At 43.0% G+C, this 144,179-nt stretch overlaps 5 protein-coding genes, 1 long non-coding RNA gene and 2 pseudogenes across 8 annotated transcripts in view; 4 read left to right on the top strand and 4 right to left on the bottom strand.

The window, feature by feature from the left end:
• The window catches only part of snx17 (sorting nexin 17), a 32,631-nt gene extending 20,753 nt beyond the window's left edge, over positions 1–11,878 (bottom strand). Inside the window, exons 1-3 of the mRNA XM_083642539.1 lie at positions 11,129–11,878; positions 6,299–6,373; positions 4,091–4,208 (exon numbers count right to left, since the gene is read on the bottom strand). Coding sequence (XP_083498665.1) covers positions 4,091–4,208; positions 6,299–6,373; positions 11,129–11,188 — 253 coding nt within the window. The 5' untranslated portion in view covers positions 11,189–11,878. The remainder of the gene's footprint in view (positions 1–4,090; positions 4,209–6,298; positions 6,374–11,128) is intronic.
• A 927-nt stretch (positions 11,879–12,805) lies between these two features.
• atraid (all-trans retinoic acid-induced differentiation factor) lies at positions 12,806–18,117 on the top strand (the record flags this gene model as incomplete). Its single annotated transcript, XM_083643141.1, has 7 exons — positions 12,806–12,898; positions 13,062–13,201; positions 14,345–14,413; positions 15,188–15,259; positions 16,332–16,453; positions 17,019–17,119; positions 17,215–18,117. The coding sequence occupies 7 exons, from the start codon at positions 12,806–12,808 to the stop codon at positions 17,317–17,319; spliced, it is 702 nt and encodes a 233-aa protein (XP_083499267.1). The 3' UTR covers positions 17,320–18,117.
• Positions 18,118–18,744: 627 nt separating this feature from the next.
• Positions 18,745–25,316, bottom strand: eif2b4 (eukaryotic translation initiation factor 2B, subunit 4 delta). The gene is made up of 13 exons (XM_083643768.1): positions 25,272–25,316; positions 24,688–24,725; positions 24,381–24,558; positions 23,582–23,857; positions 23,387–23,469; positions 22,562–22,653; positions 22,266–22,380; positions 21,704–21,780; positions 21,445–21,547; positions 21,142–21,269; positions 20,774–20,951; positions 20,089–20,269; positions 18,745–19,223 (listed from the first exon to the last, which is right to left on the bottom strand). Exons 1-13 carry the CDS (start codon positions 25,291–25,293, stop codon positions 19,024–19,026), a joined length of 1,671 nt encoding a protein of 556 aa, XP_083499894.1. The 5' UTR covers positions 25,294–25,316; the 3' UTR covers positions 18,745–19,023.
• A 14,955-nt stretch (positions 25,317–40,271) lies between these two features.
• Positions 40,272–49,785, top strand: nme6 (NME/NM23 nucleoside diphosphate kinase 6). The gene is made up of 6 exons (XM_083643792.1): positions 40,272–40,509; positions 40,747–40,842; positions 46,509–46,611; positions 47,225–47,264; positions 48,553–48,713; positions 49,205–49,785. Exons 2-6 carry the CDS (start codon positions 40,750–40,752, stop codon positions 49,354–49,356), a joined length of 549 nt encoding a protein of 182 aa, XP_083499918.1. The 5' UTR covers positions 40,272–40,509; positions 40,747–40,749; the 3' UTR covers positions 49,357–49,785.
• Positions 49,786–50,761: 976 nt separating this feature from the next.
• baalcb (BAALC binder of MAP3K1 and KLF4 b) lies at positions 50,762–100,630 on the bottom strand. Its single transcript, XM_083643418.1, has 5 exons — positions 98,536–100,630; positions 53,677–53,919; positions 53,174–53,389; positions 51,983–52,188; positions 50,762–51,006 (listed from the first exon to the last, which is right to left on the bottom strand). The coding sequence occupies exons 3-5, from the start codon at positions 53,355–53,357 to the stop codon at positions 50,839–50,841; spliced, it is 558 nt and encodes a 185-aa protein (XP_083499544.1). The 5' UTR covers positions 53,358–53,389; positions 53,677–53,919; positions 98,536–100,630; the 3' UTR covers positions 50,762–50,838.
• On the bottom strand, positions 65,122–66,723 carry LOC310781875 (parafibromin pseudogene; annotated as a pseudogene). Its single transcript has one exon. The product of its transcript is annotated as a parafibromin pseudogene (transcript).
• On the top strand, positions 97,260–98,538 carry LOC310782692 (4-galactosyl-N-acetylglucosaminide 3-alpha-L-fucosyltransferase 9 pseudogene; annotated as a pseudogene). The gene has a single exon. The product of its transcript is annotated as a 4-galactosyl-N-acetylglucosaminide 3-alpha-L-fucosyltransferase 9 pseudogene (transcript).
• A 5,717-nt stretch (positions 100,631–106,347) lies between the features above and the next one.
• Positions 106,348–112,224, top strand: LOC310781927. Its single transcript, XR_014552991.1, has 6 exons — positions 106,348–106,519; positions 108,690–108,776; positions 108,887–108,915; positions 109,686–109,766; positions 111,032–111,107; positions 111,297–112,224. It is a non-coding gene; the product is annotated as an uncharacterized lncRNA (long non-coding RNA).
• Positions 112,225–144,179: the final 31,955 nt, after the last annotated feature.

The raw sequence follows: 144,179 nt of genomic DNA, 5'->3' as shown, positions 1-144,179 counted from the left end.
CCAGAGTTCACCCTTGACCCTTTTGGACAACTTTGGGCAACAGCATAGAGCCTCCTCAGCCAGGATATGAACCTCCCAGCCTGGAGCCTCCTCAGCCAGGATATGAACCTCCCAGCCTGGAGCCTCCTCAGCCAGGATATGAACCTCCCAGCCTGGAGCCTCCTCAGCCAGGACATGAACCTCCCAGCCTGGAGCCTCCTCAGCCAGGACATGAACCTCCCAGCCTGGAGCCTCCTCTGCCAGGACATGAACCTCCCAGCCTGGAGCCTCCTCTGCCAGGACATGAACCTCCCAGCCTGGAGCCTCCTCAGCCAGGATATGAACCTCCCATTGGGCCTTGGACATGATGCAGAGTTGCAAAAGAAGAAACCCTTCGAAAACATCACGAGGCACGTGTGCAGAAAACAGACGTGGAAGTGGCTCATTAGATACTACAAAGCCATACAACTCTTAACTCATAGCAGGGAGAGCATGGAGAATGTCTCATTTCAGGTGCGTCCGCTTTGGCTTGGTGAGACACTGAAGAGAGAGAGCAGCAGTCCCTGAGTGAGACACTGAAGAGAGAGAGCAGCAGTCCCTGAGTGAGACACTGAAGAGAGAGAGCAGCAGTCCCTGAGTGAGACACTGAAGAGAGAGAGCAGCAGTCCCTGAGTGAGACACTGAAGAGAGAGCAGCAGTCCCTGAGTGAGACACTGAAGAGAGAGAGCAGTCCCTGAGTGAGACACTGAAGAAGAGAGAGCAGTCCCTGAGTGAGACACTGAAGAGAGAGAGCAGCAGTCCCTGAGTGAGACACTGAAGAAGAGAGAGCAGTCCCTGAGTGAGACACTGAAGAAGGAAAGCAGTCCTGAGTGAGACACTGAAGAGAGAGAGCAGTCCCTGAGTGAGACAGTGAAGAGAGAGCAGTCTCTGCGTGAGACACTGAAGAGAGAGCAGCAGTCCCTGAGTGAGACACTGAAGAGAGAGAGCAGTCCCTGAGTGAGACACTGAAAAGAGAGAGCAGTCCCTGAGTGAGACAGTGAAGAGAGAGCAGCAGTCCCTGAGTGAGACACTGAAAAGAGAGAGCAGTCCCTGAGTGAGACACTGAAGAGAGAGAGCAGTCCCTGAGTGAGACACTGAAGAAGGAAAGCAGTCCTTGAGTGAGACACTGAAGAGAGAGAGCAGTCCCTGAGTGAGACACTGAAAAGAGAGAGCAGTCCCTGAGTGAGACAGTGAAGAGAGAGCAGCAGTCCCTGAGTGAGACACTGAAGAAGAAGAGAGAGCAGTCCCTGAGTGAGACACTGAAGAGAGAGAGCAGTCCCTGAGTGAGACAGTGAAGAGAGAGCAGCAGTCCCTGAGTGAGACACTGAAAAGAGAGAGCAGTCCCTGAGTGAGACACTGAAGAGAGAGAGCAGTCCCTGAGTGAGACACTGAAGAAGGAAAGCAGTCCTTGAGTGAGACACTGAAGAGAGAGAGCAGTCCCTGAGTGAGACACTGAAAAGAGAGAGCAGTCCCTGAGTGAGACAGTGAAGAGAGAGCAGCAGTCCCTGAGTGAGACACTGAAGAAGAAGAGAGAGCAGTCCCTGAGTGAGACACTGAAGAGAGAGAGCAGTCCCTGAGTGAGACAGTGAAGAGAGAGCAGCAGTCCCTGAGTCAGACACTGAAGAAGAAGAGAGAGCAGTCCCTGAGTGAGACACTGAAGAAGAAGAGAGAGCAGTCCCTGAGTGAGACGCTGATGAGAGAGAGCAGTCACTGAGTGAGACACTGAAGAGAGAGAGTAGCAGTCCCTGAGTGAGACACTGAAGAGAGAGAGAGCAGCAGTCCCTGAGTGAGACAGTGAAGAGAGAGCAGCAGTCCCTGAGTGAGACGCTGATGAGAGAGCAGCAGTCCCTGAGTGAGACACTGAAGAGAGAGAGCAGTGCCTGAGTGAGACACTGAAGAGAGAGAGCAGTGCCTGAGTGAGACACTGAAGAGAGAGAGCAGTGCCTGAGTGAGACACTGAAGAGAGAGAGCAGTGCCTGAGTGAGACACTGAAGAGAGAGAGCAGTGCCTGAGTGAGACACTGAAGAGAGAGAGCAGCAGTCCCTGAGTGAGACACTGAAGAGAGAGAGCAGTCCCTGAGTGAGACACTGAAGAGAGAGAGCAGCAGTCCCTGAGTGAGACACTGAAGAGAGAGAGCAGCAGTCCCTGAGTGAGACACTGAAGAGAGAGAGCAGCAGTCCCTGAGTGAGACACTGAAGAGAGAGAGCAGCAGTCCCTGAGTGAGACACTGAAGAGAGAGAGAGCAGTCCCTGAGTGAGACACTGAAGAGAGAGCAGCAGTGCCTGAGTGAGACACTGAAGAGAGAGCAGCAGTCCCTGAGTGAGACACTGAAGAGAGAGAGCAGTGCCTGAGTGAGACACTGAAGAGAGAGAGCAGTGCCTGAGTGAGACACTGAAGAGAGAGAGCAGTGCCTGAGTGAGACACTGAAGAGAGAGAGCAGTGCCTGAGTGAGACACTGAAGAGAGAGAGCAGCAGTCCCTGAGTGAGACACTGAAGAGAGAGAGCAGCAGTCCCTGAGTGAGACACTGAAGAGAGAGAGCAGTCCCTGAGTGAGACACTGAAGAGAGAGAGCAGCAGTCCCTGAGTGAGACACTGAAGAGAGAGAGCAGCAGTCCCTGAGTGAGACACTGAAGAGAGAGAGCAGCAGTCCCTGAGTGAGACACTGAAGAGAGAGAGCAGCAGTCCCTGAGTGAGACACTGAAGAGAGAGAGAGCAGTCCCTGAGTGAGACACTGAAGAGAGAGCAGCAGTGCCTGAGTGAGACACTGAAGAGAGAGCAGCAGTCCCTGAGTGAGACACTGAAGAGAGAGAGCAGTCCCTGAGTGAGACACTGAAGAGAGAGCAGTGCCTGAGTGAGACACTGAAGAGAGAGAGAGCAGCAGTCCCTGAGTGAGACACTGAAGAGAGAGCAGCAGTCCCTGAGTGAGACACTGAAGAGAGAGCAGTGCCTGAGTGAGACACTGAAGAGAGAGAGAGCAGCAGTCCCTGAGTGAGACACTGAAGAGAGAGAGCAGTGCCTGAGTGAGACGCTGATGAGAGAGCAGCAGTCCCTGAGTGAGACACTGAAGAGAGAGAAGCAGTCCCTGAGTGAGACACTGAAGAGAGAGCAGCAGTCCCTGAGTGAGACTCTGAAGAGAGAGAGAGCAGCAGTCCCTGAGTGAGACACTGAAGAGAGAGAGCAGTCCCTGAGTGAGACTCTGAAGAGAGAGAGAGCAGCAGTCCCTGAGTGAGACTCTGAAGAGAGAGAGAGCAGCAGTCCCTGAGTGAGACACTGAAGAGAGAGAGCAGCAGTCCCTGAGTGAGACGCTGATGAGAGAGAGCAGTGCCTGAGTGAGACACTGAAGAGAGAGAGCAGTGCCTGAGTGAGACGCTGATGACAGAGCAGCAGTCCCTGAGTGAGACACTGAAGAGAGAGAAGCAGTCCCTGAGTGAGACACTGAAGAGAGAGAGCAGTGCCTGAGTGAGACACTGAAGAGAGAGAGAGCAGCAGTCCCTGAGTGAGACACTGAAGAGAGAGAGCAGTGCCTGAGTGAGACGCTGATGAGAGAGCAGCAGTCCCTGAGTGAGACACTGAAGAGAGAGCAGCAGTCCCTGAGTGAGACACTGAAGAGAGAGAGCAGCAGTCCCTGAGTGAGACACTGAAGAGAGAGAGAGCAGCAGTCCCTGAGTGAGACACTGAAGAGAGAGAGCAGTGCCTGAGTGAGACACTGAAGAGAGAGAGCAGTGCCTGAGTGAGACACTGAAGAGAGAGAGAGAGCAGACACCAAGCCAAGTCATTCTTAGGGTTGTTGTGGAGAACTTTCCAGCTCAAGTTTTGGCTGGAATTTTGCACTGTTAGAAGGACACAGTCTTGTTTTTTGTCTTAGTTGTTTTTCTTGTACTAAACAAAACACAAGGCGAGGGGGGGGGGGGTGTTCAGGGTTAAGCATCTGAATACCACTGCAGTTCAGAGGAGAGAAATGTAAATTCCATCTCAGAATTTCAACACGGTCAAAAACAAGCAGCACGCAGCTGGAGTTGAAAGGAAAGGCAACACAAGCCATGAGTGAGACCATTCAGCATAAAGAACTTACCAGCCTGCATGTACTTCTCCAGCTGCTCTCGCCTCTGCTCCACCTCAGCAGGCGTCAGCGTGAAGATCTTCTTTGGGGGGAAGGCGGGCACCACATTATTGCCGTACTCTTTCTTTATCTGTTGGTAGAAAGGGAAACGTGAAATTGGGTGTATTTGTAAAACCTCCAAAACACTGTATTTTTCCTCTATCTGATTACAGTAAGCGTCTCCACAACACATTACCTGCGTTATACACGAACAGGCTCTTGAATTAAAGTGTCGTGTGAATCCACTTTTCTCAGAGGTGCATTCATGCCATTTAAGATGAATCACAGGTTTATTTTAAGCTGCGCTTTCAGCGAGGAGCCGGTGGAGTTTCCATGCGTAACACACGGACACATCTGGAACGCTGAACGTCTCGTCATTCCAACTAGACTTTGTCTTCCAGCCTCCTTGACTCATTCATTCCCCCGTTGAAATTCATTTTCTCTCATTAGAAAGATTGGCAGCTGTGAAGCACGGACGTTTCAAAGTAAAGCCGAAAATCATCTCGAACCGGACATGGCGTAATGTGTCATCGTGACCTGTAGGGGCGCTACTGGCAGCAAGAGGGGCGCACATCCCGAAACGTCTCAGGAGGGAATTCTTTTGGCCTCACGAGGCTACTTGCGCAACGTTTCCTTGTGACAGAGAACACTCTAGAACCCGACACACATGTGATGAAGCCAGGCCACGCTGCCCATCTTGGAGGGAGTGAGGTGATTCTCAGCCCCGCAACATCATGAACATGCCGCTCTTTGGTATTTCTAATGCGTCAGCGCCAGCATCGGTCACGCATACAAATCAGCTCGTATAGCCACAGACACATAGTGCGTGTTCCAGAAGCATCCGAGTCTCCTCAAGCCCCCCAAAAAGCTGTCGGCTCACGCAGCTTCTCCTTCGACTGGCCCTTAGCAGAACTCTCCCATTCCCCAGTGACTTTCCACAGAGCCTGTGAATCTGGCGGGAGATTTACAAATCCTTCAAAAAAGATTTAAAAAAATACAAAACAGAGACCATTAACGTTAAAATGTTGTCAGCAATAACCCAGTGTTGTTCAGGCCATGCATATGCCACAGGAAGCCCTGTGGGGTTGGTTGGAGCTGTGAACAGAGTGTGTCTTCCCCACACACACACACCCTGTTGCCAGGCAACGGCAGCTGTCAAGACGGATAACAGGCGAGGACACAGATATTAAAGGTTGCCCTTTTCCTTCCTTATTGATTCATATATGACCGCAGGAGACCGGCCACTTCTGCGACGACGATGTTTTGTGTCGGCGCTTGCATTTCAACGAGTTCAGGGGCAAGGCAAAACGAGTTCAAGGTCAAGGCAAAACAAGTTTACTTGTATAGCACGTTTCATACGCGGCAATTCAAAGTGCTTTTACATCAATTGGATAAAAAGAAAAGAGCATAGTTTCAAGGTAAAAATATAAGATGAAAAAGGTCACAGTGCAAAATGATTCGCCTATTTTGACTTTGCCAGTGAATTCATATGCATGCATTAGATCTTAATTGATGCGCTATTGTGGCGACCGAGCAATCTGAAGACCTTGCGATTCACAACACCTAGCTTACAATCAATGCATCCCTCACTCATGGTCTCTCCAATAGTAGAGATATATACTTTGGTTATATACTTTGATTTGATTAATTTTCTCCTTCTGCAGTAAAAATAAGAAGACAAAAATCAGACGCGCTGGATGCCAGATAATTTCAACGGCTAATAATAGCTCCAACAATTTGCAGAGGCTGCGTGCGAGGTTCCAGTGAGGCAGAGAACAGAAAACACTAAGGCAACTTCAAGGCTTTTCCCACAGCAGAACGTTCTCAGCTAAAGTTCCCTTTCCCAGCAGGTGAAGTCAGAGAAAACAGAAAGGCCAAGAACATTCCTTCCATGTCACCCACCCCCTCCAACCTCCTCGACAACACCGGCCATTTAACACACATCGGCCTGAACTCGGGGAGGAGTAGGAGTCTTCAAACCGTGATTCCACCATGATTCAAAGTGACAGGAGTGCAATGGCGTATTGAGCGGACGGTCGGGACAAGGATAAGTGGAAGGTCGCGTTGAGGAGGGGATGTTGTGACATTTAAACGCGGTGTTCAGTGTGCCGGACATTACAGAGCGATCAGCACACTGGACCACCGCAAGCTGACAGCACTGCTTACGTGTTGATGCCTCACCTGTTCATGGAGGCCGAGGAGTTGACTGTAGCGCACCCGACAGTGCAGGACGCCATTGACGTGGATGTTGTAGGCCTGTGGGAGAGAGAGAGAGGGGGGAGGGGGGGGTGTTTGAGACCAATTTTGAAGAGAAAAGTTCCTTCTGTGCCAAGAGACTCTCTAAAGCAGTGGTTCTCTAACTTTTTCAGGTCAAGGACCCCTAAAGTTTAATTGACACAAATTAGACCACGGACCCCCATTTGAGAAGATTTTGTCACGGGGTCCCCCATTTGATATGATTTTTGCTTTTAGATGTTTTATTATAGAAAGTGTATGAAACCCATGACCAGAAATATCTATAGATTCTGTCATTGTGTTACTTATGGATGGAATCTAATGTGAAAATAAATTATTCACCTTTTTGCTGGGGACCCCCTGGAACGCCCGTCAAGGAACCCCGGGGGGTCACCCCCAGACACCACTGCTCTAAAGGTCTGAAATAACACAGAGACTGAACCTCAAAGGCCCGTATCGATCTGTTTGCAAAAGCTTGTAGGTGGAGGAGCAGCAAACACAAAACAATCAGGTTGAAATATCACCTTCTGCTAATTCAATCTCAAACTATTTCAGTGTACAAATAAAGCCCCTTGATAAAAGACAGTAAAACAAAATCTATGTCTCCATCCTGGCCCTAGAGCACAAGTTTCACTTCTGATTTGCGACACCTCCTCCTGGAAACCAAATCGATGTGCATCCTCGTCCTCGTCTCGCTGCTGCGTGTCGGCTCACTCCATCTTTGTTTTCATTAGGACGAGCGAAACAAATGAAGTGTGGATCGGATCCAAAACCCTTCTGCCTTCCAGTGGAACGCTTTCTCCCGAAGGGGATTCATTACAGAAGCCAATCAAAACAGCTGATGGTGGCGTTAATGCATGGGGGCAGGGCTAATGAATACAGGAAGTTAATGCATGGGGGCAGGGCTAATGAATACAGGAAGTGAGGAAGTGAGGATCATCACACGGGGAGTCATCTTTCATTCTTTCCCCTGTGACTCCGCGTGTTTGTTTTGACAGGAGCGATCTACTGGCGGCTACTCCACAAAACCACCGTTTGGAATCGACACGCCAAATACGTGCCTGCAGGCACATTTACACACCAATCATGGAGAGTAGGCTAGAGAGGGGGGGGGGTGTCAAATGCCTCATTAAAAACGTCTTGAAATGTTTTGGATCATACCAAAACCACACGAAAAACAAAAGTCACACGTTATAAATTTGCCCTGAGGGAAATTCTCCTTCAAGTCTGAGTGCAGGCTCCCCTTCCAAACAGATAAAACTGTTCTCGAACTGGCAAGAATCCACAGTTTTGCTCCAATATACTTCCAGTCGTCTCAGTAAACCATGACACCACCCTGCCTCCCTGAACACTCACACGGTCATCATCCATGGTGTGAGGGAAATGCTCTCATATAAACAATTGCACAACACAGCTCAAAAACATTGGCACTTATGCATAATGTTGACTATACACACAATATATCCAACGGTCTAAAACGGTCAAAGGTTATAGGCCTATATTTTGTTTAAAAAGCATTGACTTGATTCTCAGTTCTTGAAAACAGAATATGAAAATGATCACTAAAGGAGTATTTTTTTTATGATTGGAAGTTTGGAACGGCCTAGCCTATCATATAAATACTGCTGAGAGAGGCTTATCATAATTGAGCCATTTTGTCTTTGACAAAAAATATATGCTCCTTCATTTGCTCAAAGGAACCAGCTTCCACACACGCACGCGCGCACACACGCTCACACACACACACACACACACACACACACACACACACACACACATGAATAGCTTTGGGCAGGGATGAGCTGAAGTGATAGGAGACAACGCTTCCTGTTTTGAGTGTCAAAGCGCTGTCAGCACTTTTTTTTTTAATGTTCTGCTGCGTCTGTTCTCAATCTCGGTGAATATTTATAGTCAACAACACGCTGGGTCATCTGTCCAAACAAAACGAGTTTTGATGACCCCTGACCTCACCGTTGCATGTGGTCGTACGTAGCATTGTTGACCCAGGCGGGACATCAACAGTATAAATTGTCGGAGGGGAGGGGGGGGGGCTGTGTATGTAGGCAGGATTCAGGCAGGAAGGAAGAATGAGTACGCACTATGCCCTGCAGAATGTCTCGGCTGTGTGAGAAGACAAAATAAAAGTGCGATAAATGTTTTGTGAAATGGAAGCAGAACATTTAGGGGCAATTTTAGGAAAGGAAAACATTTGCTTGAATGAATAACCACTGCCCTCTTCACAATATACTAAGTAAAATGAATAGGGTGAAATCGCTTGACGATGTCATTTTTCAAGTTTATGCAATTCTATATACGATGAGTGCTACTGCTTGCTCATGTACGCACAGTTGAATCCATAAGTGGATTCCTTACATTTCTGTCAAATGAAATATATTTGCACATCGTCAGACACGGGTTGATGCATGCAACCACATGCAGTATAGCATAATTGAGTGTAATTTACATCCGTAAAAAAAAAAAAAAAAAAAAAAAAAAAAAAATATTAAATATAAATGAAGCGAACCTGTTCCTACCATAATAATCAGAGCTCAACTATCAAGCCTTAACCTCAAGTCTCCTCAGCCAAAGTTAATGAGTCACCGTCAATTACAGACGCACCAAAGTGCCTCTCTCCTCACACACACACACACACACACACACGATTCTGTAACTGCCACAAAACTAGGGAAGTATATATATGTATATAGAAATGTTTTTGTATGCATGCACCGGAATAGCTGCATGTCAAAATAAATAAATAGATAATGCAGCCGTTGTTATTCTAAAAACCCCTGTGCAAACTCGGCACATTCTGTGGCCTACTGGTTCCAAGGTACACAGCCCCTCTCTCAGCATTATAATCAAGCAAGGTGTCTTCCTGTGTAGGCTGGCTACAGTAAGGTCATAATATAGTGACAGTCACAGGACTGCCCTCTGCTAAGCTCCCACTGCAGTACGGGCTGGAGCTGGGCCCTGCCAGGTAGAAGAGAGCCGCGGATGGCGGGGGAAGGCTAGTGAAATGCCATAATTACAATATTGACATTTCAACAGTAAGAGGACATTTTGTAGGAAAAGGATATAAACAATTTCCATTTGATTTGACCAATCATTGTGGGACTCCTGCAAAAAAAACGCACGCCATATTTTCTTTGCTACTGCTGCAGAGAAAGTCGATATCTATGCTCATATCCAAGATTAATCTTGTACTTCTTGGGGCAGCTGGCAAATTGAACAGAACACTCTCACACACACACGCACACGCACACGCAGACACACACACAGGAACTCAAATATCAGCAGGCTTCTTCTAAGGATGTCCTGGGACACATGTGATCGGGATAATAATAATAATTCAAAACTACAATGAGTTGAGTTAAGTATCATGAATGGATCTGACTGACATCAACAGGTACAAGCCTACGCAGCAGTCACACAAATTGATACACTTGTCTAAATCCAAAAGTCGTAGACGGGAATAACATGTTCCTAAAGTGCTAGTAGTAGTACTTCTCTCCGAGTGTGTGTGTGAAGAAACGTTGAGTATCCATAACACTTCACCGTGGTCGTCCTTGAGCAACCTGCATGAATCATTCTCACGTGCAGTTCAGCCAATGTGTCAAGTCAACATACTTTGGCTACTGGAACGCGCTGCACACCAGATTTGAGCGGAGGCAGCCTGACGACCAAGAGAGATAATCCCCTTATCACTTGGCAAGACACTGCTGTGCACTGTATTCTACATGTGCTGGCAAGACATTATTATTTTACACTGAAAGAACAGTTTGTTTGGGAAAGGGTCTGACTCTGAATATGGTTTCCAAATAGTTTGCAATAGTTTGCCCCTGGGGGGGGGGGGGGGGTGCAATATCATAGCTGGTAAACCTCAAATCTCAGAAAGGATTTAAACTGCTGACTCAAATCCTGAATAAACAAAAGGGACTTTGTTGTGCCTGAGGTCAGGAATCACTTTCACTGAGTCTGGCCCACAGGCAGTACAGTTTAGTGAGGTGGGGAGATGCTCTGCTTTGACAGCAACGGAATGCATCTCAAAGTCACTTCAAATGTCCCTTAACTGCATCAGCAACATTTGGGGGCCAAGTTCGGCCAACATTAACATTTAGTTTCTGTTTCCTGTTAGATAAAGTCAAATGTAAGGTTTAATGGGTAGCCTACATACCAACAAAATGCCACTAACTGATGGGGATTACAATCCTGTTAATGTTTTAAAATTGCCTTGAATTAGCCTAAATAACCTGAAGTTATTTTGAACAATCTAAGCAGGGATGTAGGTTTAGTGGAAGGTAAACCCACTTTTACTGAATTTTCCTACCCTTTATTCTGTGAATAGAGTTTATTCACCTTTTTATAGTGACATAAATCTTTATGAGCTCATTTTATAGCATAACGTATATAATAGTAATAAGAAGTATCAAACTAATGGAAATGGTTTGGGTTTAGGTTCTTTTTAGTAGGAAAAGGCAAAACAAATCTGAAAATGTAACAGATTTTTGTTTATGTTGATGGTTATGACTGACCGAGGTCATAATAACCTACATGTTTTATTCACCACTATCCTACATCGCTGTTTATAATATATTATCAGATCATCTATTTGTTTCTCAGACCCACGTACCAGCCTCCGTTTGATAACAACGTCACCTGATAACAAACTTTCTGCTACATCTGCATTTGACAGACCTGTTAGTAGCAGCAGAAACAACAACGTTACAAAGTAACAGCACATGAAGCAAAAAAAAGACAATTCGTCATGCTCACCACATAGGTTGCTCCATTTTCTCCCGAACGAACCTCCGTTTCGGGTATGGAAAAATGCATTTTAGGTCAAAAATACAGACTGCTGCCGGGGGCGACAAGTCTTTTAAAACCGCTGCTTTGCGATGGAAAAGGCACCACAAATTCGCACAAAGTCCACTGCAGTGACTGTCGGCGGAGGCTACAGAGGAGGCGGCTCTCATAAGGTTCATCCACTGGTTCGTAAGTCCGAGGGGGAAAGTGGTGCCAGGCTGTGGGAGTCCAATGACGACTTATCTATCTGACCAGCAACTCCTGTACCAACTAACATTCACATCAAACTTCTCCCACGTCAGTGTTAAACTTTTCTCACTGCCGATCCCGCAGCAGCAGCCATGTTGCAAGTGTAAAGTAATTACACCTTCATTGCTGGCGTAAAAATGTCTTGTTTCTCCCGCTTGTAAATGACTCGTGCTGAGTTACAACCACTCGCTGCAGAAAAGGGCTAAACGATGCAGATAATTCCGTTCACTTGCGTCCCAGATGAAGTTTCGGGATCAAAACAAGGTGCAGCAAACCCCCCAGCGTCGCAGACCCGATGGTATAAACGGAATATGAGGGGGCACAATTGAAAATGTGTTGTTTTGCGTGTTTCCCCGTTTCCTACAGATGCTAAATAACAATCTTTGCGGCCATGGAGCAACCACGCAAGTAAAAAATGTGATACAAATCGAAGAAAAGCGGATACAACAGTGTCGTCAAGCCATTATGTGCTCAACCTGTATCTGGTGGCCCATCAAGAGAGAAAGAGGCAGGCATTGCAACAATTCTTCGGTCCAAACCATCTCTTTTTCAAGCAGGGGTGGCCGTCTCTTTGTATGTTGGGAAATGTGGAGATCTTGGCATAACTTCGGCACAGTTTCCGAACTTTATAGATAACATACTCTAAAATAATCAAAACAAAAGATAATTTTGGATAATTTTGCTCTACATTTGTTTATTTTGACTCCTCTAACTCGACGTCCCCACCTTAGTGATGGTTCAACCCAGAGTGACAGAGAGAGCGCAGTCAAAATTCATAAGCACAGTGGCAGTGAAGAACTGTTACTAGCATGGATGTATATTAAAATGTACATCAGAATCAGAAAACTTTATTGATACCCGAGGGGAAATTGAGTCATGCTACAGTTGCTCACACTCAGGTAGGGGAAAATATAAACATAAAATCAATAAAATAAAAGTACGGTAGCCATATAAAATAAAGTGTCACAAATATGTACATAATACATATAATCTTGTACATAATCTCAATTTAACATGCTATTAATTAGGGACAGCTACAACGCATCATCGCTTCTATGCGTAAATTCAGCGCAGAAATAGGCGGTTGAATCAGTGGGTTGAACGCATATGCTTTGGCTGCGTTCAATGGTAATGGTTCGCTTTTGTCCACATCCTGCTGGAAATATGGGGCCATTAGGAAACAAACAAACTAGACTAGGAAAGTCAAATGGCGATCTTTAGCTACAGTTTTAGTACAAGCTAAGACGATGGCATTTTCAGATTAATATAAACAAGCAGGCCAAGGTTAAACATGCCCAAAGAGCGAGGCTGCGCTGCCTGATGGAAAAGTGTTGGGATTAGTCGTGCTTCGTGTCACGTGACGTCCTACAGTAGGTCATATGACTTCAGTCGACGAAAATGAGAGCTGGGTGCTGCCAGCTGAAGCCAGCAGTGGTTATATTCATCTTTAATGTATGCTTTTACGCGAGTTACCAACTGACTGAGCTGCAGGTAAGGGTGCGATTAAGCAATAGAACAATTATATAGCGGGGGGAAATAAGTGCTATTACGTATCATTCCATAGCGGCGTGTTTTGTTGGACAATAATACAGTAGGCTGAAGTGAAGGAAACGTTGGGAACATTCCTAAGCGCTTGTTTGGTTTCTCACACCAGGTATGTAGCCTCTGTAACGGGACGGTCCCCAGCGGCTCCGCGGTGGGCCGGTTCTGTAACTCATCCGCAGGTCGGACAGACGGCCGCTGCTGCCTCAGGAACGACAACACGAGCACACCGGAGCCTGAAGACATCATCGGGTATGGATGTTGATGCCAGTTGCCTTCGGGTGCTGTCAGAAATGTAGGAATTAAGACACATGCGAATTTAAACGACCCAACAAAGTCGTGTTGCATAGATATGAGCCATGTCAACAAATGATTGTAGGTCAGGGGTTTTCAAAATCCGCTCAATTCCTGGACCCTGGGATTATGATAATTTGACCCCATGATAAAACACTCAACAACTGAGGCAAGCCTGATATTGCTGTTTGACACATTTAAGACTACACAAAATTATTGTCTGAAGGTATTTATTTGTTCCGACTCTAGGAAAGTGGGAAAAACTGTCAAATTCCCCAAAACACTGTATCTCTGAACTATCTCTTTAACCAAAATCACACACATTTAGGCTATTCTATGAGATCTCCTTTTAATAACTACTTTATTATTTTGTCCACTTCCATTCACTGAGCCTTCCCTGAAACTGCTTGGAGCTCCCCTGGGGAGGCCCACCTCCCACTTTGAAAACCTCTGGCCTAGGGGATGAATTAAACATGATCTATTCTAGTAAATGTGTTAAAACATTGATTGTATGCTTGATGTGAATTTTCTCCTCTACTTTCTGCTTCTGCAGAACAAGTGTCTCTGTTACAGGGAACATTTTGTTATTTTGTCGGACCAAAAAGTATTTACGAACTTTGAGGTCAGAAGTACGAGTTTATGAGGAGCACTGAAAGGCATCACGTGTGTTGCAGTCCAATATTCTTTTCCGGATCACATTTTCTATTCATAAATTATATATAATAATAAATACAAAGTTTGATAACAATTAGGCTGTAAGTGTAGCTACATGTCCATATATAATATCCCATTATGAATGTTATGCCCTGGCAAGGCAAGTTTATTTGTATAGTAGCCTACATTTCATACACAGAGGCAATCCATAGTGCTTTACATGAAATGGATAAAAAGAAAAGAGCATAGAGTGTTACAAGGTAAAATATAAGATCCAAAAGGTCACATAATGTAAAATTATTAACATATTTTTACTTTGTGAATGAATTCATATACATACTTAGAATCTTAAATTATGCACTATTGTGAATGAATTGGAACTGCATAATGTTAAGTATATATTATTAAGGTATTGACACTGTTTGCTTTTTATTTATCTTTATGCAGGTTGGATCTTTCCAATTGTTCATTGGCTCACGTGGAGGATCTTCAGGGAGCATCTACAGCACTAATGATGTGTGTAAATACAGCCTCTTATCCTTTTACACAACTCTGCTGAGAACCTGAGATAATGAAACCCCCTGCAGTGCAGCCTTCAGTGACTAAAGAACAAGAACAATGCTGATCACTACATGTTGATCTTATGAGCCTTCCACTTTTGTGATAGTGGTAGAAAATGCATTCCACAAATCCACACGCACCTCCCGCTCCGTGGAGATCACACCTGGTCATAGAGAGAGTTGTGTTTGGCAAGTCATTGCTACACAAAAAAAAAACATGTCATGGATGAAGGCGATTCTTCCGAATTATCTATATTATTCTTGAAAAGTTTACAGCCTTTGACCCAACTGACAACTGTTGTCTGTCATTGTTGAATGGGAACAAGATTAATTATTTTAATTTGTGGACCCATCAGCAAAATGCTGGTGGGTCCAACCTGTTGCAAACTAGAAAATGTGTTCAGTAGAGCACAGACTTCCATTTCTGACAACACACCACAATGAAGTTATGCACCTTTTGGTAATATGCCACGCCCAACATGAAAAGTTAATCAGTTCTTCCTTGGCCCATAATAACCAACCTTCATACCACATTTTGTACAAAACCGTGCCCAACTATTTCAGGAAATGGATCCCACAAAGTACAGGACCACCAGAACCCTTTCCTCGAGAAGGAATTTGTGACCATGTCTCCGTCATGTTTATTAACATTAACGCTATACAGATTTACAGCCAAATATATATATATTTTTTTTACTTTCGTAACATTTCAGAAACTTTTGTCTTGCAGAGACCTCTCACTCAATCCCATTGTCTTCATCAATGACTCGGTGTTTCAAGGATTTATTGACTTAAATTACATGTAAGTACCGTTATTTTATTTGTGTTACTTAACCCATATTATACCATGGTCTGAGTGAATACTCGATTCTGATTGGCTGCAAGGTGTCCATTAAAAAGTGATATTGTACAGTGATAATGGACACCTAGCTAAATGGTCTGTTCACCGTTCATATCAATGCGCCATAGTTTCATCAGTGTTATCAGGAGAGCAGTTTGAGCTCTATACCCCCGTTAAGGGTTAATATGACAATTTTGGATGTTGAGAAAAAAATTGACTCGGTCAAAGTAAGTATTTAAATCACCCCTGTGTGCTCAGTTTATCAAAAATAACTCTTATTTACAATTTTGATTTTCGTTTCGGAGATTTTTAACCTCGCGTCACCAGGCTCTTCTCGGCGAGAAAGAGAAGATTTCCCTCGTGCACGAGAGAGAGAGAGAGAGAGAGAGAGAGAGAGAGAGAGAGAGAGAGAGAGAGAGAACTCTCTCTGCATTTCACCACATCAGCAGCACACGCAGGGCGCTGCTCTCTCACTCTCACTTCCTGAAAGTCTTCGCTCTTAAATGTTAATATACTTGGCCAATACGTATCTATCATACAAAATAAAGCAAGCTGCCAAACGGTAATGTCTTCATTTAATGTAGAACGCAAAACATCGTTAAACCTGCATTCCTGTAATAAAGTTAACGTTTGAGTCGGCTTTAAAACGGAGCGGGTGGTGGAGGTGGGAGGGACTATTTTATTTTGTGGAAGACTGATTTACAGTATGAATAACAGACATTTAGCCATTTAGATTGCTTTATTTATTACACATGGAAATATAAATGACTGGTCTTATTGTTTTGTTGGCAAGTGACCATGGTATAAGCGGGTTAATGCACTTCGAGGTGTCCATTATCACTTTTTAAGGGACTTCGCGGAGGCAACCGTCCTCGGCTTCGCCTCGGACGGTTCACGCCTCCACGTCGTCCCTTAAAAAGTGATAATGGACACCTCGTCGTACATTAACCCTTACATAACCTCTTTTGGAAATTCAGTTTATTTTATCTGTATGTTTTTTCCGGAATCCTACTCTGTTTCTTTGGCTCTTTAGGATTTTGCCACCAAACATATTTTGTCCAGGGGGCAATGCATCTTGGGAAAAGGTGGAGGTCAAGGAGGGAAATCGTCTTTGTCAAGGCCAAAGGAATGTGTGTAACCAGACTGGACAGTTGTGTAAGTCCCTGCCTGAGATTTCCTATATACAGGATAGGATATATAGTATAGTGCTGAAATGATTGGTCCATCAATTGAGTAGTAGTCGTTGAAAACAAAACAATTAGCAAGTAACAATACTAAACATTTGCTGGTTACAGCTTTACAAATGCTAAGATTTACTTGTTTTTCTCCATTTCACATCATTATAAAATCAGTACTTTGAGGGTTTTTGGCTGCTGGTCAGTCTCAGTAATTTTGATTACTCGAGACGAGCATTTTCCATTATTTTTTTTACATTTTATATTAAACGATTAATCAACCAAATAATTGATACATTGATAATGGAAATAATCATTGCCTGCAGCCCTAATAAAATATCCAGCTGTCCTTTTAATGTTCATTGTTGTGAACTTATCTCTAGTCAATGCCAGTGATTTCTACAATGGAGTTTTTCATTTTGCTTGTTCTATTGCATTCAAAATACGGTGTACAATGTACATATAGAGAAGTCAAACTAAATGATTAGTAATTTAGAGATCTGTTTGGTAGATCTGTTCATCTGACAACTCTTGAAACTCCATAGCCTTAAACTGTCCAGAGAACTCCCTCTGTGCCCCCTATGGCCCCGGCTTATTTGAGTGCACCTGTGAGGACCACTACCACGGATACAAGTGTCTTCGGGAGGTCAGTTCAATAGGAATCATATTGTTTAAAAAATGACACCCATTTAATTACTATAATACATACTGCAGTTACATCGTTGTTTTTGTTGATAACAGGGTGAGTTCCCATCTGCCCAGGTGTTTGGGCCTCTTGGGGCATCCACAGTCCTGATCACCATCCTGCTGTGGGTCACCCAGAGACGCAAGGCCAAATCGGTCTGAGGTTGAACTGCTTCCCCCAGCTTTATTCTTCGAGCACTGCACTGATCTACTGAACTGAAACTGACGCGAAAGGGAAAATGCTGACACAAAGTCTGCGGTGGCCCCACCCCAGGCTTGTTTTAAATGTTTTATGACTGTTTTACCTCTGCAAGGCAGCTATGTTTTATTTAGGGGAAATCTTTAACTGACAGTTTTTTTTACAATACTACCACAGTACAATTTTCCATAAAGAAGGGTATTTGAACAAACATCTAATTATTGTTTTACATTAGTTTTAAAGTTTTAGCATTAATTACCACTATTCCACATCAATCACTGTATGTTTTTACTTGGAGTTGACATAAGATATGAATGAAATTAACAGGATATCTTAAACATAATTTGAGACTCGAGAGATTTGCTTCAGTGTCATAACTGTGCCAAACTCTGTACATTTACGTGATCACTGGGACTTTGTATCTTCAAGTATGTAAGCCATTTGTGTTTTGGGGAAATTTGTGGATTTTGGCAAATCGGAGCAATATTCCATTGCATGTGCAATAACGTGTTTTACTGACGGCAAAAATCAAAAGCCAATTTTAATATATGAATCACAATGTGAACCACTGAGGTTCAAGCATAACAGAGCTTTTATGCCTGTGCTGGGTTTTGTAAAGTTATAATTTCTATTATGAGATTGTTGGATAATGAATTGAATATTAAATATACTGCAATAAATTGTTCAGTTCTGATATCACTTGGTAATATCAGAACTCCAGTATAGTTTCAGTGATGATGTAGTGAAACATTAAACTTTTATCCTCCATATTTAGCAGTATCTGTGTCTTATCTGATGTGTATTTTGTTCATTAGTCACATGTGGTATGGTGGAAGCCGGTCAACTGATGTCTCTTGACATTAAGATTCAGGACTCAATTTCTAACTCAAAACTATAATACAAAGCCTGCCTGTGGAAATGTCACAAATTGACCAAAAAGGAGCCCCTTGTCTTTAGTGGACAGTCTTCATTATGTCAGATGAACAGGTGGCCACAGAGTAAATGTGTATATATTTCAAGTATTTGAATACATCACATAATGCAATATGGCTACAATGTAATTGTGTAACAAGTATAGGCAATACATAATTTCAGACTAAGAACTGCTTTAAAGGATTTCAGACTAAGAACTGCTGTAAAGGAACGAGCAAGATTGTGTGTGAACTACATTTGAACCATTTTTATTCACTTGTGATGAAGATCATTTAAAGTAAAATTTAAGTTAGTTAATATTTAGAGCATGCTGTCAGCCACATCGGAATCCTACTCAATAATGGCAATTAAATGTCTTGTAAAGAAACGGCTTACAACAGTAGCCAATTAAAACATCTTGACCCAATATTAAAGATATAACTCTTACATTACAATACTAATTGTTGGAGTATGGATTTCCACAACTCATTGCCTCACCCCATCAGCCCAGTACACACTATCCTCGAAGTAGCCAATCACAAAACACACATGGACTCTGTTTAAAAAGCATAAGCCATTTCAGATATATATTTATTGCATGCCAAAAGCACAATATGTTGTGTTGTGTGCAAGCATTCGCACACACACACACACACAGATTCCTCCATCTTGACGCAGAGAGACAGCCTCTTGACTCAGAGCAGCTTGGACCAGAGAACTGAACTCTCACTGAAGTGAAATCAACTGGAGAAGATTCACAGGTCTATGTTTTTGACCCGCAACACCACAGGGACCGAGGTGCAGGGGATCATTCCAAGATCTGTGATGACCAGGTCCACAAAATCAGGCGGAGTCACGTCATAGACCAGGTTGAGCAGGCCCAGTGAGGGCACTTCCTGCCAGTGCTCCAGCTGGGTCTTCCCCTTCCGGGTCACAATGAGGTCATCAGGGTCATCTGTCATGGACATGACAAGTCAGTTGAAGACAAATTTATTTCATGTCTATATACCTTGGCTTGTGTGATTCTGATGGAGTTTTATAATGGACACTGATGAAGCCCTACTTGGCAAAATGTTATGAATATCTGAATATATCTCTCTGAATATGAGTCCAGATTTCAGATTTTTCTATTGACATAATTGGTCAACTCGAAGGATCAAAGAGGGGAGGAATGCACACCACACTATTGGAGAGGTGCTGAAACCGGGTGGAAGAGAAGGGTGAAGAAAGGAAGTCACACATGTAGCCACAATGCTAAAATATATTTATTTAATAATAGATTCCCAACGTTTCACACTCTGAAGAAGACTTTTCTCGAAGCATTGGTAATTTATTATTAAAGGAATATATTTTTCCATCGTGGCTACAAGTGTGCTACTTCCTTTCTTCATACAGCAATTGGTCTACTCACCATGGACTATACTGGAGTAATTATGGTATTGCATTACGTTTATAATGGTTGCAATAATTGGATATCAATTAATAGAATTATCTTTGGGGTAAATGGCGTGAACACCAGGAACTGTCTTCTCCTCCACTCATGTACATATTGTATACATTTACTCGATTTGATTGCACTTGCAACGTTGTGATCGTCTTTATCTAGCTTTCCTACTTCTTATCTCTGTATATTGATCTGACCGCTACGCTGCATACAGACACTAAGACAAATTCCTCGTATGTAACTTGCATACTGTGGCAATAAAAGTGATTCTGATTCTCATTCTGAACTAAACCACATCAGTGAAAAACCAGCTGCACAGACACTTTTGGCTTTGTTCAGAACAATTCCAGTGAGCCACTGGGTGTCATTTCCTCACCTAGTTCGTTGGACACAAAGGAATCTGTCTGCACCCTCTCACAGAACTTGTAGGTCTCACAGCACACCAGCACAGGCACATTGAAGGCTTTGGCCACCAGAGCGATTTGGGACGTCCCCACACGGGACATGACGTAACCGTTGGCCAGCAGAGCGTGGGCACCCAGGAACACCTTCGACACCTGTGAGGGCGGAGTTAATGATTAAAGTACACTTACACAAGGACACTTCCAGTGTTGTCAAGTCACTATATATCAAGTCCGAGTCGAGTCTCGAGTCCGCAGTGTCCGAGTCCGAGTCACCAAAGAAGAGTCTGAGCCGAGTCCCCATTACCTGAATCCAAGTCCGGAGTTACTGAACATGAGCGTCAATCCACATGTAGGTGGAATACACATGCCTGCCCTTGCACATATGTAATTGAATTATGTCACGGTATTAATATAGCTATCTATAATTTTGCCAATTAGGGCCTATTACAAAAAAAATAAAAAAATAAATTATCAATTAATGCATGAATGCTCAAGTCCAAGTCGACTCACGAGTCATGAAAATGAGTCCACCGGACACTTCTATGAATAGGATGCTTTGACAGATTCACACAAAACTACTGAATAAAGAATAGAGTCATATTAATGGCCTGCTCTATTCACTAACACTATGATGCATGTATGAATATTTTGCGATACCTCTGGTAGGATGTAGGAGACAGCCGAGATGAGGACGTAGGTGCAGCGGATTCCTCTCTGGACCAGGCGCCTCAGCGCCTCCCTGCCCTCCAGCCTGGGCCTGCTATCCACCACAATCACACGGAACTTCCTGCTCTTCTCGAAGGCCTCACACAGGATGTGGTTGACCAGCGATGAGCTGAGAGGAGGGAGAGAGGGAAGAGGAGAGGAAATAAGAGAAGGTGACGTTAGGCAAAGGGGGTTCAAATCTGGATACATAAGCAGCATATTTCTTCAGCAGTAAAAACAATGCAGAAATGTATATACACTAGCGCGCCGCATGCTTCGCACATGAAGAACTGGCTACATGTCAGATTTGAGTGTCTCACCATCCATAAACTAGAATGACATCTCCATCGCTGATCTTCTCTATGGCGTACTTGGCGATAGCTTTAGAAGCAAGAACGATCTTCTCATCGATGTAGCAGTCTATACAGCTCTGCAGTTTGCTCTTTGCCTAAACAGAGCGAGAGAGAATGCATGAGTTGGGAAGCAATGGACAACCATACTGAAACTCAAGAACAACAGTCTAATGTCAACAACTCATATAAGGTGTATGCAATACAGTATGTGAGCTGCAACACACAAAGTGTTCTGGTTAAACTCAAACTAAAAATAGACGTGAAAATAACCTCTTCTTCTTTGCATTGACTAGGAATATTGGAGATCTCTTTCTTGATGTATTTGATTGCGTTGCCCATGCTGGCTGACAGGGGGCGACATTGATTCAAAAAACTGCAAGAGAAAAACACAAAACAGAAAAGTCAAATTTCAGCTCGTGAGTGTCAAGAGGATATGTAGAAGCAACAACCTCTATGCTCCTCTAGGTCCTATCAAAGCGAACACAGGAGATGATACAGGTCAGGATTAGATGTAAAACATTTTCTGCACCTGATGTAGGGTTTCAGCTTGTGGACCAGGTCTCTAGACAGCTCCTCATTGGGAGGCGTAGTGTAGTCCCTTATTACCTGCACAGAATATGCAGTTGTAGTCCATTAACTTTAAAAGAGTTGGCACAATTTAGTTAATATTTCATCCTCATCGAATTTTAGTGACACCTCATCATCAGTGTAGTAGACATGTGTGGCATTATGCTCACTGTTAAAATCTCGTTTCCCATGTCTTTCCTTGGTTATGAAAAACAGAGGTAACGAGGAAAACATATTTTCTGTTGTTGTAGTCATATTGGAGAGCTAACCAAATTGTTATTGCTTATGGCTATGGTGAGTGTCTCATATTCCCGCTAGCACTGCATGAATATAAGCATTTTCACTGCACTCCGTCGAACCAGTCAAACCACCCAACTGTATAATGTAGAGAAACAAATCAAGCCTTGTTTTTCCTTCTTTCTTTTTCTCTATGTGATATTCTTGGTCAGTCTATACAGGACAGAGGGGACAACAGAGGGTTAAAGCAGTGACGATGAATGGACGCGTGTTCAGTGGGAGTGTACCTGCTTGAAGGCGTGCAGCAGCGCGACAGAGCGAGCGTTGGATCCTGCCACAATGCCCTGTGAATACTGCAGACCCAGCCGCACAACAGCGGGGTGGATCACTGAGGAGGGAATGCTGCCGCAGACAAAACCAGTCAATAATGGATCCACTGGATTACATTAAATAATGTGGGTATAAATGAATATGAAGTAGGATTTCGAAGCACTCTTATCAAGAGAGATCAAGTGATTCTACATGAACAAATACAAGTCTTCTTGGCAGAACACGTGTATATGAAAAGTCATAGTCAGCTTACGTCAGTTGCTGTGTGAGAGGGGCTTTGCGACTGTACTGGTGGAGGTGAGAAAACAGACTGACTTTGTAGCCATAGTCCGACCGGAGTGGGATCTGAAATATAACACATGTTCCAGTGCCATCAGTGCCCAAAGCAGTTCAGAGGTCAAAAGTTCAAAGGTGCAAGAACGGAAGCACCTCCATTGCATTACAGTTGAAGTAGTTGAAGTAAAATTCACCGGACCCTAGGGAAGAACAAGAATAAGAGCCAAAATACTATTTTGACTTGTGATACGCTAAATTCACATCGATTTCAGAGAGGGTTACCTTTGGACACAAATAACTTTTACATGCCATTTTTTTCCTAACTACTAAAACTCCAAATCACCATTCATTTGTTTAAGTAGTAGTATTTGTTAGTAGTGTGGATTACAACCAAAATCCTACACAGCAAACAGCTCTGTGTTGTAGGTAAGCACAGAGCACAGAAAACAGAGGAGACGGGTAATTATCAACTTCTAAAACATCTAAAACACATCAACACTGACAAACCATCCGTGTCTTCATCCCTCTCATAAACGTTGCAGTGACGAAGAGTTGGAGCGCAATGAGAATGATTAAAGAAAAAACACAAACAGCACACGTTTGAGAGGGCCAGACCTTGACGCCTAATACCCGTCTATCAGCGCAGTGCCCTGGCATCTGCAAGAAATGTTAGGTACAATCACATGCAGTGAGGAATGAGCATTGTTATGACATGACTGGTGGTTATACATCAGTAAGACACAGTATTCAGTACGCACTTTGTCATGGTAAAGGGCTGCAATTACAATATAAAGCAACTGACCTGTTGCCTTTCCAACTTCTTGGCCAGTCTCTTTAAAACCTCTGGGTTGTCCACTTGGACATGCTCTGGGAGCCTTTTTACCACTGCAAAGAAATCATGAATAAGACTTTCTCCACAAAAGGTCTATGAGTTCAGTAGGGGTTTCTTTAGGATGAGAAAATGCCCTGCAGCGCCATCTCATGGCTAGCACCGTACCTGGCTGCAGCTCGCTGGGCGCTGCCTTGGCTTTGGCGGGGGCCTGTTTGGAGGCCCTCTCAGCCTCTTGCCGGGCCCTCCTCTCAGCCTTCACCTCTGCTTTGCTCTTAGCGGGCTTGTCTGCCGGGGCAGGAGGTTCTGATGCTTTGCTCTTAGCGGGCTTGTCTGCCGGGGCAGGAGGTTCTGATGCTTTGCTCTTAACAGGCTTGTCTGCCGGGGCAGAAGGCTCTGAGACGGGCACAAGAACCACTGCAGGGGCAGCCGCTGCGAGAGGAGCTGGTGGAGACACGAGGATGGGATTAGAGACAGGAATTATGGACCGCTGATGGAGAGACTAGTGTCTTGAATGAGACCATAGACATGAGTAAAGTTGCATGAAAATGGAGTGTGCAGTTCATCTGAAAATAATTTCCCAGATATATGGCGAGCATCGTAGAATAGGCATGGGATATTTACCATAATATTTACTCATCATCGCCAGAAAGGAACAAATATGGCCAGCAGCAGATTACATGATAATTATTTCTTCTCCTATGGCAAGTAACCATTGGAAAGCTCTCTCCAGCATCTAAACACAACCTACTTATTAGTTTAACAGCCATTGATGGTGCAGCGCCTGATTCAAATTTTAAGTGTCGACTTTTCAAATGTTTGCTTAGAATTATTTGCGCAAAGCTGAATAGAAACGCTGCTAATGTCACCTAACCCAGCAACTAATCTATTCATCAGAAAGTGAAAAATAGATTTATTTCATATGCCTAATGGGTGCTGCATTTTGCACAAACAATAGGTACAGTACCTTTCTGTGTTGGGGTGGGTTGTGTTTCTGGCTGTGAAGCCGGGGCTGAATTGATGGGCTTCTCTGTCTCGCTTTCCAACGAGGCCCTGTCATCTTTTTTCTCTTTGTTTTTCTTCAGCTGCTTCTTCTCTTTCCTCATCCGCTGCTTCTCCTCTTTGGTCAACTCTTTCCCCTCATCCTGGAAGTGGCGCAAGGGAAAAACACAACATTACATGTAGGTCAGGTGTATATCATATAAACATAGCATGTAAACTAGGCTTAAATAACTCTGAATCCTAAAATAAATAAAGAATAAAACGATACTAACCTTTAGACGTGCAACGTCATCTGGCTTCTCAGGTCCATCTGTAAGATGATCACAGGATGCATTTGTCAGTTGAACCGTTGGGTTACTGATTACATCTATAACCTTTAGGTGGTTGTGATTCATTTTGCATAGAGGTAGAATTGCGCGACATGAGCATCTTGTATCCAGCTCTCCGTCCCTCAGTGTTGATAAGGTTATTAGCTCGTTACCACTATGAACTTGCTTCTTTTGCATCATGCTAACTGTGCTGTTTTGAACATTAGTTCGCTACTATCTTATTCCCACAATGTACAGGTAACTACAACTCGACTCCCCGAGTTATTTTATTGGATAATAAACCTAGCTACATGTCTGGCTGATGCAATATCATTCAACAGCAATATCTAACAGTAACTTGGTTGCGATGCTAACGTTAGCTGTAGCTACTGACTAGCACCTGGAAAATTAACTTTAAAGCCAAACCCAAGGAGCTCAACACACACGTTATAAGCGCAATACATCTTGATGCTGTATCAATCACAAAGCAGTGGCATCTAATGGGAAAGGGTTGTAACATTAAGTTGTTATTCAGTCCCAGAACTCACCTGTCACTCCACTGTCAGCCATGTTTACGGTGCAGCTTCACTTCCCTCACTGTGAGAACTAGCGCACACTAAATCTTATGTCGCCCCCTTGTGGGGGGATGTGTTGCTGCTATCTACTGTTTCATGATGCTGCCTTTTTACTTTGAAGGGATTTGATTACATTTATTCATTTACATACATACATAGGCTACATATTTATATACATTTATTCATTTCTTTTCGTCGAATATTTTGACTGTTTTAAATCCAATTCAAATATAAAAATGTATTGTCACTATTGTTAACACAATAGTTTTTTATGTTTGTTTGACTGGTTGGATTAGATAGACTCTCAGACCCAGCTTGAACTACACCAGAAAAAGTAGAGCACGCACATCTAGGTGCAGGACTGACACCGCATTATAGACTTAACCCCCCAGTTTATTTGTTGAGTAGCCTAGTATTGACTTTTCGGTCATGGCGATCTTCATCAGAATGCTTGAACTACAAACATGATGCAACTGCACGTGTCCGATTATTAGCCTACTTGCAACGGGACTACCATACTGAATTTGTCGATTAGAATTATTTGTTGTGTTGTCTGGATATAAGAAATTTGGTCCACTGTGGATAATAGCCTACAGTAAATCGGTGCATGCAGAAAGGAACATCGGGGCATAATTAGGCTACAGCGAACCAAAAACCATAAAAACACATTAATCTACCGCAGGAATTCCACAGCATCACCACGTGAGACTAGCCTACCAGATGTGTGTCGGCCTGCCAGATAGGCATATTTGGCGCTGTCCATGGTTCTGACTGGTGATCGACGATAGATTGGACTGGACGAAAGATTACACCAGAAAACAGCATGAAGAGGGGAGATGCAACAACAACGGTAAGGAAACGCATTTAAACCGAGCGCTTATGTGTCCATTACTATACTATGTTCATCATAATATAGGCTAGGCAAAATTTTGGCCTGAGTAGCCTATTCATTTTTTTAATTGTTATTTTGATGTGCGCTTTTTACCTGGGCATCTGATTGAACTAAGATCTACAGTTCAAGCAGCTTATCAGACTCAGTGTGTGTGTGTGTGTGTGTGTGTGTGTGTGTGTGTGTGTGTGTGTGTGTGTGTGTGTGTGTGTGTGTGTGTGTGTGTGTGTGTGTGTGTGTGTGTGTGTGTGTGTGTGTGTGCGCGCGTGTGTAATCTTATGAATGGAAAAACTGATCAGTGGTTAAATTTGTAGGTCTAACTTATTGTGGATGTTATAATCTTATACATGTAAAGATTAAAGCTGCCAGGGCTCATAACCTCTCCCCTTCATTAAAACTTTTTAAAATTATTATCATTATTTTTGTGTTCTATAGAAACTAATGAGGCACTTTTCATTTCAATGGGCCTCTAAATTTGGTTTTTGAATAACAATTGTAGATCATCAATGTTCAACTGTGCATAACAACAGAATGTTCATGTTGATGGATAGTAGCCATGGCCAAGCAGCAGCAGGCTCACATTCTAAATCTAAAGGGACAGCTCACCCTAAAATCCAAAATACATATTTCTCCTCTCATCTGTGGTGCTATTTATCCACCTAGATCGTTTTGTGTTAGTTGCCTTCTCTCAAATACAATGGCACTGGATGGCACTAGGCTTGTGGTGGTCGAAGTGACAAAAACATACATTTGAAAAACTCAACAGCAATGTCTCTTTCTAAAAATCATGACCCGGTTATTCAAGATAATCCACAAACCTTGTTGTGTGCAGTTTCATGTAGGAACTATTTTCTTTAGACCGAACTACACCCATAGCTACTAGTTAGTTCCTACATGAAACTGCTCACAACTACGGTAGGTCTGTGTTATCTTGGGTAACCGGGTTACCCAACATTATTTCTGGAAAGAGACATTGCTGTTGAGTTTTTCAAATGTACGTTTTTGCCGTTTGGAGCACCACAAGCCGAGTGCCATCCAGTTCCATTGTATTGGAGAAAAGGCAGAAATCTCTACCCCTGATATCTCCCAAACTCAGCAACTCAAACTAAAATGATGTAGATGATAAATAGCACTACATGTAAGAGGAAAAACATGTAATTTTGGATTTTAGGGTGAGCTGTCCCTTTAATGAGAGGAAAGAGTACAATGTGCCACTTCGAATAGACTGAACCCAAAGAGAGAACTGGAGCACATTTTAATTATTCTAATGATCAAAAACAAGAAACAAATCCTAGTTTCACCCACAGTAAAATGAGCTTGCATAGTCAAATGTGACTGTATGTAATAGAGGCTCTTACCATTCTTCCAATTTCTAACTAGCTAGCCTAATGCAAGAATTTTACATAAACAGGAATACAAAAGTAAACACTGTACACTGTCAGTAATACTTTATTCTATTTTCAAGCATACATTGTCATACAGAAACAATCAATAGTGAAGCTGCTAAAGGATACAAAATAAAATGAATTGTCATTTTTATCACTAGACCTACAGCCTCAAAAGCATGCAGCATTAGATCACAACGTCCCTCTGTCTGTCTTTCCCGCCGGCGTCTGCTGCTGACTGAATTCACGACGCAGTAGCTGGTTGAAGGGGACCAAACCTCACAGAAACACCTGACTTGGTTCCGTTTGACCAGCCACAGCAAGGCGTGTTGCTTCAGCTGCGAGAGGGAGAGCGAGAGACAGAGAAGAGAGAGCGAGAGAGAGAGAGAGAGAGGGGGGAGAGGTAGAGCAAAAGAAAGCAGGGAGAGAGTGAGGAGATAGAGAGAGACAGAGTGAGAAGAATAGAGAGGAACAGGACAGTCGCGGACTTCATCCTCAAGCAGCCGTGAGGCCTTCAGGTCCTCTTCTGCCTTACCTGATAAAAGATAGAGAGGAGAGGAAAAATAGGTGAGTCAGTGATCAGAAGTAGATGGGTGAGTGCTACAACATGGAAACAGGTGCCTATTAGAGATGTTACAAAGCAAGCCTATTTACAGGGTTGGGGACCCCCGAGCCATGCAGCCATCTCCCTCCAAAGCCAGCATGTAGGGGCTATAACCTTAACTCTCAATGACAGTTCCTCCACATCCCTGCCCCACTTACCCCCCCTCTCCCACCCCACCCTGACAAACGCCCCTCCGTTTTCAGAGCGCTCTGGGTTGCTATAATGGGTGACAGCTGCGGTGTCTGTCAACCCCCCCCCCCCCCCCCCCCCCTCCCCTTGACTGTCAGCAGTTGGAGCGGGGTGAGGAATTTTCCAAACGGGCTCCCTCCCTGAGACCCGGGTCAGTAATGCTAACTGTACACGTGCCGGAGAAGAACAGGGCTTTCACCTGTTGTTCCCAACCCCCCACTACTCCAACATACAGGCTCACACTCAGACAATAGGCTTATACATTGCTGAATAAAAATCTGCCTTTCAAATCCATAATTCAGTGGTAAGAAATTACAGGACAGGAAAAAACACTCTCTTCATCCCACCGTGTGGCGCTCAAGTCCCCTCGCAACCACACACTTCCTTACATTCCATAACTGGTGTATTCATATGGGGATATAAGGAAGCATGTCGTCACACGGGGCAACAACTGGATCCACTGCTGCGTGCCCGACACAAAGCACCCCTTTCATAGTCGCAGTTGCAGAGTAGCGGGAAGAAGCGGCTTAACAATGGTTAACTGTCTGTGACAGAGAGGGAGAAGGACAGGCCTGAAGACAAATGTGATAGCTGGTGGTTCCATAGACTTAACGGAAATTTTAAGTTTGATCTGAAGGGGGGAGTTTCAAGTTAAATTGAGGTAAAAAAAAAAAAAAAGTTTCTTGGCAAGAAAACTTGGTTAAGAAGAACTTTTCCAAAGCAAACAAAAGAAAAAAGAAAAATAACAAAATTATCCAAAATTCCCAAACTGAAAGCAAAGCAGACTGCAGAGCCGTTTGATGCATTATGCGACCATCATGATGATGATGTGTCTCTCTTGTAACTTCAGACTCCCATGTGTCTAAATAACTCTGTGAGGCAAAGACCGACTCCTAGACAATTGGTGTATTTCCTAAAGGTTGCCATGCCAAGAAATGTATTTATCTATCTATCTATCTATCTATCTATCTATCTATCTATCTATCTATCTATCTATCTATCTATCTATCTATCTATCTATCTATCTATCCCAACAACAGTGTATAAATACTCAACGTGGAACTGTTTCAGGGGCATTGGTAATAGACACCGGTGTTAAAGAGGCATATATTGGAAACAGAATTTGAGTTTGAACGCATTGAAATGGATTTTTACCCACCTTTATGGAATTCTGCTCCATTTGGACCCGTGCCTCCTCTTGCAGTTCCCGTTCACACACTGGTTGAGTTAGTTGGGGTTGAGATCTTCAGCAGTAGGTTCAGCTAGCCTCTCCTATGCTCTCTACCTAGTGATCTCCTCCTTCATAGCCTATATGAAATCCACAGCTGCTTCACACAACCAGCTCCATACCATGTGACCATTACAAAGAGTGACACGTCTACGTTGATTAAAGATTGTTATTGCTCTTCTGAGAGAGTCGCCTCGAGCAACCAAATGTCCTCATCAGCCCTTTCCTGTGTAACACCTCAGCCTTCCCTCACCTGACTGAGGTGTCGTGTTCTGTCGTAAAAACGGAGACGCCATCTAACAACTGGTTTGACACCCGATTTGATTCACATGGTGCTGCAAAATCAAGGAAACCGATTCAGAGAGAGAGAGCAGAGCACACAAGAACAAGGCCTCAAAGTCTATTACAGCACTCAAAGATTTTGGACTCAATAGAAAACCTTATTTCTAGGTCAGTTTGTCTCATGGAATTTTGTCTAGTTGTAAATTAACCGAAATCTGCATTTGACAACCATAAGAAACACTTCATACAAGAAATGGTTGTTCTAAAAGTAGAGGTTTACACGAAAAGCTGTGATCACAATTTAGCATACAATGAATCACCGACTGCTATACAGCACAGACAAAGCTGACAGACCAACCTTACTCCAAGCCCAACTGAAGCCAAGCTCCTCACACTATCTCTCCACCTGAGAACCATCCCTCAACTTCATCGTGCTCTCCTCTCCTCTCTCCACCTCTCCTCCCCTCTCCTCTCCTCTCCTCTGGTGAACCATGCTCCTCCATATCTGGCCCGGTGAGTTGTGCCCAGAACAGGCCTTGCAGATCGGCCTTTTCTATGCCGCCGGGCGCGCCCCCCTCCACAGCGGCCTCCCACCTGTTGGTGTCCTTTAGAAGCCTGGGCCTCTCCTGCGCCTCCTGTCCGGCCCAATCAGAGCCCTGACAGGGGGGAGCCAGCCTGTGAAATCACACCTCTCAGCTGTTCGCACTGGGTTTGAGACACCCTACACCCCTGCCGTTCCTCTGTTCAGCCCCCACCAACCCCCTCTTTTACATTGAATGTCAATGGCTCCTTTTTGAAATAAAGAGAGAGAGAAAGAGAGGGATAGGGCGAGAGAGCACGGGTACAAGGAAACAACTGCAGTACGGCCTGGTTTTATTGGTTGGGGGTACAGTCAGAACAGCAGTTACAGCAGCGCCTCAGTCACAGCTGAAGGCAAGGTTAAATTTCATCCCATTTTGCTTTCTGGGCTTGACTTTAGTTTCATTGGGTCATTCACACTGACAGTTTAGTTAGAAAAAGTTGCTTTCGCTCTCAAAATATTCTACGTTAAGATTTAATCTGTGGTGAGAGCACTTATTTATTGTATTTATTTTTACAGCAAAAAGCCATTTTCACGTGGCTGTCCAGCAGTGATGACATGATGATTTGAAATTTAATTTCTGGGGAGGAATGACCTTTTTTAGGCTGTCACAACATAACTGTCTGTCAATCAATATGTTTGTAAAATATGTATGGATATGTTCACTCTCTACCAAATGTGGTAGATGTTTCAGTCGGTCAACCTCTGTTAGCGGAGCCCAGCCTATGATATGTGAGGAGTGTGAATATACTATATGGGTGTTCTCCTGGCACCATAAAAAAAGGCAATAAATTCTCCATTGGCCACAAGGTGACCATCTTGCCTCTATGACACTTCCAAAACAGTATCAAATGTAAAGTGAGCTTGTGCTGCGGGAAAGGGGAAATCCAAAATGTTTCTAATAAATGTTGCAAGTTGCAACATACAAAATAATTGGAATCTGTCTATTCAATGATAGTTATCAAATACAGCATAGAAAAAAAAATCCAAAACAGGACAGTTTGACTGACTAACTACTTTTTTTAAATTATTATTATTATCATGTCGTGATTATCCATGGCGGAAATTATATATTATCCTCAGTTCCATTATGCCTGTTGTGAAGCATCTGTGTGAGCAAGCAGTGATCAGCGACACAGAGCGGCAGCTCCAGCTGTAGAGGCGAACGGGCCGAGCTCGGGGGTTCATTTTCCTCTGCTGCCAGCACAAGCCGCTCCAGTAAGGTCAACACCTGTGTTCTAAAATCAGCCGCGGGGCTGGGTGCGATAGGAACCCGGGGCCTCATTCACAGAAAGCTCCAGCTCAGAGAGGGGGGCTTATATTGAAACCCAATGCTCTCGCTATTTTGGAGGCACTCACCGTCCACAAATAGCCCCCATCGCATCTTTGTAGCCCCCGATTTTCCTCCACAGGATGTTGTCTAAATTTCGACAGTTGTTCAATATTTCCCGTGGCATCGAGCCAGGGTGTATCACAAATGCAACATTTCCACTCATGCCAGCTATGTGCCAAGGCCTTGCCAGATATATCGGGGTGCTAGGAATATCAAATGTCTTTTGTCGCTGATTAAATTCTTAGTTGCACCGCACCGGACACAATGGTTAACGCACAAATCATAATCCCACTGTTCCTCTTGACGGGGCAGCTGATCATTTCGACCATGCTGTTCCAACAAACAGAGGTGGCAGCCTCTCATCTGATTGTCTGTTTCTGTTTTCATCACATGTGTCATGCAAAAGATCTCCTCTTACTCAGTGACGTTTCTTAACCTGTCCTCTGCTTTATAGTTAGAAATCTGTCTTACTCAGTGACGTTTCTTAACCTGTCCTCTGCTTTAGAGTTAGAAATCTGCAGGTTCAGAATCAGCTTCCTCAAAACACCTGACTTAATGTCATGATGTGTGTGTGTGCGACTGTGCGTGCGCATGTGTTTAAATTATTTAAATTTCATTCCACCACAAACTCATTGAGTCATTCTAAAGAAGAACAATTAGGCCAAAGTGGGAGGAAGACAGGAAAGGAGATCAGCTGTTGAGTGGCATGTTAACTCCAAATTGGGTCAGCGAGGTTATTTTTATCCCGTGTGTTCACATACCGGGGCCCCCGTTTGCTAATCACTTTGTTCCCCTCTGTCATACCCGTTTGCCCCGTTGCCAACGTCCCACTGCTTTTGGGGAGGTCACAGCACACGCTCGTAGCGGGAGGATGGATATAATTTCCCTTGGGACAGCAGGTAGAAGTTAGACTAATCCCAGACCAGTTCCTTCAACAGGGGATAGCGCAGACATTTATGGTATGAAGAACCCGGGCAGCTGACACCAGACCAGGTCTTGCTCTGGACACGGGGCAGATTTCTGCACAGGATGGAATGACCTAACTGTCTTAACCCCTGTTCTGTGGAGGAAACTCCCTGTGGGAGGTGGTCAACCTGCCAGTTAGCCCCCCCCCACCCCCCCCCCCCCCCCATCTCATCCGTTACCATCAGACAAATATCCCCTGTCTGGATGTGTTTTCTAGATTGGCTCGTGACTTTTTAATTATGAGTGATAATAATATATCTTGAGAAGGAAGAGAGCGATGATAATGAGTGGACTGTTGTGTTCACACATAATAATAAGGGGTACGGTGGCGCTCACAGCTAGAAGGTCCTGAGTTCGATTCTCGCCTGGGACACTGTGGGCGCTGGGGTTGTGTTCCCCCCCATACAGTATCTTCAGTGCCTACTGCCCAGGTGGGGTATCTTGTCGTAAGGGCCTTTCTGTGTGGAGTTTGCATGTTCTCCCCGTACCCCCCAGGGGGTTCCTCCGTACATAACCCGCCACTAAAAACATGCAGAAGATCGTCATCCGACCAGTGACGACAACATCTGAAGTTGGTCCCCGGGCGCTGGAAAGAAAAAGCGACCACTGCTCCTGGCCTGCCCCCCTGGAGGAAAGGACAAGCCTGGATGGGTCAAATGCAGAGGACATATTTCACCGGCCACCGTCAGCATGAGTGTGTGTTGTGGCCGCATGCATGTGTTGTAGTGTTCGTGTGACAATAAAGAAATGAAATCGTGTTTTAATCGTGTTTTTAACGTCTCAGTGTATTTGTGCAGAAAGAAATGTGTGACAGATTTGGTGTTTTAGCTCATTGATTGGTTATATATTTGCTGAAGGCCATACAGGCCTACATTAGCAAGCTGACCTATCAAATTTCACCACGGTGCACTGCTCACTCACTAACAAAATAAACGGCAACAGCAACAAATGGCCAAAAAGCAAAAGTGAACAACTGAACATCTTGATCTTACAAGAGCTTCGACAGATACTTTGTAGCATGTTGCTGACTCATTACATGGTCTGACATTAACACCGCTCCCCTGTCCGTCCTTCACGGGCCGCCCCGCGCCAGTTGCCGGGCCTGAGGTTGACACAGCTGCTACAGGGAGCCATGGTCCCGTGTGGTGAAGTGAAGCGATGGAGCAGAAAGGTCAAAGGTCAGCAGCGTTTAGGCTAAAAGAGAGAACAGGTGACGGAGAGGTGAAGGCGGTTCGCTCCCGTGAGCTACGGAGGGGACAAAGGGATTTTGGTAGATGCCCTGTCTGGAGGTCGTTGGATTTGGAGAATGAGGAATCGCTAATTCTGCTCATTCTAGAAACTGCAGATGTTTCAGTTTGGATGCAAGATCACAAATAATTTCATCTCCATTATTTAGAAAAAAACAACAGCAACTCATAAACATTCAAACTACTTCAAAGAGTCTCTCAGCAGTATTTTGTGAGGCCTGGTGGTGACTGTAAAAGAATCAGTATCAGAACAGACTCGTTCTCATCCTGTCACAGCACCGTGGAAAGATCAGGGTAACAGTGACATGTGAAGGCCATGCGCTTAAACAAAAGCTGGTCAACCCTGATTCAAACACCAGTGGCAGGCAAAGGAGACAAAATACCTTTTTTAAATTATTTTCAATGTTACATGAACAGGTGTGGCCATGGCTTTTTGTTTATTACAACAAATAAATACATAATGCAAAGAAATAGAGGGAATTACTATCGTTTGTGTTGCCATTTTGGTTGATTATCCTTCCACTACAATGATAGTGTGAAACGGAATTTCTGGAAATGCCTCGGAAGGTGGCACTCAAATTATGATGTTATAGCCCCCAAGAGGTGTCAGAACAGGAAACTCGTCCCTGACCTGGGACGTCCCACCTAGCTCCCTCTTAACAAACAGCTCAGACATAAAAGGGCTGTAGGTGTTACACGGGGGGGCCGTGTCTCCCTGTAAGTGGTGTCACTGACCCTGTTGTAATGATCAGGCGGCCTCTGAGTGACCGGGTGACAGGTGAACTGCAATGTGGTGGATCAGTGGACACTAGGACAGTGATTCTCAACCGTTTTTTATATCAAGGATGGCTAATTTATAATAGGGACACAGACCTGCATTTGATGACATTTGTGAGCGTCTCTACGACCCAAATCTGAGAATATTTCTAGATTCGATTATTTTGTCCACTACTTGTCTACTCACTGTAGCTACAGATATTGTAACAGTGTGAAACTATGATCAAAATAGTCTTTGGTATACAGTACATCCCCTAAGTGTGTTAACTTCTTGTAAATGAATCAACGGTGAAGTTTAACAATTGATCAATTTGTTGGGGACCACCTGTAACACCCTCAAGGACCCCTGGTAGGCCCTGGACCCCACGTTGAGAACCACACTATGCAGTACAAACCTGGCTCTACTTTTTTCCATTAAAAAAAACTTGCATATAACTGTTATGTTGTGGGTGTCACCTCGAAAGGTTTTCTTTGACTCAGCATGGTTAGACAAGACAGTTCATGTGTGTTTTTTAATATATACACATGGTATAAAACCATTTTAGTTTCACAGGCTAGCAGCATTTTGGAAACAGAATAATCATTATTTAATGCCATTTACAAATCATTTTGATTTGGAATTTGCATGTTCTTTCCATTTACATTAGACACAGACTTCACAAGAGATACACAAGAGATACTGTAATAATTCACAGTATTCACAGTATTCATAGCATACATGCAGTATGAGTAAAAAAAACACACACATTCAGTGATATTTTAAGGGCAGTATTATTTGGACATACACACAATCACATCTTCAGCCATGCTACTAAAATATCATTTGTGTTCATGCTTACATGGTTGACAGCATTACAATTTGCTGCTCATTCATTACTGATATGTGCCTATCAATTACCCTGCTGAGGGATGAACAGTGTAGAAAAGCAATCTCTATGTTAAAGCGTTAAAGACCCTATACTGTATCAGATCCTATCAGACTATACTATTTGTGTACATGGCCACACATCAGTGGTGCCCCCCCCCCCCCCCCCCCAAACATACACCCCTCAAGTGCTTTGAGTGCCTTCAAGCGCTATAAATGCAATCAATTATGATGATACTATTTATATACTATTTAAATACAAAGCCAGTTACTGCATGTGTGTGTGTTGGTCATGTAAACATACATACACAAAGTAAACATAAGCATGCCTTGTACACAAGTAGTGTAATCTTATAAGACCAACAAACACATGAGGCTACAATGTAACCAATACATAGTCCAGAGTTCATGTCTAAAAGTGGCTTATATCAGACACAACACTTGGCATTAATCCTGTCTCATTCAAAGTAACATAATATATATATCTCTCTCACTAATGATCAACCTACACTTTGCACAATACAGTATAACAAAACCCCTTTATCGCTTCACTCAGAAACACCAAAAGATTGTCCAGTATCACAGGAAGGTGGTCTCTCCCTGTTTGCTATGTGACACATATTTCATATGATCCCTCTGCCATGGCTCCTGCTTGGAGGAATGAATGTGAAGTGGCCTATGGACACCCAAGTGCCGGGGGGGTGGGGTGGTGGGGTGGTGTAGTCGGTCAGCTGCCGGGCACCCACCAAAAGGGAATGACAACTGCAGGAGAGCCATGCAGCAGCAGCAGTCAGCAGTAGCAGCAGCGACACCCAGATCAAATCGAGATAGGGTTTATGGTGGGCATCAGAGAGCTGAATCAGCTGCCCAGCTGAGGATGTTTGATGGAAGAGTCAGCATGCGATCAATGACACTCTCTGTTATGTCCAGTATGTCTATACTGTCCCACTGGAGCCTGCTCATTCCTCATGTGTGATACATGTTTTTAGTCAGTTCAGGAAAGCTGCCCGTCTTGCGACTGTATACGTGATGGGTTTCCCAAAAATGAACTAATAAAACATGAATTAATTCATTCATCCATCCATCTATCAGGAGGGAGGGACCAGATTCTGCAGAGATATTAGATGAAGTGCAGTATATTAGATTAAGTGGATATAGAAGAGAGAAACAGAAATAGAAAATAACAGAATAACAGAAACAAGCACCTTAACCCATTGATACCTGATGCAGCATTTGCGTGTATATCGCTCATTTGTGTGCGTATCCCTTTAAGACCGTGAACCGCGTTAACGCGGTTCGCGGTCTGAAAGGGATACACACACAAATGCTGCATCAGGTATCAATGGGTTAAACGAAGTCAACAGTTTGCCACAGCGTCAATCCTCGTTGAAACGCTGTCGTATACAAGTCCTGAACTGAGTGTAGTGAGATATTGGAGCATTCTTTAAGAAGGATGAAGTGGTCTTCAAGAAGTTCTATGAGCGATGAAGGGAGGTGCTACTTGCACTCTGCACTCCACAACTTCCCAGTATTTGACTGGTGTTCATAAAACATGCGTGTTCAGTAAAAGGGCCTCATATTCCTTTACCCTTACAGTACACCACCATGTACTATCATTGACCTACTACTGTAATAACTCCCACAAAATGTCTGCCGTAACCATTGGCATTGCTCAGGGCATTGGTCTTGGATTCAAGAGATTTGTGAATGGCGGCCCTGCCATAAAGACTAGCTTTGTAAAGCTCATGACATTATAAATGGTAAATGGTAAATGGCCTGCATTTATATAGCTCTTTTATCCAAAGCGCTTTACAGTCAGTAGGTACATTCACCCATTCACACACCGATGGCGGCAGGTTACCACGCAGGGTGCTGGCATACCAACGGGAGCAATTTGGGGGTCAGTGTCTTGCCCAGGCAAGGACACTTCGACATGCAGACTGGAGGAGCCGGGAATCTAACCACCGACCTCTTTTATCCAAAGTGATTAGTGGACGACCCGCTCTACCTCCTGAGCTACAGCCGCCCTACATTATAAGTGTTTGTTGAGACTATCACAGAGGTGTCGATACTTTTGAGGCTGACGTTTTATGGCGTTTAGCACTATCCTCTTAAATGTCTATCGCTGTCAGTTAGCTTTGACTTGCGACCACTGTTCGCCAGTGGTTTGTCTGTGTTTGGCACACTAAATAATGTGACCCTTTTTGTGACCTATGTACCTGCAATCTTTGGACAAATTATTTGCTGTTAGCCACATCATCTTTGCTTTGAAAACTCATACAGGTGTATTTGTGAATTGTGTGTAATTGTGTTTTTGTGACTTTGAAGTCCTTTGTCATTTGGGGGTATCTATCTGTTGTTTTCACCACCTCTGGGGTCATAAATCCCACTCCTGGGTTTGATGTAGGCTGTGGGTCGACTCCGTGGTTTCGGAAAAGACAATGGCCTGCTGTCTGAAGCAGGCTCTGAGTCATGGTAGCCACCATTTCTTCATCTTCTAAGCCAGTGGTTCTCAAAATGGGGTCCGGGGCCCCCCAGGGGTCCTTGAGGGGATTCCAGGGGGTCCCCAGCAAAAAGGGAGATCATTTTATTTTCACTATAATTCCATCCATAACACAATGACAGATGGGCATGGGTTTCATACACTTTCTGTAATAAAACATCTAAAAGCAAAGATCGTATCAAATGGTGGTCCGTGGTCAAATTTTTGTCAGTTTAGGGGTCCTCGACGTGAAAAAGTTTGCGAACTACTGTTCTAAGCACCCATGTGTGTTTTGTAGAGCGGTTTGTTTATGACAGTGCAAACAATAATCTACAAGATCAACATCTACAATAAATCATTTTAAATGTACTGTACTTTAAGCCAGCATCACACTGATCCCCCATTCCCCTTCTCTCCTACATCACCCCGTCTCCGAGCCCCATCCCCACCCCCACCATAGATGGGAAAAGTACACACATTATTTACTTATTAAGTAGAAGTACAGTTACTTGTGTAAAAAAAATACTTTGTTAAAAGTAGAAGTACTGATTCAACTTATGTGCTTAAGTATTTCTACCAGCTGTTTCTGTGCAAAGCTAGCTGAAACTCACATCACATTTATAATTAAAAGAATATTAAACTTAAAAGATTCCCCTAAAGACTGTACTTTGATTAATAACTTGTGTGATGTGCTTTTTCCACCAAATTTGCACATAAGCTGGGACAGCGGGAGAGGAGACGAGAGAGACAAACAACGTTACATCGTTTTTGCCTGTTGTGCATTCAAACTAAATTAACTAGCCTGTTTTGAAAATGTCAGGAATAGAAAGTGCGGATATTTGTGTTAAAATGTCGGGAGTAAAAGTGAAAGGTTGTCAGAAAAATTAATGAAATCCTACTTAAGTACAGTAACAAAGTATTTGTACCACCACCTTCCCCCTCCAGTCCTGCCGACACCTCCTCTCGTCCTCTCCATCCCCTCATGGGAGGCAACAGCTGTGGTGTCACCCCGAGTCACATGACATGGGCAGGTGGGAGAAACCTATGGGACAGCCATCCCCTCTTCCCTTCCCCCTATTCTTTCTTTTTATCTGAATGTCACCCCCCCCCCCCCCCAACCACCACCACCACCACCTCACTTCAAGGGTGTGGCATTTTTGTATTGCTGGAATGTGTCCATCAGTGTGTATGGAACTCATACTGTGTATGTCTGATCTCTCACATCGATGAAATTCCACAGACAAAATTCCCTCTTGTTGGAGTCTCTGACTGTAGCTGCTATGCTGTCAGTTACTGAGGAGAGCATTTAGTATTCATAGGATCCAACCATAATCACATACTTTTCTATTCAATGATATCATTGTTTTAGAGATATTTAAGTGTTTTGGGGGTGACATAGCAGATTTGACTTTAATCTTAATTTAATCTCTGCCCTCAGGCTTGGCTCTATGAATGATTGTGGAACAAAGTAGAGTGGAGCATGCTGTTGGAGCTGTCAGCATGTCTCCATTCAAGTCAACACGGAGGGGATAAAACATGATAGATCAACTATGTGGCTTAAGGGGCGGTGTGGCAGGGTGATGGGTGGGTTTACATTACTTTATGGATTATCCCTAGGCTGACTGGTGGGGAACCACTGCGAACCAGCCAGCCCAGGGATGTAAATAAAGTATCACATCATTACTATTAAAGACAGAGGTGATGACATTATGTGCCAAAGGTCTTGAGCTGGACCAAAACCCAAATGTTTATGAGCATGTGGTAAAAAATGAAGAGGTATCTCCCAATAGCAGAGGCCCCAAAATGAAGTCATCAACAGAAGACACAATAGACATTTAATAGACTAACATAAGGTTTGCTTGAGCGTGCCAAACTAAATTTTGCTTATGAACTATAAAACGTAGGCTATATCCCTTCACTCCTGATCTGGCTGGCAAATGATCAACTCTGGCTTATTTTGTGTCTTAGTTACTTTCCACAAATCTAGACTGAACAGTCATAATAACCTGAGGTGGATTTTCTTTTGACTTGGTCTATCACACTCACAGTGGGATTTCAATGGCCATTGGCCACATTTAACGTGGAACTAAAACGTTCCTGTTTTAGTTTCTGGGGACAATATTTATGAACGGACTGACTGACTAACTAGTATTTTTATGTGGAATGAGAGATTCCAACACATCTTGTATACAAATAAATAAATAATGCCTAACTACATTACAGACACATTAACGTTAGTCCGTTAGGCAGTGAGTGACGTACCGTGCCCGTCTTCATACTTCCCATAATATGGCTGCGCTGCTCTCGACTGCGAACTGACCGGGGTCACATTAAATACTTTTACCTACATTATTTATGGAACTGCACTGTCAGTCGCAAGTAAGGTCAGTAGGCTGCCTTTATTTCTTAGATCAATTAGAACAATCTCCATTGTAACATTGTATATCCATGTATCCATCGTTGTTGTATCGTTGTACAATGATTGTATCCATTAGTTGTATCCATTGTAACATATATCTTATTTTGAATGTAGTGTGACAAAAATGGACTTTGACCTTGCGGAAAATCAGCTCCAATACTGTTAACAGCACAGCGTTATTTCTGTTATACTTTCCTTCTAGGCAATGTTATTAACCATTGGCCGTTGGTCCAAAGCGCTGCAGCTCACTCTAGCGGTCATCAAGCCCGATGCGGTTGCCCATCCTGTGATGTTGGAGGTGAGAGCCTTTCCTCTTTCTGCTCATTTACTTACACATTGAATGGGTTAGCTGAAACTAAAGCTAGCACACTCATGCTATTCCTCAATGCATGGATGTTTAATTGTTACTGCTGTAAATGCTTTGTCTGCTTCTTTGGGCTCCAACTTCTGTGTTTTTATTGTAAAGGTTATTTTTGGTGCTCTAAATACTGTAGCGTATCGCTGATACGCCAAAGAACGGAGAGTTGTAGTTGGTACAGGGTCTTTATTCACAGGCTTCGTTAGCTCCTAGCAGCTAGCTTCACACCGCTAGTTCTGCACATAACAACCGGTCTGCTTACCCGCATGGCACTGACTGGCTTCCGCCCCGGCCGCTGGTCACATATATCCCCTCCCCCCTAGGAACACACCCACACACACAGTTCCTAGCTGCGATCCAGACACTTAGGTTGCACATCCATTACAGGTAATACTTGGATTACCTGAACACGTTACATACTCCTCACCCAACAATAAGGTTAACGCCCACGTTAACACCCACAACCCACACATATCCCCCTGTACCAAAACACACCACCACAACATTTTTCCCATCACCACATCAAATTATAATTCCCCAACAACAGTCTTTTCTTTTCAGCACCCCCGTCATAATGTCCAGTTTTCATTAGGTACTCCGTAATGTCTAGTTTTCCATTAGGTACCCCCATAATGTCTAGTTTCCCATTAGGCACTCCATAATGTCTAGTTTTCATTATTTCCTTCTTTTTCACACATTATCCCACTTCAACCACTATTTCCATCCCCCCTTTTAAAGCTTCTGTCCCATCTGAAGCACATTACAGTCAACACATGCACTGCAGTGTAAGTCAGCACGGTCCCCCCTCTGTGCCCCACAGTCCTCACACGCATCGCAGTATCTTCGCACATCCTCCTTTTGTTTGCCCCAGTAGAAATGTCCACGGATGCGGGTGAGTGTCTCTTCGGGCCCAAAATGACTGGAACCAGGGCCCTTGTGTGCCCCCTTAAGCGCCAACTCTCGCAGGTAACCGGGTACAACCGCCTGCCTCCCTTTTACCCCGTGCTCTGTTCTCTCCAACAGCCCGTCTTCATCTAGCCGCAGGTCGGAAAACATGTTCCACAGTCCTTTCGTGGCACCGGAAAACATGTGAGTCTCCTTCACAGGGGGCCGGCGTCCGGCCGCCACCCACGCAAGCACCGGACCGATCTCCGCGTCCTCCGCCTGCCTGCGTTTCCACTCACTCACGTCGACATCCTTGATGGTCGCTCTGTCGTCCTCCAGATCCACATCTGGACAGTCCTCCTCGCCTTCCTCCACCTCCTGCACTCGGCCGTCCTCCCGCCCCCCTTCCCCAGGGGACGGCGTGTTCAGGACAGCAGGGGGAACACAACCGGCCTCGCTCTCCACCTCGGCTTTCCGCACAGCAACCGTGGGGGGCGCAGTGCAGTTTCTGGCTAAGTGCCCAGGCGAACGGCAAGTCCAGCAGAGTCTCACCTGTCCGCCGCCTGCACGTCTCTCTTCTCCCGCTGCCCTCCGGTCCCCGACAGCCTTTTGACACTCTCTAGCCAGGTGTCCAATCTCGCCGCATGCCCAGCAGGCTCCCTGCTGACCATGTCGTTGTCCCGCATACCCGGTCCGTCTCCCGGGACCGCTTCTGCACCACCTCGCCACGTGGCCCGGCTCTCCACATGTCCAACACAGTCTCTTTTGCGGCTCCGCGTGGGGCCCGTGCTCAACTGTGACGCGGTATACAGTGATGTTATTGACGTTTGGTTGCTCCCCTGGAGCGGTGGGAGGGTGACCCATCTGGACTACCGGCCCCCCTGCAAACGTCAGTGTGCTCTTCCCTAGGTCTACTGTGCATTGGTTTAGCGTCAAGTAGTCCTCCCCCAAGATACAGGGCCCCGCCATCTCTACTACCCATACCGGAAAGTTCACTGTCTGTCCCCCCACAGTTATCATCACGGACCCCCTTCCCCTCATCGGCATCAACTCACCGGATACTGTCCTCAGCAGCTGGTCCGCTGGCTGCTCCAGAAGCGCTCCCTCTGGCATCATGTTGTAGTTCACCAGCGTTGCCGTACACCCCGTGTCCACCAGGGCGACACAGGGCTTCCCTTGCAGGCGGACCTGAACATGGCAGCCGTTCATCGTGTGCGGCCCGTTCTGCATGTTGACAGCGCCGGCGATGTCGTCTGCTTCGGGGGAAGGCGACGCCCCCCCTCCCCGTCTGTACCGCTGGGCCCCCTCCAACGGTGACGTGGCCATAGGGAATATGACGTAGGGGGCCCGTCTCGCCCCTCTTAGACGGGCCCCGCGCCGTTTCCCTGGTTCCACGCTCCTCCGCGGCACTCTCTGGCCCGATGCCCGGGGCGTCCACAGGTCCAGCAGCGCATGGCCCCGGGCCCCCTGGCCCCGGTATTGTCTCGTGGGGTGGGCTGCAGGGTCGCGCTTCGGAGCAGTTGTTCTGTTAACTGGCGCACCGACTCAGATAGCTCTTTCACCATGTTGCCTTGCTCTTTCACCATGTTGCCTTGCTCTGCCAAGGCCGTCTTCCACGCTGGCTCTTCTTGTAGCTGGCTCTCCGCTGCCATTCTCACCACTGGGGCGGCCTCCATTATGCCGCTGCTCTTATCCCAGCCTTCTACTGTCTCTATCTCCAGCGCCAACTCCAGCGCTGCTCCCAGTGTTTTTGGATGTCCCAGCGTTACCTTCTGGCTTAGACCCCGTGGCTCGATGGCCTGGACAAAGTAGCTTAGGGCTAACCCATCCAGCGCCTCCGTCGGTAGCTGGCTGTATGCGCGCCGGCTGAGAGTCTCAATGTCTGTTGCCAGTGCACGCAGCGACTCACCCTGCCGTCTGCGTCTGTTACACAGTTCCGCGGCTACGATGGCCTGCTCTTCACATCGTCCGAAGCGTCTCCGCAGGGCCCCCATCACCACATCCAAGTCCTTTGTATCCGCTATTGCCGACACGCACGCCGTAGCCTCGCCCTCGAGGGACATCACGAGATGGCTGGCTCTCTCCCTTCTCGTCCAGCCATTCCATTCTGCAGCCTCCTCAAACTGCTTGCAGTATGCCTCCCACTCGCCTTTACCGTTGTATTTCGGGACGAGCACGTCCTTCCTGGTTCTGCGGACGCCATCCCCCGCCGTCGCGTGCCGTGCTTCAGCCTCGTCACTCCCCGCCTGTCTGCCAGCGGGGCCCGGCTCGGCTCCGCTCTCCTCCCGCCCGAGGTTCTCCCTCATCAGTCTGTATTCCTCCTTCATCCGTCTGTATTCCCCCTTATTCTCCGGATACACCGAGGCTTCACCGGGCCGTGGCACAGCCTCCATGGCTACAGCGGTGTTGTCAACCCGCTCGATCTTCACTCTCACCGGCCTCGGCTCTTCCGCTCTCTCCGCCGCCTCGTTAGCCCGCCTGCTAGCCTCTTTGAGCCGCGGGGTAGCTTCCGTGGCTACGGGGATATCGCCGTTTAGTTCGGATTTTATCATCACAAACCCCAGGCTTGCTGCTGCTATCCCCACCTGGATCTCTGTGGTAGCGGCCGCGTCTACCCCGTCTTCTTTCTCCTCGGGTGCTTGGTAGTCCGCCCCGGCTCTTTCTCTTCCCGCTTCCCGTTTGAGTCTTTGCTTCTCTCTCTTCAGGAACTTGTTAACCATCTTGCCGATTCTGGAGGTAATTCACCGTTTTAAACTTCTGACGCCAATGTAGCGTATCGCTGATACGCCAAAGAACGGAGAGTTGTAGTTGGTACAGGGTCTTTATTCACAGGCTTCGTTAGCTCCTAGCAGCTAGCTTCACACCGCTAGTTCTGCACATAACAACCGGTCTGCTTACCCGCATGGCACTGACTGGCTTCCGCCCCGGCCGCTGGTCACATATATCCCCTCCCCCCTAGGAACACACCCACACACACAGTTCCTAGCTGCGATCCAGACACTTAGGTTGCACATCCATTACAGGTAATACTTGGATTACCTGAACACGTTACAATACGTTCAGCCAGAGAGACCCACTTCCAACTTTTTAGTGTTCACATACTGAAGGGGATGTTCTGATGCATTCAACCTTTTGATACTACTTCAACCCCCCCCCCCCCCTATATATAAATGAAGCACAGTGAATAGTGACATCTGGTGGTCAAAGTGTATTTTTTGGTAGATGAACAAATTTAATTTATATGTCAGTATATATATATATTTTTATTTAGCTCAACAAAATTGTGAAGGAGGATCAGGTTCAGGAGAGTTTGGCTACTGCCATGGCCATCTGGTTAGGATGCAGTATAAGGATTGGCGTCCAGGAAACGTCTTTCAATATGAACAGGGTTTATTTACAGCAAATCTCTTTTAAGATTGAGCATGGGGAACAAACACACATGGTCACATGGTAAGGCTGAAAGACAAACAAACAGGATTAGAAAAACAGAAAATGTAATTAGCCCATATAAAGAAATACAGATAAATAAAGTACTGTTTACTTTGAACTACAATGGACATAATGAACTAAGGAATAAGAACATATGCACGAGTGTAAGGATATACTGTATAACTAAAAGAGAGTAATACATAGGATAAACTTACCAGTGCTGCCTCAGTGCTACTGGAAGGTGTGTGAATGAGACAGAGGGAGCGCAGACTTCAAATAAGGAGTGAGGAGGGGAACTTAATTGACAATCAGTGAGGGAGCCAAAAGATGAACATGACTAATCAGCGAGTAGTAAAGCTAAGGAAATTAGTGAGGCAAAGGAAGTGAACTAGATGAGGAGAGGAAGTGGAAATCTAAGAGGAAAATCGAATCTTTAGAACAAAAATGATCACAAGAAAAAAAACATCATACCTGTCTTTGTGTGTGTTCATCACTGGTGTATACATCATCCACCTTGTCCCCCCCCCCCTCTCCTCTGTCCTCCTCCTGTCTCCTAAGTGCTCTCTCTCTTTCACCTGATTGTCTCACAAGATTGCAAGACAATTTGGTGTCCATGAAATGCATTGTTGTAGGTCAAGCGCCCCACAACAGCTTGAAGTGGCACAAGTTCAAATGGTAGACATGTTTTCTCCAAGCATTAACGTTCCACAAAATCATCGTAAGAGATTTGATTAAATGACCTCCATCTACTCTGACCAATTCGTATTTGTTTATAAGAAAAAGTGCTAAGCATCCATAGTGGCTTGTTATTTGATATAGGCCTGATCCTCTGAAAACACCATTTCATTCAATAGATTTCAACAGCTCACCTTTCTGCCTCGATAAACTCACTCACAAGCCCCAAAGCCTCTCAAACAGATGAAAGTTCTGTGAATCATAAAATATTCCATTAGTGGAAGGTTCCATGAAAGCCTCATAAAGTGAACTTTTTATTTATTAATTTTTTAACGTCTGTCACCTTAATAAATAGTGAAGGAATGCCTCTAGTCTATAAGACCTTTATTAGTATTATCATCTAGTATTCTGCTGTCAGTGTCATCCTTGGCACGCCTGGCACTTAATATCAAAATGTTTACTCCTTTCCTATAAATCTTTTGGAATAAATTTGCACATGGCACCCGCACCCTGTAGGCACATTTGATCTAAACACACCTAGACATAGTTTACTGGTTAACCCGAGCTATAATATTGTACAAGGAGGTAACACAACACAATTTTCTGTTCTTTCACAGGCTCTTCACCAGAGAATCCTGGACAACAACTTTGTCATTGTTAGAAGCAAAGGTCAGGTGTGGAGAAGACGGGACTCTGAGAGGTTTTACGCTGAGCATGCAGGTGTGAAAACATCACTTGTCTGTGCTCATGAAGTTCCCCATGTATTCAAATGAGCAAGGCTATACTGCAGTGGCTCCATCTGACCAAACAGCTGAGTCAGCTGCACGCTTGGCTGATGCGTCACTAATTCCCATGTACGCAGGCTACATAACAAGTGCAGTGCCACCAGTTACTGTTGCCATCCAGAGAGGAATTTCCTGTGAATATGTGAAGTGGTTGCCTATCCATTTTCCAGTTTGTCCAGCAGAACTTGAATCGGACCAGTCAGGAACCAGATAATCCATCCCCTCCTGTGTTCATTGGCATCTGATTCGATCACATTTAGTGATGGTGCAGTCGTTTCTCTTTGATGTTTCTTCCAGAGTCGGACGATGAAGAAGAATTTTCAAATTGTTAAAAGGCTTCACAGGCATGAATGACGTTATGTGTGATACCTTTTGGATCACAAGAGCTGTGTGAGAGGAATACAAGGCTCCCGGTTCTTTTCGGACCTGTCTTACCTCAGCAGTGCTCTCACATTGTAGTTATTGCTTGATCTATTGTCTGTTTCCTCCCTTGGGCTTTAGAGGCATTTTCACGTCAACTGTTTTGCTTTTGCTGCTTGGCTTCTTAGGGCGATTCTTCTATCAAAGACTTGTAGAATTCATGTCAAGGTAAGCTTGAGTTTACACCGACAGTCATGTACAGTTCCCACACGCATGCCAATGTTAGTTAAGTGCATGTGTGTAACTATTGTGCTTTCAGGGTAAGTGCTGTTTCTTTGCTCTGATGTATAGAGAGGCAAAGTGACCGCCTACTTCCTGCTTCAGCACTGTACCAGAGATTTCGTAAAATGCTTATCCAAATAGTTTTACTTGGTCAAACCAAACGGTTCAGCTATATTTAGAATCGGGAGAGACCATAGAACATTTCACTCTGACCAAAACTTAAAAAAACATTATTGCAAAAATATTTTCTTTAAATCTGCAATTTTTTACGTTTTGGTCTGAGTGAAATGATATGCGGTCTCTCCTGTTTCTAAATAAAGGTAAAGGTAAAGTAAAGTCCCACTGATTGTCACACACCTGAGTGTGCGAAATTTGTTCTCCGCATTTGACCCATCCCCTGGGAGAGCGGTGAGCGGCAGCAGTCCCGCGCTCGGGAATCATGGTGATCTAACCTCCCAATTCCAACCCTCTAAATCTCTTTTTATAAGCATTTTACGAAATGTCTATGGGAAAATAAATGGTGGATGAAAATATCTGGTACAGTGCTGAAGCAGGAAGTAGGCGGTCACTTTGGCTCTCTAATGGAAAGGGTTAACTGTTAAATGTAGGGGGGGGGGCTTATCACATACAAGCACATCTCTGTTGATAACACTCTCATTTCATGCTCACCAAGTCACCAAGAAATGTCTATGCATATTCTGAAACATCACTACAATGATCAGTAGACTCGACTGCCATGTTCAGCGCTCGACCCCTGGAGCAATCGTTTGAAGGTCGGCATGCAGCCTACCTATTATCCTGTAGTTTGTACAGGCTCCTCATGCCGAGGACGCCCACTGGGTCGCTAAAGGTTCTTTTAATCACACTGTCATCTTTGTAGAGTCACTGCGGTGAAGCCACGGTTGCTACGGCAACCTTTCCTCGGGTGATCTTATTTTTAGTGGAGATACAAAATGGTTCGTCAGCACGTCCAGCTTGAAGCACCCCGTTTGCCTCGTTCTGTATAATCTGATAGCTGCTGGACATCAACTTCCTTCATAGGGGGTTGCAGAGAAAATAGACTTAACTTTTACCGTTTAGCTCTCTATTTATGCCTAATCATGCATCCAGCATTTCAAACTATAGGTTTGTAACAGACAGAGCAACAGATGGTTTTGCACTTGTGGCATACTGTACTGTACTTCAATATTTAACCATGAATGCTCAGATTTTTATTTCAAACTCTTTCCCCCAGTGGTCCGATGCGGGCGTACATTTTAGCCCGGGAGGATGCCGTACAGCACTGGAGGGAACTGATGGGACCGACCAAAGTGTTCCGGGCCAGATATACCTCTCCTGCCACCATCCGGGCCCAGTATGGACTCACAGACACAAGGAACACTACTCATGGCTCAGGTATGAAGGATCATGGTACCAGAGTAATTATGCAATTCTCATTTAAAGGGGTATTATGTCATGTATTTGTCTTTCAATTTGAACTCTCCTTAAGAATTTATTACACTGAAACACAGTGTACTCATAGGCCAGGATCACAAGCTTAGGGAAAAACTTTGCCACACACTTTGATTTTCCAGGGCAAATTTGTAAAATGAGTATTTGACACATTCCCATAGTAGTGCATGTTAATATCTGCCTTAATAATATTTTGATTAAGTTAAAATCAATCAAGTATTTGCTTTCATTTTACATTCAGTAAGAGTCTGCACTTATTGATTTGATCATGGCCTTAGATGAGTGGTACACAAAAGTGATCTGAAATGACAGCGGTTCAGATTCTCAAGGGTCTGATACAACACAAACACCGATAAAGCTATCTGCTTGTTTTAGTTATACATTTATTAATTTTTTGCCAAATGTTCTTAATAGAATATTTCCATTCTTCTTAGATTCAGCTGAGTCGGCACGCAGAGAGATCAACTTCTTCTTCCCAGAGTTCAGTGTGGAGGAGTGGATGGAGAAGGAGGAGCCATCATTCCGAAGAGGGGAGATAGAATACGACCAGAAAAAGCAGATCCACACACTGTCGACACAAAGCTGACGACGGAGCAGACGTTAGAATCAAAGTGATGGCCAACTGTACACTTACTGATCTAGGACCATCGCTCATCTTAGAGGTCCGTTGCACACAGTAATGCGAGCTGCCAGAGTCGATGTCGCAGGCTGCTACGTGTAAGGAAGATTGATGAGAAACCGCATGCTGTTCTTCACTGTTCTTTTTTTTTTAAAGATGAGTAAATCTGACAGGGGCACATGAGTTTTGTACCCATGCAGTCTCTACACCGTCACAGTTGTTCCCTCAACCAACATGGCACCGCTGTTCATCGATTTTCTTCACTGTATGTAATTTAAAGCAAAAATGACAATATGCTCATTGCTTGTTTGTGTCATCAAAATAGAGCTCTCTTGAACATGTTACTACTTCTATGAAGTGATTTGACCTTGTTTGATTTATTGAAAGTAAAAAATAAATAAATCACAAGACGGATCAGAAATCCAACACTGTATTGTTTTCCAGACATTAAAAAAGGTAAAAATATTAAATGCAAACAACGCATGATGTATGAAGACAGTTTCTACATTATCAACACAAACATAAAAGCAGGCTTTACTCACTATAAATAGTGCAATCAACACAGTCAGATTCAGATTCCTGAGCCATTCAAAGTTAAGCCAGCAGCAACTACATGTACTGTATATATCAAAGTTGACTGACAAAACATGAAATATTTATGTGAATATGTATGGTGTGTAACATTAGTTTTATAGCATCTTAAAATGCTTTCCTAAGATTCCAGTTCACTGATTGAATGAGCCAAATAATAATCGTCTTTCCATGATTTTGAAAGCAGCTGTCAGCGGCTGTCTGATTTGATGTACTATGTATTTACTTTTTTGTCTGATAATAATGCTAAAATGTCCGTCTTTTTCCCCAACCTACATTTTCACATGTAAACGTATCCTATAACACTTTTTTCACCTGTCAACATATAGTAAAACAACATTGCTGTAACAGGCACATAGAAATACCTCATACATACTGTATTAAATACAATAAAGCCTAGTTACCTCCGCCAACGGATTTGCACAAAACTTCGTACACAAGTAGGTCATGGACCAACTTAGAACTGATTAACTTTCCACGCGCACTGTCCAAAAGGGTGTGTCAATGGGCGTGGCCAATCACAAAAAGGCGTCTTAACTTCCAAACGGATCGACGTGACCGCGAAAAGGTTGACGCTCTAGTTCACAATGTTTTTCAGGAAAATGCGCCATGTATCTAACACGACACGAGACACTCTTAACTTGCACAGTTCAAAGTCAGTACAGTACAAAGTCAGGCATCCCTCTTGTGCTTTCTGCACATGCTTGTGGACATAAAGTTAAAAGTCAGTCCATATTTCCCCTGCAATCAAACCTTCAAGTTTTCTCCATTAAACAAAATTAATTCATTAACAGATCAACCAGTGCAGTCATTTCACGGTCGTCATTTATCTTTGGCTCCTACCAATCCTCGTTGTACTTAAGTGTTTTGCCTGGCCACCTGTTTGAGGCTTTCAACGGGTTTCATAACCTCGTAGGTGGTGAGGGACTTCTGCTTGATCTTCCCGCTCTTGTCCACCTGACGAATGCTCTGTGTCACCGTGATGGTCACCTGCTTGGTCGACATTCGATTGTCCTGCCACTTCGTCTGGGGAGGGAGGGAAGTGAAAGAAGGGAGACGAATTGTCTATGGTGAAGTGAGATGTCAGTAGTTTTTGTAACTTGTGGCACAATGCAGTAACTGAAACGAGCACTTGAGCTGCCTCATATCCCGCCATAATTATATATTAAACAGTTATGATAATGAGGCCATTCATCAAGCTAATTCATGTATTTGCAGATCTTTCAGTGTTAGTATACTTGTCTTCCTATAACACATGGGTGGTATTAATTTGAACTCCATATCTTAAAGAATCAAGGAGTTATACTGCTTTCAAGAAAATGTATTTTTTTCTTATTAATATGTGAATTTATGCAGCGATTTGTGGCCAAATCTAATCAGATCATCGACTCTGGGAGAATCTGTGGTGTATGTATGACGTTTCTATCATGTGTTGTTCTTGTTATTGTATTGACAAGAATATGTCTATAGTATAATAAAGACACCACCATGACAACATAAGGTGCTGCATAGAGACACTGCATGAAATAGGCCAGGCGCATCACGGGGGAAAGCTCTCCATTCACTTCCACACACCAGCGTAATTTTCCTTGAATTAAACATAGCTAAAAACTGTAGTGTCGTGGGCTGCGCAGACTGTAAAAAATCGCCAATTAAAGTTTTTTTGTACTCCCGAGCGAGAAGAAAAATGTGGATCTAGCTGTCAAGGAAGTAAGTTGGAGTGTTCATCTTCCATATATATATGATCTTTGTGTGCAACACGTGACAGGAGAAGCCAGGATTGGGGGGGGGGTTGTGTTTCCCCCCGTTTTGGGCGTGGCTTCTGAATGATGACTTGCTCCGCAGTGTCTATACTATGCACCAGAGTGCATATTGACTCTCTCTAGATCTCTATCTACAATTGTGTGAGCTGGCCCCCATTCCCTTTACAGCAGGTGTTTGCAGATGTTGTACAACGAGTAGACTTGTTTGGAGCGATCAAAAGCATCAGGGAGCAACTTACAATCTCCTCGGTGCGTAGGACACTTCTGCGCTGCACTGTGGTGCCAGAGGAGGGTAACACCGCCTCCTGCTGGTGAGGAGAGGCCAGGATTGCAGGGGGGCTGTTGGGTTTCACGTCGTCGTTCAGATTGGCCTCGGACATGGCCGAGCAAACCTTCAGGTACGCCTGAGCCGGAGGAGGTAGACCGTCTTCGAAGAAATCTGGAGCTTGAACAGAAAAAAATGAGCCCTTTTGCAAAGCAACTAAATGACTGTACATCCATGCATGTGCTCAACATGAAAAGTGCTTTAGCGTGAGGGCATACTTGTGTTTGCAGTAGCCTGAAGATATCGCCAGTTTGTAACTCGTAGTAGTGTGTGTTAGCTCGACTCTGCTCGTTAGAATCTTGGAAACTTGCTTTGAAAACAGAGGGAAGTGAATCAATGACCGTCAAAATGAGCCTTCAGTTTGTCCTTGGGGACACCCAATGACATCCTGCGTGACATCATTCCTCTTTACATGTCATCCCGAATCTCAAAATCCATTCACGCCAGTTGGTTTGGCTATAGGAGGTGAGGTCACTGCAGGTGAAACTCAACATGCTCACTGACCCAGTGTGACCGACTGTGACAGGCAAACAGATTGGACGCCCTCTTGGAAACAAAAGTGCTGCATGGTGACTCATTACCATATTTGAGAAACGCACCTTTTTGTGGACAGATGTATTGTCACATAGACCCGTTGTTGCCAAATGCTAATTCATTTGAGCAGGTTCGCATCTGTTTTGTCTCCTCAGAAAGTAGCTTAACCGAATATGCCCTCACAATTAGATCAAGGTTCCTTTTATCGCATCAGCTAAAGGTTGTGTCCGTTGCCATGGGAGCCACTTCCTGTTTAAGCACACTGGCTATTGATGCAGCCTATTCAGCCCGTCCACGATTCATCTGCCACCCACATGATGCACATCAAAGAACCTGTGGCCAGATGTCACACATCCTGCGTTTAATACAAAATTAAGTCACACATGATCACCGGTTACAACGGTTACAAAAATGAGAGAGAGAGAGTGAGCGAGTATATATAATAATAATTGCCATTTTAAATATACCATATTCTATGGTGGGAATCAATTAAGTATTCATTCAACAATTCATTGGTTATTAATTGGTTCAGCCTAGTTCCCGTTACTGATCCATAATTCATTTTTCTCACCGGGGCTGATGGTTTTCTCGGAAGCGAAGCCGCCCTCGGAGGAGTTCTCAGAGGGGATGCTGTGGATGGAGGACAGGGGGACGTCAGTGTCGGTGTTGGCCAGCCACGTGGACTCTGTCTCCTTGGTCCAGCTCTCCAGGTAGCGAGGCTCCAGAGCGTCTGTCCTGCTCCCCCCGCACCCCATGGCTCTGCGCTGACTGAGCCTGGCTGCACTTTCTTCAGGAAGAAAAGAATTGAACGCAGATTGACATTTTGGTTCATTTAAATTATAAGGAACTGTAGTTTGTGATCACATTTGAGATTGAATTGAAAATGTGTTTTTGAGCCAAATGTTTTTCTCTCAGGACAGAAAGAAAACAATAAAGCAGAGCCAGCATGATGGCATACTGCAATTTAAATCATACAAATTGACATTATGTTCTTTTAATCTAGACATTGGAGCAGATATGATGTTCTCATATGACACTAACACAAAATTAAATACCATCCATTTTAATACTTACAAAACATAAGAATCTCTGGTGGCACCGGATTGTGCCACCTTTCACAGCAGTCTGGAAAACTGAGCTTCCTCATAAGATTAGAGTGAACACTTTTACCCCCGAAAGAGCAGCTTGAGGGGTTTCATCTGCATTAACCCAATCATCTTGTTGGTCAAAGATATCATTTTTCTATTGTCCATCAACTCGGTCAAGGAGGCATGCAGCACAGATCCTGAAGCGGGCCAATCAATCGCATTTAGCCACCTATGAAAGGGAGGGAGAGGATAGAGAGAGAGAGAGAGGGAGAGAGAGAGAGAGAGAGAGAGAGAGAGAAGTCATGTTGGTTAGACTAGGGGTTCCCAAACTTTTCCATGCCAAAGCGCCCCAAATAGCATTAGCCTTTGACTGCAGCCCCCTATTTCAAGAAGAAAGAAACCCATTGACAATACTATTGAAAATGTCAAAAGTCACACTGACCTCAGATTTCCTTCATTTTATTATTGTAATAACCTAATAATTACATTTGTAGCTCAAATCCTTTCTCATTTCTTCATATTCAATATTTCTGTTTTCCGTTATGAACATTGTTCCAGACTATTACCCACACACACCAGGGGGAAATAATGAATGTGATGATGTTTTGACTGGCAGGCAATCAGACAGATGGGCATGGCAAATATGATTTTTATGTGGAAGGAAAGGATTAAATTATTTGTTAATACTACACTAAATATAATTATAAAATATAATACAAATATAGGCTATATTATTTATTTATTATACTGTAGTATTAACAAATATATCTGAATAATTTCCTTCCCCATAAAGATGTTGGTTTTTGTGTTTATATTAACCATGTGCTTCAACATGCACTGTTCGATTGTGTAGCTAAATAATTGAAAAAAGAAAACATAAAAAAAACATACTTTGACAACTAGGCTACAATGTACAATCTCCATCATTCAGTGTCATTAATAATCACTAAATTATTGTGAATTAGTGAAAATGTAGGCCTACATTAAAATTTGCACGTTGACATAGATTGCAATAGCTTGAAGCTAGACTGAATGAATTGTTCAGTATTGTTGATTAATAACACGTATCACAACGTAGTCTACACTGTAGGCTACTACAGCCTAATAGATTTTGATACCAAGGGATTATGCAGATCGAAGCACAATCCATGGACACGAATGGTCAAAACAGAGACATTTTCGCAGCTCTCGAACGTTTTTCTCTAATCACTGTAGGCCAGGCGAAAAGATAACATTGATTGCATGAAATAAATTAAATTAAAAGGCTGCGAGGTGTGCATGGCAGAAACGCGAACGACGCCGTTTAAACGGTCGCTGTGTCGGCTAAGTAATGGAGCGAAAGCAACCGCTGCACAGTAAATTATAGACGGTAAATGCTTACTGATGATGGGAATTCCGTTCCCCCTCGCCTCGGTCTTCCTCCTCGCCTCGGAGTCCAAACCATAACACATTGTCAGTGACACTCCTGCATATCTCTAATAGCCTGGACACGTGACCGCACGCTAAATTAGCCTACACCAGAGTGAGAGTCAGTGGGTTTTCTCCGCTTTTCTCATCCATCCTCAGAGAGACGTTACTACGACCGACGGGAGTGAGAAGGAAATGTAAATCACTCACCCACTTGTTTTGGCTCAGGAAAGTGAGGAAAAACATCAATTTATTTATCTATTATCCTGAATTACACATTTTATTTATTCGAAATGTCTTGAAAAGTACGTTTAGGCTACCTCAACGGTTAGGCTAACAGGTAGGCTATAGGTAACAGTATGCAATATAGATGCATGCATACTGTAGGCCACCATGTCCACGAGATGTCATTTTTTTAGGACAATGCACACCTGTGTTACTTTTCACACAAGATATGTCACTAAACAATAACACACAGCATGTATTGTCATGTTGAAAAAGTGTGTTGCACTTGTACCAATACACAGATGTGCTGAAAACAGACTCCACTGAAATGAAGAGCGAACAGCCATAATCCCCTCAAGTGTTTTGAAGACAAGAAATGTGAGTCAAGACAACAATGAGATTTAGGCTACATTTACTTTAGGCATGTTGTTGACGCTCATGACTGTCAATGAGCGACGTAGGGATTTGAACCTGTGATTTATACAGGCCAGTCACTCCCACCACTAGGCCACCTTACCACTCCAATTAGATGTTCACTACTCTGCCCACAAGGGGGCAGTCACAGCCCACTTCTGCTCTTATTTGGTTCTGCTAAAAAATACATGCCAGAAAACAGTAGACATTATTCTTAATTAAAGACAAATACCTTGAAGCCCATGGCACAGTGGTGTGGCCATTCAGTCTTGTAGCACTAATAGGCAATGTTTGGGGGTACCTCAACAACATGGCTAAATGTTTTCATCATAGAAAATGGTCCTACCCCTAAGCCTCCCACCACCCACATTCAAGAGTCAAGATACATTTTAATAGCCATAGTGAGTAATCAGATTACAAATGAGGAATTTGACTAAGCCCCCGTTCACACAGGACGCCGAAGCAACGCTCAACCTAAGCTCTACCTACGCTGAACCCACGAGTTTCATTTAGGCATCCTTGTTAACAGGCGAGGCCGTTCACATCACCACTCTGTCACTCTGAAGCCTCGCCGAAGCCACGCTCACGCCACGCTGAAGCGATCCTTCAGGATTCACGCCTATTTTCCAAGCTTGACGCGTGAAGCCAGGCATGAAGTCAATGGGAGTTATAGGCGGGTTCAAGGCGCGAGAGTAGGCACTGAGAGGAAAAGAGAAGGCTTCTTGTGTGAATGGTTAGCCGTACATTCAGCTTGTGCCTGCTTCAAGCTTCAGTTCTGCTTACGTTCGGCGTCCTGTGTGAACAAGAGCTTAGTGCAAGTATGCAGCACAGCGAACACATCAATACTAGAAGATGGAGCAATAAAGAAAACAACCTCAAATTATAAAGTACAAAGTAAAAAGTATTTTACCAAGGGGGAGGGCCTTAAAGAGTTTATGTCCTGGGTGGGAGGGGTCGGCCATGATTTTCCGAAAACCGCTTAAGCATGCTGGCAGTGTGTAGGTCCTCCTGAAGGGATGGCAGGCTGCACCCAACCACCTTTTCAGCACGGCGGATGATGCGCTGCACTCTGGAGATGTCTATGCAGGCAGCAGCAGCATACCAGATGGTAGGAGGTGAAGATGGACTCGACGGACTAACGTTTCAACACACACAGCATCTTCATAAGAGTCAAAAGCACTCTTGACGAAGACCCTGTGTGCATGGGGCTGCTACATACTGCTAGCCAGTGGTGGAAATGGCCAGGTTTTACTGTGGGAACCCTACTTAGGCAGACACGGTCCACCCGCCCCCCCCCCCCCCCCATTTCCACCACTGCCCCTACCCACCCCTCAGACCCCGACTCTCTATCACCTCTATCCCTATGGCCCCTTTTACCTAGCCCTGCCCCCCTTCCTTGATGGAATGGACGGATGTGAGGTCACAGTGACTTTGAACTTTGACCACCAAAATTTAATCAGTTCATTCTTGAGTCCAAGTGGATGTTTGAACCAAATTTGAAGAAATTATCTCAAGGCGTTCCTGAGATAATATCGCGTTAACAAGCATGGAACGGGCGGTCGTGAGGTCACAGTAACCTTGGACTTTGACCTTTGACCACCAAAATCTAATCAATCCATCCTTGAGTCCAATTGGAGGTTTGACCCAAATTTGAGGAAATTCCCTCAAGGCATTCCTGAGATATCGTGTTAACGAGCATGGGACGGATGTAGGGACATACAGACGGACAACCCGAAAACATAATGCCTCCGGCCATGGCTATCGCCGGCGCAGGCATAAAAACAGGCTCAACAACAGATGGGAACAAAGACGATGTGAAATATAGGCCTAGTCATAGACAATCTAACGGATGGATTACTGTCCCGTGGAACTGTTCAGTTCACCAAGCAGCAGTTGCCTCCTCCAATACACCGCATTTGAATAATTGCTTTGGAAACTTCTCACTTGGCAGCAAAGTGCACATTTATCACCTACCTGTGATGGCTTTGGTCAGCGAGGAGCTTTGATTTCCATACTAAACGGCAGAAACAATAAATCAGAAGCAACACACCTCCATTGTGTTGCATTGTCTGGAGCAACGGAGCATTTGAAAAGTACAAGCCTTTGAAATATTTAATGCCACTTGTGTAAACCAATGTGATTTTTCATGTGCATCCGGATGCATTCACTGTCAATAAAGGAAATGGCAAACAAGAAAAGAAGAATAGAGCTTCACCTGTACGATCAATTCGCTAATTAGCAAGTTTACTAAGCTCGAGTCATCTTCACTGCTACTCACACAAAGGAAATGATTTGTCTGACCTTTAACTTTATAAATACAGAACCCAATTCAATTAGTGAACCTCCCATCAGCGCACATTATGCTACTCACGCTGCTTTCATGAACGCATTAGTGTGTGTGCCAAATCCTGGATCAACCCCTAACTATAATTGATTCAAATATCGGACTTTGAAGTCAAATAGGTGTGCTGGACTTAATGCACAAACACCTCAAAGGACAGGCGCAAGATGGGATCTGTAAATGAGCTTTGTGAAGCACTCCTCGTGCATTTTAGATACAGGTCAGAGGATGGATCGCCTGCTATCAGTAGTGTATCAACTCTGTCCACCTTGGTTCCAACAGGTTTAACACATTTGTGTGGCACTACTTCTTCACTACTGGATAGAATGCAGTAGAGAGGGACAAGAAAGACACAAGTGCTCAAATGAGCGATAGCCAAGTCTGAGCAGGTTTAACACCCATGACACCTTGCTCACTTAACATGCACTCCTGTCTGCCGCACTGCTCACCCTCTCCATTAGGCTATACACATTTGCAAGCTGAAAAGCACTCAGCCGAAAAACGCCGTCACACACACACACACACACACGCGCACACACACACGCACACACACACACACACACACACACACACACGTGCACACGCACGCACGCACACGCACACACACACACACACACACACACACACGTATGTATGGATCATGGATCACAGAGAAGAGGCAGGAATTGAAATTGAATCTGCTGGTCCACTATGAGGAATTAGCAGAGAGATAAGACCCGGCTGGAACCTTGCCCTTCAAATACATATTCAACCGTTCTTCTGTCCGGCAGGGCCTGAGCTGTCTTCCTGAGCCAGGGCCTGAGCTTGGTTCCCCCCCTGTCAGCCAGCTAATGAATCTGGCTTCTTGTAGACAGCCTGGTCAATATGGGGCCGGACAGTTTGATTTGTATGTCCTGCCCCCCTGTCCTATTGGACGACTGGTCAATAGGCCTGTCTTCCCATTACCGTGGCGATTAATGTGGCGTGCTGCCAAACACGACTGCACGGACAGGAGTGAAGGTGGTCGAGCTCTCAGCAGTGTTTCAGGTCTGAACTTCATGACATCAAATGGAAAATTAGCCATAGAACAGGTTTCAGCCTGCAGCAGTCTTCCTCTGAATAGAGAAAAGACAACCGTTAGTATAAAACTGTAACGTTAATAACTCTCTCCAGACTTGAATATTAAATTGAATCCATATGGTTGAATCGCTGTGCTCAGCGCACTAATGTTACCATAACATTACAGAGAGAGATTTGCAGCATGCAATAATGTTTAATGTTAACACGGTAACTTCTGCTACAATGATGTTACAAGGTTACTCCTCTTGTAATATTTGCCAAATGGACATGTTACGTTATGCAATTACATTAGCTAGTAAGATTGCAGGCTCGTAGCAGGCTCGTAAGCAGACTGACAACCACGGTGGTCAGGTCCACCCCTCCCAAGCTCCACCCTTTTGTCCAAATATGACCATATTTGGACAAAAGGGTGGAGCTTCTGGCTCCAAAATGCAGACATGGTGAAGATTAAAATTACCCAGAAATCACCAGGAAAGTGGCTTCAAAACTTGAGTGAGTCCAAAACCAATGGGTGACATCATGTTAGCTTGGGCCATTATACTAGTCCATATACATTCCTAGGCTTGCCAGCTCATCAGTGACATCACAATTGCCCGAGTGACCATCACCGATGACATCATCGAGTGATGTCATAGACATTGTGACCAAAATCATCCCAAATCATGTAAAATCGTCACAAATCTCACAAAGTGGGACCAAAAACGTGACCAAAAACACAGACAGACAGAGCCCACTTTGGCAATTTTATGTATGATGATGATGGTGATGATGATGATGATGATACAGTCTATGGAGTATAAGTAGGACTGGTACTATACTACTTGACTGTGCCAACAATGCCCGAAAGATAGGGACCGGCACACTCCAATCCCGAAGTCAAGCGCAAGAAATTGGCTCGAGCCAGAGAAACTCAGCAGCAAACCACCAAGGACATCGGAGGGAAGAATGGAACTCCAACCATAATGCAGGTGATAAGACGTGGTCTCCCCAGAAGTCGTCTCCTGAGAAGTCTGCTCCAAGCACCTCGTCCCGTCATCCCCTCTGCCCGCCACACTACCTGGATCTTCACCTTCACCCAATTTCAATAGAGCAGAGCCTTCTTTTGGCCGAGGCCGTGGCAGAGGTTTTCTGAAGAAGACCCCCCATGATTGCTTTTCAAACCTATGCTCTAAACAGCCAATAATCCCTGACAGCGACGAGGTCAGTTGGCAGGGGCAACTGGAAAACACTGAGCTGCGTTAAGGATGATGTCATAACCACTGATGCTGTCATGTCATGCCCCACAATCGTCAAGTGATGTCATACCCACTGATGATGTGGATGATGTGACATGAGCTGACATGAGTTTGGTCACAACAAAAAAGTGCGCCCATGGCACATCGTCTCTAGAGTCTCCACCCTAGAAATTGAGCATGCCCAACATGCAATATTTCTATTATTGTTGTAAATCTGGTAAAAAGTGACTTAAAAAAAGTCACATCCTTTTTTTTTAAACGTTTGCAGCTAAATGTGATGAAATGTTGCAGTCGGCACTCTGTGTCGGCAAGGTCTCTCATTCACTGCCTGCTGCAGCTCCTGATTTTGTTGCTACTATGGGAGAGACTTGTTTGACGTTCCCATATCTTGGCTGTTCAAGATCATGTGGGAATTTTTCTTTTGTTTCCTTTAAATGTGCAGGTGCGTACTGTGCGTTAAGCCAAACTGTGTGCTTCAGCTTGCTTCAGTATTCACCTCCCCTGCTTTACTTTAAACAGCTGGTAAAGGTTGATAGCGAATATGCATTCTCTATTGACTTTCAAAGTTTTGCAAGAGCAAAAATAACTATTTTCTGGGAAATTCTGTCAGACGGGACGGGAGTGAATGAGCCAATGTGAGGTAGGGAAGGAGCCAAGTGCAAACTGAATTTCAGTGAGTCAAGCTGTGACTCATAGCACTGGAAAGCTGCTCCCTATCAGAAAGGTTCAGTGTACGTGTCCATTCAGATTCAGATTCACTTTAATAGATTACAAACAAGGAATTTGACTTAGTGCAAGTATGCAGCATAGCGGTCACATCAATAGTGGAAGACAAAAGCAATATCGAAAAACAATCTCAAAATTTGTAATGTCCTTTAATGTGACATATGATGGGGTGGGGCAGTTGGGAAGAAGCTGTCCTTGTGACGAGAGGTTTTGGTTCTGCCAGACCTCGGTCTCCTGCCAAGGGGGAGTGCCTCAAAGAGTTTATGACCTGGGTGGGAGGGGTCGGCCGTGATTTTCCAAGACCACTTCAGCATCCTGGCGGTGTGCAGGTCCTGAAGGGATGGCAGGCTGTATCCGATCACCTTTTCAGCACAGTGGATGATGCGCTGCAATCTGGAGATGTCTTTGAGGGCAGCAGCTGCATACCAGACGGTGATGGAGGAGGTGAGGATGGACTCGACACTGGAGGTGTAGAAGAGCACAGCACCATTGTTGCTTTTGGCACTTTGCATTTCTTCAGATGCTGCAGGAAATTCGCTGATTGGCCCAAATAAAATGAATGCTGCAGTTTTAAAGTAGTGTGTGTGTGTGTGGGGGGGGGGGGAGGGGGGTGGTGTAGCGGTCCATTCCCTCGCCGACCAACCATTTTACTACCGCCATGGACATGGCATCCCTATAGACACAATTGGCCGTGTCTGCGGGTGGGGAGCAGGAATAAGGGTATGTGTCCTGGTCCCTGCACTAGCGCCTCCTCTGGTCGTTCCGGGTGCCCGTTCGGGGCAGAGGGGAACTGGGGGGAATAGCGTGATCCTCCCACGCGTTACGTCCTGCCGGTGAAACTCCTCACTTTCAGGTGAAAAGAAGCGTCTGGCAACTTACTTCACATGTATCCGAGGAGGCATGTGCTAGTCAAACCCTCCCCAGATCGGCAGGACAAAACAGGGGGGGAATCCGGAAAAAAGGAAAAATATATTACGGATACAGAGAGCACATCATGTCCACTTATCCACATTCCATCAGCAAATTGTCGATATTGGAGCTGTTGGCAGGACAGCGAGGGGCTTATCCAGATTGTGCATTGCCTGGAGGTTGCGGTTCAGCTGCATCAATCACATCGCTGGGCCCTTTGTTTTGCTGGCAGGGATGTGGCTTCCCTCAGACTGTACGTGCCAGCGGCCCTCCAGAGGTGGTGTTCTTTCCATCCATCATGGTCTGAGCTAACATGACACCTTCTCATTAGTGCAAAGTGCTCCAAAAGGATACGGCCCAAAAATAAGCAAGTGGGGCTAACACAATAGCATTCACCAGGTAAAGGTGCTCATGATGAACGGATCTTAAGTTCATTAAGTTCTTGGGGAATAAGGAGGCCTTACGCTAATTGTATAGCCAGTTCACTCAGTCGGTGAATTAATAGCTGGTGAATTAATAGCTGTCAAGATTTTCACTTTCTATTCTCAGACTCGTTTTTGCAGACTGTTGATTGAAGCACTGGAACCGTTTAACTGACCTTTCATACAATTATTATGAATTAATCGCATATCTGAAAAGTCAAGCATTTCGTCTGTACTGCAATTAGCCCAAATGGAAGCTGGGGAAAGAAATTGCATAGCACAGCATCATTAACTATGGATATATCTTACTCTCTGTAAAATAGTATTGATTTTGGAATAGGTTAATCAATATAACCTATCATACTGTATCTTGATGATGAATCTAATTTGGAAAAGCCTTATCTCATAACTACAGGGTGTGACCACTGGATAATTCAGACTCTGAATACTCGGTAAGACTTTGTCAAGACTTTGTCAACTGTGCGGGCGTAATTGTGGGCATAATTCTATTATGCCATTGTCTTTTCAACAGAAAAGGACATTCATGTCATTTTTTTCTTCTGTTCTCTATGGTGATGTTGTACTGCATGGTGTAAGACATTTACACCACTGAAGAAGTATCTTCAGTTGATTATACTGTATGTATAAACTTTCAAGATCTGCCTCTAATTGCCATTTATGAAACCTATTACACATGGAAATTAGTTAAGGCTGGCATTATATATATATATTTGCATAATAAGGGCCGTTAGTAAATAGCAAATTAGTAAACCATAAATTGTATGGAACATATGAATATACTTTTTGTGGGCAATATAGTAGTCAGACATGTTGTGGTAACAAGTAGCCAATATTAATACCTAATACTGTAAAAAAGAGAAAAATAAAGAAAATCTAACATTACACAATATACTGTTATTTCACAATATTTAAAAAAAATCCCCTCAAGCATTAGATCTTGATTTACTGACTTTGATATAATAGAAAAATGCTTGTACTAGATTTGACAAGAGGTTGTAGCTGTCACTATTCATGGGCATTTTGAGTAGAGATGTTGCACAGATGCACAGGCACGAGTGTGTAGCATCGGTGGAGTTTGAGTCATATTCTGGGGGAGGGATGTCATGTATAATTCAATGCTGTACACCTCAAAGTAATAAAGTAGTGGTAAAATAGTTCACTTGCAAGTAGACCAGAGGACAGCACATGAAATAGTTACAACCACACTGTGCAGGAGCCAAACTCCAGAGACATCCTCCTATAGATTGTCTGTCAATCTGAAACTGCACATGGGCATTGAGTATTCATAGTATTCCCATGATGTCACAAGCATTTTCCTACCAATATGGCGCTATAATACACACAGCTCATTGGCTGTAGATATTCTAGCTTGTTTGCCTCCATCGAGCCTGCTGTCTGGGTCTGTGTTTACTGTCAATGGTTGTATGCTGCCCTGCGTGCCCCCCCCCCCCCCCCCTCCTCCATGGGAGTGTCTCTGGTCTGGTGGCTCTGCTGCGTTTGCTCTGCGTTTGCTCTGCACTGAAAAGTGCACAGTTTTCAAAGCGTGTTGCCGGCTGAGAATAATGTAACTTTTCAGAAAGACGCTGGTGTCGGCAACTAAATGATATGGAGGGGCTATTGCAGCGGAGACGGAGGGGCTCAATTGTGGCAGCAGATTGACTGCTGTTCACAGGCACAGCTAACGTTATGCTTCATGCATATCGATGCATACCGATGCCGTTTCCGTTTCTATAACGACTTCTCTGTTTTTTTACTCAACTTTCTCTAATCTGGAGAGCACTGTCGCCACCTAATGGGTCGGTAAAATAGGTTATACACATTCAACATCCACCATACTTTCACAGGAGATGGATCTGGCTTTGATCCACGTCCCACCGTCAAAAAACGCAATTGACGACAATCGTCGTCATTGGCACTCTACGTTAGTATTCGAATTGACGACGATTGTCGTCATTGGCACTCAATGAGTTAATAATGCATAATGTATGTGTATTTTTTATTGTTTTTTTCAAGTGTACATTATGCATAATTCAATCATGTATTGCAAGCCAGAATGATTAAACTCAAACTCAAAACTCAAAAACTCATCACGTATGACATCACTGGTGACGTCATCACACCTACACTCTTCGATGACCTGATAGTCGCAATGACATCATCGATGACCTCACAGTTGCAGTGACATCATCGATGACCTCACAGTTGACACTTTGTAGGGAAGTTGTAGCTTCAACACAATTAACACAGCCAGTTCCAAGTGAAATTCAAAATAATTAATTTTACAAGTGGAAAAAACACCTTTCCTTTGCCTCCCTCACCATTTCAGATGTTTTCCAGGCCAGTATGTTGCTTATTATCTCAATTTGTCTCCATAGTAAGTTGCATTTTTGTATAAAACATGGTTTTGGCATATTTAACTAAATGAAAACTTTGAGGAGGGGGAGAGAAAAAATCCACTACGTGTCATCTCCAGTATCCGGAGCAACATAATCCATAGCATCAGTTTCCTTTGATAAGGGTTGGAAGGAGGTGGGAGGGACATGGATTCCACGCTATCACATCCTTCTCCCATCCTTCTGGCCCTCTGTTCAAATGGGGATCTTGATGGAAGAGTTGGAGAGTAGAGGAATTCATCTGCAGGATCGCTGCAGATACGATGCCATGTCTGGGGCTCAGAACCTGAGGTGAGATTTGTGTTTGACCATGTATCTGTCAAGGGTTTCCCAAAAGCGCAGGAAGACAGGCCGGTCCAGGTGGCGTCTATGGTGGCTCAACTCGAGGACGGTCACATCCCATTTCTGCACGTTGGGGTCTGTCTTTGCCTCGTCGTACTTCAGATGAAAAGCTCGAATTTTGGTGAAAATGTCAACTGGGGATCCGCCAGGCAGCAGCCAAGGCCAGCCCTTGAACTGCCAGGCAGGCCCCTGCACAAAAACAGCCACCACACGATCCCAGTCCTGTGGAGCCAGTTTGAGAGGCTGGTCTGTAACGCGGTACGGCACGGTGACGCTCAGTGTCGTCCCCCCAGGCTGGATCTGGTCTTTGCGCCTCTGAAGCAGAACCTCATTGTCCCGCTGGATGCCCTGCTTCTTCTTCTCATCCGAAGTGACAAACTTGAGGTCCTGCAGAAGCTCCTTAGCGTTGAGCATGGTGATGAGGGAGGTGGTGCCGGCCAGGAGGATGATGATGGGAGTCCGCAACCCTTTCTTCTGATTTGTCGGAGGTCTGGCTTGTGAAACTGGCCGAGGGATGACGGGCTGCAGTGCCGGAGTCTGGGCCTTCCTGGCAGACGCTCCTTCCGTCACTGACTTCAGCGTCATGCCGTGGTAGGTGCCCATGGTATCAATCTTGAAGCCCTCTGTTTCATCTTTTCCTTTGAATTGTTCCTGATCGTATCTGTTGTAGGCAGCTAGGATGGGCTGTTTTTTCCTCATGGACGGCTCCACTTGAGTGGCGTTCTGTGCTGGTCTCTGCTCTGGTGCTCGCCCTTCTTCTCTGGCTTTCACTGACTGAAGAATGGCAAAGATGTTTTTGGAGAAGTCCTTTCCGGTGCTCTGGAGAATGGTGGTCCTGGTCCTCCCGACCTTCTCACGGCTGACAATATCCCTGGTGTAATCCACCTCTGCATCCACAAAGCTCCTCTGCTTCAGGGTGATGTCATCATCCAAATTGGTTTTGATGGTGGAACGCTTCTTGGCCATGATCTTGGCCTTGATGGCAGCGATCTTCTCCACCGACATGGCTTCAGACAGTGATCTGATCTGGTCAGTTTGCACACTGCCTTCTTTGTGGCCCTCCAGACGTGCAGCCAGACGCTCCTTGTCCAGACGCACTCGTTCCTCATCCTCAAACCTCGGCTTTTTGGCTTCAGAAGAAACTTCCTCAGCTGCTGCTCTTTTGACTTGTGTTGGTCGTTGCAACCTGATTTCTATAGGGGCGCTTCTGTCAATACTTGTTGAAGTAGAACTCTCGCCATTGAGATATGACAGCAAGCCTTTTCGATCTGGTCTTCTGACAACCGGGATGTTCTCTGTTGCAGCTCTCCGCACATAGGATGGATGAGGCAGATGCACATTGTTGAGCAAGAACAAGATAGAGTCTAGAGTGTAGTAGTACTCTTTGGGCTGAGCCTCTTTTCTAGCTCCCCAAATGATGTAGTTGGTCTTGACATTTTTTGGCCAGGAGAACTCTCCAAATATAACCTCATCTCCTTTAGCGACTATTTCCTTTTTCTGGATGTTGTACTGACGAAGAACACTCAACACGTCCGCCATCTTGACGCATCTTCATGAAGTGTGTATTTGCAAAGCCCCCAATCAACTTCATGTGGACTCACAGGATGCCTAATGTCAATAGTTAGATTTTGACTTTGACCTGTTTCCCTTGAACCAATACTGTATTGTAGCTTCCGCTTATTATGTGCTGGATTATTTAAATCTGAACTGTTGATAGAATCGAGAGAGACCAACTGAAGCCTGGAAGATTGCTTACTTATATCTTGGCAAGTATGACATCACCGATGACATCACCACAGCAATTATGACATCACTTATGACATCACCGATGACCTCATAGTTGCAGTGACATCATCGATGACCTCACACTCGCAGTGACATCATCGATGACCGGTAGTCATCAGCTTGTTAGGTCACGGGTTCGCATCCGGCCCATGGGTGTTCCAATGTGTATGGTCTCATCAGTCAGTATGAGAGGGCCTTTTCTACAGCTAATATGTCCTGTTTGTTCCTTGTTACTGATAGAGAGTTCAATCATCCAATCCCCCAAACAACTCAAAACAATAGAGTCAATACCAACAGGAGGAAACCTTGTTTGACATTGGCACCGCAATTTGACACTTTTGACATTGGTGCTACTACATTTCACCATACTACACATGCGTGCATAATATCCTCCTTATTATCAGTGATGTCATAAATTCACTCACACACACAAGGCTATAGTTCAGTGATGACATCACTGATGATGTCATCAATGATTTCATCAGTGATAATGTCATCAGTGATGTCATACCTAGGCATTGTGACATCATTGTGATATCTGGCAACCGTGCTTGCCCCTCCGGTCACTCCACAATCTCTGCCTACTAGTGGACCCGTGAGTTGTTTTTGGTAAGACAAAAAGGCTGCTTTCAGTGGACCTAACATAGTGATAATGAATGGCAAAGTAAAAGTAAATATTGATAGTGTTGATTTAATTTGCCAGGTCTGATTAGCAGCAGCTTATCCAGCAGGAGTGACATTTTGGCAGAATAATTTCTACTGTTGGTGGAAAGCGCCTGTCATCTGCCATTAGAGCGTAATGAGCCAATGCGATGATCTCATTAATTAACTGCTCTGAGGAATCCTGATATTCTCTCAGGGAGCACTAAGAAGCTCTGAGAGACACTTCAGCAAACATGGACTTACAATCAATGAGCAGTCAAAGAGCTACTTTAGATTCAGTTCTGACAGTTTTATCACAAGATGAATTCGCTTTCTTTTCTTTTTCTTAAATAAAATGTGCAACACTTTATTTCCCTATTCGGTTTTTGATTGTTCATTTGTTCAGTAGTACACTTAAGGTGGTTGCCATATAATGTGGAAAAACTCAAGTCTGCATTTACAGTAGCTGAATATTTAATGTAAGTAAGTAGCTCATTGACTGGCTAACGTGGCTATACATGAAAGTAGCAGATTTTCATTACATTAGGCTATCACAAAAACATGACATTTTCAGATATCAACAATGTGATTGTGAGTGTACCAAAGGAGATGACATACTACTGCAGCCCGTTCAGCTTCTATTCATTCTAGTTGTATAAGTACACAGAATGAGCGGTGTTGCTTGGTTACAGTGGAGAGATCTCGCTGAGCAGCTAAGGACCATCCATGGCCACTTGGCATAACTTGGTACCTAGCAAGTGTGAACATCGAGTCATTTTAATCAGATGTCAATATTGCCAATATTGGTCGATATTAAGTGCCTACATTATTTATCTATCAGGAGCTTTAAAAAAGTGAGTCTTTGGTGAGCGATAAATTCAATCCTAAAACTCTCTTTCGCTCTAGAGACGCCGCACTAACGGTTCCCTATTTCACACAGGCACAGGGTCAATACATTCCAAATGAATCCACATTATAGCGGCAGAAGTGTGTATAACAATAAACCGGAGCAGGCAGTGCAGCAGATGGGACTGTTTCATACTCTGCTGATTCACCGTAAAACAGTGGAACAGTAAACATCCCCAGCTCATAGCCTGATATATGCTTCTCAGAACTCAAAGAGACAGGACAGCCAAGGACTACAGTGAACCTGTTTCCCACTGATTTCTTATGGTTAAGGTGTTCCATTAGCATGCCACAATAGCTGTGTTTACCATGCTCTTGCATTGTTTGATTCATTTACAATAGGCCTATACCACACTTTGGTGCACTTCCTTTTCACAGAGGAATTTTATGGAACAATAAAACTTAAATGATTTCTGACAAACACAAGTCCGAGTAATAATAAAAAACACAAACAAATGTTTAGTTTTTTATGAGAATTGTAAGGTACATGCAAGCAAAGAAATTGGGTTGAGGTGAGAAGTGAGGATATAGACATCAAGATATATATCCACTCCAATATCCACTCATCAAGAAACTGTCAGGGGAAAATCCCCAACATAAATGGGAGCTCGGGCTCTGTCTGTCCCACGGGCTCTGTCTGTCCCACTGTGATTGTCCCACTGTGACATCATCCGTGATGTCATAAATCCCACTGTCACATCATCAGTGACATCATCAGTGATGTCATAAATCCCACTGTGACATCATCAGTGATGTCATAAATCCTACTGTGACATCATCCGTGATGTCATAAATCCCACTGATGTCATAGTCTCATTGGCCACACAGCAGCCGAGTTGCGAGCTGCGAATGCGAGCTGTAGGACCAGCTTGGCGAGCTGCTCAGCGAGCTGCAGGACGGGCGACTAGGAATCGAGCGCGCATAAATGCAATTAGATGCAGAGGTCTGGTGCACCTTGTCTGACTGTATATCACCAGATGAATTGTAAAGGGATTAAAAAGTATCACTACGGGGTAAAGCCTATGTTTCCATTTATGTTTCCCAGCTGAAACATTTAGTTATTGAATAATATCAATAATATTAATATAAAATAATATAATGGAATCATCCATACTACGTTGGTTGTACATATTATGTACAGTAAGTACAGTGGAATGCCTGGAATGCATTTTTTTATTTTTTATTAATAGGTCATCAATCATCATGTGGAGCAACATTTCATCCCTACTCAGAATTTTAACCCCCTAAATTGGCATTTAAGGGGTTAAATGAGGACGCGACCGCGGCTTCAGAGTGGTACATTTGATTTGAGAGTAACTGTAGAAAACAAAGGTGGCGTGCACCCTGACATGTTTTCACTTCCAAACTCCCCTTATCTGATTTAAAAGGCTGCCCTCTTCATTATGTAGCACTTTAGAATCTCTCGTGGTCTGGAGCCCAATGCACTCGTTTTTGCAAGTCAGATTATTGGCGAAAGATTTTATTTTTTTAATGAAAGTGGACTTGATTTTGGCACCACTGAAATGACCTGAAAAATGGACTTCCAAAAACTCAGCCAGCTACCTGCAGAGCTTCACACTCGACATTTATCTGATACGACACGACTGCAGAGTGCAGAGTGACTTGTCAGTCATTTTGGCAACCAGGGTATTGGCCTACGTACGTATTTCACACATGCAAAATCATGTTTCACACGTCAACTACTAACACCTCTAGTCCTAATTTTAATGACGTTGCTAATTGCAGCCAGGTGGTCATATTGATAATTGAGTCTCTATATATTTCATTTGAGGGGATACAGAGAAATATAGCCTTGTCCACACGCGACCTGGCTGTTAAGCTCAAGACTGAGCACAAGGAGGAGTTTGTCCTCCTCCAGAAAGAGATGGCCAACTCCATACACAAGGAGGCCAGTAAGCTGAAGGCCAAGCAGGAGGAGGAGGAGGAGGTCTTCCTCGGAGATGGATGAGATCAAAGAAAAGCTCCACAGGACCCAAGAGCAGGTCATGAAGCAGGCCTGTGAGATGGAGGAGGCACACCACAAAAAGAGTTGAAAAAGCCTGGAGACCACAACGTTCCAGGACCTCAGAGCTGGTGATGGAACTGGACCAAAAAAGAAGGCATTGAGCATATAGGAGGACCTCCTCCAAGAAATGAAGAATCTGTAGCTAGATGTTCCATACAGATAAGGGGCCTTGAGCATCCAGGAGATTCAGATTCAATCAAGACAGAGAGGGAGAAGGAGGCTCTCCTCCAGGAACTGCTATGAAGAAAGAGGCCCTCAACATACAGCAAACAAGCCCCTGCTGTCGCACCATCTGTATTGTTTCATTCCCGTGGAGAATTGTAAGTGGCACTGCAGTCAACAGCAGAGAATTTAAGACAAGTGGACAGAGACAGAGAGGAAATATCAAAGCTGTGTTGGATCTATGTTGATTTATATAGATCTATGTTGATATATATATATATATATATATATATATATATATATATATATGAATAGCTGCTATGAATCCCATGAATGCAGTGCACGTACTCTCACTGTCAGAAGCTCCAAAAGGGGGAGACAAAGGCTCTGCACGACCAAAGTGACACACTCCAGCTTTAAGAAGGAGCCGGCAGGCTGTTAGTGCTGCTCAGAGTAGCACCTTGCTTTGCAATCCACAACAGTACACTCAACCACTTTGGTGAAAAGCCTTGAACATTTTGATACATAAATTACTTAGTAGCTGGCGCACTCCTCCCCTCCCCCCACCACCAAGCAGGTTTAGCCCATTTTCTCTCAACGCACCGCTCACTTGCTGCTGTTTAGGAGCAAGTTTTGTATTTCAGTCCTTCATTTCACTTCGTCATGTCCTGTGCATGCGGAGAGAAGATTTGCCTTCAGTGATCATATCAGACACCAAAAGTACAACAATAATAATAAATAGGGTGAATTTATAGTGTCTCAATTAGGGGAGATGGGATGCTCTTGCCCCCCGATTTGTGATAAAACAGGTATATTTTTACATAAAAGTCCTGGCTAGCGTAGCATTAACCTTGAGTCTGTTCCGCACGGCAGGAGATGATCCCCGAAGCTGAGGTGTTCCAACAGAGGCACAAGTTCGCCTGCTAATTACCAGAGATGCATGAGTCAGTTTCCACTTGGTCGGTGAGGTCTTCACCTCTCCGCCGACTCTGGAGTAACAAAGACGAGGAGGAGGAAGATGGAGACTGGATGGAATATGGAAGATGGATGATCTGTCAAGGCTCAGGGTGTGATTAGTGTGAGGCTGCAACTCAACAAGCAAAGAACGGAGAGGCTGACCTTCAACCCTCACTGAGAACCCAGCTGTCCATCATACCCGGAAAACCACGGGGCGCAGAACTCTCTGGCAGATTCTGATTTCTTGCATTATGCAAAGTATAGCAACACATTGAATCTGACTGCGTGAAACATGGCAATTTGTAAATTGAATTGCTTGAAGTTGATCCTCGCCGCATTTATTTGACAAACTTTTTTCCGTAAAGATTTGGAAGTGGATTACAGTAGATGTGCATCCAGTGAGAGCTATACATTCTGTTGTATTGTGCTGAGAGCTGCTGACTACTGATATATTTTGTTCTGCCTGAGCACAGTGTTACATCTCTCTGGCCTGAGAGTACGCTGCCAGGGTTCATTTAGAACGTTAACAGCAGCCTGACCTTGCATCACGTATTAAAGCCTGGAATTGGAGACTTTCCTAATTGTGTTGTTGGGATCACCAAACACAAAACTGTGTCCTTGTAGCCACTCTTTCACACTCCTCTTAAAAATGTCACATTGCACTAACTCATAAAGACAGATTTCAATTGGCAGGCTATTCCATCTCATTCAAATGATTTCAGTAAGAGCTATCACAGATCTTGGACACTATTTTTCCACACCACTTGGTGGCAACAGTGGCTCATCTTGTTAGGGGATAACTAGAATGCAACTAGAAGCAAATAGCCCAGTAGCCCAACGAGACAGCATCAACTTACTACTATACTTTCTGCCAAATATTTGATCACTGAGCAGCATGACTACTAAGCAGGTGTGGCTGTTAGTGGTCACCTTAAAGGGACAGCTCACCCTAAAATCCAAAATACATATATTTTTCCTCTCACCTGTTAGTGCTATTTATCCACCTAGATCGTTTTGTGTTAGATGCCTGCGTTTTGGAGATATCAGCCCTAGAGATTTCTGCCTTCTCTCAAATACAATGGAACTGGATGGCACTTGGCTTGTGGTGGTCGAAGTGACAAAAACATACATTTGAGAAACTCAACAGCAATGTCTCTTTCCAGAAATCATGACCCGGTTATTCAAGATAATCCACAAACATTGTTGTGTGCAGTTTAATGCTAGGAACTATTTTCTTTAGACCGAACTACACCCACTAGCTACTAGTTAGTTCCTACATGAAACTGCTCACAACTAGGTCTGTGTTATCTTAGGTAACCGCCCTGGGTCATTCTTTCTGGAAAGAGACATTTGCTGTTGAGTTCTTCAAATGTATGTTTTTGCCGTTTTGAGCACCACAAGCCAAGTGCCATCCAGTTCCATTGTATTGGAGAAAAGGCAGAAATCTCTATGCCTGATATCTCCAAAACTCAGCAACTCACACCAAAACGTAAAAAAAAACGTAAAAACATGTAGATGGATAAATAGCACTACATGTAAGAGGAAAAACATGTAATTTTGGATTTTAGGGTGAGCTGTCCCTTTAAAGACTGATCTACAGTTATACAAAATCTAAAACAGTCTAGCTGAGGGATTGATCTAGTGTCAACATACAACCACACTGCAAACTATAAAAATGCTAACTACATTTCCACAATAAAATACATTAATATTTTAAGCATGTAGCTAATACACACTAATTTAAAGGGATTTCATGAATACAGAATACGCCTGATTTTCTATCAGCAGCAATGCAAGGAGCAGGACTCTGAGAGCCACTTTGCCCTGACAATACTCCTGTAATTACAGAAAGACTGTGTAAGGGAGAAGTGCCAGTAACGAAAAGAGAGAGGTTGAATGGATTTTTCTTTAGCTTGCCACTACTGGGCCAAGCGTCTAGAAATAGCCTTTGTGTTGTGACCAGGAGCCATCCTTTTTCTCTCCTTTTCCAAAGGTCTGTTTTGAACTGTGCTTAACTACAAGTATCTGTTGAACTGAAAGCAACTTTTGCAGCCACCTGCGCCAATGATAAGCTTCACTGCAAGACCCTGTTGAACTGACAGGAAAGATTTTGTAGCAACTTCCAGCATGGTTGATTTCGGAACCTTTTCCACTTTTTCTATGAGACTGAATTTGGTGTTTTTGAAGTTCTCGAATTTCTTGAAACGGTAATTGCATTGATATTATGTTAGTTTATGTGATGTGTTTTTTCTGGTTGTTTTTTAGTGAGGTGTATATGGTTTGTGGACATTAATTTTGGAAAATGTCTCTAGCATGGTTATAGGATTTCATAATTATGTTGAGGTACTCCCTTGCGGTTACTGTTTTGTTTTGTTTATGACTGAAAGTAGCCAAATATTTGAACATAAAAATGATTGTTGAAAGATGATTAGATGTTTATTACGGTACAGTACTTGCAGGATAGCCTACACTCGGTCATGATGTCTTTCTCCCTTCCTGTCTGTGGTCCTGCCAGCAGTGACACGGGAGTATTGACCCAAAGAACAGACAACATAGGCTCAAAGGCTCACATTAGAAAATAACCCAGCAGAAATAACCAGCAGACCCAGCAGCTGGGCCATTCATACTCTGGCTGAGCAACTCTCATGGGGCTTGTTAATAATAAGTAGGAAATGTAAAATATAAGTGGGCATAGACCAAAACATGGGAAACGGACCTGGTAGAATATGTCATTGACAGTATACAGCCCCAGGCTATATAAGGCTAAATAAGCCCCAATCCAGACTCCGGCCCCTTTGGTTAAGCTTGATTTGAACAGTTTCAGAGCAGCTCTTATCTGGAGAGAGTCTCCATTTAGATAACCTGGGTTACAACATAACCAACCGTTATCTGACATGTTGACTCCCTCCCTCCTCCTGCATGGGATGACCTCTGTAAGACACACTGCTAGGAAACCAAGCAGACCTCACCCAGCTGCTCCTGCAGGAGCTGCCCTGAAGTGGCAGTTGAGTTTGAATGACTTCACCACCACCAGATTTCACCGAGGCTTAGCGGGCCACACCAGATGCTAATTGGGAAATTTGGCAAGCAAATTCCATTAAAAAAAATTGCATGAAGTGATGTTTACAACCATGTTCAGATTATGACTCATGGCAAAATGACAATAACGATTAGGTAGATAATTGAAGGGTTTATGATATTTTAGTTTTCAGAAATTGAATCACACCTATGTATTATTATTATAATACTACCTACTATTATTATTTATGTGGTCTAATTCATTCTAAAAGGCTCGCCAAGGGGTGATTTCACCATTAGGCATTACCATTCTGTTTATTTGAAACAAAATGCCATACCTTGTTTAACAATTCACTCTCTCAAATTGCCAACAAACTTTCAGAAAAAAAGGCATAAAAAGGGTACAATCGGTGGAAACTTTTAACATGCACTAGCCTCAATTTATTTTTCCCAGCGGAATCACCAAATGATGCCAGTCTGGACTCTGTTTCCACACAACTGGCCGATTCTCGTCAAACTTTGTCTTTTAAAAGGATAACCGCTCACTTTTTGGTGCAACTAGGCTTCCGATATAATAAGGTTGCCCCATGCGACCCTACCTGTGACTTCAAAGTGCAGAAATAAGGTGAGCTTAATGCCCGACACAGATTTCCTAAAGGATTTTTGCGAGGCGAATCGAGGGCTCTTAATTGTGTACTGTTGACAGGCAACATCTAAGAGCCTGAGGGTTAGTAGAGGAGGCAGATATGGGAGAGGGAATTATGATTCAGTGAGCACAGGGTGACATGAGGTAACTCAGCAAACTTCTGAAACATCAAGATCTTTTGCAGTTAGCTTTCTTGTCTCCAAGTCTTGTTCATGTCACATCTTCACACTGTCCATTTAAGATGCTGAGGAAAGCAAATGGATGAATAGCATCGCACAGGCCCGTATTCTGCATCAACTTGTGCTAGGCCAACATCTCTGTGCTCACTTCATGCACCGCCTCTCTCAACACCACTCATCTTCTCACTAATGGCTCATCACAGATGGCTCAGGGTTCATGCAGCAACTCCTGCATAATGGATATGTAGTGTGAAGATGTGAGCTGGATGAGACTTGAAAACAAGTAAGCAGGTCACAGATCTTGATTTGTTTGTAAGTTTACAGATGAAGCTTTTAAAATGTGTGAATTTGTGCACTTTTGAAGCTTGAAGTTGTTTTTCAGCTATATTGAGACAGAGACTTGCATCAGATGCATTTGTCTCTGAAAATACATACCTTGATTTCCTAAACCTTAGTTGTCTTCCTGCACGATTTTCAACTTGGGCTCCTGTTTGAACTAAAACGGATCGAAAGGACCGATATTTTAAGCAACTCCGCTGACACCAAGACAGACGATTTTATTATGTTCTTCCTTCAAAAAGCCATCAATGGTAAACGTTTGTCAATTCCGTCTGGATTCAGCAAAGAACAGAGCAAACAAACTTGCCAAACACTGCCAATACACATTGCACCCCTGGGTTCTTGTGATAGAATTGTACTGAATGGACTTTGCGTCTCTTGTACACAGCCCGCCTAATTTGCATCGACTTTAGACAGTAATTGCAGACGACAGACACCGTCTGGTATTTGGCAAAGAATGACTACGAGTTAATTACAGAGTTAAAAAACAGGGCGAAAAATATCGTAAATGGAGAATAGAGGCAGATTTGGGACATTGTGGGAGGAATGTTAAAGCGTACTAATTTCTCAAGAGTGCAATAAACATTTGAGTTCCTGTAGAGGAAAAATATCCACTGCAATGTCCTGCTGATTCATCAATAATTAGATATCCGTTTTAAATGTTCATAGGAGGTTTTCTTTATTTCCACAATCATCTCTCCGTGCACGGAGGTCTCCTCTTGTCTACATTTGACAATGCAAGAGCCCCGAATTATTGTTTACATCACATCATATACTGAAACGACTGGATTTGTTATGTATTCTAGTGAACATCAGATTAACTATGGACGTCATGGAGAAGTACTGAGTTGGAGGGAGGTTGAATGAACGGATCCAGAAGAGGGCGGGCGATAGTTTCAGTATATGATGTGATGTAAACAATAATTCGGGGCTCTTGCATTGTCAAATGTAGACAAGAGGAGACCTCCGTGCACATAGTCACAACAAGACACAGGTTCCCACAGGAACCTCTATTCCCATAGACACTTCCCAAAACAAGACATATGTTCTCACAGAAACTATTCTGTACAGCAATCTCCTGCAATGACTGAAGAACACAGTTCACTAAATACAGCATGGAATTGCCATAGCTAATAACTAATCAATCAATCAATAAGCACTTGATCGATAATTTTCCATTACATTCCCCTTTAAGATCTCAGCAGATATTATTGCCTGCTGTCAGAGACACTTGCCTCCTTTATGCTTCCACGTAGCTGCTATAGATTACTGTAGCGATAATTCACTGTAACATTCCGTCTACTATTGATCCTGATCGGGATGAATTACACCTTAGACTTGTTACAGTACATTGTTTTTTCTCATGGACGTCAATAGCAGAGCAAAACAACTAGTACCCAACTCCCCAGACACTTACACAGGAAGAGGAAACACACAGTAGAATAGCAATGATTACCTCCTGCTGCTGCAACTAGTGTGATTTATATCATTAAAGCATTTCCCAATATTGGAGTGCACTTTGGATTTTTTTATTTCTGTATTTTGTGTGTGTGTGTGTGTGTGTGTGTGTGTGTGTGTGTGTGTTTGTTTCTGACTATTGATGTGACCGCTCTGTTGCATACATTCAGGCGGTGTCTCGTCATAGACGCGTGGTCAATGGGTCAGCGTGGGGGAAATCCTCCCGTTTTCTCCCACAGCCACGCACACACACACACACACACACACACACACACACACACACACACACACACGCGTTACTGGATGTAACTGACCGACTGTATCTATACACTAAGTCAAATTCCTCGTATGTAATCTGATTACCTACTGTGGCAATAAAATTCTGTTCCTGATTAGCCTAAAAAAGAGCATCATTATTCATCTCAAGAGCCAGTAGAAAATGTCACTTACACCTTTATCTGTAGTTTATATTCTAGCATACACATTGATTGATCTATGCCATGAATAAAGAATTTTTATGCGTTTGGATGCTACTATGTGACTGTAAATTGATTCGTATAGATTGGTGTACTATAAATTATGACAGTTATAGTTTGGCACTTAAATCAGAGAAAGGATTAGGAAGGCAGCCCATTTGTTGAATGTTGCCATGATGAGAGACATAGTGTTGAGCAATGCTTTGAGAGGATTTGAAATAGCTTGTCCTTCAATTTAAAATGGAAGCTTGGAAAGCATTACCCGAGTATCAAACATGCATATGCGTACATGCATTATTTTATTCTACTGTATAGAGATGTAAGTTATTATTCAATTACATGCTTTAGTTATGTTGTTTTCTGGGTGTCTATTATTTCTTAACCACAGTTGTTAGCATTTAAATGTGGGCGAAAGACTGATTTCATGTTAGTCATGGATAATTACCATGGTTGTAACATTTGGTATTATAGCCAATCAAATTCATGAATGTAGGATGAAGCTCTGTTACTGCAGGTTACTCTCCTCTGTCTGGGAGGATGAGCGAGCCTTTTTAGAGCCGTATTATTAACATGCGTATGGTTCAAGGTCAATATTGTCACATAAAATTAATCAAAATTACCATATCTAAGTTCTTACAGATAGAGGTGAATTAAAAGTTAAAACATTAAAAAAAACTTCTATCAATTGGATCGCACTCAGCCACATTTTAGTTTCTTCCAGCCCTGTTCAAACTGCCAGTGCCCTGCTCCTCTTGCTGCATGTATCATCCTTAAATAGCCACGAAGAAAACAGATGAGTCACACTGGGGACAGAGAGGACGTTCACCTAACCATGTTATAAATGTCATACTCCAAATGGCCTGTAGGTATACTTTAAAGCCGGTTAGTGCAGTGGATGTGGATGGGAGAACGGGGATGGAGAGAAGGAGCAAAACAAACTAAATTGTGACCTTTGCTCTAATTAATTTTGGAATGTAAATCATGGAACTAATACAATTAGGGGAGCGATGTACTGTGCCTATTAGGTACAATACTGCTTTAAGAGTTTTATTCCTTTGCATGTGGTTAGTGACGACTTTACATCTACTCCCAACAACTTCAACATCTGTCAAAAAAAACTAAAACAAAGTGCAACTAAAAAACACTTTTGGTACGTTATGTATTATTGTGACAATGATATTACATTTGATATTTTAGGCATTTCGCTGACACCCTTATCCTGAGCAAATTCACTATGAGCAATCACCTTGTGTCGAGCATTTGCTTTTTTGAAGTTGCTTCAGGAAATGAGATTTTGGGTCTGGTCCCCCCAAAAAAGCCCCAAATGCTGATTCTGTGTCACAATTTCCTCCTATTCGTTGCACAGGAACTGAAGTTGATCCAAATCTGAAGTCACTGCTGTGCTGCTTTTCGAAAACCTTCAGTTTAGACTTTAGAGCGCTGTTTAAATGTGTGTCTCAATGGACGTCCTAATATCACCCTGTTGGGATCGTTCCCGGACCATCATTTTTTCCTAATATGGTCCAGGAACGATCGCAACACGGTGATATCAGGACGTGCGTGTGTTAATGGCTGGTTGTTGAGCCTTGATCCTCTACGGCAGTGATACTCAACTGGCGGCCCGTGGGCCACATGCGGCCCGCGGGCGCCCCCTGTGTGGCCCGCGATGGAATTGCATTTTTTTTTTTTTTACAGTGCACCCGAACGCAACATGCAAGATACCCGCTGAATAAGTGTCCAAATGTTCATGTAATTCTGGCCAATACTCACACTTCTGTTATAGCATTTCAGTCTGGAATATGGAATATCTTTCAATAATCTATGATTTAGCTGCTAAATTGTCAAATACCGCCGTCTGCTCGCTACCCAGGCACTTATATGTATGTACTTAACCTAAGTAACTATCCGGTGTGCACAACATTGTCAGACTAAACTCCGTCTGATACCTACAATCCGCGGCTACAGAAAAATGTATATTGATTGTTTATTAACTGGCCCCTGGCCTTCTATCATTTCACGAAAGTGGCCCCCGGGCAAAGCAAGTCGAGTATCCCTGCTCTACGGGCAATGAATGGTGTTTCCCTTCCCATCCCCTGCACAGACAACATGGTCATCAGCATCAGCTCCGCAGCGGGGGTGTTCATATAGGCCCATTCCCTGGCCAGGTGTCCCCAGTGATCTGTGTGCAGGTACACCAAGGCTCCAGAACTTCTTTTTTTTAGATTATCTTTTTAGGGCATTTTGCCTTTATTGAAAGGATAGTGGGCAGACAGGAAAGGTGGGGAGAGAGAGAGGGGATGACATGTGGCAGAGGACCACGGGTCGCTTTGGAACCCGGGTTGCCCGCGCGAAGGACAAAACCTTTGTGGTGCGCGTTCTACCAGGTGAGCCCCACGGCTCTAGAACTTAAGTTGAAGGTTTTGGGAGCTACGTATGTGGGGGGAGGGGGACGGTTGGGGGGGCGGCCCTTTGCTCGGACCACACCCATTTTTTAACTCTGCCCTGCTAGTAATCCACAACCGTTCTTATGACAATGCTATTGATACACTTTTGCAATGTGCTATCTACAAAGAAGCAGACCAACAAGATCAACTGAGTGAAAACTTGCTTGAGCTGTGTGAACAAATATTGATTAAACTGTCACTGGCAGACACTCCCTGTTCATCATTTGCCTTCAGTCTGGCTCAGACGTGGCTACCCGCTGCTCACCATGAAATACCGCCACATCAAATCCACCATGTGAGAAGGATCAAATTCAAATGGCAATGCATGGCATTTCAGCATAGCAGTGAGCTTAAGGCTAAATTATGCTCAACGTTAAATAGGGATATGGATACGGGCGGCGCCGTCTCTCTGTACTCGTACTCGCGTTCATTTTGTGCACAATTGTGCACGTTTTCTGAATTCTTACGGATACGGACAAAACGTTAAATTGGGTCGTCCTCAACTGAGCAGATGATGATTTTTTTCTCCATTTCCACCATGAAAAAATAATCTTGTTACAAATGATATCGTAATTTGAGTGCTAAAAAATGCAAATCGAAAAACATGTGCAAAAGTGACAGAATACATTATTTCATACACGGATAAATTAGATTTATTCATCCTGCTTTGTTTGGGCAAAATTGGCACATTGGCAAAAAGAAAGTGTGTCAGAAATCATTGTCAGACTTAATTAAAGGGGTTTAGGACAATATTTGCCTGTCAAAACCTCAATCTGTCATGCACAGAGATGCCTCTCTAATAAATACACGAGTTAAACTGCATTAGTGCTTCGTTATTCAGTCACGGTGGAATTTAGTTCAAGGAAGACCATTAAGAAGGTAAAACAGAGTATTGCCTGATTACCTATACAGCTCACATCTTTCCCTAGAGGCACTACACTTCTGCAAGCCAATTCCTGACTCAATTTCTAATTGCACAGGAATAGACGTTGCCCTGTTGGATCAATAAAAATATCACTCTTTTATCTGCCTCACATTGATTTCAGTTTCAGCATAAAAAAAAAGCTAGCTATTAATACTTAAATGTGCCTGTGGTGGGTTGGCATTCTGTACACCTTCCACAGGAAAACACTCTGAATAGAGGAACAGAGAGTTAAGGGTCTGCAGCTTGTTTGCTAACAGATGGTGGAATAGTTATATAGTGATTAGTTAGAAATCATATGGATACAGTATCCCACCAAAATCCCTTTGTCTACTATCCTGCGTCCCATAAAGCATAAAGAAATGGAGGAGTGGACTTCTCATTCTCCTTAACCCATTGATACCTGATGCAGCATCTGCGTGTATATCCCTCATTTGTGTGTGTATCCCTTTAAGACCGCGAACCGTGTCACGCGGTCTTAAAGGGATACACACAAATGCTGCATCAGGTATCAATGGGTTAAGAAAGATAAAATGACTAGCAAAGTACACACACCATTCCTTTCACAGATAATCATGCCCATGACATTTTCTAAGGATTACAGCTTTTCCTGCAGACCACTTTTCCTGGGGCAAAAGAGTCAGACTGTAGAAAGGTCACCGGGGTATTTAACTTCATGAGAAAGCACTTCAAAAATCAGAGAGAAACATCACTTTGAATATCATGGAGTGTGAACTATTAAATACAAATATCTTTCCTCTGTTTTCTGAACTGTATGATTAAAGATTATATTAATCAAATCTTTCCTGCAGAAGACACATCCTTCTGAAAAGTCTGATTTTTATGGAAACCTCTACACTGTGCCACTGATACATTTGTTTCCTCTGCACACTTTTTTATTTTTATTTTATTTTATAATTTCCTAAAAACAAAAGACCAGAGGGCGTCCTGTTGTGTTAGTGCTACATCAGCTCTCACGAGGAATTATTTGATTTGCATGTTTGTTTGGCCAAACCCAAACACAGAACTCTCTTTGGAAATGTGCTGTGAAACTGACCTGAACTGAACCTCAGAGAACGGGAAATGGAACATGAACTGAAACTCAGAGAACGGGAAATGGAACAAATTGTCACGCTTGGTGTAAGAAGACATGTGGATCTATTCGTGGATAGTTGATTGCCAAGACAAACTTGGTAACTGAAGTCTCGAGAAGTAGGGACGTTGTGGAAACTTGATAGCTAGGTCTGCAGGGTTCGAAGTTGGGAACGGTTGCAGAGGTTAGTTTAGTTTATGAACAACTCCAGAGGACCTGCAGAACCGAACCTTTATAGGTCCCGAATGTGACATCACCTTGTGTTATGACATCATGAGTGAGTGAACTATGACATCACAGTAGGAATGATGACATCACAGTAGGAATGATGACATCATCCTAACAGTACCCTCCCCTCTACGGACTCCACCTGGTGTCCAATGAGACCCTCAAAAGGGTCAATGTCACGGTCCGGAGGGGACCACCAAGAACTGTGTCTCTGACGCAACACCTCAAACTCCGCGGGCTCCGAAGGTGGAGCCCCAGCGGACGCTCCAAACTTGGAAGAAGGAGCCAAAGAGACTGCAGGGGCCGCCGTCTCCGAAGGCAGGGCCACGGGGGGCTCTCCCCCGGGGGATGGCGGCCTAGGCAAAAGGCCGGCAGGAGAACCGAATTCCTCCAAGGGCCGATAACAGTCCCAGGGTTGAGCAGGACCCGAACGTCGACGCTTAGACCTGTAGTTAGACTGCTGCTGAGGTCCGGGCTCAGACTCGGCGAGGGAAAGGCCTACCATCCTGACCTGTAGTTGAGGTAGGACACCCACAGGTTGGGCCTCAAGGTCTTCTGTGTTGGCCACTTCAGCTGACCGCCTGGTGGGTCAGCTGAGGCGGCCGGTGGGTGGCGCCTCAGGGTCTTCTGTGTTGGCCACTTCAGCTGACCGCGTGGTGGGTCTGCTGAAGCGGCCGGCAGGGAAACTGGCGCCTCATGGTCCTCCTCCTTGATCGGTGGAACCTTATCCGCTAAACACATTTCTGTGTTGTCCATACTGTCACGCTTGGTGTAAGAAGACATGTGGATCTATTCGTGGATAGTTGATGGCCAAGACAAACTTGGTAACTGAAGTCTCGAGAAGTAGGGACGTTGTGGAAACTTGATAGCTAGGTCTGCAGGGTTCGAAGTTGGGAACGGTTGCAGAGGTTAGTTTAGTTTATGAACAACTCCAGAGGACCTGCAGAACCGAACCTTTATAGGTCCCGAATGTGACATCACCTTGTGTTATGACATCATTAGTGAGTGAACTATGACATCACAGTAGGAATGATGACATCACAGTAGGAATGATGACATCATCCTAACACAAATTGAAGCCCTAAAACTGACATGTTGAAGTTTGCTGCTTTAAAATGTATGCACAAAGTGTCAACTCTCTATGCGACAGATCAGCATTGGTAAACAAACAGCTTCCTTATAATGTCTCCCTCTAGACGGCTGTGCTGTTTACTAAATTCACTTCATTTTAAAAACTGTGACAGTTCACACAACTTCAACACAACATACATATATTATAGAGATTCTTGAGCTACTTCTGCTCTCACTCAGAATGTCAAAGTATAAGCGATGTGATGTATAGTTTTTGAGATATTAATTCGCACAACTCATACTGCTGCGGTTCCGCATTTTCCAGGTGGCATTTCCGGATGCGTGATGTCACGCTGATTTGTCCTATTGAATGTTTCATAACCATTTTCTAGCAACAGATTTTCAGGTAACCCTTTAGATTGCAGATCGCTAATATACAATTATAAGTATTGCTTTTTGATGAGAAAATTCGAGATTCAAGATTTTTATTGTCACTCCGTAGTACAAGTATCATTGTGAAATTATTGTGCTGTAGACTCCGTTACAACATAGTGCAAAATAACAGGGCATATAGGTGCAGGAAAACAAGAGAAACAACAAGCAATAGGCAGTAAAGCAATAAAAACAAACCAAAAACAGTGAGTATTCACTGCACATAGGTGCAAATAGCATATACATAATTTAAACATAATTAAACATTCTGTTTGCACAGGTGCAAATAGCATAGACATAATTAAACATACGTCATGGTAGCAGCTACAGCACAGCTACTACATGATTGTTGGGAGTTTATTTGTGTATGTTAAGGAGTCTCGTGGCCTGCGGGAAGAAACTGTCCCTCAAGCGATTTGTGCGTGCTTTTGGGACCCTGTATCTCCTCCCTGAGGGTAACAGGGAGAACAGGCTGTTCTGGGGGTGGTAATTCCATTACATGTTAAGCAATTAGCTGCCACTCCTGTCCAAAGTGAGCAAGTGGAAAGTTTTGTCTCAAATATTCATCAATATATCATCAATAATAGAGAAGTGCTGATAGAAAAAGACAGGACAAGCAGAATAGTTTTTCTTTCACAAGTGCAACATCAGGTGCCAGTTGATAGGTGAAGAGGTGCCTGAAGAGATATCGCTTTCATGCTACAACAGGTATTATTCTCGACTGTGGTCAGAAAGTCATCATTGGTTAGGGACACGAGTCAACTTGACGCTTACCTGGCAGGACAATGAGGACATGCACTGCAGTGTGGGGTTAAACTTGGACATGCACTGCAGTGTGGGGTTAAACTTGGACATGCACTGCAGTGTGGGGTTAAACTTGGAGGCAGGGCCTTGCAGCTGCCCTAGAAACCTTGTTTGCCAGCAGCAAGGTTTCGAAATGGATATGAGCGTCTACAGCGTGCTGGAGGGAGTGACATGGTACAATTTGGGGAGGTTGCAGACTGAAGCATTTTGGATGAGCTGTACTGTCGAGGTTAGGGGAGTTAAAGTTCATCCAATCGGTCGCCGCTAATTGCCCAGTAACTATAACGATAACGTCATCATCAGCAGTGACATGTTATCTGTTATGTTGAAGGCTCTGTCCATTCTCGCCATCTTTCTACATACTGTAGGCCCTTTATAATGGATAAGAAAAGTACTGGCAAGGGAGGAAGAGCCACACTTTGCTCCTGGGTCTTTAAATCTGGAGTGAAAACACTTGAGTGTGCATAAAGGAATGAACCTGGTCTGGCTGGAGACTTTTGGTGCGCTGCAGAAGCCATTTTTCACTAATGAACACAAAGTGCGGCGGAGGCGAGCTCCCTCCTCCCGGAGCCAAGATGTGTCGGCACATTTGTTGCCATTCTAATGGCAGTACTTCAAGTAAATGCAGAGTCATTTGAGACATTTCACTTTAGTATGAGGAGGACACACTGTGTAGAGGACACTGAAAGAGAACACGAGTAGTAGAAGTAGTAGTAGTAGTGGTAGTAGTAGTGATGGTAGCAGGGGCGTAGCCAGAAATGAAATTACAGGTGGGCCTGAATCAAAGTGGATGGGCCACACCAGAGCCGTATATATAGAAGAGTCGCGACATCTCCATTCACTCCAATGGACCATTTTTTTTACTCTCAAGAGTTCCAGAAAGTAAGGGCCTGGATTAAGGAGCACTGTCAAGTTGCAGCAAAATGGACAGTTTGTGTTGTAGGTTACTTTGAAAGTTTTTTTTTTATCAAATTGTACATTATGAGCTTTATTTTAGCATGCAAAAGTAGCGCGAGACCCATTCCTGGCTGTTCATTGGCTAATGAGTCACGCATTTTGCTCCCCGCTGACGCCACTCTCTCTCTAGAGGACACTAGGCCACACAATTGACGTAATTTGCATGATCAGAATCAGAATCAGCTTTATTGTAGTAAGTATGTATGTAGACTTACAGGGAATGTGACTCCAGTTGTTGATCTAATGTACTTTGAAAGGAAAAGAAAAGGTATGCATACAAGCTAAAATGAACAAACAAGGACTCAAAGGTACTAACTGCTATATTTACATTATATACAATAAGTGTGATGTACAATGTCCACTATAAGCAGGAGTAAGATAAAGAAATAATTGTATACGTACAAATCATTGTATAGCTCACTGTAAAGACAGTACAAGTAGGGTTTGTTTGCTGTCTAAAGGGTGTTACTGCATGTACGCCATTTTGACACCTAGCAAAACCTCCCTTTTGACACTGACTATGTGGGTAGACTGGAGGATCCTAACAGCACTTAGGTCAGCTCAAAATACATGCTGACATAAGTAATGCTAGCATGGCAGCATCATCACATCATTTCTACTATCCTACATAACAAGAGTCTCAGTTTTCCAGTCACAAATTACCTTCCAACTGAACTAAATCCAATGAGGTAATTAGATGGGGAAACACAACTAAGCACACAGATCAAGGCTATAAGGTGGAGACACAGTTACACAGCTCAGAAAGACACTCTTATCACAGTTATAGACTTATTATCATTGCAGGGCAGGCCATTCCCTTTGCTTTGAATTGCTACTTGTCAAATAGTCTGTTTATTGCAATACGTCATCCAGGTGATACTTTAATGAGATCTTTCCCATTCCACTGGCACATTGACATCATTCATTGTGTCGCATTGGTCTTGCGAGACAGATATACTACAAGATGTGACTGTGATGGGGACATTTCTAAATGACCTCTTGTGGAATTTAAATGATCTCCCCATTATAGGCCGATGAGTGTAATTGCAAATACTCCATTTTGCTGCCATTATAAATGCGTTTTTTTTATTATGTTAAACCACTGGTGTACTACTACATCACCCCCCCCCCCCATTTCTTTCACATGAGAAAATCTGAGAGCTGAGAATTGTGTTTCAGTCATCTTTATTGCATTTTAATTTTTCTCTGGATGTGCCTCAGTTTCAAAGGTGTGATGTGATCACTTGAAAGTAGGGGTGTCACAATATATCGTCCCACGAAATTTCGCGATAGTAAAACGTCACGATATGTATCGTTGAGATGAAATCTCATATCGTGGAAAGAAAAAAAAAAAAAAAAAAAAAAAAATCTCCAAAAAATAGACTAAGAAACGTCTTTGTTTGTTGAAGTTCAATGTGTGGAAAGTAGTTCAGTTGAACAAGTCTCTGAAGAGACACATGAGAAGTTATACAGGAGAGAAACCATTCAATTGAGTTTCTGGCAAAACTGTTTACTTGACAGGAAAAACTGAAGATGCATAAAAAATAGATTAAGAAAAGTCTTGTTGTTTGAGTTTGAAGAAAAACTGAAGATGCATGAGAATTTATACTGCTGAGAAACCTTTTAGTTCAAAGTAAATCTAAGTGACGGTGTAACTCATTCTATTTCAAGATAAGCCTTATCTCCAATCTCATGTTTTTTCTAGTTGTTATTGTAATAACAATTTCCCACAACAGCATGTTTTGTATTTGTGCATTTCAAATAAAATACTACTTTTCCAGTCATATATTGTCATTATTCAAGTTTAAAAAAATATTGTTAAAATCGTATCGTATCGTATCGTTATCGTGAACCCAGTATCGTGATACGTATCGTATCGTGAACTGAGTGTATCGTGACACCCCTACTTGAAAGCCTTCCTGGATGGTGTGTGTTTCTCCCCCACCTCCGCTTGAATCTATAGAAAATATTTTTGAATATGAAGCGAAGCCGCTCTCTGAGATTCTGTGGGCGTTTTTAATTCATGCAGATGACTGAATGGGCGAGAGCTTGAAGATTGAGTGTCACTTCATTCGTTAACCGTCTCCCAATTACCAGGCTCTATAAAAAGAACAGGGTTCAACCACCTGTGACATGAACGCACTGCCACACGAGTGTAAAATACGACCTATTTACCTGCAGATCTGAGAATAACTCGTGACCACTGCTTGGCGTGGTTCAATTAACCTATGCAAGGTGGAGAATGGGGCAGGAGAGATGTGAAAAGGCATGAGAAATGGATCTCAATTAGCCAGGCTATCTCCATTAGAGGAGTGTAATTGCCTTGCCTGTAATTGGTCTCTATACCAATATTCATCAACGTTAATATAGCACAATTTATTATTTGGATAGCTTAATCTTCTTTCATCCCAAAACCATTATAATGGACACAATGAACCTGGCTTTAGATACTGTCTCCCATTCAGAATGATTAGAAGAAAAAATGGGTTCTGCATTTTTCTCTACATGCGTCATATGTAGGGGGGGAATGAAAAGGTGTGTAGACGTTTTTGATGGTGAAGCAGGTCTTATGAGCTACAGTGCAGCCAAACTTATTTGGACGTCACTCGCGAATGTTCCTGCACTCACAGCTTTAAAAAGTCAGGGCATTCAAGGTTACTTTTGCCACAAATTAAAAAATACCGGTAGTTTATGTCCAACTCACCATGCAAAAACAAACATATTTACTGGTCTGGAAACTTTCACAGTCACAACCATGAAAATATAGTAGGGGGAAAAAGTTGTCGTATAAAACAAGACATGTAACAAAAAAGGTGTTGCCTGTTTTTATTGATGGCTTGTGGTTTGCATTTAAAAAACCCGAGAATGGTTATTTCCACATATCCTCGAAATCCATCCATCAAAATGCTCGGTACATTACACAGGCAGAGAAATCAGAGGGATGCATTTGAATGCAGTATTTTAATCATGCGTTATGACATTTAAAAAGCTCACACGCATAAACCTCAGCCACTTCATCCACTGTCTTACTGCTATCCATTTCCAGACTGGCACATGAGATTAGAGAAAAAGGGCATCTGACCCCCCCCCCCCCCCTCCCCCACCCACACACACTGTTAAGGATGGATGAGAGCCTCAGGTGCTCTACGTCTGACAGGACTGTGTGACTATAAATGTTGACCCGGAGCGACTAAACGTATCAGGCCCGTCTAGCGTCAAGCCGCTGATAGGGGGATGAAACATGACTTGTACTGGGAAACCACACATCACTCACGCTGCCCCGCCCCCCCCCCCCCCCCCCCCCCCCCCTCCTCGCCCCCTCCACGTTTGCCATACCTGTTCTATCCCCGACTGACAGACTGAGCCGGGGCCTCACTGTAATAATCACTGAAGGGAACTGAATCTACTTCCTGTTTGCTAACAAGTGTAAGGGGCTTAACGATTCACTGATCAGAATCAATATGCCTGGATATGTATCAGGCCCTGAGCTGGGAGGGAATCAGCAGTGTTGGGACTAACGCGTTATTAAGTAACGCGTTACAGTAACTAAGTTACTTTTTGCGGTAACGAGTACTGTAACGAATTACTTCATCAGTAACTTAACGTACTTACAAGTATTGCGGTTTAAACAGGCTCGTTACTCGTTACTTCACGATTCTGTGCGGGACCTACAGCAGCGAGGGTAGAGAGGAAAATGCGAGTCTGACGGCGGTCTGATGAGGAAGTAGGCTAATCGTGCGGCACTTCTATACTTTCTGTTACTGGACCAAATTCTGATAGTGAAACGGGTCATTTTGCGCGAGCTGTGTTGTGTACGGTAGTGTTCACTTCACACCGCTCGGCGAGTCAGCAGCATGGAGCCCTCTCCTCCTCGCTTCTCTCAGGCTGTCTGTCACCAGTGCCCTGCTGCACCAGGCAAGCACTCGTCTCTCACTCACAGATTCCCCTCGCGTTGGAGGGTGTTCACGGTGTATTTCGCGTTGTCATGAAATGGGAAAAAAATGCCTGCAAGTCTGCTGCCTTTTGGAGATGAACTGCTATTAAAGGCAGCCGCGACGAGCGGCTGCTTTGAGGCTCTGCTCTGTCCCTATCTGCAGGCAGCGCTGGGCTCTGCTGCTGAGTGTCACTCCGCTGTTACAAACGGTAACCACAGTGTTTATGTTGTTCAGCCAGGATATTATAGACTATTGATACAGTTGTTAATTATACACTGCCAAAAGTGTACTGGCTACTTTTTGAAGGCAATAATAAATATGCCTCAATGCCTAAATGTTGTGTTTTCTTGTTCCACTACTTTTCGTCGTAGTGATAATGGGTACAATGATCAAATTTGACAGTTGTCTTGTCCCACACTGTGCTACAGAAACCCCAAAATAATGTGTGTGCATTAATAAGAGAATTGAGTTAAAAAAAGAAAAGTAACTCAAAAGTTACTTTCCTAGTAACTAGTTACTTGGAAAGTAACGAGTAACTTAAAGTAACTGAGTTACTTTTCAGAGCAGTAACTAGTAACTGTAACTAAGTTACTAATGTAAAGTAACTTGCCCAACACTGGGAATCAGCTAAATCTATGTGGGATATTAATCCTATCATGTATTTTAATCCTTGTGTGTGTGTGTGTGCGTGCATGCGCATGTCTCTCCCTCTCTCAGAGTTCCACATGCTTGCCTTAGCCAGCTGTCAGCACTGGCACTAGGAGGTTCGATACTAGGTATCGAAACTGTTGCAAATGAGTGTTGTATCCGTTTCAAAATTTTTGTATCGATACTTATCGATAGTATCGATACTTTTGACAACCCTAGTTGGGACACTGCCATCTGCCTTCACAGTGATACAAGGGACCAGCATGCTTTGCCAAAATCTGTCTGCTGGTGACTTTTCCTTCATTTGTTCTGTTAGTCTACCCAGCATGAAAGGTTTAGCAAGACTGTGATGAGTCCATTGATGAAGTCAAGTCTGTGAGTAAGAGCCTCTTAAGTTGATTACAAAATTACTTTCAGGCCTTACTGCACTGTAACAACAGGGTGCTAATGTGCAGTAATCAGTGGGTTACATACAACTCAAAACATTGATATTCAAAGTCATCATGTCCAGCCCTGAGTGAAATTATAGACCTGTGTGTGAATACCAGGCTCAATCAACTCAACTTTTTACCAGCCGTGACAGCATTGGCTTCTATTGTTTTCATGATTTCACCTTGTGAGTTGAACTAAGAAATCAAGACAGTTCAGTTTCACACAGGATGTGGGTGGATTGCTATAGTTGCACATGGGGTTTATGATGAATGCTATATCCTGTTGAAATGGAATGACTCAAGAGGTGAATTAACCCTTATGTACTGCTGGGGACTTTTTAAGATGTTAGTGTGCATCATAAGATGCTAGTGTGCATCATAATTTGTTAGTGTGCATCTTAGTGTTTGTATTATGCCAATTTTTGCATTGTTAGTTGGTAGCCTGGTATGGAATTTGCAGACTCGGACGAGCCAGATGCTCTGGCAGTGTAGCATTTTTTTCAAGTCTTTTGTTTACATGTCGTAATAGTTACTTGATCAGACACTAGTTAGTAAGATGTTGAAAAGCATGGTGCATAAGGGTGGTGGAGATGGAGGGAACTGAAGGTGAAAATGGATGGGCGGAGGAGGAAGACAGGCAGAAGAAACAGAGGGGTGGATGACAGGGATGGTGGAGAAGATAGGTGGAAGAAATGTTTCAACTGTTCAGTGTGCTGAAGAAGATTGTCCATTGCACTTCATTGTTTACAGAATGCATAGCCATGTCCCTTGCACTTTATTATTTACCTCCTTTTAGGGGAGAGAAGGAAACAAAATAGCTTAATTACACCTGAAGTGTGTTTTGTTGTTTCTGTACTTCAGTTGAATGTTTCAACTTCACATTCGTCTGCTGAAAGTGGAAAGTTTCTCTGTGCTGATTAAAAATCTGATTTCAAGAGGTGGGCCTACGAGCATGATTCATCACATCACATAGCTTGGAAACCAATCCTGGTTCAATATTCAACTTAGAAAGAAGAGGAAGTCCGCACACTGTTGACCCTCCAGCGACCAGGTGCTTTTGAGTCCAGCACCTGCAAATTTTTACGGAGATGTGCGTGCTTCCCTTTTTGTTCTCAATATTCAACTTACACATGTATAAATTACGCGCATAGAACTTATTTGATCCCACGTAGACTATATGCTATGAAACTGATAAATGATCGATCTTGCAGTCTGTGTAGTTTGAATGCTCCTGGCACTTTTATTCACATGGTGTGGGAATGTCCACCGGTTACACAGTTCTGGACGAAGGTGGCTGCTAAATTATCTGACTTAAAGGAACACTCCGTCCATTTTCAACCAGCTTTGTATCATTAGAACATCAGTAGTATATCAGAAAACTGTAAACGGTTTTGAAGTCTGTCATTTAATGTCCATGACATCACTGGTCCACACTTAAAGGATGGGTTTTCCGTGGGGAATATGAATATATATTAAATCTCACGCCCCTAAGGTTTTCGAATCCGTTGAAATTCTTGAAATTGGAGCTTCACTCCCAGAGATATCAAGCATCTCTCACATATTTTTTGGGCCAGCCGACGCGTTTCGCGTCATCTGGCCTAAGTCCGCCTTGCGGAAGTCGTGCACCTATGAACTACAACTGTTGTTGGCCATGGTCCCGCCTCTAGAGGTCCTCCACGCCCCTTCAGAGGCCTTGACAAAAACCAAAAGGCAGCCATCTTTCCAACCGCCTAGCCTGCTGTAGCTAATATTAGCTTCCCATAGTTCCTTGCAAAGAGACCATTATCTCGGGAACGGAAGCACTAATCGACACGGGACTGGCGGCATTGGAAAGCTCGTCAAATTTTACATCTAGTAGTAGGTGGGTTGAAGTAACGAAATCAACGCTGAGCAATGTACCCGTTTTTACACATTTTTACAGAAAATAGTTACAACATCAGATGCGCGTAACTCCTACGAAAATGCCTTAAAATGCATGAATTTTTTTTTATGAAGACATCTCCCGACATATATACTTCAGTTTAAATGTGGTGCAATTTGGAGGCAATTTATTTTCGATTTATTTTCGATTTATTTCTTCTTCTCTCCATATATTATTGTCGAAGCCTTCTTCTTCTTCTTCTTTGAGTTTTATGGCGGTTGGCAAACATATATGTGCATTACCGCCACCTACTGGAGTTTGATATCAGCCAAATGCCTGAGGGGTGGGCATAAAAACGAAGGCCACGCGAGCCCAGTGCATTGTGGGAACTGTAGTATTTCGAGTCCCCGCACCCGCACCTCCCCCCCACCACCCCCCCCCACACACAGAGTGGATTTCGGTTGATATCTCTGTGAGTAAACCTCCAATTTCAAAAATTTCAACGGATTCGAAAACCTTAGGGGCGTGAGATTTAATATATATTCATATTCCCCACGGAAAACCCATCCTTTAACTCAAATTAATAACTCATTAACTCAAATCAACTCTCAATAACTGTCAAACTAGATGAATGATGAATAGTTTGACAGTTATTGAGAGTTGATTTGAGTTAATGAGTTATTAATTTGAGTTAAGTGTGGACCAGTGATGTCACTGGTCCACACTTTAACACTCAATAACTGTCAAATTAAATGACAGACTTCAAAACCGTTTACAGTTTTCTGATATACTACTGATGTTCTAATGATACAAAGCTGGTTGAAAATGGGCGGAGTGTTCCTTTAACATCTGTAACTGTTCCAGTAACTGTCCCCGCCTTACTGTTGAATGACTTGTCCCGGCTCAATCTGTCGAAGGCTGCAAGGCGTAGTGTACTAGCTGGTATTACAGCTGCTAAAAAGATGGTTGCGTTACATTGGAAGCCTCCTCACTCTCTCAGTAAGGAAATCACAGCTTCACAGTGACACCAGGAAATGATCATTGCAAGCAATCCGATATAGGATAGCAGTTTGGGGTTTGTGACGGGGAGTCACAATTTCCAAGAAACCAGTCTGTACGGGTTTTCTGACCTGTAGTCCTTCTACTACTGTCTACTACTACTGTTCTCCCAAAATGGACAATGGAAAAGCTAAAATAATCAATTTTCGGTACAAAATCAACAAAAGAGGTAAGATTATAAGGTTTTTGGGGCTAAAGTTTTTTCATCTAATTAACAGGAAAAACTTTATTTATAGGCTATAATAAAAATAATAACATAATAAAGTGTATTTGCGCTTTTTGAAACAAAGTTACAAAGTGCTTTACAATACATAGCCTAATAGAAATACATTAGGTCAGGTCATCATCAGGTGATGTCACTCAAACACCAGAGTCCGACTGGTGTTTGAGTAAGATGACCTGATGAAGAGAGGTTTGATAGTCTCAGTAAAATTCATTATTGGAGAATAAGTGTGTGGGTTCTATTCCTTATTTTTTCCAAACAGATCATGTCATTAATTATTTCTGTTATGTTATATATTAATGACATGAAATCTGTTTTCAAATGTAACGTTAACCTCGAGGACAAGAAAAAAAAGGTTGAATAAAAAACTAAATTTCTGGCATGTAAGGCCCTTTTTTTGGATAAGGAATGCCAGATTTGTTTTTGCATCAGTTTGAATTCTGCTGCCACACTTTGTCTACTCTACACTAGATGGCATACTGTAGCTAACAATTTAATTATGACGTTATGCATGATGACGTTATCACGTGTCCTCAATCGTCACGTGATAATGGAAATCGTGCAACAATGAAAAGGTTAGAGTGCAAAGTAGGGTATTTATTTTCTAATTAAGTCTGTCTGGTGAAGAATAAATTAGCCTTACTGTAACTCTAGAAGTTATTATTAGTATTTATGTATGGCTGTATTCATGTGTAGCCTATATTATTGTGTATATTATTAAGCTTGAGCTCGATCGTAACGAGAGCAATGCTAGCAACATGTTAGCAATGTTAGCAAGCAGATCGTTCATAACATCGACATAGAGAGAACAGGTGCTTGAGTCTATAATAGCCTTACTGTACTCTAGAAGTTATTAGTTATTATCATATATGTGTGGCTTATGTCATGTGTAGCCTATGTGTATATTAAGCTTGAGTTCGATCGCAACGTTAGTAACATTAAGTGTTACCGGCCTCAGGTCTAGGGGTACCTGGGCCAGTAGCTAGTTAGCTTCGCAGTCGTGGATGGCTGCGGAGCAGTAAGAAACGGGACAATGATCAGTGTTCAACCAACGGACGCATTTGAAACAAAATCTAAAAAGAATATATGGGGAGCCAACTTATAAAGTAGCTAGTGATTTAAATGATTTACATAAAAAAATAAGGGGGTGTCAGGTTTTTTTTAGGTTACTTTTCATAAAGGCCATTTTCCAACCCTCTACATTAGCACCATTAGCAACATTAGCAGATCGTTCAGTCAGAACAGCGACATAGAGGAAGAACAGGTAGCCTATTTTTCAAAAAAATCTTAACCCCAAAGGCAAATTGTGTTCATTCCTGAGATGGTTTTTAGCAGTATTCAGTGATGAGTGAATTTAAATTCAGAAATCCATGTACAGTAGGCTATTGCCCATGTCTCGGAGGAAGCATGGAGCCAGTTTTGGCTCTTCCCAGATCGGCAGAGGGTGGAGCAGCAACCAGGATAAATAAATTAAAATGAGCACTAATGGGGGATAAAAATGGGATAAAAAACCTGGAAAAAAGCTGTCGTCAGCCTGCTGCACTGTGGAAGTCTGGGGGAGCTCGAGACAGACAGACTCGAGTGTCAGCCAGATGCATTTGGCTTTTCTATTTTTTGTTTCTACTGACACTAACTTTAATGCACTTTTTATATTATTACAGCTGCAGGTTTCAACACAATGTGTTGATGATGCTGTGGGAAACCCAGCAGTGGTCGTCTATGACAAAGAGTCAATTTCAATTTCCTTTCAACTGGTGAGTTTTCAATCAGCTGGTTTCAAGTACATATTTACTAATTGAAATACACTGATTTTATATCATGTATAATGTTCCCTGTATTTTGTGTTTTGCTTCTTCATGAGCAGGATGTCAATCGTGAACAAAGCCATCACAGGTTAGTGTAGTTTTATTATGGATTCACTATACCATAGTACTGCATTTAACTCTGTCATTTCACCTTCTGATGCCATAGACCAAATCATGTTACGTCGCGTTAATAACAAAGGTTCCTTCCGGGTAGACACCTGCCATTTTATTTCAGTTGTGGAGATATCACACACTTGTTAGTGGCCGGGCCAGCGAAGCAGCAGCGCCACTTATTGTATTTGCCTGTATTATTATTATTATTATTCTTCATCTCCCGGGAAGTTCGACTTCCCATGCATGAAAACTAACCAAACTGCCAAACGTCTTTGATGCAAATTTGGGGCCAATAGTCCTAACGGTGGCACTACAGCGACTACTCCTCCCAAATCTTTTCTTCAAACGACACCAAACTTCAGCATCTGCATCGTTAGACTGTCCTACACAAAAGTATCAAAACAGATTTTCGATCAGTCAAAAATTGATCCCACAGTGCATCAAAACGTTGAATTCTGGCCCCGTGTATAGCCTAATTGCCTTAATTACCTATGGCAATTAGGTTGTATTTGTGATGTCATCAGTCAGTCAAGCAATTGTGATGCCATCACTGATGTCACTCGAGCATTCTTCTTCCCTCAGGAAGTTCGACTTCCCATGCATGAAAACTAACCAAACTTTGCACAAAGGTCCAGTCCCATGCCAAACGTCTTTGACGCAAATTTGGGGCCAATAGTCCTAACGGTGGCACTACAGCGACCGTCTAAATTTTAAAACTTTGAAAATTCATAAAAAATCAGGCATACGTGCTACGGCTTTGCAACTTTCAACGAAATGTGTGCCCAAATGAGGAGAAACTTTTGTACAATGCAACCTATGGCCAGTTATGAAGTCTAAAGACCGCAAAACTGCAAAAACTGTAAAACTAATTAAACCCTACTCCTCCCACATTTTTTCTTCAAATGACACCAAACTTCAGCATCTGCATCGCTAGTAATATATTTGCAACCCTAGTATGAGTGGTAACTTATAACGTTTTATTGTATGAATGCAATGTTGTATTTATGCAATGGTAGACCAAGAAGAAAATTATCACGTTTGGTATGACAGAAGAAAATTCAAAAAGTATTTATATTAAATTTCTCTAGTTTATCATAGGCTATAGCAGTCTTTTGTTTGTGAATATACTGATTTCTACTTGTAATGTTTTCAGATCCCTCGCAACAAAAAACGGAATCAGATGATGAAAAAGCTACATGCCCTGTCTTCAGCCTTCCAGAGGAGACACTTTGTCTTCATCAGCCTCATACTGATGGGTTTCCTGGGTCTTTTCATCATGTACTACAAGCCTGACATCAACTTCTCCACTTTCGGCAATTGCATTTACCCTCAAAAGGAGGCCTCAACACCAAAATGTTCCTCAGAGCAGCACATGAATCCACACTACAATCACAGCCAGGAGATCCAGGCTGGAGGTGGGGAAGCAGAACGAGAGCCTGACACGATCGTTTTGATCTGGATGTGGCCGTTTGGCTACAGGTTTGATCTCAGTTGCAGTGCGTTGAACATCACAGGATGTCACCTGACAGATGACAAGGCTGCTTACAGCAAGGCCCACGGTGTCCTCTTCCATCACCAGGACATCCACGGACAGGCCGGCCTGCCGCAGCAGCCGCGACCATGGTTCCAGAAATGGGTGTGGTATAATATGGAGTCACCTGCTAACTCACCTCAAATCCCTGAGCTCAATCACTTGTTCAACTTGACATGCAATTATCGCCTGGATTCAAATATTCAAGTGCATTATGGGTCATTGGTTCCAGTGACTCATGAGGATGAGAGTTTTAAACTACCGGTGAAGGACAAATTGGTCTGCTGGATTGTGAGCAACTGGAACCCAAGGCACAAGAGAGTGGAGTTTTACAATGAGCTGAAAAAGCATGTAAACATAGAGGCTTATGGAGATGCGTTTAACCGACGTTTAAATAATCAAGGGTATGCAAAGATAATGTCTAGTTGTAAATTTTACCTCTCCTTTGAAAACTCTATTGACAAAGACTACATCACAGAGAAGTTATATAATCCCATGATGATGGGGACTGTGCCTGTAGTTCTGGGCACCAGCAGACAAAACTACGAGGATCATGTCCCAGGAGACTCTTTCATCCACGTGGATGACTTTGCCACGCCGAAGGAGCTGGCGGAGAGGCTGCATCACCTCGACCACACCCATACCGAGTACATGAGGTACTTTAACTGGAGAGACACATACAAGGTCAGAACAGTGCTTGGCGTTGAACCTGCATGCTTAACATGTAATTACTTACAAAAACACAGAGGCTACCAAGCTTTTCATGGTCTCAACAATTGGTACTGGGGTTAACTTTAGACCAAACACATCAGCAGTATGACAGTCTCCAGAAGAGACACTTAACAGTTTCCAACACTCTCCTTTGTTCACATAGCCTACATGAGGGCAACAAGTCTGAGACATCGTTTAGTGAAGGCTGATTAGACATAAGGCAGGGATGGACCCAGTTTGGTCTCAATGGGCCAGACAAAGAAAATCAATCCATAATAAGTCTTTCAGTGTAAATAATTAGGCCTACAGGTACATAAGAACACGGTTTCACATAAGACAGGAAGTACTTCGTTTCCATTGGCAATTACACATCTGACCTAACTAGTATGACATGTGGGGTGCCTCAAGGATCCATTATGGGGCCAGTTCTATTCAACCTTTATATGCTCCCTCTAGGCCTAATTATGCACAAAAACAAAATGGCTTACCATAACTACGCAGACGACACCCAACTCTATATAAGTCTTTCCTCAGGTGAATATGCTCCCTTACGGCCGGAACACACATCTTGCGTGTGCTGTGCGTCTGCGTGGCGTCTGCGTGGCGTTTTCATTTCGGTTCCCATGTTAACAGGTTACAGCAGCCACACCACCGGCATCAGACGCGCGTCTCAAGCGCGTGTCTTGCGAGCGTGAGACGCGCGTCATCTAGAGAATAGAAGCGAAGCCTATTTTTTCCTTTTACTGCGCGCGTGTCTCTAGCGTGTCTCTACACAAATAGACACAAAAAAACATTAAACTGATATTTTACAGGGGAAGCCACAGCCAATCAAGGCTCGTTTTGATTTGAGACGAGAGGATGAGCTGAGCTCACAGCTGCAGTTCTCCTGCCCTCTGAAAACCACATAGGCGACAACGTGGCTTCGTTCCTCCCCTCCCCACCACACACACACAGACACACACACAGACACACACACACACACACACACACACACACACACACACACACACACACACACACACACACACACACACACACACACACAAATCATACTGCCTCGATTCTGAAGTGAGCCCAAGCGATCTTCAGTTAAAATCATCATTGTATTGTTTATAGCAAATTTAATAAAAGGTAAACTCTATAGGAAGATAGTTGGCAGACAGGCAGCAGCGCAGCAGCTGCACGCACCAGCCACGCTGCCTGTGTGGATGCCGCGGACGTGCCAGCCGCAGCAAGCACGCCACGCACACGCACACGCCACGCACACGCAAGATGTGTGTTCCGGCCGTTAGACTCTGTCAGTGCATTGACCAAATAAATGACTGGATGCGCCAGAATTTCCTCCAGCTAAACAACAGAGGTGATTGTCTTCGGTCCCAAAGAACAAAGGCTTAAAATCACTGCACGCCTTGAGTCTCTATCCCTGAAGCCAAAGGATCAAGTTAAAGATCTTGACGTTATTATTGATTCCGATTTCAATTTCAACTCCCACATTAAGTCAATCAGAAAATCAGCTTTCTATCATCTTAAAAATATAGCAAGAATTAGGGGCTACATGTCCAGACAGGATCTAGAAAAACTAATTCACGCCTTCATCTACAGTAGGTTAGACTACTGTAATAGCCTTTTCTCTGGTCTCTCCAAAAAAGAACTTACGACAACTCCAGCTCATTCAGAATGCTGCCGCTAGAGTTCTAACAAAGACTAAGAAAGCTGATCATATTACTCCAGTTCTTAAGTCCTTACACTGGTTGCCAGTGTGTCATAGAATTGATTTTAAAATACTGTTACTAGTCTACAAATCACTTAACGGCCTAGGCCCAAAATACATCGCTGAATTGCTCCCACGCTATGAACCGTCTAGACCTCTCAGGTCAGCAGGGTCCTGCTTACTAACTGTCCCTAGGATCAAATCAAATCATGGGAAAGCCGCATTCACCCGTTATGCTTCTGCTAGCTGGAACAATCTGCCTGAAGACCTCAGATTTGCCCCAACTTCACTTTTAAAAATAGACTAAAGACTTTTATGTTTACCGTCGCTTTTAACTGCTGACAGATAGGAAAATTTGTTTTATTCCTCTGTAAGTTTTTAACTATTTTTGCAACTACTCTGTTGTGATGCTTTTAAATGTCTATTTTATCCTCTTCTTTTATTCTCTTATTTTCTTGTGTCGACCATCTTATGTGAGGCACTTTGAATTGCCTCTATCTGATTTTATGCAAACCCAATGCTGTGGCATGTACGGGCAACAGAAGACGCAAGGTACCAGTAGAGGGTATGCCTGGCGTCCAAACTACAGTATAAAGACAAAGCTGTTATGAAATGTCTAATTTATCCTCTTTTTTTATTTTCTTATGTCATCCATTTTATGTGAAGCACTTTGAACTGCATCTGTGTATGAAATGTGCTATACAAATAAACTTGACTTGACTTGGTTACCTCAGCTGTAGGCCTATCATATCAAATCTACTGTCTGTAACTGTGCATTACTATATATATATATATAGTATATGTTTACCTTAAAAAAAGACGAGCGGACCTGAAGAAGCGAGCAGGCTTTGTGTTGTTCTTTTTTGTACTTGTTTTAAGATATGAATTAAAGTGAAGAAATTCAGCCTATCTGTGTGTGGTGACCCTCCTTCAACTACTCATCTGATGTTCCCTGGCATCAGCGCAGTGCACGGGACATCTACTTGTTAATCTACTTGTTAATCTACTTGAACTAACATCTTTCTCTCTCTCGCTCTCAAAAAAAAACAAAAAACTAAACTTTACCACTATTCCTTCAGAAGTTGTAGCTGTCATAGACTGTGTTGCATAGTTGATTGCTCTATTGCTGACAAAAATGTGTTATTGTAAGTCGCTTGAGGGCAACAAGTCTGAGACATCGTTTAGTGAAGGCTGATTCGACAAAAGGCAGGGATGGACCCAGTTTGGTCTCAATGGGCCAGACAAAGAAAATCAATCCATAATAACTTATAAATAACAATCCCAATTTTCCTGAGTCTTTTAGTGTAAAGAATTGGGCCTACAGGTACATAAGAACACGGTTTCACATAATTATCTCAGCTATAGGCCTATCATATCAAATCTACTGTCTGTAGATTGCATTGTTACTATCTGTAACTGTGCATTACGTTTGATGGCAAATTCTTCTCTATATTCAAGGGTAATGACAATAGTTGTCAAATTCTTGTCTGAGGAAGGGCTTTGCCCGAAACATCACATTTGGTGGTGATACCAATACATTTTGGGAGCTGCACTGACTAGTGTGCGGAATCTATTTTTGTTATTTTCAGTTGCATTTCGGTCCTGCACCTGGTTCTTCAACGCTTGGATGTGTGTGCTTTTTTACCTTCTTGCAATGAAAATAGTTGACCATTTAGTGGTGAATACAGAAAACATGAATAGGCTACTTAATATTGTAACTTGCTTCTGAAACCTGGTACCTCTTAGCCTTCACAAGTGCTTCAAATGTAGGTGTCAAATCCCGAGCTTGAAGAATTTGAATAGATTTCTCAGTGCAATTTTCATACGTTGCAAAGTCATCCTGTGGGTCGGATTGGACACGTCTGGCACGTCTAGCGTCAAGCCGCTGATAGGGGGATGAAACATGACTTGTACTGGGAAACCACACATCACTCACGCTGCTCCGACCACCAAACCCCCCCCCCCCCCCCCTCCTCGCCCCCGACACGTTTGCCATAACCGGGCTGCGTTCCAATACCCATACTTGTACTTCTTTCTTGTAGTATGTACTGCCGCTGCCCTCACATAGTATGGATTGTAGTGTGCAGCATGCATGCAAAATGCATACTATTGGGACACACTACATCTGTCGTCACGTGAGCTTCCTGAACTCCGACCTCTTGCTCACTTCCGCCGACGTCCGCAGCGCCACATTTGAGTTTTTTTTTTTTTTTTCAATAAACAAAGTCTGGCAGTAACAAACAGTACATTATACAAAAAATTCAGACTAAACATTTACAAAATTGGAACAGACAATCAAATAAACAAAATAAAATAAATAAAGCAAAAACATTAAGTCAGAGTTCTAAACAGGAATCAAGATATGCATGTTTTGGTACACACTCCATGCTTGTTTGGTTTTAACATATTTCAAGGCTTTCTTAAAGTTAATTATCTCATTCATGAACACGCAGCTCAGTCAGTGCGACGTAACTCCAGTAGGTGGCGGTAATGCACAAAAAGTTGTTTGCCAACCGCCATAAAACATTAGAAGAAGAAGAAGAAGATGTAACTTCCTGCTGCGCAAAGGATTGTGGGGAAGATTGGCTGACAAAGCATGCATCGATGCATACTCCGAAATAGGAGCTGATGTAGTACAACATCCTGGTACTCGCATACTGCATCTGACATACTATGTATTGGGACATACTAATTCTTTTTTTGCCTACTAAATAGTATGGAAGTATGGGTATTGGAACGGGGCCCTGTTCTATCCCCGACTGACAGACTGAGCCGGGGGCCTCATTGCAATAATCACTGAAGGCCGGGAAGGAATCTACTTCCTGTTAGCTAACAAGTGTAAGGGGCTTAACGATTAACTGATCAGAATCAATATGCCCGGATATGTATCAGGCCCCGAGCTGGGAGGGAATCAGCTAAATCTATGTGGGATATTAATCCTATCATGTATTTTAATCCTTGTGTGTGTGTGTGTGTGTGTGTGTGTGTGTGTGTGTGTGTGTGTGTGTGTGTGTGTGTGTGTGTGTGTGTGTGTGTGTGTGTGTGTGTGTGTGTGCGTGCATGCGCATGTCTCTCCCTCTCTCAGAGTTCCACATGCTTGCCTTAGCCAGCTGTCAGCACTGGCACTAGCAGGTTCGATACTAGGTATCGAAACTGTTGCAAATGAGTGTTGTATCCGTTTCAAATTTTTTGTATCGATACTTATCGATAGTATCGATACTTTTGACAACCCTAGTTGGGACACTGCCATCTGCCTTCACAGTGATACAAGGGACCAGCATGCTTTGCCAAAATCTGTCTGCTGGTGACTTTTCCTTCATTTGTTCTGTTAGTCTACCCAGCATGAAAGGTTTAGCAAGACTGTGATGAGTCCATTGATGAAGTCAAGTCTGTGAGTAAGAGCCTCTTAAGTTGATTACAAAATTACTTTCAGGCCTTACTGCACTGTAACAACAGGGTGCTAATGTGCAGTAATCAGTGGGTTACATGCAACTCAAAACATTGATATTCAAAGTCATCATGTCCAGCCCTGAGTGAAATTATAGACCTGTGTGTGAATACCAGGCTCAATCAACTCAACTTTTTACCAGCCGTGACAGCATTGGCTTCTATTGTTTTCATGTTTTCACCTTGTGAGTCTGTTTTTATTGTTTTCATGTTCTCACCTTGATCAAAATTGACGCCGACCTCAAACTATCCAATCAGAGAAAAGTCGACATTTTCTGGGAAACGGAAGGTCAGATCGGCTTATAATGATCTATATGTATTTTTTCACCCCGAATCCAACGCCGCCATCTATGAGCCTCTACGAGTTACACTTGCGGAGATACGTCCACCCTGCATGCAGGACTACAGGGGAGAGACAGAGGACAGCGGGGGGTTGGAGGTTTCAAGTCACTGACCAAACACTCTATTTCAGTGATTGCTGTCAGAATATAGAGCCATTTAACACTTATTTTAACAAAGAACCACTGAATGTACCTTTAATCCACAAAAAGTACTATAACCTGTTGTTGGAGTATTGAGTATTTGGGGCGTGTGGTTATGGTGAGGGTGGGTGGGTAGACGATTGGGAGGGTGTGACACCCAAGGGTCCAGTGTGGCAGCGTGGTTAAATGTTCTTTGTATTTCTTTATATGGGGCTCTTAGCCTAACACATGCTTTTCCCCCCATTTTAGTTTAATGTAGAGGTCGTTCATGTACCTCTAAGATAAATTATTAAAACATACAGTCAGAACTTGTGCATTCGTACATATTCAAATACTTTACCCTCTACCATGAAGTTTGAACTAAGAAATCAGACAGCTCAGTTTCACAAAGGATGGATGTGGGTTGGTTGCTATAGTTGCACATGGGGTTTATGATGAACGCTATATCCTGTTGTTGAAACGGAATGACTCAGAGGTGAATTAACCCTTATGTACTGCTAGGGACTTGTTGGGTCCTTTTTAAGATGTTAGTGCATCATAAGATGCTAGTGTGCATCATACAGTAATTTGTTAGTACATCTTAGTGTTTGTATTATGCCAATTTTTGCATTGTTAGTTGGTAGCCTGGTATGGAATTTGGGTAACGCTTTAGATTACAGCCCGCACATAACCCTGTAAGTACGGGGTACAACACCTGAAAGTACGGGGTACAACACCTGTAAGTACGGGGTACAACACCTGTACTTATAGGGTAAGTACAGGGTAAGGGTAAGTACAGGTGTGGTACCTTGTACTTACCTGTAAGTACAGATTTGGTCCCCTGTAGTTACAGGGTAAATTTGTTGTACCCCGTACTTACCCTGTAAGTACAGGTGTTGTACCCTGTACTTACAGTACCCTATACTTACACTGCTTTAGAATACAGCCCGCATCCCTGTAGTTACACTGTAGTTACTATGTAAGTACGGGGGAATTGACACTGCTTTAGAATACAGCCCGCGCCCCTGTAGATACACTGTACTTACTATGTAAATACATTTATATTTTTTACATAATGACAATAAAGCCCTTGAATCCTTTCTGTTTTAACGTTTTGCCCACGTTCTACACCTTTTCACAGAGCCTTGTGTATTTCTGTCTGTAGCCTATAGGACAAGACTCCATGTCAACCATGCAAGTGTTTTTTTCTTACTTTATGGAGGAGGAAGAGTATGCAGTGTCAGTTATGAGAAAATAGGGATTGTAACAAAGTTTGGGTGTATACACTACAAATCCCAGCACTTAGATATTTACATTATGAGAAAGGGTAGGCTTGGCTGAACATTTTAATGTGTAATATGCATGTAGTCTTAAAGTTGTGGACATCGTGATAGTTCAAATGTCTAAGCAGAAAAAATCTGCTCATACAGTAGGAGCCAAAATGTGTGTATAGCTACTTAATAGGCCCTTTTCACAGCAACCATTTTGAGGTGGTTAAGCAGGATGTAAAGCAGGTGTAACCAATAACATTAACAAGGGCCCTGACACTGTAACACCTAAATGAAATGGAACCATCGTTAGTGGTATTGGTTACACATGCTTTACTTTCTGCATAATGTGGAAGGATTTGAACCTGCAACTTGGTTTTTGGTCAGAGGTCCGAGGATTCTGGGAAAGAAATTATTGTGTCATGCCAAAATGTCAGAAACTTGTGTCATGCCAAAATGTCAAAAATAATGAGCAGTTTGTCCCCAAAATGATGGGAATCATGTTGTTTTAATATTGTTGATGGGAAATCATGTCGCCTTGATATTGTTGGGATGAATGTTTGTACAATGATTTCACAACTGACCAATTATGAAAAGCCAGAAGCTTTAATGCTGCCAGAAGTGGCGACAGAATGGGTCAAGATGACCTTGACTGAAATATGCAGGAACTATGTGAAATGGTATAATGAGGGCCAAAACACAGGCCTGGGTGCATTAACCTCATGAAAGGATGTTGTTGTAGATATTGAAGTATGATTTTTGGATATTGGCTAGTTAGGGGCGAGAGTGAGACAGGCAATGTTCTCAAACTGGTTGTAGGGTTAAGGTGACCTTGGAGGAGGAGGTTGGGAAACAGGATGATGGGGCTGGTTGTTTTGCCTCTGACAAAGCTATATAACCAACATCACTGAATGGAGAGGTTGCCACTTTTCTCTATCCTCCATGCACTCCACTACCTCACAGCTCTCATATACTCTCACCACTGTTCTTGACCTGTCTATTCTATTGCTGTAACTTCATGCAACTTAGAAATAAACCACAGCTAAGAAACTTTATCCACGCTTGATCTCATCATTTCATTTACCTTTTTATCTTACATTTCCTGTTAGTTATTTTATCACAAGAAACTGACCATCGAATTATATTCAGAAAGAGCCATTGCAGGAAGGCCACGAGCTGCGGCCTTGCCTGTCTTCAGACCAACTTTCAAAGCTGAACAGACAATTTCCTTCTACAATAACCACCTCAAAACGATTGTTGTGAAAAGGGTCTATGCAAAGCATTTCTGGGAAATGCTTCTCACTCAGTAAGGAAATTGCTTCTCAGTGCGCCATCACAGTGACACTAGCTACTTTCTTACCAGGAAATGATCATCGCAAGCAGTCAGACAACCGATTTGGGGTTTGTGACGATGAGTAACAATTTCCATAAAACGAGGCTGTACTGGTTTTCTGACCTCAATACTTCTACTTCTAGACTAGTCCTTCTACTACTTCTCTCTTTCACAGTTAACCTGGATCTTCTCCCAAAATGGACAATGGAAAAGCTAAAATAATCAACTTTCCGTACAAAATCAACAAAAGAGGTAAGATTATAAGGCTTTTGTGGGTACAGTTTTTAATTATTTTCGTTTCTAATGAACAGGAAAAACTTTATTCATAGGCTATAATAATAATAATAATAATAATAATATAATAAAGTGTATTTGTGCTTTTTGAAACAAAGTTACAAAGTGCTTTACAATACAGAAGAGCCTAATAGAAATACATTAGATGAGGTCATCATCAGGTGATGTCACTCAAACACCAGAGGCTGAGAGCGCACACTGGTGTATGAGTAAGATGACCTGATGAAGAGAGGTTTGAAACGTCTCAGTAAAATTCATTATTAGAGAATAAGAGTCTACGGGTTCTATTCCTTCTTTTTTCCCAAACAGATTTCATGTCATTAATTATTTCTGTTATGTTATATATTAATGACATGAAATCTGTTTGCAAATGTAACGTTAAAGGAACACTCTGCCCATTTTCAACCAGCTTTGTATCATTAGAACATCAGTAGTATATCAGAAAACTGTAAACGGTTTTGAAGTCTGTCATTTAATTTGACAGTTATTATGTGTTAAAGTGTGGACCAGTGACATCACTGGTCCACACTAACTCAAATTAATAACTCATTAACTCAAATCAACTCTCAATAACTGTCAAACTAGATGAATGATGAATAGTTTGACAGTTATTGAGAGTTGATTTGAATTAATGAGTTATTAATTTGAGTTAGTGTGGACCAGTGATGTCACTGGTCCACACTTTAACACTCAATAACTGTCAAATTAAATGACAGACTTCAAAACCGTTTACAGTTTTCTGATATACTACTGATGTTCTAATGTTACAAAGCTGGTTGAAAATGGGCGGAGTGTTCCTTTAACCTCAAGGACAAGAAAAAAAAAGTTGAATAGAAAACTCAATTTCTGGCATGTAAGGCCCTTTTTTTGTATAAGGAATGCCAGATTCGTTTTGCATCGGTTTTAATTCTGCTGCCACACTTTGTCTACTCTCCAGTAGATGGCATACTGTAGCTAACAATTTAAATATATGACGTTATGCATGATGACGAAATAATCGTCACGTGATAACGGAAATCGCGGAAAAGAACAATGACAAATTCTATCTCATTTGACTGCAAAGTAATTGCTATTTATTTTCTACTTTTAGTCTGTTTGGTGAAGAATAAATTAGCCTTACTGTAACTCTAGAAGTTATTATTAGTATTTATGTATGGCTTATGTCATGTGTATTATTGTGTATATTATTAAGCTTGAGCTCGATCGTAACGTTAGCAATGTCAGCAACATGTTAGCAATTTTAGCAAGCAGATCGTTCATAACATCGACATAGAGAGAACAGGTGCTTGAGTCTATAATAGCCTTACTGTAACTCTAGAAGTTATTAGTTATTATTATATATGTGTGGCTTATGTCATGTGTAGCCTATGTGTATATTAAGCTTGAGTTCGATCGCAACGTTAGTAACGTTAGCACCATTAGCAACATTAGCAGATTGTTCGGTCAGAACAAGCTTGAGCTCGATCGTAACGTTAGCAATGTCAGCAACATGTTAGCAATTTTAGCAAGCAGATCGTTCATAACATCGACATAGAGAGAACAGGTGCTTGAGTCTATAATAGCCTTACTGTAACTCTAGAAGTTATTAGTTATTATTATATATGTGTGGCTTATGTCATGTGTAGCCTATGTGTATATTAAGCTTGAGTTCGATCGCAACGTTAGTAACGTTAGCACCATTAGCAACATTAGCAGATCGTTCGGTCAGAACAGCGACATAGAGGAAGAACAGGTACTGTAGCCTATTTGCAAAAAAATCTTAACCCCAAAGGCAAATTGTGTTAATTCCTGAGATGGTTTTCAGCAGTATTCAGTGATGAGTGAATTTAAATTCAGAAATCCATGTAGGCTACTGCCCATGTCTCGGGAAGCATCGAGCCAGTTTTGGCTCTTCCCAGATTGGCAGAGGGTGGAGCAGCAACCAGGATAAATACATTAAAATGAGCACTAATGGGGGATAAAAATGGGATAAAAAATCTGGAAAAAAGCTGTCCTCATCAGCGTGCTGCACTGTGGAACTCTGGGGAGCTCGAGACAGACAGACTCGAGTGTCAGCCAGATGCATTTGGCTTTTTTATTTTTTGTTTTTACTGACACTAACTTTAATGCACTTTTTGTATTATTACAGCTGCAGTTTTCAACACAATGTCTTGATGATGCTGTCGGAAACCCGGGTGTGGTGGTTTATGGCGAGGAGACATTTTCATTCTCCTTGGTGAGTTTTCAACCAGCTGGTTTCAAGTACATATTTAATCATTGAAACAAACTGATTTTATATTGTGTATAATGTTCCCTGTATTTTGTGTTTTGCTTCTTCATGAGCAGGATGCCAATGGTGAACAACGCCATCACAGGTTAGTGTAGTTTTATTATGGATTCACTATACTATACTGCATTTAACTCTGTCATTTCACCTTCTGATGCCATAGACCAAATCACGTTACGTCGCGTTAATAACAAAGGTTCCTTCCGGGTAGACACCCGCCATTTTATTTCAGTTGTGGAGATATCACACACTTGTTTATTGTTTACATTTCTGTCATTTTCAGCCGTCATTATAAACCCTAGTTAAACATGGTGGTCCAACCCATCTGACATTTGGCTGTGCTTATTTTATGTACTGTGTTGATAAACCCCAGATATCTCACCGCTGGTCGCACAAGCTGCTAGTTTTGGGTGAACTCGAGCTGTAATTGTTTTCATTGTGGCCCAACAGGTAAATTAGGTCAGTAAACTAACTAGTGAAAGTGTTGTTAATGAGATGAAGGCATCAAACGTGCGTTTTACTCGGAACAATTTTTTCTTGATCTCAGTTGTTCGCCTCCCAGTTTGCTCCGCTCCATTAAACTGTATGTACGTGTCTACCCGGACGTGATTGGAAACAATTGGGTGATGCGGTCTATACAAAACGATACAAAGCTGGTGATTGGTCGATACATTCTTGCTGATGTCTGGTGGTGGTGGCTATTTGCCTTTGGTGAAGGTCTAATGACTGAAATGTTGTTTTGTTTGTTTGTATGTATGTATGTTTGTATGTATGTATGTATGTATGTATATGTATGTACCGTATGTATGTATGTATGTATGTATGTATGTATGTATGTCTGATGATGTCTCTATGCAGCTCTGTTAGACATTTCCAATGTGCTGACGATGAAGACTCTGCCATGGAGATGGAGATCGATAAGCCAGACAATCAAGCTGGGTAAGAATGTGGCTCTTCTCTCAGTCTATATGCACATTTTGTTTGATGGGAGGAACATCTGCTAACTTTTATAGGTAGCCTATCAGACACAGTAAAGGCAGTGTAAGAGACAATTAGGGGCTAGTTCATTAATGATCATAATTTAGTTAAAAACAATTAAAAACTGCTCATGATAATTTCATTATATTTCATAAGTTTTATGTTGCTCTAAAATGCATAATTTAATAATGTGTAGATGATTAAAAAAATATATACCGGTATATATTTTGGGCTAAGTAAATGTGACGTCATTGCATAGGTCTAACTAATTGAATGCTACTTTAATCGGATGTTAGTTTGGAGGCAGACATTGATGGAAGCAACACAGTTTTTTGACCGTGCATTTGACAGTGTAACTGGGTTTTGTCAAGTAATACTAATAATGATAATAATAAATGGGGCTTATATAGTGCTTTTCCAGATCTCAAAGACGCTGCAACATACTAAACATTGGGAGAGGGGGTGACGTTCACACATAGCGACAAAGATGACACTAAACACTGAAGTTTAGTGTCAAGGAAGTAGTCGAGGGGAAAGGTCGGAAGAGACTAGTGGGGATGTGGGACAGAGCCAAGCAGGGCAGCTCCACTATCGTTAGCTAGCCAGCTCGCCAGGTGAAGCCAACAGTCGGTTAGCAGGGAGGGTGGGAAAGCTGGGCAGCTAGGAGTGGAGGCAGGTGGATAGGGAGACAGTGACAAGTCCAAGACAGACAAAAACGGCGTAGAAAAAGCAAAACAAAATGCAAAGGAAGAATAAAGTAACGTCATAAAACAGGGAAGGACAGACGAAGAAGCGGCAGCCACACACGACGCCAGCAGTACAACTCTCTGGCAGTAAACACAAACAGACACAGTGACGTCTCTACATACATGGTGAAGTCTGAGAATGATGCCTCCCCTCTGTTGCAGTAGTAGTAGTGTTGGGGCTTGATGCTGTGGGGAGTCTAGGCTGGCTCCACGGGAAGGTGGGGTCAGGAGGGGTCACAAGGAAACGACTTGTCATTTATTTTTCACAACAGGTTATTTTGTGATACTCGAGAGACTATGAGTAATATGTGACTTTTGTATAAAGATAAATGGTATGTTGACCTATGGTATAAACCAAAACTAAGAAGCTACCGTCTCATACAAAAAAGCTACTGTGTAGAGCCTTATGTGAAGTTTCTACTGTGAATGGTAGAAGTTGTAAATGAGTTATTAAAGGTAAATACTCTCTTTACCATGCAGTGTGAGACCTCCGGACTCCTGCGCTGAATTAGAGACAGAGATGGAGGTCGACTAGGCTGTGAACTACAGTATAATGGTAAGCAAGAGATCGCAGGCATCCCAAAAGGACCATGTTTAGCCCATGTGCTTTTGGGAAATGTACCACTGGTCTGTAAAGTTCTCATGCAGTACTACAGTGAAGCACTTATAGCTCTCCACCAGTTTTTGGTTGCCCTCTAATAATCTCTCATCTTCTTCTCTCAATCCCCACCCCCATCTTTTCTAGATCACAGAAGATGCGATTATCAAAATAAGATACTGTATGCAAAAATGTGTGTAATGGTAATGGTATTTTTGTAAAAAAAAAAAAAAAAAAAAAAAAGGATAAAAAGTGAGGCATTGACACCAACCTCACGTACAGTAGATACAGTAGGCCTGCTAGTTTATTGATTTTGAAGAATGAAATGAAATACAGTACTTGGTTAGTGAACAAATGCAATTATGCATAGGAGGCACGGTGGTGCAGTGGGTTTCATTCTTGCCTGGGACACTGTTGACACTGGGGCTCCATGCCTTCGGTGCCTGGTGCCCAGGTGGGCTACCTCGTCGAAAGGACCTTTCTGTGTGGAGTTTGCATGTTCTCCCCATGCTCCAACTTCAACTTTATTGTGTCCCCGAAGGGCAACTGGTTTTACAGCAAGAACAATACATTAAAGTACATAGACATACACAGTACAATAAGGGGAGGGAGGTGACCAGAATACAGTGGACTAGCAGGCCAGCAACTAGTCACTGGTGACCAACCTTCACATAGTGCAATATCACAACAGCAATAACAACTAAAAAATTACAAGACAGATAAAATGGACAGTACTGCCATGATCCCCTCTGCTGAGCTGGAGCTACCTGGAGCTGGTTGAGAATCAACACCTGAGTCGTCGCTGCTGACTGTCTGCTTCAGAGCTGCAAGCTCTACTTAAGCTCTAGTATTTCAAGATGGCACTGGGGGTCGGTTTTAGCGGAGCACTTTGTGTGCTTAACACCGGTCCTCCATGCTCTCTCCTCAAAACTCTTGTGTTTGGCACTTAGTTTATTGTGTGTGTGCTTTGAAACTGTAGCTATTTCTATTAGCTGTCAGTATACCCATTATACTGACAGTATTTTAGAATACCCTCTGTTGTTGTGCTGCTGAGCATAGTTTCTGCAGTGTTTTAGCTTTTTTTTTTTTTTTTTTTAATACTTTGTTTTTATTCAGTTTTTCCATTTGCAAGTGCAAAAGAACAGACATACAGGTACAGTGCACATAACAGAGACAGACATCAGTGGAAGGAACTGTTACAAATTCAAATAAAATAAAATAATAACAGGTCTTGAAGGAGCACATCCATCATCTTCACATCTAGTTTACAGAATTGCTGTGGGTTGCATATGAGACAACAATCACATCCCATGGGGATTATCACATGGAGAGAATGGGAGAGGAAAAATAAAACAAAACAAAACCAAAAACACAGTATACAGAGTGATTGGATCACCTGTAGGTTACCCCTCACAGAGGTCCTTTGAACTACCCAGATACAGAGACCATCTCATCCAGTGGTTGACAAATTTGTCCATGCATAATCTCAAAGAAAAGGTCAGACTTTCCATTTTGTAAATTTCCTTTACCAGCCCTATCCACTCTGATCTCGTTGGAGGTTCTACATTCAACCACTTCCTCGTTATAGCTTTTTTACTGGCTGCGAGCAGTATGTGGAGAAGGTATCTATCATGTGAATTGAGCTTGTGTGGTATATTGCATAAGTAAATTGTACTAAAATCGTGGTTAAGCCTTAGGCCCATTATTGTGTTTATCTCAGCTACTACTCCCAGCCAGTATGGTTGAATTACAGCACAGTCCCAAAAAGTATGAAAGTGGTCGGCCATGGTGTTGTTACATTTCCTCCAGCAGTGACCATGATCTGTGTTGCCAATCTGTCTCTGTTTTATCTTTGGGGTGATAAAAAACCTGATCAAATTTTTCCATACAAATTCTCTCCATTGACCCGAACTTGACGTGTGTACCTGTGTTTTACATATATTAAACCACTCCTCCTCTGTAAGAGACATATTCGCTTCTTTCTCCCATTTTGATTTAACATACATTGTGGAGTGAGTCTTGGAAGATTGTAAACATGAGTAGATTCTGGCAACCAGTTTTTTCTGAGGGTTGGACTTATAAGCTTCAATGAGTAACTCAATCAAGTTCATTTCAGTTTCCTGGGTAATTCTAACATTTCTGTCAAAGTGGTGCCTGACCTGAAAGTATCTGTAAAGATCCTGTTTTTCTAAACCATACTTGTCTGAGAGCTGTTGGAAGCTGTCCAGTCCACTGCTGGAGGAAATGGAACAGTATGCCGTAATACCCCTAGTAGTCCATTGCCCAAACCTCCCATCCAACTGAGCAGGTTTAAAATCCCTATCATGAAACACCCATCTGAGCATTCGTGCATTCCTATCTAATTTTAGTTTGCGGCATTCTTTAAACCAAGTATCCAAGGGAGTTTTTGTCCAATCATTCAGATTCATCGAGTGAGTTAAATAAAGAGTTCTATCTCCTATCAGTGCTTGAATCGGTATAGGTAACTGACTCTGATCCAAGTCTTTCCATTTTGCGCTATAAAGTGGGTTGCACCAATTAATCAAATATCTCAGTTGAGCCGCCTTATAATAGTCTTCTAGACATGGGAGAGATAATCCCCCTTTTTCTTTGGACAACTGTAAGGTGTTAAATTTAATCCTGGGCTTTTGACCTCTCCATATGAAAGCCGAGATCATTCTCCTCCAGTCGTTAAACTGGTGAGGGGGTATTTCTATTGGGAGTGATTGGAAAAGGAAGAGCAGTCGTGGTAGAATGTTCATTTTGACTGTATCTATTCGATTATGCATGTCCAGTGGTAATAGGGCCCATCTTTTTAAATCATTGCAGATCTCCTTTGTAATAGGGGGGAAATTAACTTTGTAGATGGTGGACAGGTCTTTTGGTATTACGACCCCTAAGTATTTAATGGTGTTGTTTTCCCATTTAAAATGACATAGTCTCTGTATTTCTATGTGTGGAGAGTAATTATATGTGAATGTTTGTGTTTTTTGCATGTTCAATTTGTACCCTGAGTATCGACCAAAATCTTTTAGACGGGACATTAGTTTAGGTAGACTTGTGTCTGGGTTGGTGAGGGTCAACAGAACGTCGTCTGCATATAAGCATATTTTGTATTCCTTTCCTCCGACCAATATCCCTGTTATTTCCACATCTTCTCTAATTGCTTGTGCGAGGGGTTCGATAAATAGTGCGAAGAGGGCGGGGCTTAAGGGACACCCCTGGCGACACCCCCTTTCAAGCATGACAGTTCTGGCAAGACTGCCGTTTATTTTAACCCTGGCGGAGGGGGAGTGATATAGACACTTCAGACATTCAATTACGTCACTGTTGAAGCCAAAACGTTGCAATACTAAATACAGGTAATCCCATCTGACTGAGTCAAACGCCTTTTCGGCATCAAGGCTGAGAACAATAGATTTTTCAATACCATTGCTCATATGTTCAACCAGGTGTAAAGTGCGTCTCACATTATCTTGTGTCTGTCTGTTTTTAACGAATCCAGTCTGGTCTTCATCAATTAGATTTGGAATTATGTTCTCAAGCCTTTTCATTAGTATTGAGGCATATAGTCTATAATCTATATTTAGTACTGATATCGGCCTATAGGAGCTACATTCTGTCTTGTCTTTGCCAGTTTTAGGAATTACCGATATCATTGCTTGTTTCCAAGAGATGGGTATCTCTCCCCCCTTAAGCGTGTAGTTGAAGCACGTCAAGAGTGTAGGTGTTATTAAGTCACTAAATGTCTTATACCACTCCGCCGGATATCCGTCCATTCCTGCCATTTTGCTTGTTTTGAGTCTTGCAATGGCATTTTCTATCTCCATTTGTGTTATCATGCGTGTCATTGTTTCATTTCCTTCGATCCCGATTGACGGTAAATCAAGTGAATCAAGAAATTTAGTAATGGATGAGGGATTAGCGCCTTCGGGTTGTGTGTATAGGTCTCTATAATATTTTTCAAAAGATTGTTGTATTTCTTCTAATTTGTAACACATCGTGCCAGTATGGGGGTCTTTAACTTTGTAAATGGATCTCTCGGCCTGTTGTCTACGTATCCGCCATGCTAATAATTTCTTTGCTCTTGGACCGTTCTCGTAATACCTTTGTTTAATAAATTTCACCTTAATTTCCACCTGTTTGTCATATATTTTGTTTATTTTTTGTTTTGTTATAATTATTTGCCTCAGCAAGAGGGGGTCATTGAGTTCCATATGTCTGGTTTCTAAATTTTTTAGTTCCTCCAGTAAGTCCTTTAAATGTTTTTGTTTTTCCTTTTTCTTTATCGATGACCACATTATAATTTTTCCTCTGATTACTGCTTTAGCAGCATCCCATAAAGTACTAGGAGAAATTCCCTCAGTAGTGTTCTGATCCAAGTAGTTTTTAAATTCCACCTTAATGAACTCCTTGAACAGAGGGTCATTAATGAGGCTAGTATTGAGTCTCCATGTCGTTTCTTTAGCTTTGTTGTCCAAATGTAGGGTTAAATATACACCTGCATGGTCCGATATGTCCTTAACTCCTATATCACAGTCTATGATTCTATGTCTCTCTGTGTTGAACATGAAAAAATAGTCCAGTCTTGAATGAACAGCATGGGGGTGGGAGAAAAAAGTGTACTGCTTTTCCATTGGATGGAGTTCCCTCCATATGTCAATCATCCCAGCCTCTCTGAGTAGTTTTTTAACTGTCAATGTCTCAGTGTTTATCTTTTTCATCAAGTTAGTCGAATCAAAGGTGGGTTGTAGTTGGACATTCCAGTCCCCTCCACAGATCAGGACACCGGCGGACTCTGCAGTTATTATGTCAAATATTTTTTTAATAAACATTTTGTCATTTCCGGGAGGTCTGTAGACATTAAGGAGTGTTACTTGTTTATGATCGAGGAATCCTTTTACCAGGACATACCGTCCCTCCATGTCCACAACCTGCGATGAGAGCTGGAAAGTCACTTTATTTGAGATTAATATTGCTACACCTCTGGCATGTCCCTTTCTATAAGAAGAATAAAATGTGTTTTTAAATCCCAAGTTTTTCAGTTTCTCATGCTCTTTAGAAGAGAGGTGAGTCTCTTGCCAGAAAATAATATGTTGTTGTTCCCTCTTCATTTTAGTTATTAATTTACTTCTTTTGATGGGGTTATGCAACCCATTAACGTTTAGAGTGATCACTCTATATTCCTGATGTGACATTTGTTCTCAAAAATCTTTTGTAAAACCATAATGAGCTCCCTCATAGACCACAACACAATAACGTCTGTCTGTGCAACAAAACAAAACATTAAATTGACAAATATAACCAATAGCGACTTCCAAAAAAAGAAACAAATAGCTTCTAAGTAGAGAGGGGGAGCCTTCAGCTGGTGGAGGGCCCCTCTGGGTGCAAACTGATATAATCCTCTAATGAGTATATTCAGCACACACCAAATAGTGGGTTCTAGCCTACTGTAGCCTATTTGGACTCTCAGACAAAGTGGCCCAGTCATTGAGATGAATTAAACAGTATGTGAACTAAGGTTACTGAAGCTGTATTTTTCCCCACATTAGGAACATTGTAAAACAGTAAAAGACATAGCTACTTTTCTGATTTGAGCAGTATCTATATTGAGAAAATGATGCTGTAGCTGTATCTTACCCCATGTTAGGAACCATAAACATTGTAAAGAAATTAAAATAGCTTCATTATAAATTTAACAGTATCTGTAACAAAAAAGTGATGCTCTAGTTATTATTTCCCATGTAAGTAACAAAAAACCAGTGTAAATAACTTAAAATAGCTTCATTATCGTTTGAGCTGTATCTATAACGAAAACGTTATGCTCTATAGACATTATGCAACGTCAGCCCATTTTAAACAGATCCATTAGGTATACCTGTAGCATAGTCTATGTCCGTCCAGACCCATCAAACACTCCCGTGGGAAGCCCGTACGTCATCAAAGATTATAGTCACTGGTAAACCCTTTACTCACGGAGCCTTCAATTATCGTTTCGGCGGAATCTCTGGAGTAAATCCGTAGCTCGCTCGGAATGGAGGCGTCGGTCCTGGTATTTTGTTTTTGGTCCCCTCTTCTCCCAGGAGCTTTTCTTCGGCGTCTGCAAAGGTGTGGGACCGGTAGTGTTGCCTCCGCTGCTGCTCTCGCCACCGTCTGTGATCAGTCCCCTCTTCTTCAGATCCTCCATCGCATCGCTTGCCGTGTTGTAGGTGATGGGACCCTCGTCAAAAAAGACTCGAAGCTTTGCGGGGGGTGGGGTTTGGAATCGCAGACCCTTCTCTTTTAGGACTTTTCTGATGGGATTATATTCCTTTCTTTTCTTTTGAGTTTCTGTAGGGTAGTCTTGGTCGAAGAAGACGCGTTTGCCATTGAAGTGGGTCTCCTTCTTCTTCCAGGCCGTGTGTAGTACAAGCTCTTTGATTCTATATTCAAGGAAGTATATGACCATGGATCTCGGGTTGGTGTCCTGTGGTGGTTTAGGTCCGAGTGATCTGTGGCAGCGTTGTATTCCAAGGGCTGTATCTGGGAGCGACAACTCCGTTTTAATAAAGTTCTCCAGAAACGCCTGTACGTTATTTCCCTCCGCTCCCTCGGGGATTGCGTGTATGCGTAAGTTGTTTCTACGCGAACGGGCCTCGATGTCTGTTAGTTTAGCCTGCATGTCTTCTTGGATTTGCAGAGTATGGCAGATCACTTCCTTAGCTGCGGCGCTCCAGTTTTCAGCCTCATCCACTCGGTGTTCAACTTCTTCCACCCTGCCCGTTGTGTCTTTCATCTCCGTTACGATGTCACTTAATTTCTGGTTCACTTGTTCTCTGAGGTTTCCCAACTCTTCCCTCATATCCTTTTTAATCGTGTCACGAAAATTGGCTAATTCCATCTTCACGTCAGCGCGAACAGCCTTAATTTCAGCGTGTATGGCAGCAAGCACGCTGTCTAGAGGAGGTGGCTGTCCGCCATTTTCTCCGCTGTTTTCCGCTGGCTTTTCGTTCACGTTTTCTTGCATCGAATCTCCATCATTCTCGTTTGTTTGAGGTATATTACTCCTTGTCACCATATGCTTGTCCCCCTTGTTCGGCATATTTTCGAATAACTAATCACTTAATTGTCTTAAACTGGGGGAATTTTCAGACCGTCTGAGAGCGCACGTTTATGCTGCTGGCTGCTTCGTCGCCATACCCGGAAGTCCAGTGTTTTAGCTTTTAAAAAGTATCTGTCAAACAGTTTTGTGATAACATGCAATCAAGGAATCCGTCAACAGTGTTGTGTGTTTTTGTGACGTGTGCCCTCTAGGGGTAGTTTTTCATAATGCAACAAACTACTACCCTTGCCTTGAGGGACCAAATAAGCTAAGCACTGATAAATAATGCATAGCATTCATATCAAAACATAATTAAAAACCTAATTTAACGTTGAATTATTTAAAACGGGCCCCCAAACTGGAGCTTCATACTGTAACTCAAATTGAGGTAGAGATAATTAGGTGCAGCCTGCATGCTCAAATGCTCTGTACAATCAAGATTGTGTTTGCATTTCCATCCCTAAATCAAGTAAAACATTTAACTCTGTCACAAAGATAAGGGCTGGAGCATTTCAAAATTGCAAACGCTATCTCAGTGGGGTTCTATCTTACAGCAGAGGATGCTTGAATGATTGCTAGGCTCAACTGGTTGACTGAACAGTATATTTAATCAGCACAACTCTAAGCTGCTTTGACATCACTGATTGGGTTGGGGCCAGAAATGCAACGTGCTCAAAAGCCCTTTATGATTTTGTGTTGATTTACCCTTTAACAAGATGCCAGGGTTCTTTCGGGAAGACCCATGGGCCCAGGGGTGCTAGCAGGGGAACCAGAAGTAACTTTTTGTAATTTCGCTCATGCGAAACATCCTACTCTGCTTTGAGTGTAGTTATTACAATATTGGTTTGCATAGCATTGGTGGAAAAACAACTCTCCTTCCCCACATCAGACAGCACAGTTCTGTCCTGCAGGAGAGATGTGGTCCTTCAGTGTGGCTCTTCTCACCTATGTCACTGTGACGGGAGCATGACGTAGAAACACACTGTGTGTGTCTCCAGCTTAGTCAAATGCACTATATGCTAAGATATTGATTTGCAATATTTAATGACATACTGTAGATGTGTGCTGGTAACAACAAAGTCCACCTTCACACTCTGTCATACAAGTGATTCACGTTCGTGAAGATTGTCCTGCTGAACCCACATTTGCGTTCCCCATAAACTTTTGTTAACCACAGAACTTATTTGATGCATTTAAGTGAAATCCACATTCTAAAACCCCATAGACTTATTGCCTGTCTAACCAAAATGTCGGCGATTTCTGGTTAAGCCTACAAAAATATGTCATCCCTGCGGTACTCTCTGGGGATGAGACGATATGACATTTTTCATTATGGTGTAGAGGAGGAGGTTGAGGGTGGTGCACACAGCACAGCAAACAAGCACAGCCTTTTCATTATGGTGTGGAGGAGGAGGTTGAGGGTGGTGCACACAGCACAGCAAACAAGCACAGCCTTTTCATTATGGTGTGGAGGAGGAGGTTGAGGGTGGTGCACACAGCACAGCAAACAAGCACAGCCTTTTCATTATGGTGTGGAGGAGGAGGTTGAGGGTGGTGCACACAGCACAGCAAACAAGCACAGCCTTTTCATTATGGTGTGGAGGAGGAGGTTGAGGGTGGTGCACACAGCACAGCAAACAAGCACAGCCTTTTCATTATGGTGTGGAGGAGGAGGTTGAGGGTGGTGCACACAGCACAGCAAACAAGCACAGCCTTTTCATTATGGTGTGGAGGAGGAGGTTGAGGGTGGTGCACACAGCACAGCAAACAAGCACAGCCTTTTCATTATGGTGTGGAGGAGGAGGTTGAGGGTGGTGCACACAGCACAGCAAACAAGCACAGCCTTTTCATTATGGTGTGGAGGAGGAGGTTGAGGGTGGTGCACACAGCACAGCAAACAAGCACAGCCTTTTCATTATGGTGTAGAGGAGGAGGTTGAGGGTGGTGCACACAGCACAGCAAACAAGCAGAGCCTTCTGTGTGTGACAAAAAAATACAACAACCCCATTCGATCGTCTCAGACCTCTCCCATCCTGCAAAGCACCTCTTCCAGACTCTTCCCTCTGGGAGGCGTCTCAGGTCGCTACTTGCCACAAAATCCACCGGCTTTAAGAACAGCTTCTTTCCCACAGCAATAAGAAGACTTAACTCCCTCCATTAACCATCTACAGTATAAGGACTTGCTGTACTGTCCATAATGTGGTTTTATGTGTGTCTCGTTAATGGTTTTGTTTAATTGGTTGTTGTTTGTTGTAATTGCACTATGTTTACTGGGTGATGTCGTCTGTACTATTCACTTTATTGTGATGCACTTTATTGTTGATGTAACTATGAAACAGTGTCTTTTTACATATCGCATGTACCAAAACCAAATACCACCGGCCCTGGTCATGTGGCAATTAAAGTTCTATTCTATTCTATTCTATTCTATAATTTCTATTCTGCTGGGCGGCCTACCCCGCAGCTCGGCTGCTGCGTGGCCTCGTCTGCTCTATTGGCGCGCGCGTGTGTGTGTGTGTGTGTGTTTGTGTGTGTGTTGCTCGCTAAATGTTATTGCATCGTGTGTGTGTTTCCCCCCCCTATGACATCACTGATCAATCTTGTCACAATGCCTCCTTGTGTGTGTGTGTGTGTGTGTGTGTGTGTGTGCGGCCTACCCCGCAGCTCGGCTGCTGCGTGGCCTCGTCTGCTCTATTGGCGCGCGTGTGTGTGTGTGTGTGTTTGTGTGTGTGTTGCTCGCTAAATGTTATTGCATCGTGTGTGTGTTTTCCCCCCCTATGACATCACTCAATCTTGTCACAATGCCTCCGTGTGTGTGTGTGTGTTAGAGCAGGGCTACCCGGCCCGTCGGACTCGGAACCCGAACCCGGCCCGACTTACGGGCCGGGTTCGGACAGAAACATTGAAGTCGCGTTCGGGCTCGGGCCGGGCTCGGTCACGTAATCAGTCACTTGTTTTTGCCTTCAAATATATCTATCATCAGCTCCTGAGCTAATTTACTACGTTAATGAAAGCACCTGAAGGCATCGAATGAAACACGCCCAGACATGCACTCTGCTGCTCTGCCCGGAGTCAGCTGCGTGTCGGCTCAGCGCTGGTGTCGCCGACACCGTGCAGTACTTCTTTCAGCGATGTGGGACTGTGTGGGCAGTGCGGCACGCACGAATTAGGCTGTTTGGTGCTTTGCTTTGTACATTACATATTAATCATTGACTGCTTTGAATTACGAGGACTGATTTTGGTTTGGGATTATATAGGGCTGTTTATAGGCTGGACAGACTCATTGAATTATGCGCTCGCTGCGCTCCGAGGGGGGAAAAAAAATCAGGGAGGGGGTTCGGGCCGGGCTCGGACAGATTATCAATTGACACCTGTCGGGCCGGGCCGGGCTCGGCTAATAATGTGACGGGCTCGGTCGGGTTCGGTAAGGAAAATTCAGCCCGAGCCCAGCTCTAGTGTGTGTGTGTGTGTGTGTGTGTTATAACATCACTTTTGACATCATCACTGATGGCATCATCACTGATGACATCACTGATGACATTACATCATTAGCTAATTAGCCTAATAAAAAAATCCGGATACACACCCTGAAGGTTTCAGCCCGATCGCACGTAAAATGGCATAGCTGTGGCCGAACACAGAACTTGAAACAAACATTGCCCACATATTCAATTTTATATATAGATAGATAGATAATAGATAGATAGATAGATAGATAGATAGATAGATAGATAGATAGATAGATAGATAGATAGATAGATAGATAGATAGATAGATAAATACCGTAAATAGATAGATACATAGATTCTATTCTATTCTGTTCTTTTTGCATGTTTTTGGAGGGGTGCATAAGTGCCAAGGTACTCAACTGAGGACTGGGGGAAAAAATCCACACTTGTCCATGTATACTCTCAGTCCATACTGTATTACTCATTTGTATCTGTCCAGAATATAGTGTAAGTAACACAGGATGAGGATGTAATATCCCCAGCAGCCTGAAAGCACTGAAGCTGATGTGAAAGCCAAAGCAGGTTGACAGTATCTATGAGACCTGACTGCATATTGTGATGATAGCTCTCATGAGTCTTCATCCTTTTACATTTGCAGGGAGAGGTCAAGGGCATCTGGTCTGTGGCCGTTACATTTCCCAGTGTCCCCTTGGGTTTCCCCCCTTCCACTTGTCTTTAGCCCTCTTCCAAACTGTTCCCTATTACAGAAATAGTGGACTATAGTGTGGTTTCAAACAGGGTTTAAGACTAAGACTAAATCTAAAATAGCTGCCAGATTAACACTGCATTACTGTACTCTGCATATTTTTGCCAGGCAAGCTGGCTGCTGGCCTACTACATCTTCTGGCTCTGTCTGAAGCTCAGAAGGAAGCTGGCGATGCGCCATGGATGCCTCCATGAACATGGAGTTCAGTTACAGTTACAGTTAAGGCCATGGCACACCAATCAAACATTCTCAAACAAACACCAACAAACACCAACAGACAATTGTCTGTGAATGTTGGCAGATGTTGGAGATTGTTTGAAAGCATGGCACACCGACCAAACATATTCAGCACAACAGTCCCAAACATGTAAAAAAGAAACACCAGAAAAATAGAAACTGCACTGTGTTACAGCACATAGAAGATGGCTCAGACTGACAACGTTAGTTATACATCTGTCGAGTAATACAATGATACACCCAGTTTATTTATTTTGTAGCGACAGATGGCCTTAAACGCCACACTCACGTGACGCTTCTTGAGAGAGAGGTGAGGTAACTGCATCTTTCTGCAGACTTTATCGAGGGACCTTGAAGGCGTCATGTGACAGGCAACGCTAGTTAAAGCCTGGAGGTCCTGCTGATGGCCGCTGCAACAGTGTTTTCTCTGCTATCAACCTGGTTAATCTTGCTATATTCTTCACCACAGCGGGTCATTACCCACTGTGCACCTAATCGTGCACTAGTTCTGCATAAGCACCTGCAGCTCTCTCCTTATTTTACTGACGTTCTCAGTGATCACACGGCTGTTTACATGTGTTTCTGAACGGCTAGCTAGTTATTAGCATAGCTCGCTGTTAGCCGTCATGGATATTCTCTCTCTCCCTCATTATGTAACCTTGCTGCGCATAACATTACTTATTTGCGGGAGTGCATGGGAGAAGTCTCCCGCTAGTGTTGTTGATGCCCAGTGTGATGGCACATGGTTGGCAGAGAAACGTATGTTTGCTGCGTCGCGTGTAACGTTAATTTAGAGGAGGCTCTGCCTCTGACCAAACTGACCAGACAACCGCATGCATTAGGCGCGCATGCGTGAGCTCCGTTTCCATGGATACGCGACTGAAAACATGGGAAGTTACCAGACAACAGCGAACAGCGAACAACGCCGGATTGAACAAGTCGAATCCTGGCAAACATGACAGAACATCGCCGAACACGAACAGACAAGGACAGACAGCTATGGCACACCAAACGAACAAAGGGTGTGCCATGGTCTTTACAGTTGAACATGTTGTGGGATTTATGACATCACTGATGATGTCACAATTGGATGATGTTGATGATGAGAAGAAGAAGAAGAAGATGTTGATGATGATGTGGGATTTATGACATCATTGATGATGTCACTGAAAATCGTGACTAACAGAGACACTGCCCACCCGCTTAGGCAAGAAGACTAGCAAGGGTGGAGGAGACTGTCTCTCAAGACTGAAGATAATAAACTCTTTAAATTTGGTTTGTCATATATCTTAACATTTCCAACAGCAATCTTTCTAAGTTTCATTATTACGGTATATTCATCAGGCTCTTGTTGATATTTTTCCTCATATAATGAACTCATGTTTTCTAACAGTGTTATATTTTTGAGCGTTGACCCAAGATATTCAGTGTCATATTGATAAGTTAAGAGTCTGCTATCAATTTCACCCACCACCACACCACCATGGGGACACAGTGTGTTATTGCAGCTCTATCCACCATAATCCCCGTTGTGGAGAAGGGAACTCCATTCAAAACCGCTGCCAATGGCCATTTTACTGTTTGGCCACAAAGCTTTAACTCTCCCAAACAGGCCTGTTATATTTCAAAGAAGAAGAATGACATCTAATTCCCCTAACCTCCCAGTAGGGGCACTGTAAAGCTGCTTTGAAAGGACATTGATCTAAAGAGCCTCTCTGATAAACATGCTAGGGCTTATTTTCTGCGTTTGATCTATCTATTGCTCACAGAGGGTCTCTATGAGGGATTTGGTACATTGTTTGAGACAACTGACCAAACAGTTTGCCCTAAGGCTATTGTGGCATTTCGGAGATATAAGCAGTGTTTCTTTTCGCTATAGAAATGCATTCTTTTGCATAATAATGCAGCAGCCTTTGGGGACCAGCTGAGTCTCCAGCATCCAAAGCGATGACGCTGCCGCTGCACCAATATCTGACGGCCTTTCCAAGGTCACTACATCGTGATAAAATGAAAGGCTACCTGAATAGCTTAGTGCATTGGTTCCCAAACTGTGGTCCACGGACTACCGTACTTCACGGACCACTTTTTATTTTTTTACAGACAACAGTTTTTACATACTGTACACATTAAACCCTGAGGAATAGCCGCATTGGGACGATTTTCGGAAATATCGTGATGTTTGGGAAATATCACAATTTTGAACATTTACTTTCAGAGGCTGCAGCAGGCTCAGTTTTAAAGCCAGAGTGAAGTTTCTGGTAGCATATGAAACTAGAAGACATAAGGAATCGATTTGTACCAACCATGTCATGCTAGTTTGTCAGGAAGGTAGCTAAATAACACTCCAAAGTTAGGCTAAATTTTGTGTGTGTGTCCGTGTGTGTGTCCGTTTTGAACCAGCTAGTAGCCTTATATTGTCATTTAGCCTTATTGTGCTATTGCATGGTTAAATCAGCACGGGGGGGGGGGGGGGGGTGTATACGCCAGAGGTTCTCAAATGTTTTTCAGCCAAGGACCCCTTACAAGATAGAAAATATACCAGGGACCCCCTCATTCTGATTTGTGATTTTGGGCTAAGCTTAATTGTTTCCACTGTAACGTGCTTGACTTTAAATTTGATAGGTTTGTTAATAGAATGTAATCGATGAACCATTTTAGATTTAAAGCATAAACTATTTCCGTTGAACTATGAAGATTTTGCAAAAAATATATATATATATATTTTTATTACATTACATTTACATTATGTCATTTAGCAGACGCTTTTGTTTTGTCCAAAGCGACTTACAATATCACAATTTGTCAACAGTACAGAAAACCACTATGCAACACAATCAATGACAGCCAAGATATTTTGATAGACTAGCACCATGTAGGAAGTAGTTTGAGAAGGAATAAGTAACATGTAGCATTTTATTTTTTAATAAAAAAAAAAAAAAAAAAAAAAAAAAAGAATTTTTTTTTTTTAACCTGAAAACTTTTCGCGGACCCCCTGGCAAAGTGCCACGGACCCCTGGGGGTCCGCGGACCCCCATTTGAGAACCACTGGACTATACGCAGTGGCCCCTGGGAAATTTGGTTTGGTACGTAGTGGTACTTGGACGGAAAAGTTTGGGAACCCCTAGGCTTAGTGAAGCAAACTTTGCTGTGGATCCATGTTCCTCTGCCCACTCTCTCTGCATCTTCAAAGTTCCCTGCATCTTCAAAGTTCCCTGTCCTGAGAGATTGCTACCAATAAGTCAAACTGCAATTGCAACTGACGGTTGGAAGCAGTTTGGGGCAGTCAGTTCTCTGTTGGTCTCCCTGAGTCGGATTCTGAGCAGGGCAGCCAAACATCAAAGCACTCAACATTTCTCAAAAAATATATATTTTACATTCAAGTTGGAGTTTTAGTCAAATCAAATCAGCTTCAAGAATTGTTTTGCTGCTGTGAATATGAAGGTCTATTCAAACTAGGGCACCTATGCTGTAGAAATGTGTCGACGTTTATTTTATTTGATCCGTGCTCTATGGCCAGAGAAAATAGAGAAACCACATGGCCCCCATCGGAAAGATTAGCAGAGATAGCAGCTTGGTGATATCCCATCAAGTGCCCCCCACTGACCACTGGCTAGCCAAGAAAACGAGGACAAACACCAACCACAGAGTATTTGTGCCACTTTTGATGCTACTTTCTACTTATGAATGATTTTACATTAAAGCCACAATCAGTAACTTTTCCAAGTTTTGCTATTGGAGAAACTGCGCCCTCTGCGTGCAATAGTATCGATATCGATATCGCCGTTCAAAGTCAACAAAACACAGCGCCAGAAAGCTCTATGTACATGTTGTGACATTGGGTGACATCCACGTGATGAAATAATAATCCATAGTTCTGTGAAACGTCATTTTCGTAGCAAATCGGAATCGAGTTACTTCTTTGTTTCCAGGAACACAAGGCTCCCGCTGCAGAGCGCATGCGCACATCTTGCCTCCGGGACGCAGGCAGGAAACGGCTTAGTCCCAGGAGAGGACTTTGGAGGGTGGTGTGTGACCAATAAAGGTGACATTCTCCCTGTTACAAGTCACTCTACCATCCTCAATGACTAAAAAGCTGTTATATTAAGGTGAAAAAGTTACTGATTGTGGCTTTAAAAGTGAATTTAATCTGTCAAACTAATACATTGCTGTACAGTCACAAAAACAGCCGGCAAGCGAGCTCCCTACAGGCAACATGGAGCGAAGTTAAATATTATTGTTCATTTGCATACAGTATACTACAGATTTTGTAATGATACAAAGCTGGTTGAACATCTGCAACATCTTAAATTTCCCTTAAGTTTCAAATTTGTTGCTTGCGAGTTTGTCTCGATTTTTAAACCTAAACAAGCGTCATATTATTGGACAGGTCTCAGTTCCACATGACATGCACACATACCATTTGGTAGACATTTTTATTCAGTGCACGTTACAGTTCGATGAGTGCATGGCATTTCTGCAGCACTAGTGTCACTGACCTACGCAGAACCACAAACCAGAAAATGCACCTATACCCCCAGGAAATTACCTGGCTCCTTTTTCCATCTGGTATTACTACCGTCAAATCCAGACCTTGGAAACAATATGCCCGGCTGTGAAACCCCTCTTCTCTGTCCGCTGGTTGTGGACGTGGAAGACAATGTTAATTGATGCAGGCTTGTCAGAGGGTGCAGGACTATACAGTATGGCCTATTCCAAGGCAGGGAATCAGTGACCTTCCCCTTAAAGCAGTACAAAATGAATGTTAAGTGTGTACATACGGTAACTACGGAACATATACATTATTCATTTGAATAAGTCAGTGGAATTTTTTGTTAGATTTTGAGTGGTTAAGTGAACTGTGCATTTCTAGAATATTTTCAACAAATTCATGCAGCACACGGTTAGGATAATACTGTTAATGTGTATGCGTAATACGCTTCCTGTTGAATGTTAGTGGGTTGTATGCTCTTGGTAATATGGATCAGCTTTTAAACTTGTGTAACTGTAAAATTGTAAATTGGGCACTGTAAGTATTTAACTAACCACAAGTAGCAGACTGTAGCAGAGAGAAGCCCCTTTCTTTTTGTAAGTAGTTTTCTCCCTTTTTTAAGTTAGAGCCTTGTCTTTTGTTACTGTAAATCCATCATTTTCGTTTATTAGGAAGTTTCGGGTTTGGGGATTGGTTTGTTTTGTTTGTTGTGTTGGACATGGCTCTGCTCTGAAGCTGAAAAATAAAACAGCTACTTTGTGAACTTTAATTGTGGTTCGGCTGACCATTCTTGGGAGTGGGAAGAGCGGAGGCATTCTTATGTTGCGTTCTGGTCCTACCTTGGTGACTTCAATGCTGGCTAGCTACTCTCCAATAATACTTCATCTTTAATGGACCACAATTGCAACACACACACATTTTTAGCCTTATTTGTTCATTCATTCATCGCCATTAGGTGTCACCCAAACAGCATAGAGCGATATTGTAGGATTTGTTCAGATTGGCACAATTATAGACCTTTCCAAGGTCTGGATTTGAGGGTAGTAATAAGAGATGGAAAAGGAGCCAGGTAATTTCCTGGGGGTATAGGTGCATTTTCTGGTTTGTGGTTCTATGGTGGTCAGTGACACTAGTGCTGCAGAAATGCCATGCAGGCATGCACTCATCTACAATCTGTAAATCTGTAAACCTTTTACAGTTTATGAGCCACTTGAAGACAATGCATTGTTTTAGCCAATGCCTTAAAGCAGGAACAAGACAGATCACAGCCAGGAATGGATGGCAGGGAAGTCAGAGACGGCCCTAGGGCCATGTTAGCCTCTGGAGTGTCGTCCGCAATCTACCATTTACTCCTGGCAGATAAGGGTATTGACTTCTCTTCACCCAGAACAAACTCCAAACCCTGTTCGATCAGGAGAAGACCACATTATTATGAATAAATGACTGAGTGCTCTCTGAAAAGCCTGCCCATTCAATTTGCCTTAAAAAATACTACTATATATATTTATTTTTTTAATTATTATTATTATTATTTATTATTATTATATATTTTTTTATCTGCTGGCTGCAAATGTACTCAACATGCAAGATGTGGCAGTGATGGTTTATTATTTAATTCCCTGAGAAATGTTGAGCCACTGTGCCTCCTGGACAGGATCAAAGCCATCCTCCTAGCATACTGTATCATAGCCCAATTAGTGAGTCCAGTGCAAACACTGAGCAGATCAAAGGGCTGCATTACAGGACAGTCACTGGGTTAGTAAGTACCGTAACTAAACCCCATTATTAGTGTGAGCACATCCAGTAACGGGGCTTTGCATACAACGATCCATTGTTAACTTTGCCATTGCAGGGATGATGCTGGTGCCTGTTGAGCTGTTGTGTCAGTGAATACGAATGGCATATTTTGCTCTTTGTTCATTCATTCATTGTCGTCATTACGTGACACCCAAACAGCATAGGGCGATATTGTAGCATTTGTTCAGATTGGCACACTTATAGGCAGCTAAATGTAAGCAGGATAAGGAAAGCAAAATTGGGCTTTTACCTTCATTCTCTTTTCAATACGAAACAGAAATGATACAATGTGTTTTTTTGTAGATGATTTCAAAGTCTTTGCAAAATAATTCCTCAAATTCACTTCCTCTTCATATTAGCTGTCAAGGTGGCATAAATAATATATATATATCCTACTAATAATTGAAGATCTGTCTGTCTGTTTGTCTGAAGAGCTTTCTGTCTGTTTGTCTGGAGTTTCAAGGCTCCGATCGCCTCCAAAATTTTCCAAAAGTCTTTTCAGGGTCTGGGATCAATCTGTTGCAAAAACAAAAAAAAAATGAAAAAAACTGAAAAAAATCCATCCACGGTGGGCACTACGGCAATATTTTACATTTGTATTGCGTTTTATTACAGGATATACTGTACATTTCACACTCACCATTGGGATTCATATCAAAAAGTTGGCTGGTCCTCAGCAATGAGAAGAGAACTGCATTGCATTATATATTTATCTGTAAGGCTCTACTTCTGAAACTACCTACCGGTATCTACCTCAGATCTCTATTGGTATAAACCTTATGGAAGAGACTGTAAAGCACGATGAAATTATCATTTTAAGCCTCCTTTAATATCTCACATTTACTAGATTTTCTTTTTACATATTTTATATAATTATGTCTGTGTATGTGATTTGACAGCTTGACCTATGGACCTACGGAACGACTGAATTGTGGCAACCTGGCAAGGTTTCATAAAATAAACACACAGCAACAAAAAAAGAAATGCAATATTGATCACAAATAATCGTTCTTCCACCAAGCAATGTAGTCCTTCAGCCACGACATTGCAGAATGGTTGCCAAGCAACATACAGACGCAGCAACACAGAGCCGCTGTTTAACGCAGTAATGTGTTTATACTTTATAGAGTATTCTACAACGACTTTGAACGCGGCTCAGCCAATCATAATCAAGGACCGCAACTATCCGTTTTATAATGTTTATTTTTCTCTGTCATTGTTATGGATGTTTTTGTTCTCCAACCTAACAAGAAATAGAGACCTCAGTCTCAAGATTACCCGATTCAATAAAGGATCAATGTACACAAAAGAATAAGAAAAAATATCCAGTCTGGCATCTTGTTCATACCTGTTTTATGAGCCACTTAAAGACAATACATTGTTTTACCGAGTGCATTAAAAGAGTACAAGAAAGCTTCTTCCTATAACCACGCAGCTAACAGCAGGGAAGTCTGACATGGCCCTTAGGTTAGCACCCACAATCTACCATCAACTCCTGGCAGAGAAGGGTATTGATGCCCTGTCACCCAGAACAAATTCCAAACCCTGTTTGATCAAGAGAAGGCCACATTATGAATTAAACTATGAGAGTGCTCTCTGAAAAGCCTGCCCATTCAATTTGCCTTAAATAAAGGTATAGTAAAATGGGTGCTTTTTTAACTATTTGTGATCTGCTGGCATCTATCTATAAAGGGGCAAGTGGGCAATCTCTGTGTGTTCTCTGTGTGTTCTCTGTTTACATTTTTGTCCCACTGATGATGTCATAAGAGCAATAGGCACTGATGATGTCATAGTGATGTCAACAGAGCAGAAATCATCTCGCAATGTCTATGACATCATCAGCGATGTCATCAGTGATGTGAAGTTGAGCTGTGTATGCCAATAGAGCAGGCGAGGCCGCGCAGCGGCCGAGCTGCGTATGCAAGCTGCAGGGCCACCTCGGCGAGCTGCAGTAGGAATCGAGCAAGCGCAGCGCGCGAGATGCCTAATGAAATGGAGTTTCCCCAAATGTACACATGCACACTCAACATGCAAGATGTGGCAGTGATGAGGTTTATTACAGTATTTCATTTCTCTGAGAAATGGTGAGCCACTGTGCCTCCTGGACAGGATCAAACCATCCTAGCATATCATAGCCCAATTAGTGAGTCCAGTGCAAAAACACTGAGCATAGATCAAAGACAGGCCTGTATTACAGGACATTCACCCAGCTACTAAGTAACTAAAGAGCCCATTATTAGTGTGAGCACATCCACTAATAGGGGTTTGCATACAACCATCCACTGTTAACTTCAACATTGCAGGGATGATGCCGGTGCCTGTTGAGCTGCCACTGCTAATCCCGCACTCTGTCAGTGAATACAAATTTATATTTTGCTCTCTTTTGATCCTTTTAACATCATTTTGTAACTTTGCTAAGGAAAATACCGTCTTCTCCTTCTTCTTCTTTTTATTAGTAATGTTATTATTTGTAGAGCTGAATCACAGAGTTTGCAATTGATGTGTGTCCTAAAGGGTGAACATTGTCGTTAGTTACTGCTCCACAAGTCACGATAGAACAACCTTGATTGTAGCAATCACACCACCTGTCCCATCCCATTCAGGTATACACATTATTTGATGGACGAAGCAAATTTTTGTAAAAAAAAAAAAAAAAAAAATCTGCAAGGATGTGGATGTGGATGATGCAAGTCTCAGGAGTGAAACAAACAACAACACGGGCTAAATGGATTACTGGCTGTGTGTGCCCTCATTTATACAAACAGGGTGTAAGCTAGATGAGAAGAGAGCAACATGAGATGACATTCAGTTTGACCACTGTCTGCCACAACGTCTCCATTGTTTCCAAGCACCAGGTGTGCAGGCCAGATTTCAGCAATGTCACACAAAAATTGAAAATTGGTCATAGGATTTGTTGACGGTAAGCAATGCATTAAAAACACCGGTCTTATCTTTATAACAATTCAAACCCACTTTTAATGCAGCAACAACACAAAAGTTTCTTTTCTCCCAAGAATCTTTTTTGGTAAGAACTGCTGTCAAGTTTTGATACTGACCAATCTGGCATATTTCTATGGTAAAGCCATATGGAGTTATTCCAAAAATGAATACGCTGGTGATTCTCAACAGATGGTAATTACCACTATAGCTGCTGCTCTGTGTTACAAGTCAATGACGCTTGTTAAATTAACATCTGGCTCCATCATTACGTTGTATACACAAGTGACAGAGAGCTTCTATGTTGGCAAAACAAAAAAGAGTAAATGCCAAGTCCCGTTCCACTTGAAAGCTCTATGTTGACTATAACAAAGGCAAAGCATCTTGTTCATAAATCAGCACAGCTGATTAGAGTGAGAAATACTTTGAAAGCACTCCAATGTGATAATGACTCACCTCTGAGCATCTACAGTGTGTCCTCTGTCCTGCCTCGCGTTAATTAGAAGTTGCAGTCGCCACCACAAGAAGCAAATACAGGAGGAGACATGCGGGTCATCAGGGCCAGACACTCGGCTAATCTATAATGCAGCGCAATCAAACTTAAAAGTGATAATTACAAATCTAACAAGAGTTCTATTATTGTAAAAATGCAACTTGAACTATAAATCTGGGCAATAACGAAGGTTGCCAGTGTGTCAATACAGATGAGGAACTCTGTCAATATGTGTGACAGGCCTCAACTCTGAAGACATCAACTGGCATTTAACACACTTAACGCACCAAAACAGCCGCTCTCACACAGCAGCCAATCAGTCTGTCATGGGCACTGGAAACGGTGAAGAGTGAACCTTTCCACGTTCCCCAGACAGAAGATAATGAATAATGAGATCCCTGTGACTGATCATGCAAGATACATAATTAACTTCAAGGGAAAACAACTGCTTGTTTAGTTTGATCCAGCTCATAACCCCAGAACTCCAGAGGGGAAGCGCTTGTCACATCACATCTACAATCAAGTATGGAGATAATTCTATTGACACTAATGAGGAATAGGCTGCTTGGCTGTAGCCTGGGAAACAACACAAAGATAAACAGAAGCAGGACCCTTACTACAGTACATCTGGCTCGGCATAATCCGTTTTCTTCTTCTGAGTTTGAGTGACAAGAGTGAAGTACTGAACTCTGTGTGTACGCAACGCAGATATAAATAAATTACATTGAATATTCTAAAAGTGCACGTATATGCTTTAACTTTGTTGATATCCATACTAGCCTGAATACTCAAGGCCAAATGTTTTTTGTGGCCATTTGGGGAATTGTGTTAAGGGTTTGAGAGCTGCAACTACAAGTGTATATAGGCTTTAAAAATCCTCCATCTGTAATCACAAAATTGCATTTTGCTTGAGTGGCGTTGGAATATTGTGTATAGAGGTTGTAAACCACTGTAAACCTCTTGGCCGTTTCATCTTTTGAGACTTTTAGGCCTACAGCATTGTTTGTATTATAATGTGGCAGGAAATGTATTGTATTGTTGATTGTTGATTAGCAATTTGTTGATTAGCAAATTTTAGGAATATAAATGCTGGCTCATGCTGGCTACTCTGAGAATCATGCATTCAATCGCTTTCTAGCAAGCTAGACGTGGGTTAAATTTATGGTTACGAGCAAGACAGCGTTTACACTCACTTGCCCACAGCAGTTCTGCCACTATCAATAAATCCTTATCAACTTGGACTGTTTGGCATTATGTCCTAATGGCCACTGGCTGATTTGTTGCCACAAGGCCACCTACGCTTAGTGCCTGTGTGAGAAGTTTAGTGTTGACTGACCAGCAGACTGACACAGGTGGGCCGTGTGACGACTGCAGCGGTGCCACTGTGGCAAAAATACAGTCAAACAACAATCTCTTATTCTGCAGCTATTTTATGGAACAAACTCCCTGAGAGTATAAAGTCCCTTAATTCCAGGTTTTCTTTTAAGCTCGCCTTGAAAAGATGGCTGGTTGGTTCCCAAATGGGTTCCTAAACCTTTTTATTTTCTTCTGTCTCCCGTATGCTCACAGTTTTTAAACCCATGGTAGGTCTTTGATTTATTATATGAGCTGGTCTCTCTTTTTATTTATTGATTGGTGCACTTTGTTGTTGTTTAAATAACCATTCATTCAATGACTGATCAGTCATTGAGTGTATGACTGTGTTGTTTAATGTTTTGTTGTTTGTTTATGTTGCCCGCGCACACACGCGCTCACATCTGCAACACATACATTCACTCCACTTGTCCCACACAAAGGACCACAATGGAAACAAGCCCTTGGGCTTTATTGTGTTTTATTATTGTTTTGTTGTATTGTATTGCACAATTCTACTTTTATTGAATCAATAAAGATATCAATCAATCAATCAAGCCTCTGTGACCCTATTACTTAAAGGGATACGCTACTTTTTTTTAAAGTTTAGCTCATTTGCCACATCCCCCCACATAGCCAAGATACCCCCTGTCTTTGCCGGCATTGCCCAAGCAGTATACAGTGAGCTACAGTCGTGAAGTTAGTAATTATCGCCATAGAATGGAGGCCAATGGTACAGCTGTTAAAAATCCGCTAAAACACACATCTCACAGCGCTGAAATACATGTTGTGCTTCGGGGACTCACCACACGATGAAATATCAATCCAAAATGCACATTTTCGAAGGAAAATAGACAGCCGGCACATCCCGGGTCGTTCTCTCCCCTGTTCGGCTGCCTCAGCCTCTCGTCTTGCCCGCTCTGCTTCTAAAGCCTGTAGTTCTTCCTCAGTATATTCTGGTTCAAATAGATAAGGTTCGGGGTCTTGGTTTGTCCAGTAGTAATCGTCATCATCCTCTCTCACGAAGTCCGCCATGATTAGTAGCTATCGCAGTTGTTCTTTGTTTTGGTTACATTGGTTTCCATGGTGCTTTGAGGCGCTGTGTGAGATCACTGCGACCGGCGGCCATGTTGGCCCGTGATTTAAAACGAATGTGGGCCAGGGGCGTAAAGTATAGGGGCCAATGTGGGGGGCCGGCCCCCTTGCTCCGATCACACCCATTTTCAAACTCGGTCTTCATTTTGATGTCAACTCCACACCTCTAGAGTTTCGTGACTGCATCTGCATCGTGTTCTGATGCTATCGCGTTCGCAAAATCTGTCCACAGACATAAACACCAGGAAAAGTTCTGCGGTAGTTCCCGCTACAATACTGTAGGTGTCTCCAGGACCACATTTTGGCTTGATGCAACAATACCATCCAACGCCGTCGCGGCTGATAATGAGTAAGCACCAAATTTTTACAATGTTTACCCAATTTTTTAACTCAACCTTCATTTTGATGTCAACTACAGTACTACATACCTGTAACGTTTTGTGACTGCATCTTGCACGGTTTTGACGCTATCGTATTCTGTCCACAGACAGACAGACAGACAGACAGACACACAGACAGACAGACAGACACACAGACACACAGACAGACAGACAGACAGACACACAGACAGACAGACACACACAGACAGACAGACAGACAGACAGACAGACAGACAGACAGACACACAGACAGACACACATAAACACCTGGCAAAGTACTCAAAACCACTCCTGTGGTAGTTCCTGCTGCAATAGGCGTCTCCAGGACCACATTTTGCCATGATCACAGACACGCACACGAACGCATGCACACGCACACGCACACGCACACGCACACGCACACGCACACACACACACACACACACACACAGTGAAAACACCAGCCTCTGCTGTCATGGTTGGTAACTATAGCGCTCCATCAGCTCATTAGACAGAGGTATACATCAGCTGATTAGACACAGGTATACATCAGCTCATTAGACACAGGTATACAAACATGCTAAAAGGTAAAAATGTTCTGTCACAGTGAAATAGTGTTTCAAACTGTTCCGTGCATGTTAGCGACGATATTATGACAACTGCTCCTTCTGAACAATCTCCACAGGCTTGGGCAAATTAATGTTTTCAATACTGCTGCAGTATCAGGGTACTTTATGAGTATGTACTTAATGCTTATTTACAGGCAGCTCAGTGGGTTTTGCTTTGCCAAACAATTTTAATTAAACAACAGTAAAAAAATAAAGAATAAAGAAAGAGAAAAAAGTACATCATCCTCTAGGTAGCAATCTGGGTGTTATTACCTCAGCCAGGGGAGCCATGGTACCATTTAATTTGTTTGGGAGATTTGACAGTCTACTCCCTCAGTAGCTGAGTGGCTTTGAAGTGTGAGTAGTTCTATTTTCCAAGCCAGCAGTTGAGGAAACATTCTTTGTCCCAGTGTTCTTTCAAGATTTCAGTTTCACTTTTATGTTCAGAGAACTTGTCATCACGAGTTGCTTTAGCAAATCTGCTTCTCCACATAGTGCATGTCTACTGTCTATAATATAGAGCAGTGATACTCAACTTGCGGCCCGGGGGCCAGATGTGGCCCGCGATAGGGTGCAGAGTGGCCCCCCGACCATTTCCTAATTCACAATTAAAACTAACGTGAAATAAAGTTTGACTGAGCTAAATCGTCAAATACCGCTGTCTGCTCACCCAGGCACTTATATGTACTGTACTTAACTAACTTAACCTAACTAACTTAAACTATCTGTGTGCACAGAATTGTCAGACTAAACTCCGGCTGACACCCCAAAAACCTACAATCCGCTACAGAAAAATTTATATTAATGTTTCTTTATTAACTGGCCCCTGCCCTCCTATCATTTTACAAAAGTGGCCCCCGGGCAAAGCAAGTTGAGTATCCCTGATATAGAGCATTCCTCACAGTGAAAACCCCCTTTGTGGAAATGGAGGAAGGGGGGGGGGATCTCATCTCGTGCTCACTGCCCAAGGGGTTAAGTATGGTTGCTCTACACACCTTGACGTGTTAAATTCATCATTGTCCTTGTTGGAGACAACCTAACATGCTGCTCTCACCCTGTGATGAGGAGACCTGCAGTCCATCACAGCCGTCATCAATGCATCATACATCACACACAGACATCAAGAACGACCTGATCAATCTGGTTCCAATCTGAACAAATGAACGAGTAGATAAATGAAACGTTGTAACGTCTGCTATGGGTCTGGCCACGCTCCATTCAGTGGAATGTCATGATTGACCTTCAACACGCATGTATAGCCTTACAACATTCATCAAGTAGCACAGAGAGATCGATAGATAGATTACCTTCAGAAACACTAACCCAAACTAAGTGACACATTCCAAGGCCATGCTATTTTTACTGGTATGCAGTGGAGGACATAGGGGGCAAACGCAAACTAAAAAGGATTTGAATATTAAACCATCTATCAATGTAAGAAAAGGACTATAACACTATGTGAGGAGAAGGGGAAGCTATTAGCGCTGTAGCGGTAATTGAATGTAAGTACTGTACACGTCTATTACATCAAATGCTACTTGAATACAAAAATAGACAAGAGGAGGAGAGGTGATTCTGTGTGTTATCGAGATGTTGTGAGGTTAAGTCACAGGCAGCTCCGTAGCGGTGGTGGTGGTGGTGGGGGGGGGGGGGGGGGGGGGACAGTCAGGGAGGGTTAGTTCCATCTGTCATCCAATCGGAGAGCTCTGGGTTTTGAGCGCCAGGCTCATTTGCCAGTCACCAATTCATTCCGAGCATGGCTGCCGCCTTCAGCGCCGGGCCACCTGCTTGTCACTTTGAATATGTTTATTTATTCTCGTTTCCGGAGCTCTGCTGGAACATGAAGACAGCTGCTTCAAATTGATTCTCCCCCGCCGCAGAAATAAGTTTGGAAATAGAATGGAAGTGCAACTATCAAAAGTCAAACTGGAGTAAGTCAGGTGGCTGCATGCACTGTGATTTTCCTGTCGCAATCATAAAATGCAATCCTGTGTGTGCAGCATCTGGTAACTGTATGTAAAATAATTTAGGTCTCTAATTGCATACAAAATGATCTCAAACAGGCTCTGTGAACAAAAGGATGTCAAGAAAAACAAAAATGATTTAGCATGGCAGCGTTTACAAGGCGTGCAGGTCTCTGCTAGTCTCGACGCCAGACCCATGAGAGTTCTTAGGCTGATACACTACGTTACTGCATGCTGCAGAGCTCTCTCTGGGTGTGGGACACTTTCCCTCAGCCGGCTGGTTATGGGAGGGAACCGTTCACTTGGCCAGTCATATGCCAGTGATAGCTTCAGTCCTCTCCAATCAGTAACGACTTTGCGATCAGACAACACGGGAGGCGCAGCCCATTTGCTCTCTCATCGGTGCTACGACCTGTCACTCATTCAATTTCAACCCGCCTTCAAAACCAGCAGTGGCTGTTAACTGGCACAGACTCACTTATGTAGTATGCGGAGCGCAGCGATTCAACGTAATATTTGAGTCTGGGGAGAGACTAGGTCTCTGCTAACCAGACTCCGCCAGATGGGGCAGTATTGAGTTCACAAGTTCACAACAACCACCACAAAATTTGATGCAAAGCCATCCATCTGGCAGCGTCAGGTTAGGTCTCTGCTACAGTATTGAGTCATTGATCACTCTGACACCAGCATGAAGGTCCCACTGTAGATTTTTCTATATTTATTTATTTACTTTTTGAAGGAAAAGTGGACACGGTCACGGTCGTATCGATCACCTTTGATGAAGGGGAAGAATGGAAGGTCAAATAGTTTGATGTATTACGTTTTTAGCAGCGTCAATGCCAGGTACAAAACACATTTAAAGGACGGGGAGAGCCATTATGAGTTCACAGTGCATGTCAGCAAATCTAAACTACATTATTAATGATTTTGATTGAGGTGTACGTTAATACAACTATCGTGCAACCTCAATGTGACGTCCATATGTGTCCTTTGATATAATTACGATTGGATTAGTCATTACAGTCAGATACACTAATGTCATTCTGCCTTCCTCCTACACTGCATGCTGCCTCTGGCTCTGACAATAGAAAAACACAAAGCTCTGATCTCTGGGCGGCTGCAGTTGTAATGTGTAGAGAGGCTTGAGGGCGATTCAGATAGGAAGTAATTGCCTCTCAGTGAAACGGCGTTCTCGAGCCTGTAGCTACTCTGAATCTGAAGTCCAGGTCTTGACCACAGTCACATCGGCATTGTCCATTAATAGCAACTACAAACAGAGCGCGCTTCAAGCATCCCTCGCCATGCCCGCTGAAATGGCAGTGCTCATTCCTATCGTGCCTCCTCCTCATCGTCCTCCTCTTCCTCATCGCTCATATATATAGTTTATATTAAAGACCCCATGAAATGGCATCTTTACTTCTTTGATTTGACATGTTTCCTGTTGAAACAGGATGTTGGGGCGGGATATAATGCAGCAAGGGATAATTGGGGGGGAGAAGTCTAAACCAGTGGCATATGAGGACAGTGTGAGGAGAGAAAGATCAATTTATTTGCTAGGAGGGCTGCAAAGAGGGGGGTTGTTCAAAAATCTGATGTGTAGACTAGATACTTTTTCAAGAATATGTTTATCACCTGCTCAACAGCAGAGGAGCACAGCAATAGGACACAGAGGAAGACCTCAAGGAACTCAAGGGAGACCTCCTCATTCTATTTGACACTAATCCTAATAGACTTCAGGAGAGATTGCCGTGTCAAAATGACTGGGCACGGTGGTCCCTCTGGGCACGGTGGTCCCTCTGGGCACGGTGGTCCCTGCTTAAGGATGACGGTAGTGTGGGAGCTCATTAGTGAGAGTGGAGAGTTAGATGTCCAACAATAAAGAGGACGAAGAAACGCTAAATCAATAGTTGCTATCAATGTTGACGTTTGACAAAGGCCTTCCATTTTTATCCAGGCGCACTCAACGGTCTCTTAAGGAGTTAGCTCGGGGCAATCATTGATCACACGCAGTGATCAGTGATTGGAAATGACAAATTAGAGGCTGTCACTAATGTCACACCACAACACAAAGATCAACAGAGCTCAAATGTGACTCATGATGCAATTAGATTCGACTCCAGCAAGTACTGTACCATTACATTATATTGTGGATGCAAAAGGAGTCCCATTATTGTATACTCTACAGAAGAGCAGTTTGATCATATCAAAAACCAATCTGAAATTGTGGTTTCTAACACCTTGATTTTGAACAGCAGTGACTGTTAGTGACTGTGCAGTACATAAAATGGAAGTCCAACAAATCCCAGCCACATTACAAAGTGCATGTGGTATAGTTTAAAAATGCACCGGCACGTCGCAGCGTTATTGACCGCCTTCACAGGAATGTACACAAGTGGCTATTTAATGACCAGCAGCTTAACCAGCTGATTCTCACAAGATAAGGCCTCAGATCTGATCAGAAAACGAGCCCACCTGAAAATAGACCAACTTCATCTCAGCAAAGTTTCCAAGCTGTTTTTAGTCAAAATATATAATGTAACGTGTTCAAAGTGGGGATCCCACTTTAGGTCACGAATATAATATTGGCACAAAGTCAAAAGGAAAAAAAGCCTACTGTGTGAGCGTGTATTACATGGCTCTCTAAGCTCATCTGTCCTATAAAATTACAATGTGTCAAATTGTTGCAATTGCAAACTTGCAAAAAAGAATCCCCACACTTTTTATCAACTTATTATTTATTTATTTATAATCTCTCTTGGCCAATGTTTCCAGTGGGCTATTCATTTCCAGGCCAAGAGCCTGTTAATTGCCAGCTGACCTGAGCTGTATGGCGCTGCTCACGTGGACTTCCAGGGAAATGGAATATTCCATGTAATACATACTGTGCGTTTCCATACGAGGCATGGAAAGATGAGCCTCGCACCGCCAGGTGATGACTGGCTGCTGTCAGACAACAAGGTCGTTAATGTATCTCCACAGGCTTCCTGCAGACAAGTCACATGACTCATCACATGACTCCACCACTGCCACTGCTTCTCCTAATACATCAAAGCCTGTGTACGTGCACATGAGCACGTGTACAGGTGCACACACACACACACATACATGAATGCAAGCACGCACACACATCATCATCATCATCTTCCTCATCATCACCACACCACCATCCCAACTCGGGTCACAGTTTAAAACTACATTTTTCATCCAGTTGCAACTCACTTGTTCTTGTGTGTGTCACACACACACACACACATACAGTACGCACATGCACGCACGCACACACACACACACACACACACACACACACACACACACACACACACACGCACGCACGCACGCACGCACGCACACGCACGCACACACACACACACACACACACACACACTCTTAATGAATGTGTCTTTTTTTGGCACTGAGGGCTCCATACCCATTGGATCAGCACAGACCACCGTCATCATAATGATTCCTGGCACGCCATTCCTGAAGTGTGACTTGGAATGAAATGTGGTGACCGTTTGGTTCTAAATCATGGCCTGCGTTGGCAGAAGGATTCTAACGGTGTGAGTGGGGGGCCGGCAGAAGTTTGAGTTGGGGGCGGGGCAGAGGTTTGAGTGGGGGGCGGAGCAGAGGTGACTCAAGGCTGAGGCCTAACCTTGGGCTAAACAGCGCTGTTATGTACATGTCACCGTGGCATTATTTATGTGACGGCTTGTTTGTGTGTGGCATGTGACGTGGCTCAACACAGGTCATGTTGTGTGTGTGTGTGTGTGTGTGTGTGTGTGTGTGTGTGTGTGTGTGTGTTTGTGTGTGGCATGTGACGTGGCTCAAGACAGGTCGTGACACCTATTTATCAACCCAGAATGCCTTGACCTGTTTCAGCCATATATATCTAACAAGGGGGTGTTTTTAGATGCTATAGCTTTTTCCCCTCTAGGCAGCAGTATAGTATATATACCATCCACATAAAATAAAAACTGGCCGTGGCAACTGCTACAAATTTACTCAAAAACAAGCAAACCAAAGCAATTCAAAACTTGCAGAGACATATTTTGTGAATTGATTCAAGTCTAAATCGCAAAAGTTAGAATTTCTTTGTGACATCAAAGCAACCTAAAGAAAGTGGATCTCCATTCCTAGCATTATGCAAGTAAATAGAGATTTTGTTGCTCTATTTATGCTCAGAATTAAAAAAAAAAAAAAAGTCTCCCACATTAGATGGATGTACTGGCTAGATCTGAGGATGCCTCCTGTCCAAGTTAACGTCTATCCCTTTTGGCAAGGTTATGGGTGCCCCTGTGTCTGTATATTAAATTAAATATGGGGGTGATGCTCTTGAAGAAGCAATTGGGGGGAAAAAAACAGATAGCTTCTCTTTTTTGTGTCAAGCTTGCCTGTGATTAATGCTGACTATATCCATGCTTGGCTATTAGGGATATTGGGCTGGGCGCTGTTCTATCTGTTAAGTGAATGACAGATTAGTAGCTGGCTAGCCTTAGCTGTCCTCTCTCAGAGGCGTTGAGAGCATATGGATGTGACTCATACTAAAAAAGAAGAAAAAAGACAAGTGATTCAAAGGAGAAGAAACAACATGGAGGTACACCTCAGGAAAACTCACATTGGTTTACCAAACAGCGAATTCTACCTATCTATCTATCTATCTATCTATCTATCTATCTATCTATCTATCTATCTATCTATCTATCTATCTATGTATCTATCTATCTATCTATCTATCTATCTATCTATCTATCTATCTATCTATCTATCTATATATCTATCTATCTATCTATCTATCTATCTATCTATCTATCCATCGAATGATACGCAATTAGGCTGTATACATATACCCACTGATGGTCCTGGTGCTGTAATATATGACCGCTCCGGCTATGCCATTGATTACTGTCACAGCAGAAACATGGATCCAGGGATAAAATATGAGATCATCAGCATATTAATTAATTATCCTTCATCCAAAATGGCTTCCTCCAGTTTAAGCAGTAAGTCATATCACAGCCGCGGGCATCACACAGTGTCATGTTCGTGATTAATAACAGCAAACAGCTGCTTCTGAGGTGATTCATTTTGAGCCAAAACAGTGTGTTCAAGACCAGTTTCAAGAATGATCCAGTGCAGAAACACTCTTTTAGTGTCGTGCATTATTCAGAGGGGCCAATCCACTTCATATCACTCTTTAGATCTTTCCCCTCATATTGTAAGTGACATCTTCCAGAAGACCTAAACAGCTCTGACAGCACTGCTTCAATTTATACTGTAATTGCATCATGGAGGAATGGATGTCATGAGTTTTGTTTGGCAAGGTTGAGTAGGTGAGGGATTGAGTCACTAAATTTCCCCTTGGCGAACTTCATTCCCACTGTCTGTCAGCACCCCAAACAAAATGACAGCCGGCATCTCGCGTACCTTTAGCAAACTGCAAAGAGCAGAGATTTTTTTTAACAGCCTTTAGACGGGGCGCAGTTCTGATGTGTTGCTATGACACCACTTGTCTGAAACGCACGCTAGTCTAAGGTGACCAGACATCCCCGATTTTCAGGGACAGTCCCCGTTTTTGGTGAGCTGTCCCCGGCTGAAGCTGTCCCCGAAAATGACCCCCATTTCCGGTAACACTTTACAATAACGTACACAAATACTATAGTAGTTACTAGTAAACTAACCATTAACTAATAGCCAGTTAATGAGTAGCTAATGAAGAATTTGGCATTAGTCAATCACTAGTTAATCATAGTTAATGAGTAGGTAGTCATTAGTTAATGATTAGTATCTAATTTCCTGAGTAGAGTAGTTAATCATTACCTAATGATTACTAAATGTCAGCTCGTGAATAGAGTAGTTAATCATTACTTAATGATTCCAAAATGTCAGTGCGTGAATGTATTAGTTAATCATTAGTTAATCTTTTTGTGTACCCTATTGTAAAGTGGTGCATCATACTCAGTAGTTTATGAATACTGAATCATTACCTGTCCATTAGTTACTCTTTTCGCACCCTAATATAAAGTGAAAGATATCCTTATCAAATAAACACTCCCTCCACGTGAGATTAGAACCCTGAACCCCAAGATTGTTAAATTGTAAGTCTGGTTCTCTACCATCTGAGCTAACCAGCCTGTTGCTTGTTAGTGCCATACTATCGAATGTAGAACCTCAGACCAAGTATTATAGTTTAAAGGTATATTCCACCCAAATACTACTTTCTGTCCAAGTACTTACAAGTACTTAGACATAAGTAGTATTTGGCTGAAACATACCTAAGTACTTGGACATGAAGTAGTATTTGGATGGAATATATCTTAAAAACTATAAGTACTTGAACAGAAAGTAGTATGTGGATAGGACATAATACTTAGTCTCTGACTCTACAGACCTATAGTATGGCTC

Source organism: Poromitra crassiceps (assembly GCF_964638095.1).
Source record: "Poromitra crassiceps genome assembly, chromosome: 9".
Classification (NCBI taxonomy): domain Eukaryota; kingdom Metazoa; phylum Chordata; class Actinopteri; order Beryciformes; family Melamphaidae; genus Poromitra; species Poromitra crassiceps.
Note: the sequence above shows the minus strand (reverse complement) of the source record. Positions and strands in the feature narration are given on the sequence as shown.

What these genes read in the sequence shown, in the direction of transcription:
- eif2b4 (XM_083643768.1), bottom strand. Translation starts at nt 25,293, where the DNA reads ATGGCTGACAGTGGAGTGACAG. An exon ending in AGAAGTTGGAAAGGCAACAG is followed by an intron (nt 22,654 to 23,386) that starts GTCAGTTGCTTT and finishes GTTATATTTCAG; the next exon opens with ATCCCACTCCGGTCGGACTA. An exon ending in TCTCCTACATCCTACCAGAG is followed by an intron (nt 20,270 to 20,773) that starts GTATCGCAAAAT and finishes CCGCCCTCACAG; the next exon opens with GTGTCGAAGGTGTTCCTGGG.
- nme6 (XM_083643792.1), top strand. Translation starts at nt 40,750, where the DNA reads ATGTTATTAACCATTGGCCGTTGGTCCAAAGCGCTGCAGCTCACTCTA. An exon ending in CCCATCCTGTGATGTTGGAG is followed by an intron (nt 40,843 to 46,508) that starts GTGAGAGCCTTT and finishes GTTCTTTCACAG; the next exon opens with GCTCTTCACCAGAGAATCCT. An exon ending in GTTTTACGCTGAGCATGCAG is followed by an intron (nt 46,612 to 47,224) that starts GTGTGAAAACAT and finishes TTGGCTTCTTAG; the next exon opens with GGCGATTCTTCTATCAAAGA.
- baalcb (XM_083643418.1), bottom strand. Translation starts at nt 53,357, where the DNA reads ATGGGGTGCGGGGGGAGCAGGACAGACGCTCTGGAGCCTCGCTACCTG. An exon ending in CGAGAAAACCATCAGCCCCG is followed by an intron (nt 52,189 to 53,173) that starts GTGAGAAAAATG and finishes TTTCTGTTCAAG; the next exon opens with CTCCAGATTTCTTCGAAGAC. An exon ending in TCCTACGCACCGAGGAGATT is followed by an intron (nt 51,007 to 51,982) that starts GTAAGTTGCTCC and finishes CTCCCTCCCCAG; the next exon opens with ACGAAGTGGCAGGACAATCG.